The sequence below is a fragment of the Pelophylax lessonae genome (genome assembly GCF_965119305.1).
Source record: "Pelophylax lessonae genome assembly, chromosome: 5".
NCBI classification, from domain to species: domain Eukaryota; kingdom Metazoa; phylum Chordata; class Amphibia; order Anura; family Ranidae; genus Pelophylax; species Pelophylax lessonae.
The window spans coordinates 446,637,902-446,782,080 of NC_138772.1; positions in this window are offsets into that span (position 1 = coordinate 446,637,902).

The following is a 144,179-nucleotide window of genomic DNA, read 5'->3' on the forward strand; positions in this document are numbered from 1 at the left end:
CTTCTGAAGGTTTGAGGGTGCTGCCTGTTCCATACTCCCCCTACTCCTAGCCTTTTAGGGGTACAAACAATAGTAATTGGGGCCTAGTGTGGTTGTGTACGTGTGATATACATACACTTTTTTTGGATCATATTTTCTATTCCGCTATTTAATCAAAAACCTTTGGGGATCAGTTAAATTGGGGGATAGTCTGTGTTGGTACGTGTGAGAGAGATCCACCTTTCCAAGTTGTTGGGGTTCATCTCATACTTCTGAAGGTTTGAGGGTGCTGCCTGTTCCATACCCCCCCTACTCCTCATCTAGCCTTTTAGGGGTACAAACAATAGTAATTGGGGCCTAGTGTGGTTGTGTACGTGTGATATACATACACTTTTTTTGGATCATATTTTCTATTCCGCTATTTAATCAAAAACCTTTGGGGATCAGTTAAATTGGGGGATAGTCTGTGTTGGTACGTGTGAGAGAGATCCACCTTTCCAAGTTGTTGGGGTTCATCTCATACTTCTGAAGGTTTGAGGGTGCTGCCTGTTCCATACTCCCCCTACTCCTCATCTAGCCTTTTAGGGGTACAAACAATAGTAATTGGGGCCCAGTGTGGTTGTGTACGTGTGATATACATACACTTTTTTTGGATCATATTTTCTATTCCGCTATTTAATCAAAAACCTTTGGGGATCAGTTAAATTGGGGGATAGTCTGTGTTGGTACGTGTGAGAGAGATCCACCTTTCCAAGTTGTTGGGGTTCATCTCATACTTCTGAAGGTTTGAGGGTGCTGCCTGTTCCATACTCCCCCTACTCCTAGCCTTTTAGGGGTACAAACAATAGTAATTGGGGCCTAGTGTGGTTGTGTACGTGTGATATACATACACTTTTTTTGGATCATATTTTCTATTCCGCTATTTAATCAAAAACCTTTGGGGATCAGTTAAATTGGGGGATAGTCTGTGTTGGTACGTGTGAGAGAGATCCACCTTTCCAAGTTTTTGGGGTTCATCTCATACTTCTGAAGGTTTGAGGGTGCTGCCTGTTCCATACCCCCCCTACTCCTCATCTAGCCTTTTAGGGGTACAAACAATAGTAATTGGGGCCTAGTGTGGTTGTGTACGTGTGATATACATACACTTTTTTTGGATCATATTTTCTATTCCGCTATTTAATCAAAAACCTTTGGGGATCAGTTAAATTGGGGGATAGTCTGTGTTGGTACGTTTGAGAGAGATCCACCTTTCCAAGTTGTTGGGGTTCATCTCATACTTCTGAAGGTTTGAGGGTGCTGCCTGTTCCATACCCCCCCTACTCCTCATCTAGCCTTTTAGGGGTACAAACAATAGTAATTGGGGCCTAGTGTGGTTGTGTACGTGTGATATACATACACTTTTTTTGGATCATATTTTCTATTCCGCTATTTAATCAAAAACCTTTGGGGATCAGTTAAATTGGGGGATAGTCTGTGTTGGTACGTGTGAGAGAGATCCACCTTTCCAAGTTGTTGGGGTTCATCTCATACTTCTGAAGGTTTGAGGGTGCTGCCTGTTCCATACTCCCCCTACTCCTCATCTAGCCTTTTAGGGGTACAAACAATAGTAATTGGGGCCTAGTGTGGTTGTGTACGTGTGATATACATACACTTTTTTTGGATCATATTTTCTATTCCGCTATTTAATCAAAAACCTTTGGGGATCAGTTAAATTGGGGGATAGTCTGTGTTGGTACGTGTGAGAGAGATCCACCTTTCCAAGTTGTTGGGGTTCATCTCATACTTCTGAAGGTTTGAGGGTGCTGCCTGTTCCATACTCCCCCTACTCCTAGCCTTTTAGGGGTACAAACAATAGTAATTGGGGCCTAGTGTGGTTGTGTACGTGTGATATACATACACTTTTTTTGGATCATATTTTCTATTCCGCTATTTAATCAAAAACCTTTGGGGATCAGTTAAATTGGGGGATAGTCTGTGTTGGTACGTGTGAGAGAGATCCACCTTTCCAAGTTGTTGGGGTTCATCTCATACTTCTGAAGGTTTGAGGGTGCTGCCTGTTCCATACCCCCCCTACTCCTCATCTAGCCTTTTAGGGGTACAAACAATAGTAATTGGGGCCTAGTGTGGTTGTGTACGTGTGATATACATACACTTTTTTTGGATCATATTTTCTATTCCGCTATTTAATCAAAAACCTTTGGGGATCAGTTAAATTGGGGGATAGTCTGTGTTGGTACGTGTGAGAGAGATCCACCTTTCCAAGTTGTTGGGGTTCATCTCATACTTCTGAAGGTTTGAGGGTGCTGCCTGTTCCATACCCCCCCTACTCCTCATCTAGCCTTTTAGGGGTACAAACAATAGTAATTGGGGCCTAGTGTGGTTGTGTACGTGTGATATACATACACTTTTTTTGGATCATATTTTCTATTCCGCTATTTAATCAAAAACCTTTGGGGATCAGTTAAATTGGGGGATAGTCTGTGTTGGTACGTGTGAGAGAGATCCACCTTTCCAAGTTGTTGGGGTTCATCTCATACTTCTGAAGGTTTGAGGGTGCTGCCTGTTCCATACTCCCCCTACTCCTCATCTAGCCTTTTAGGGGTACAAACAATAGTAATTGGGGCCTAGTGTGGTTGTGTACGTGTGATATACATACACTTTTTTTGGATCATATTTTCTATTCCGCTATTTAATCAAAAACCTTTGGGGATCAGTTAAATTGGGGGATAGTCTGTGTTGGTACGTGTGAGAGAGATCCACCTTTCCAAGTTGTTGGGGTTCATCTCATACTTCTGAAGGTTTGAGGGTGCTGCCTGTTCCATACTCCCCCTACTCCTAGCCTTTTAGGGGTACAAACAATAGTAATTGGGGCCTAGTGTGGTTGTGTACGTGTGATATACATACACTTTTTTTGGATCATATTTTCTATTCCGCTATTTAATCAAAAACCTTTGGGGATCAGTTAAATTGGGGGATAGTCTGTGTTGGTACGTGTGAGAGAGATCCACCTTTCCAAGTTGTTGGGGTTCATCTCATACTTCTGAAGGTTTGAGGGTGCTGCCTGTTCCATACCCCCCCTACTCCTCATCTAGCCTTTTAGGGGTACAAACAATAGTAATTGGGGCCTAGTGTGGTTGTGTACGTGTGATATACATACACTTTTTTTGGATCATATTTTCTATTCCGCTATTTAATCAAAAACCTTTGGGGATCAGTTAAATTGGGGGATAGTCTGTGTTGGTACGTGTGAGAGAGATCCACCTTTCCAAGTTGTTGGGGTTCATCTCATACTTCTGAAGGTTTGAGGGTGCTGCCTGTTCCATACTCCCCCTACTCCTCATCTAGCCTTTTAGGGGTACAAACAATAGTAATTGGGGCCTAGTGTGGTTGTGTACGTGTGATATACATACACTTTTTTTGGATCATATTTTCTATTCCGCTATTTAATCAAAAACCTTTGGGGATCAGTTAAATTGGGGGATAGTCTGTGTTGGTACGTGTGAGAGAGATCCACCTTTCCAAGTTGTTGGGGTTCATCTCATACTTCTGAAGGTTTGAGGGTGCTGCCTGTTCCATACCCCCCCTACTCCTCATCTAGCCTTTTAGGGGTACAAACAATAGTAATTGGGGCCTAGTGTGGTTGTGTACGTGTGATATACATACACTTTTTTTGGATCATATTTTCTATTCCGCTATTTAATCAAAAACCTTTGGGGATCAGTTAAATTGGGGGATAGTCTGTGTTGGTACGTGTGAGAGAGATCCACCTTTCCAAGTTGTTGGGGTTCATCTCATACTTCTGAAGGTTTGAGGGTGCTGCCTGTTCCATACCCCCCCTACTCCTCATCTAGCCTTTTAGGGGTACAAACAATAGTAATTGGGGCCTAGTGTGGTTGTGTACGTGTGATATACATACACTTTTTTTGGATCATATTTTCTATTCCGCTATTTAATCAAAAACCTTTGGGGATCAGTTAAATTGGGGGATAGTCTGTGTTGGTACGTGTGAGAGAGATCCACCTTTCCAAGTTGTTGGGGTTCATCTCATACTTCTGAAGGTTTGAGGGTGCTGCCTGTTCCATACTCCCCCTACTCCTCATCTAGCCTTTTAGGGGTACAAACAATAGTAATTGGGGCCTAGTGTGGTTGTGTACGTGTGATATACATACACTTTTTTTGGATCATATTTTCTATTCCGCTATTTAATCAAAAACCTTTGGGGATCAGTTAAATTGGGGGATAGTCTGTGTTGGTACGTGTGAGAGAGATCCACCTTTCCAAGTTGTTGGGGTTCATCTCATACTTCTGAAGGTTTGAGGGTGCTGCCTGTTCCATACTCCCCCTACTCCTCATCTAGCCTTTTAGGGGTACAAACAATAGTAATTGGGGCCCAGTGTGGTTGTGTACGTGTGATATACATACACTTTTTTTGGATCATATTTTCTATTCCGCTATTTAATCAAAAACCTTTGGGGATCAGTTAAATTGGGGGATAGTCTGTGTTGGTACGTGTGAGAGAGATCCACCTTTCCAAGTTGTTGGGGTTCATCTCATACTTCTGAAGGTTTGAGGGTGCTGCCTGTTCCATACCCCCCCTACTCCTCATCTAGCCTTTTAGGGGTACAAACAATAGTAATTGGGGCCTAGTGTGGTTGTGTACGTGTGATATACATACACTTTTTTTGGATCATATTTTCTATTCCGCTATTTAATCAAAAACCTTTGGGGATCAGTTAAATTGGGGGATAGTCTGTGTTGGTACGTGTGAGAGAGATCCACCTTTCCAAGTTGTTGGGGTTCATCTCATACTTCTGAAGGTTTGAGGGTGCTGCCTGTTCCATACCCCCCCTACTCCTCATCTAGCCTTTTAGGGGTACAAACAATAGTAGTTGGGGCCTAGTGTGGTGGTGTACGTGCGAGATACATACACTTTCTTTTTGATCATATTTTCTATTCCGCTATTCAATTAAAACCTTTGGGGATCAATTCAATTGCGAGATAGTCTGTGTCGGTACGTGTGAGATCCACCTTTCCAAGTTGTTGGGGTTCATCTCATACTTCTGAAGATTTGAGGGTGCTGCCTGTTCCATACTCCTGCTCCTACTGCTCAACCATCCTTTTAGGGGTACAAACAATAGTAATTGGGGCCTAGTGTGGTTGTGTACGTGCGAGATACATACACTTTTTTTGATCATTTTTCCTATTCCGCTATTCAATAAAAACCTTTGAGGATCAATTGAATTGCGGGATAGTCTGTGTCGGTACGTGTGAGATCCACCTTTCCAAGTTTTTGGGGTTCATCTCATACTTCTGAAGATTTGAGGGTGCTGCCTGTTCCATACTCCTCCTCCTACTCCTCATCCATCCTTTTAGGGGTACAAACAATAGTAATTGGGGCCTAGTGTGGTTGTGTACGTGCGAGATACATACACTTTTTTTGATCATATTTCCTATTCCGCTATTCAATAAAAACCTTTGAGGATCAATTGAATTGCGGGATAGTCTGTGTCGGTACGTGTGAGATCCACCTTTCCAAGTTTTTGGGGTTCATCTCATACTTCTGAAGATTTGAGGGTGCTGTCTGTTCCATACTCCTCCTACTCCTCATCCATCCTTTTAGGGGTAGAAACAATAGTAATTGGGGCCTAGTGTGGTTTTGTACGTGCGAGATACATACACTTTTTTGGATCATATTTCCTATTCCGCTATTCAATAAAAACCTTTCTAGGGCAAGATCTTAAATTACAGAAATATGAGGAGACCGTCAAATAAGGGCCGTGGCCTGGGTCGTGGTGCTGCTGGTAGAGCTCCTGTTGCAAGGAGAGGACGTGGTCGATCTGTGCCAGCTACACGCACAAGTGAAACACCTTCCTCAAGTGTGAGTAGGCGACAGAACCTGCATCAGTATTTGGTAGGGCATCAAACGCCCCTAGAAGTGATGAGGCCAGAACAAGTTGAGGCGATAGTAGATTGGTTTGCTGCTGACAGTGCCTCCAGTTCCTTCACATTGTCTCCCACCCAGTCTACTGCAGAAAGGTCAGAGTTGGCACCTGCAGCCAATGTCCAACCGTCTTTCACCTCACCCCCTTGCAAATCAGGCCAGCAGTCTGAGCCCCAAGCCATACAGCAGTCTCTTATTCTTTTTGAGGACTCTGTCAGCAGGGTTTCCCAGGGCCATCCACCTAGCCCTGCCCCAGAAGTGGAAGAGATTGAGTGCAGCGATGCCCAACCACTTATTTCTCAAGATGAGTACATGCAAGGATCATCGCAGCACGTCTCCGATGATGACGAAACGCAGGTGCCAACTGCTGCGGCGTTCAGCATTGTGGAGACCGACAAGGAGGGCAGGGGTGAAGACTGGGTGGAAGATGATGTGGAGGACGATGAGGTCCTCGACCCCACATGGAATGAACGTCATGCAGGTGACCTGAGTAGTTTGGAGGAAGAGGCGGTGGTCGCACAGAGCCACCAGCACAGCAGAAGAGGGAGCAGGGTGCAGAAGCGGAGCGGCCGTGCCCTAGACACTACGCCCGCTACTGCCCAACGCAGCAAGGGAACGAGCGCACCAAAGTCAGCTCAAAGGAGTTCTCTAGCGTGGAAGTTCTTTAGAAAATGTGCTGATGACAGGACACGAGTGGTTTGCACCCTGTGCAATCAGAGCTTGAAGCGAGGCATAAACCTTCTCAACCTGAGCACAACCTGCATGATCAGGCATCTAAGTGCAAAGCACGAGCTGCAGTGGAGTACACACCTTCAAAACCAAGAAACGTCTCTGGCTCATCCTGCTTCCTCTTCTGCTGCAGTCTCGGCCGCTCCAGCCACATCTGTAGTGATACCGGCACCTGCCACCCCGCAAACAGACGATCTGTCAGCAACACCACCACCTGGGTCACCAACAACCATCTCCACAATGTCCCGTGGAAGCGTTCAGCTTTCCATCTCCCAAACACTTGAGAGGAAGAGGAAGTACCCCCCTACCCACCCGCGATCCCTGGCCCTGAATGCCAGCATTTCAAAATTATTGGCCTTTGAAATGCTGTCATTCCGTCTGGTGGAGACGCACAGTTTTAAAAACCTTATGTCGGTGGCTGTCCCACAGTACGTCGTGCCCAGCCGCCACTACTTTTCCAGGCAAGCCATCCCTTCCCTGCACAACCAAGTGGGGGAAAATATCAGGTGTGCACTGCGCAACGCCATCTGTGCCAAGGTCCACCTAACTACGGATACGTGGACCAGTAAGCACGGTCAGGGGCGTTATATCTCCCTAACGGCACACTGGGTAAATGCAGTGGCGGATGGGCCTGAGGCGGATAGCAATTTGGCGCATGTCCTTCCACCACCGAGGATTGCAGGGCGCTTCAGTTTGCCTCCTGTTCCTAACTCCTCCTACTCCGCTTCCTCATCCTCTACCGCCTCCTCATCCGGACAGCGTAACACCTTCACCACCAACTTCAGCACGGCCAGGGGTAAACGACAGCAGGCAGTTTTACAACTTGCCTGTTTGGGGGACAAACCACACACCGCGCAGGAGTTGTGGAGGAGCATGGAACAGCAGACAAATGAGTGGTTGCTGCCAGCGAGCCTCAAGCCCGGCCTGGTGGTGTGCGATAACGGGCGAAATCTCATAGCAGCTCTGGGCCTAGCCGGTTTGACGCACATCCCTTGCCTGGCGCATGTGCTGAATTTGGTGGTGCAGAGGTTCCTTAAAAACTACCCCGATATGTCAGAGCTGCTGCAGAAAGTGCGGGCCGTTTGTGCGCACTTTCGGCGTTCTCACCCTGCTGCTGCTCGCCTGGCAGCGCTGCAGCGTAACTTCGGCCTTCCCGCTCACCGCCTCATATGTGACGTGCCCACAAGGTGGAACTCCACCTTGCACATGCTGGAAAGACTGTGCGAGCAGCAGCAGGCCATAGTGGAGTTTCAGCTGCAGCACGCACGCGTGAGTCGCTCTGCGGAACAGCACCACTTCACCACCAATAACTGGGCCTCCATGCGAGACCTGTGTGCCTTGTTGCGCTGTTTTGAGTACTCCACCAACATGGCCAGTGGCAATGACGCCGTTCTCAGCTTAACTATCCCACTTCTATGCCTCCTTGAAAAAACAATTCGGGCGATGATGGAAGAGGATGTGGCACAGGATGAGGAGGAGGAGGAGGATGAAGAGGTAACATTTCCAAGGCTTTCAGGGCAGTCATTCGCAAGGGGCTCCGAGGGTGGGTTCCTGCACACGCAAACGCCAGGGACGCAATTGTCCAGCAGGGGCACAGTTCTGGAGGATGAGGAGGATGAGGAGGAGGAGGAGCTGGAGGAGGAGATGGAACCATGTTCACAGCAGGGTGGCACCCAGGCCAGCTCATGGCCATCACTGGTGCGTGGCTGGGGGGATACAGAGGACACGGACGATACACCTCCCACAGAGGACAGCCTTTCGTTGCCTCTGGGCAGCCTGGCACACATGAGCGATTACATGCTGCAGTGTCTCCACAACGACCGCCGAGTTGCCCACATTCTAACTTGTGCTGATTACTGGGTGGCCACGCTGCTGGATCCCCGTTACAAGGACAACGTACCGTCCTTAATTCACTCACTGGAGCGCGATCGCAAGATGCGCGAGTACAAGCGCACGCTGGTAGACGCCATGCTGCTGGCATTCCCATCTGACAGCGGGGCCACAGTGGAAGCACAAGGCAGAGGAGGAGGAGGAGGAGGTCGCCAACGCAACCAGGGCACCGCCAGCACCTCAGAAGGCAGGGTTAGCATGGCCGAAATGTGGAAAAGCTTTGTCAGCACGCCACAACAAACAGCAGCACCAGCAGCTCAGATGGAACGTCTTAGCAGGAGGCAGCATTTTACCAACATGGTGGAGCAGTATGTGTGCACACGCCTACATGTAGTGAATGACGGGTCTGCCCCCTTCAACTTCTGGGTCTCCAAATTGGGCACATGGCCTGAGCTTGCCCTTTACGCCTTGGAGGTGCTGGCGTGCCCTGCAGCCAGTGTATTATCTGAACGGGTATTTAGCACGGCTGGGGGCGTTATAACAGACAAGCGCAGCCGCCTGTCCAGAGACAATGTGGACAAGCTCACGTTCATTAAAATGAACCAGGCATGGATCCCACGGGACTTTTCCGTACCTTATGCAGAATAGCAATGGATACCGACCTTACCCACCCATTGTTCCATTTTTGCTCTTTCTCACTCTTTTGGGGTGTACCCTCATTTAAAATTTTTGAAAAGAAGCAGTGTTGGCTACCTCGTCCTCCTCCTCAGGGCCAGATTAATGTAGGGGCTATTGGAGCTGCAGCTCCAGGCCCCTACCTTTTATATAGGCCCCGGGTTGGCCATATTCACTGTTACCGCTCTTCTGTCACTTGTAAACACAGAAGTCTGGCTTCTATGCTCGCTTCCCCAGGCAGCACCCTCAGAACCTCCCCACACAGCGTGAAGGCCGGACAAGGAGGGACAGTTGGCGATGCATGGATGTGTTTATGGGCTTCAGAGACAGCATCCCATGTTGAATTAGGCATGCATGGCTGCACCCTTCCTCCTCTGGGTGCATGGCAAGGCACGGCCCTTAAGGCCCTTCAAAATCCTCAGCACCAAGCCCATGATGCTGTTAATCCGGCCCTGGTCCTCCTCCACCGCCGCTTCCACCTACACCGCCCATAGGTGTGCGCAGCCTATTGCATTAAGGTGTGCACCCCAAAGTTGAAATACACATGCATGTGTTTGCCAGCAGGGAGAGTAATGTATCGGGGCCATGTACCTGTAGGCAAGGAGAAATAGAGCAGAGCAGGTCCCAGGGAGATCTTTCCCATCTCCTCACTGGCAATGCTATGTGCCCTAGGTGATTAGGGTGTGCCCAGGCACACCCAGCACACCCTGTGCGCACGCCTATGTCACCGCCACATCCACCACCACCTCAACCTCCCTCCTACTCCATATGGGCCTCGTCCTTCAGAGATGAAGAAGAACATTGTTTTATTTTTCTGTTTTTTTTTGTTGTTTTAAGTTATTTCCCTATCCACATTTGTTTGCAGAGCACTTGCCATGCTCTTAATTACGTTTTGCTGCCATTTGCAGCACTCTAGCCCTTTCCTTTGGTGTTTTAGAGCCATTTTAGTGCCTTAAAGTTCGGGTCCCCATTGACTTCAATGGGGTTCGGTGTCCGGGAAAAGTTCGGTAAAAGTCTGGGACACGGACCCGGACTTTTTTTTAAAGTTCGGCCGAACCCGTCGAACACGGACATCTAGGTGTCCGCTCAACCCTAATAGTAACTAAGTAGAACTACTTCACTACTGTACCTAAGTACCGAAAGGCGGTATCTGTACTTTCCTAGAGTCAAATTTTTTTCTCCTACTTCCACTTTTACTTCACTACATTTTTTCGATGATTTCAATACTTCTACTCCAATATTTTTTTTTTGTGCTGCATAGTTACTCGTTACTATTATAAAAATTACCACTGCCAGAACAGTAGATGGCAGGTTTCATGAAGCTCAAAACGTGTATTATCAGCGCATACGAAAATAAATGCTACTGTATGTATAAATAAAAGCTGCATTTGAAATAATAAAAACAATATGATGTTCAAACTTTTGACTTCTTTCTTTAATAACTACATAACACAGTACTTGTACTTTTACTTTCAGTACTTGAGTAGCAATTTTTTTAAAACTACTGGTACTTTTACTTTCAGTAGCACAATTTTTAAAAAAACTACTTGCAATACTTAAGTACAAAAAATGTTGAATACTTTAGTACTTCTACTCAAGTCACTTTTTGATTGAGCACTTCCACTTCTACTCAAGTCACTTTTTGATCGAGCACTTGTACTTTTACTCAAGTATGGGTTTCGAGTACTTTATACAACTCTGGCAGTGCCATTCAGCAGACTAACACACGTGCAGTAGCCTGAAACCCACTTACACTGCTGCAAAAAACAGTGTATTACACTGCACATGCCCTGACTTATGATTTGTTCATTAAAAAAAATTTGCAGGTCCGGTTCTTCACTCAGCATGCATTGGCAACATTTTTTAAAATAAATGGGCTGGCCTAAAGCAACTCACGTTAACGTGAAAAATACCACATGTTAATGTGTGTGCAGTAAGGCACCGAAAAGATAATAAAGGACCCTAAAAAGTATCTGAGAAACAATGATTGTATACACGTAGTTTAAAATATTAGTTTACAAATATATAAACCTAAAAAATAAGTTAAGAAAATCAAGTCTCAATCATTATAGTTTAGCTTTGGACGATTTTTACCTCTTTATCTTGAGCAAGACACGATAAAACGTGATTATTGTTGTGAGTTACAATATGTGAGTGTTGATTCACTCCACAGTGCCCCAAAGTGCACTAATGTGAATGTTCTGTGTTCTGATTGCCCAAAAGGAATGCAAGTCTGTTTTTTTGTATGTTAAAGTATAACTAAAGTCATTTTTCTTTTCAGTTTTTGGATAGAGTGGAGAGGAATACGACCACCTTTTTGTTTTTTTTGTTGTCTGTGCCCCCTCGTTAGGGAGATTCACCCTCCACATTTTTCTGAAGAGCAGCAGTGAAAGAAAATCCAAAAGTTTGGGTTATCACCGGAATAGGAATAGAAAGGAAAACTTCCAATGGGGAAACTAGTTCTGGTGACCCTGGTTGCAACCAGATATTCCCTCATTTTGAAGGGATGTCCACTTACTGCATTTCTTGACTATAAGACCAGAAGTGTATTCTCCCCAATGAGACACAGATAGAAAAAAGAAAAAAAAATTCACCTGCCTGTGAGTTGACATTCACAGAAAGGTGTATATAAAGCCTTAAAAACAAACTTTGCTGCAACATAGATATGTGAACAAGCTACCCAGGAAAGAATGGGATTTCTACCTGAAAAGCATTTTCATGCTCTAAAAGATTCACATGTTTAACTGCAAAAATTGCAAAAAAGTGTGAATGAACCTTAGTTGTCCCTGGGGACAGGAATTAGGCCTTATTCACATGGGCAGCGATCTGCAGAGCAAGTTGACTGGCGATTCGGAGGCAATATGCTGCCACTTTGACACCTGCTTTATTTTTTTGGGGGGGATCCTGCAGTAACTCAGCAAAACCACTTGCACCACAATTACACTGCGGTTGCACTATATCCCTATTTATTTTGAATGGGGAGTGTTTGTTAGTAGTACAGCCTGCCAAAAGTAACATGCTCTAAACACATGTGCAGCACAACGTAAATGTACAAAGTGTATCCCAGATAGCAAGCAATTGAGCTGCAAGTTTGAAAATGACTTGGTAAGCCATTTCTATACTTGTTAGGCTTCACAACTTGATTGCACAATTGAAGCAAGTTCGCATTGTATTACTCCAGATCAACTTTCTTTGCAAACATTCTGCAAGTTTGCTGTAAGTTCTGATTCAGTTATATTGTGCAATAGTCATCCCACCACAGGGGGCACTGTGACTTGCAGAGCTCTTACTGTGAACTCACCACTGCAACTTTACTCTAGCTAAAGCCTTACCACGCAAATTTGCTACAAATTGGAAACGTGTCAACGAGGACTTGTGCTTCAAGTGCTCTGCAAGTGTGCAACTTGCCAGTGAAGATGTGCAGCAAGTTAACAGACTTACAATTCAACACTGCCACAAATTTGTGGCAAGTTATCCTTGCTATCTGGGATAGGCATATACGCTGGTAATGGTACCTTGATAGTGAATGGTTGGGAAGAAGAATGAAAACAGATTATTTTGAATATTAATTTAAACATTGGGAACACGATTCAGGGCCAATTTATTTCTTTGGGGTGTGCCCTAGTTGTCCCTGAAGACAGGAATTAGGGGACTTTTTCACACGGGCAGCGATCTGCAGAGCAAATTGACAGGCAGTTTGGAGGTGATATGCTGCCAAACTTATTTTGGGGGGGGGGGGGGGATTCTGTGGTATCTCAGCAAAACCACATGCATTTGATGCATTTGTTTTGCGGTTGCATTATGGATGGCCTTATTTATTTGAATGGGGAGTGTTTAGTGGTAGTACAGCCTGCCAAAAGCTACATGCTTTATAACATTTGCAGCGCTGCGCAAGTATATAAATGTGTATAGACATGTACGCTGACAATGGTAACTTACTAATGAGTGGTTGGAAAGGAATAGGGGGGAAGGGGGGCTGGTAAAAACACAGATTGACTACCTGCTTTCCCCACCTCTCTGCCACCCATATGAAGGAGGCTTTAGGGAATTTCTTTATTTTTAATATTATTTTTAACTTTGGGAACATGATTCTGAGCCCATTTACTTTTTTGGGGTATGGTAATGTATGTGCTTTAACATGTGTTATGTATTGCATTGTTCTAAGGAAGCCAATTAAAATGAATGAGCTGCCAATGCACTTTAGAATGCTAAAAATTGTACCTGACCCTTTTCTGTAATGGCATGCACTGCATTCCCTACTGTTCATTGCTATGCACAGGTGCAGGTGCATTACTTTTCTGTTCATATTGAATGGCACCGCAATGCAGTAACACGTATTTGATGTTACAGCACGTTGCAGTAATGTGTGTGATTGGCATGTGACAATGCCAAGACATGAACCCCTTTTGTTATAAATGTTGGTTATACTATGCTATATGCCTTCAATCGTGGTACTCAACCTTCAGAGAACAAGAAAAGACATCAGCCAGCAGAGGGCAGTGTGTGCACATAGATCCATGATAGAACAAAGGCTGCATAGAAAGTAAAGCTACTGTTCAATAAAACGTTTAAAAAAAAAAAAAAGAAGAGAATAAACCTTAACTCCAAATACAAAACTGGTAAATATTACATGTTATGGATGTCAGGGAGCTTCAGGTGTTTCCTTCAAAAAACATGAAAAATTATCACTGCATGTACTACAAACAATTAAGGCAATCAAAACGATGCATTCAAATCACAGACTAAGAAAAGTGCTTAGGAACCTCTTATATATTACAATCAATTAAAAGCTAAAAAAAAAAAAAAAAAAAGAAAGTAAACCTACTCTTTGCTAAATTCACATTAAGTTTTACTGAAACCTAATAATGTTATCTTGTGAGGTGCCTACCTAAATTGGTTGTAAAGGATACATTTTTTAAATTCAAATATTAATCATCTTACACCTACCTGCTTTGTTCAGTGGCATTGCACACAGTGGCCCTGAACCTCCTCTTCTGGGGTCTCCTGAGGGCGCTCTTGGCTCCTCCTTTTCTGTGTGTGCCCCATAGAAAGCATTTGCTATGGAGGCACACTTGTAGGGTAGCTCCCCGGCCAGACTGTGTGCATCCATGACCCAACCTACTGATTCCAGACATTGCCTGACAGCAATAGGAGCCAATGGCTTCCACTGCTGCTTCTGTGTCCTGTGAGCAGAGGAACAGAAACCAGCGCTGCTACAGATGGCCACAACGCTGGATCGAGGTAGGACTCAGGTAAATATATAGGGATGTGAGGGGGCGATGCTTCTACTAGGACTTTTTTTACCTTCATTCAAGAAATGCAATAAAGAAAAAAAAGTCTTGCCTTTAGAACCCAACTATTACTGTATGTCATCTTTACATATTATCTGACAGTTTTTAGAAATCAACATTATTTAATGTACAAGTAGCACAGTGTCCTTAATGTCAGATGCTGCTCCAAGAATCACCATGCTACTATGGCTCTGAAATTTCAACAAAAAGTATCACAAGGCTGCAGTTAGGAGTGCTCTATATTTTAAGGTAAACTTGAAAAACCTGTACTTGAAAAACCTGATCTGTACATATATGACACCAGGTTGACTCTAGTCCTAGTCCAATGTGTTTTGGGTTATATGAGTCCTAATTGCATGGATCGCGATCAGTTAGTGGCTATTTTGAGATCTCTTTTTATTGCACATAAAGTCTCTCGCTGGGTTTCACCCAACCCTCCCATCCTGGGGGATTTGATTCGGAAAATGGATAAGTATATAATGTTTTAATGTTTTAAAAACATACCTATGGTCAACGTAACACTTTTTGGAAGTTTGAAAGGATTTGGAAAAGGTGGATAGATGCATCATGTTCTAATTTCAATCTAAGTTCTCGATAAATAGAAGGGACGAGTGGTGTACTCTTTTTTCCTTTTTTTTTTGGGGGGAGGTAAGACCTGAAAAAGATGTATACACTATCTGCTCTGCAGTATTTCTGCTGATTATTTCAGATTTTTGTGAATATTTCTGAACACTTTTAAATATCCTTGCAAATTTATGAACATTTTAGACTATCTATGAATAGTTTTTCGAGTAACTGTGAAAACTAGGCGTGGTTGATTAGAACAATGACTTGACCTTGATTTTTGTTGCTGGTGTTTGTTGTAAAATTTTCAAAAATAAAATCTGAGTGAAAAAAAAAAACGTATCAACGATACAAAACAACAATTGTATACACATAGTTTCAAATGTTAGTTTAAAAATGTATAAACTTTAAAAATAAGTTAAAGTGGTTGTAACCCTAAAAATAAATTAAAAATGATCCTAATCCTTTAAAGCAGGATACACAGCATAGTGCTTGTGCTGTGTCATTTGTCCCCCTCTATTTTCTAAAAAACCTGGTTGATCCTGCCTGTTCCTCTTTCACTCTTAGTGTGCTGACCACAGTAATCATGGCTGCTGATCCATGATTACCATGGTCAGGTTACGTGCCTCCATCATCCTGCTGTCTCTCCTCTCTCCCCCTCACCCCCTCTCTCCCTGCTTGTCAGCTTGGGAATCTGTGTTATCCATCTTCTCCTTGCCCCTCCGGCTGCTATTGGTGATACAACTACTACTCTTAAAGCCTGTATTCCCCTCTCTTACAGGAAGATATAATGTGCAGTGTGCGTGTTTTTTAAAAATGATTCCGCAAAATACCTTATTTACAGCGCTGTGGGGCGCTCACATGACCACCCATGACTCCCCTCCCGGTTGATGCCAGTGGGGAATTTTGGCCCCTCCTGCTGTATTTGGATTGAGGAAGGAGAATGCCGGCAGGTCATGTGAGCTCCCAGCTGTGTTGTAAAATAAGGTATTTTGCGCAATCATTTTTACAAAACACAGATACTGCACATTATATATCCCTGTAATAAATTGGATTACAGGATTTGCCATAGGTGCCTTTACAACCACTTTGACAAAATCAGCTCTCAACCATTATAGTTTTGCTTTGGATGATTTAAAACTTTCCATGCTCAGCAAGACACATTAAAATTCGATTTTATTGTGTGTTACAACAATGTGCTATACGTGAGTATCGGGGTACCATTGAATCACTTCACAGTGCACCAAAATGCGAATGTTATGTGTTCTGATTGCTTAAAAGTAATGCAAGTCAGTTTTTTTGTATGTTAAAGTATAACTAAAGGCATTTTCTTTCAGTTTTGGATAGAGTGGAGAGGGATTAGACAACCTGTTGGGTTTTTATTGCTGTCTGTGCTCCCATTAGGGAGATTCACCCTCCACATTTTTCCTGGTGATCATTATTACTGTGAGCAAAAGTTAAGGATAATACAAAATTTTGGGTTATCACAGAATTAGGAATGGATGGGAAATCTTCCAATAGGGACCTTGGTGACAACCAGAGACTGCCTCATTGTGAAGGGATTTCCACTTACTGCATTTATTGACTATGAGACAGGAAGTGAAATCTCCCTAATGAGATACAGATGGCAAAAAAAAAAAAAAAAAAGCGCATCTGCTTGTGCGTTGACATTTATAGAAAGCTTTTTTCACCCTGCCCATCCCACATGTTTTTTATTAAACCCCTACCTTCAAGGTGGTGAGATCCTCCTTTCTTCTGGCAGCACTCCCTTGCCGCCATGTTTTGCGGTGACATCATCAAGAGGCTGCCGGCTGTTCAGGGTTCAACCAACATGTCTCTCGATGATGCCCAGCTAGGCCTGCCCCCTCCTCTTTTACTGAATAAAATGCTTTGCCAACTATTGTATATGTGACGTTCATATCCCGGGAGGCAAAGAGGGACCAGTGTACATGGTTCACCTAGGCAAATGACGGGCGGGGGGGGGGATAGATTTTATTTAAAAAAAAAAAAGTGAAAAAAAATCCCTAATCGTGGACCGGAGGAGGGGTGGAGAAGAGGAATGATGACATGGAGGGTAAACCAGCTACCCAGGAAAGAATGTGATTTCTACCAGAAATGCATTTTCCTGCAGTAAGATTCATGTGCTTACCAACAAATAGTAGTTGTCCCTGAAGACAGGAATTAGGGGCCTTGTTCACACGGGCAGCGATCTGCAAAGCAAGTTGACAGGCAGTTTGGAGACGATATGCTGCCAATTGGATGCTTGTTTTTTTTTTTTTTTTTGGGTGGTGTGGGGGGGGGGGGGGGGGAGGGGGTCCTGTGGTTTCTTTAGCAAAACCCCATGCATTTGATGCAGTTGCATTGCGGTTGCATTATGGATGGCCCTTTTTATTTAAATGGGAAGTGTTTGGTGATAGTACAGCCTGCCAAAAGCAACATGCTTTATAACATTTGCAGCGCCGCGCAAATATATAAATGTGTATAGACATGTGCGCTGGCAATGGTAACTTGCTGGTGCGTGGTTGGGACGGAATGGGGGGAAGGGGGCTGGTAAAAACACAGACTACCTGCTTTCCCCACCTCTCTGCCACCCATGTGAAGGAGGCTATAGGGAATTTCTTTATTTTCATTATTATTTTGAACTTTGGGAACATAATTCAGAGCCCATTTACTTATTCTGTTTGTGGCAATGTATGTGTTATGTCTTGCATTGTGCTAAGGCAGCATATTGAAATTAATAGGCTGCCAATGCACTCTAGCGCGCTGAAAATCATACCTGGCCCTTTTTTTGTAATGCGATGCACTGCATGCCTTACTGCCCACATGGAAGAGAAATATATTTGAAATATATATGCATTGCGATGTGTTGCAGCATGCTACAATACAGGTGAAATACTTTTGTGTTCATAATGAATGGCACTGTAACACAGTAATACATGTTTAGTGTAACAGCACCTTGCTGTAATGCAAGCAATGCCAAGTCATGGACCCTCTCTGTTATAAGTTTTAGTTACACTATGCTGCTTATAAGCCTTCAATCACAGTACTCAACCTTAAGAGAACATATAAAGACATCAGCCAGCAGAGGGCAGTGTGTCCACACAGATCCTTGATGGAACAAAGGCTGCATAGAAAGAAAAGCCAGACCTTGCTGAATTCACATGGCATTTTAATGAAACCTGATAATGCTAGCTTGTGAGGAGCCTACTTAATATCTCCCAGCTATTATGTCATCTCTATATCTTATCTGACAGTTTTCAGAAATCAGCATTTTTATGTACAAGTAGCACAGTGTCTTAAAGGTCAGACGCTGCTCCAAGGATGCACCATGCTGCTATGGCTCGGACATTTCAGCCAAAAGTATCCATTAGATTGCAGTTAGGAGTGCTGTATATTTTATGATGAACTTGCAAAACCAAATGACCTTGCACCCTTCTGTGTGATTGCTTTTAAATCCTTTCGTGGCTGAACACTGAATTTAAAGTGAGCCCCTGAACCATTTTAAATATTTAAAAACAACTTCCACGTAAGAGTGAATGCCACAATAGGTATGCTTTACCATTATTTTGAATCTAGTTTCACTTTTTCACGAATGGAGTGGAAACTTTTGGTTTATGGGTAAGGCTAGGTTAAGACGTGTGGTAACATTGTTGAGCCTCTGAAAAGCTATATGTCCTCAGTTCACTTTTCAGAGGTATTTAACAGGCTGTAAAGAGGCAACTTAATGCCTACTTACTACTTGTTTTACCCTTGTAAATGCTGCACCATTGTGCAATGCACTCTGGGGCGGTTGCGGCATGTCCCCATCCATTCCTCTTCCATGCTGCACCAAACCAATGCCAAAGGTGATGATGCAACACCATTGGATGTGTCAGTGATGGCCTGGGCTCAGAGAAAGTGAACTAAATGATGTACAGTGTAATTAAAAGCCCAACTTCAGGCAAATAAAAAAAGTATCTACTGCAAGGGTTAATTAATTGTTTTTGTCTAAGGGAGAAAAAAAAAAGATTTAGGCTAGGTTCACACTATTTGGGGAGCGTCTCTCAGCAGGGGGTCCGGTGCATCCCTGTTCACCATTTCAGGGGCAAATCCGATTTCAAATTTTTGCCTGAGATGCACAGGACCCTTCTGCAGTACGCTCCATGGCCACCCCAGGGATGTGTGATGTTGAGAGCCGGTCACACTCTCCTGTAATGCGAATCGGATGCGGGGAAACCCACATTCAATTTGCATAAGTGTGAACCCGGCCCTACTTACCTGATCGTCCACTTCTCCTTGCTGCTTGACCTGTCCCTACAACGTCTGCACCTCTATGCTCCATGGGACTAGGACCCTGATGTCATCAAGACCAGAGCAGGGTCATTAGCCCTGCTCTGGATGTGAGGACACAGAGAAACAGTCCACTGCCACAATGTGGAGGAGCACTGCCTGCCCTAATCAGGTACATAAATCTGTTTCTTCCCTAGAGAAAACAAGCAGTGCAGACACATCATTTCTAATTTCCCAAGAGTTGGGCTTAACCCTAGAAGATGGCTGGAGATTTACAGGGATAGTAGTGGAGAGTAGGTGAGCATTGCAGTAAAAGCTGTACAGTCTAATCAAGGGGGACATCTGTCCCTACAGTAACTGCAGGTTATTGCTCCAGGTCTGATACATGTGGAATAGCTGCAGACAGATGTGGATGGTGTCAGCATGTCATTGATTTGTACAGACTTCCTGTTCTGAAACACCTGGCTGTACCCACCACAGAAATACACTGATCGGGGAGTGTACGGCCCTAAAGGGGGACAGGATCATAGGGTTGTGGAACAGGTCAATTCAATGTCACATTTAGAAAATCACTTTTACTTTTAAAAAGCATAATGCCTTTACTTAGTAACCAGTGGAAATTAGCATTTGATTATTCAAAAGGGAGAATTTTCCAAAATATCCACAGTTCTCATCAGCCATTATTATGAATCACACATCACTGACACTACAGAATAGTCAGAAGGGTGACATCACTAAACTATACTGCACGTTTGCAGCTTTGTTTGTCACCCAGCTTTGTATGTGGTTTGTATTTGTAAGCTGCCCAAACACCTACCCATCCACCTCCAGGGCCTTAAGATTTGTTAATTTTTCTCATCCATTTCTTCTCTTCATAGCTAAAAACATGACACCTGCCTCATGTGTACTAACATATGTTTGTACCCAACCATCAGCCCTGGTGCCTGAGATCAACTGGATTGTGTTGGATTCCTATCGAATCACCCTCATTGGTATATGAAAGGATTTGGAAAAGGTGGATAGATGCATCATGTTCTAATTTCAATCTAAGTTCTCGATAAATAGAAGGGACGAGTGGTGTACTCTTTTTTCCTTTTTTTTTTGGGGGGAGGTAAGACCTGAAAAAGATGTATACACTATCTGCTCTGCAGTATTTCTGCTGATTATTTCAGATTTTTGTGAATATTTCTGAACACTTTTAAATATCCCTGCAAATTTATGAACATTTTAGACTATCTATGAATAGTTTTTCGAGTAACTGTGAAAACTAGGCGTGGTTGATTAGAACAATGACTTGACCTTGATTTTTGTTGCTGGTGTTTGTTGTAAAATTTTCAAAAATAAAATCTGAGTGAAAAAAAAAAACGTATCAACGATACAAAACAACAATTGTATACACATAGTTTCAAATGTTAGTTTAAAAATGTATAAACTTTAAAAATAAGTTAAAGTGGTTGTAACCCTAAAAATAAATTAAAAATGATCCTAATCCTTTAAAGCAGGATACACAGCATAGTGCTTGTGCTGTGTCATTTGTCCCCCTCTATTTTCTAAAAAACCTGATTGATCCTGCCTGTTCCTCTTTCGCTCTTAGTGTGCTGACCACAGTAATCATGGCTGCTGATCCATGATTACCATGGTCAGGTTACGTGCCTCCATCATCCTGCTGTCTCTCCTCTCTCCCCCTCACCCCCTCTCTCCCTGCTTGTCAGCTTGGGAATCTGTGTTATCCATCTTCTCCTTGCCCCTCCGGCTGCTATTGGTGATACAACTACTACTCTTAAAGCCTGTATTCCCCTCTCTTACAGGAAGATATAATGTGCAGTGTGCGTGTTTTTTAAAAATGATTCCGCAAAATACCTTATTTACAGCGCTGTGGGGCGCTCACATGACCACCCATGACTCCCCTCCCGGTTGATGCCAGTGGGGAATTTTGGCCCCTCCTGCTGTATTTGGATTGAGGAAGGAGAATGCCGGCAGGTCATGTGAGCTCCCAGCTGTGTTGTAAAATAAGGTATTTTGCGCAATCATTTTTACAAAACACAGATACTGCACATTATATATCCCTGTAATAAATTGGATTACAGGATTTGCCATAGGTGCCTTTACAACCACTTTGACAAAATCAGCTCTCAACCATTATAGTTTTGCTTTGGATGATTTAAAACTTTCCATGCTCAGCAAGACACATTAAAATTCGATTTTATTGTGTGTTACAACAATGTGCTATACGTGAGTATCGGGGTACCATTGAATCACTTCACAGTGCACCAAAATGCGAATGTTATGTGTTCTGATTGCTTAAAAGTAATGCAAGTCAGTTTTTTTGTATGTTAAAGTATAACTAAAGGCATTTTCTTTCAGTTTTGGATGGAGTGGAGAGGGATTAGACAACCTGTTGGGTTTTTATTGCTGTCTGTGCTCCCATTAGGGAGATTCACCCTCCACATTTTTCCTGGTGATCATTATTACTGTGAGCAAAAGTTAAGGATAATACAAAATTTTGGGTTATCACAGAATTAGGAATGGATGAGAAATATTCCAATAGAGACCTTGGTGACAACCAGAGACTGCCTCATTGTGAAGGGATTTCCACTTACTGCATTTATTGACTATGAGACAGGAAGTGAAATCTCCCCAATGAGATACAGATGGCCAAAAAAAAAAGCGCATCTGCTTGTGCGTTGACATTTATAGAAAGCTTTTTTCACCCTGCCCATCCCACATGTTTTTTATTAAACCCCTACCTTCAAGGTGGTGAAGCAATTCTGTGTGATTGCTTTTAAATCCTTTCATGGCTGAACACTGAATTTAAAGTGAGCCCCTGAACCATTTTAAATATTTAAAAACAAGTTCCACGTAAGAGTGAATGCCACAATAGGTATGCTTTACCATTATTCTGAATCTAGTTTCACTTTTTCACGAATGGAGTGGAAACTTTTGGTTTATGGGTAAGGCTAGGTTTAGACGTGTGGTAACATTGTTGAGCCTCTGAAAAGCTATATGTCCTCAGTTCACTTTTCAGAGGTATTTAACAGGCTGTAAAGAGGCAACTTAATGCCTACTTACTACTTGTTTTACCCTTGTAAATGCTGCACCATTGTGCAATGCACTCTGGGGCGGTTGCGGCATGTCCCCATCCATTCCTCTTCCATGCTGCACCAAACCAATGCCAAAGGTGATGATGCAACACCATTGGATGTGTCAGTGATGGCCTGGGCTCAGAGAAAGTGAACTAAATGATGTACAGTGTAATTAAAAGCCCAACTTCAGGCAAATATAAAAAGTATCTACTGCAAGGGTTAATTAATTGTTTTTGTCTAAGGGAGAAAAAAAAAGATTTAGGCTAGGTTCACACTATTTGGGGAGCGTCTCTCAGCAGGGGGTCCGGTGCATCCCTGTTCACCATTTCAGGGGCAAATCCGATTTCAAATTTTTGCCTGAGATGCACAGGACCCTTCTGCAGTACGCTCCATGGCCACCCCAGGGATGTGTGATGTTGAGAGCCGGTCACACTCTCCTGTAATGCGAATCGGATGCGGGGAAACCCACATTCAATTTGCATAAGTGTGAACCCGGCCCTACTTACCTGATCGTCCACTTCTCCTTGCTGCTTGACCTGTCCCTACAACGTCTGCACCTCTATGCTCCATGGGACTAGGACCCTGATGTCATCAAGACCAGAGCAGGGTCATTAGCCCTGCTCTGGATGTGAGGACACAGAGAAACAGTCCACTGCCACAATGTGGAGGAGCACTGCCTGCCCTAATCAGGTACATAAATCTGTTTCTTCCCTAGAGAAAACAAGCAGTGCAGACACATCATTTCTAATTTCCCAAGAGTTGGGCTTAACCCTAGAAGATGGCTGGAGATTTACAGGGATAGTAGTGGAGAGTAGGTGAGCATTGCAGTAAAAGCTGTACAGTCTAATCAAGGGGGACATCTGTCCCTACAGTAACTGCAGGTTATTGCTCCAGGTCTGATACATGTGGAATAGCTGCAGACAGATGTGGATGGTGTCAGCATGTCATTGATTTGTACAGACTTCCTGTTCTGAAACACCTGGCTGTACCCACCACAGAAATACACTGATCGGGGAGTGTACGGCCCTAAAGGGGGACAGGATCATAGGGTTGTGGAACAGATCAATTCAATGTCACATTTAGAAAATCACTTTTACTTTTAAAAAGCATAATGCCTTTACTTAGTAACCAGTGGAAATTAGCATTTGATTATTCAAAAGGGAGAATTTTCCAAAATATCCACAGTTCTCATCAGCCATTATTATGAATCACACATCACTGACACTACAGAATAGTCAGAAGGGTGACATCACTAAACTATACTGCACGTTTGCAGCTTTGTTTGTCACCCAGCTTTGTATGTGGTTTGTATTTGTAAGCTGCCCAAACACCTACCCATCCACCTCCAGGGCCTTAAGATTTGTTAATTTTTCTCATCCATTTCTTCTCTTCATAGCTAAAAACATGACACCTGCCTCATGTGTACTAACATATGTTTGTACCCAACCATCAGCCCTGGTGCCTGAGATCAACTGGATTGTGTTGGATTCCTATCGAATCACCCTCATTGGTATATGCAAAGCCTTAAGCCTCGTACACACGATAAGAAATTCGGCCGGGAAATTTCGTCCGACGACTGATTTGCCGATTTTCGGCTTGTTCGTATGGTGCTTCCGATAACCGACTCCGACTTTTCGGACAAAAAAATTCTGGTGTGCAGGCTATAAAATTTTTGTCCTCCGTCAACACACATCCGATTTTCGTCTCATTAGTACAGATTTCGACAGGGAAAAATCTTATGAGCAAGACTAGGCATGCTCAGAGATGAAAGAACACAAAGAAAGCAATCCAACACATGACATCACTTCTAAAATAGAATTCTGTCATACGTGAAAATTCGTGTGCAGTCTAGAGCACATTCCAATCAACAGACACCACTCTGGACAAAAGACGGACGACCGGTCGGCTGAATTTCGACTCGTGTGTACTAGGCTTTAGTCTGTGAAGAGGATTTCTGGGAATTTCTTTTCAATGGTTTTTATTGAAAAATTTCAAAGAACAAAAATGAGGTATCAAACATATCAAACTAAGGCACATCAGTCCCAATAGTCTTTCAACATACCCTGTAAGAAGGGATAACACTAAAGGCAATCATAGTGTATCATCGTGAAAATCAAAAAGTGCTTGTGCCCCAAGGCCGCAATAAGATAGGCAGTTCCAGTACAACATACAGAAGCAAACTACAATAAGACCGATGAGCAATGTGCATAATCCAGCTAACAGGGAGAAGAGATAGGGCTGAGCAAGGCACTATTATGATAGCTTAGATAAGCTGTAAATGGCAAACTGTACAGCCTCCTGCGATAGTCCATCGACAGAGTTTGAAAAAGTTTGCGCACTGATGTGCGACCATTAGGAGTACCTTATATAGACAGTTACCAAGAGAGCAAATAAAAGAGAGAGAAGGAAAGAAAAGTAGTAGAGAAAAAAGGAATAGGAAAGGAAAAAAGGAAGTAGACCCAACCCAGCGCCCCCCCCCCCATGTCCCCAAGACCCAGGCGATCTGGATTTCTGGGAATTTATTGTAAAGAATATTTTATCTACTCAATGAACCGCTGCCTGCCCAAGTGCTCTTTTCTTGGAGACATTTGTAAAAAAAAACCACCAAAACAAAATAAATAAATAAATAATAAAAAAAAAAAATATATATATATATATATATATATATACTGTGCTTACCTTTAGCCCACCCACTGTATGACCCTACCTGTCATCACACAGCTTTTGGGCAAAATGTCTCAGCCAGACCCTCCGCCTACTATGTAGGGCAGTACTCCTCTAGATGGTTGAAGCCATTTTAAGTAAGGTCCCAGCCATAGGAAGGAATGGAGTGAGTAGTGCACATGTGCAATTGGTGCTAGACACGGCTGGGACTTTATTGCGCAGAGGCTGTGTGAGGACAGACAGAGCCCGGTGCAACAAAAATCTCTGGAGTGGGGCTGAAGGTAAGTAGATAGGTGACTGGCACACTACCTAAAGTGATGCAGCTTTGTTTTTGTTCTTCCCTATCATTCCATTTAAAGTGTAACTCCACTTTAGTTGAGAAAAAAACCATACCCTCTGGGCAATCTATGTACAGTGCCTGCATGCCTTTAGAAGTAGTTAAAAGGGAAGTACAGCCAAAGCTCATTTGGGTGTACTTCTCCTGTGGATCACAGGAGTGCAGTTTGCTTTGCACTCCTGTGACTCGTTTTCATCTGATAGCGGGCTGAAGCTGGCTGTCAGCTGACATCACAGGCCTGGGAAGGATTGCGACCATATGGTTGGGATATGCCAACATGCCTGGACCGGCACCCTGCCCAGGCTCTCAGTAAGTCCTGGCTCAGACAAGATCGCAAAAATGAAGCTGGGCTGGCCTTTTTCGCCCCTCCACAACCCAGCGCTTCAGTGAGTGTGTACGTGCGGGAGGGGGGGGGGGGTTTAGAGTTCAAGTCGACTCTCTGCTCAGGGAGCCCTGAGAACCGAGTGATTTGCAGTGTTTGATCGCTCGGTTCTCAGTCTTAGAGGCAACGGGGGGAGAGATGCAGCATCACAACGTTGCTGCATTCATCTAGGTAAGTATTATTCTGCAAAAAAAAAAAACAAGAACCATACTTCTCTCTTAAACGATACAAAAAGGTTCGCTCAGCTGTAATTATGTGAGATCAAAAAACTGCTGCAAGCAAACACTCCTTGATATATATAAGATGTGCTGTTTTACCCTAAAAGTGATTAGGTAACAGATGCAATAAACAATGCGCAGTAAGCAAAATCAAACAAAAGTGAAAGTTTAAATGCCTAAGTGTCACTAGATAAATGAAACGCTTTTTGCCTGGAACAGTGTATCAAGTGAATTACTTCAAAAATATTTTTTTTGTAAATAAGTAGCATCGATCTGTTCACAAAAAAATCTAAATTTTGCACCATTTATTATTTGTCATTTTTTGTGAACAGATACTTTTAACTCTGGGGTTTCTTACCAAAAATAAAAGCATTAAATTCCTATAACAGGGGATGTTTAAATTTTACTTGTATCTTAGGACAGTCAGCTTAGAAAATCAGTGACCAGAAATGGAAAGGTAACATTTATTAGCAATTATTGACAAAATGGCCTGTGTAGCAATTAAATTCACTGTATTAATTTTTTTTTTTTTTACAAAATTGGAATTCTTTTCTAAGGGCTAATGGGTGATTTTATTTGTATGCTACTGAGTGAATTTACTACTTGTTTGCATTCATCTCAATCCAAATCCAATGGGGCATATTTTTTTAAATGAAGCTAAATGTCATTTGGGGATTCAGTCTTATTTCTGGCATTTGCCATCAGTAATATCTGCATTAAAAACGTTTTCTATTGCTGGGTACAGAGGGAAGCATACTGAGTTAAATCTAGCCTTACATGGCTGGATTTCTGCTTTTAAGCAGATGGATTAAACAAGGAAAAACATTTTGATTCCCCCATATATGCTGAACAGCGTGGATGGAGGAAACTCTACTGATATAGTGCAGTCATTGTTCGACAGATAATTTTCCACCTGGCTTAGTTGATTTTTAAATCGACTTTTGTCGATCCGGCTGGTGCTGACATGGCCATCCATGGCTTGAATTTCTGGTGATTCAGCAGGAATTGGCAAGGATTTCAGCTGTCTATGGCCAGCAAGAATATGAAATCCAAATTTTAGTGATGGGTCGAAAAAGAGTCTGGACCTGGAGAGTTTGCTTAACAGTCAAATGGGATTAAAGGAAAGTACACAAAAAATAATTTAGAAAGGATGAAGGGAAAATATAATGTCAAGGTCACAAAACAAACAGAAAAGTTGCCCTAACACTATTATTATTAATATTATTATCATTATTATCATTTCAGCTCTCACATCTGTACATTGCTTATGGACAAGAGCAATTTTTGCATTTGTACTATGGGCCTGTTTATTCAGCAATAACTTTGTCATGATTTAAGATAACAAAGTAATACATAATTCTTTCCTTTCATTTGTCCTATTTAAAATGTCAGAAGAATTAGGATTCTGGTAGAAAGCATTGCAAAGTTATTTACAAATGAAATAACATTTTTTTTCAAATTTGAACTATTTTATTGTGACACTAAAACTATAATGAACAAAAAAAAATATATATATTTTTATATATGTAATTAATAATGGTTAAAAACATAAGAAAAAAAAATTGCAGGAAAACAATAAAGGGGAGAAGGGGAAATAAGGAGTTAATTAGATTAAAATAACAGTTAATATAGGGGTTAAATAGGAAGAAATCAATGCAAAAATGTTTTTTTTTTTTTACATGTCAGGTTGCTTTAACTGACATCCTATGCAGATAAAACCTCATCCCTTTGATCTGCAGATAAATTAAACAGAGCAGTTACAAATGTACCAAGATTACTCTGTATCTGGCATCTGAACAGTGTTTATAAACATTTTTGACAGCAGCAACTTCTACAGCTACTGTATTTACATAGTAAATTCTGGCTGTCATGCTGACAGTGTGGTATTGCCGGCAGGTGTTAAAGGGTGAGTAGAAGAGGGGCAGAGGGACATGACATGCCACAAATATCCTGTGCACTTTGATTGTTTTTTTTCTGGATGTCTTTAGTATGTGCAGTGCTCACAACTGGATATTCTGAGGAGGGAGCGACTATTGCTATACAGATCAAGGATCAACTATGTGGAAGATCAGTTAACCTGATATCAAGGGAAAACTGTTTACCACAGATTGCCTGGACTGATCTTCTCACCTACATGTCCCTTTAAACTGTATACGTTACCTTTGCTGGGGTAATATCACCCATTTTATGGTTGAACGGTGATTTTCAGTAATCTTTGGTTCATAAAGTTTTACCTAATTTAAGTCTTAAAGGATAAGTTTACCTTTTAAAAAAAATTGTTAATGCGCATTTTTTTGCAGGTAAAAAATGTGCATTTATACATTTTTGTTGCAGGAGCCTGTAAAGCAGATTGCTGATGCCATGCAGGACTCCTGCAGGACTTGTCAGTTTATCTGCTTTCTCATACCTCGTACAAGGAAGCCGATACACTCTGACAGGAAGAGTCAATGAACTACCACGGTGCTCACGGTGTTGTGGTAGTTCATTGAGATCTACAAGCCAACAGTTGCTATGGCTGTCAGGACTTGTAGTTTTCCATTCACAAAGTACCTTGAATAAGTGACTTGGCCTGGTGGGCTTTATTTTTATTTTGACAGCTAGCAGAGGGAGAAGATTCCACTCATAGCTGTCACAGCAGGGGAGCAGGGGTAGTTTTTTTCATAATAATTTACACCCTATGTAACATGTTATGAAAGGTGAACTTATCCTTAAATAGATGAGTAAATTGCGCAACCAATACAGCAGCACAGTATGGGCGCAACAGAGTTAGGAAAACATGTGCCACATCCTTACTAGTTGTGTCAAATCATAGAAAGAGATTGGGTGGACTTTAAAGGCACAGATAGGGGTATAGTTAAAAAAGATTTTTAATTGATTGACATAGAAAACAAACAAAAGAAATCCCCTAACAAAGGGGGATACTTTTAACATATACAGAATATACATGGAAAGTACCAAATAGTACTTGAACAATAAGGCTTACATATGTGTCAATGATAAGGAGAAAAAAAAATAAATAAAAAACATAACATGATACATAAGACATAGTGGTATCCCCGTACTATACATTACATCCTACAGAGCTCGAAGATGGTGCCAAAAGGTGGCACTTAGTGAATCCTCGAGTGTAGATCATACAACCCTTGGATGGGGGATGGTTCATGTAGCCAGATGCCCTACATGTTTCGCTTGAAGAATCAAGCTTCTTCTGGAGCTACTGGTGTACAGACTGTGTGACAGAATAAGCTATTATTATTCACCACTCATTTGTCAAAAAAATGGTCTACGTGGGACCAATTGAACAAAGGATATATATATATATCATGTGACATAATGAACACAAAAGGTGTGTATCAAAAAATGAAAACAAAGGACTACATAACAGTGAAAGAAAATATATAAATATATACACAAACATATAATGGTATAAAAAGCATGGTCAATCAAACTTCAGTATCATAAAGTAGGCTAAAAGGACTTATCCTTAAGACTAATGGGGACATTTATTAACCACTTCTGGACCGGAAGATTTTCCCCCCCAACGACCAGGCCATTGTTTGCTGTTCGGCACTTCTTTACTTTAACTGACAATTGTGCGGTCGTGCGACACTGTACCCAAATAAAACTGATCTCTCTTTTTTCCCCACAAATAGAGCTTTCTTTTGGTGGTATTTGATCACCTCTGCGATTTTTATTTTATTTTTTTTAATCTTTTTTTAAACAAAAAAAGAATGACAATAATGAAAAAAAAAACAAAAAACAATATTTTATGACTATCTGCTATGTAACATTCCCAATAAATAATAAAAATAAAAAAAATCAAATGTTTTCATCATTTTAGACCAATTTGTATTCTGATACATATTTTTGGTAAAAAAAAAATCCCAATAGGCGTATTTTTATTCGTTTGTGCAAGTTATTGTGTCTACAAACTAGGGGAAACATTTATATAATTTTATATTATATCATTATTATTTTTTTTTGTTACCAGTAATGGCAGCAATCAGCGATTTTTAACGGGACTGCGAGCATGCGGCGGAAAGATTGGACACCTAACTGACATTTTTTACACTTTTGGGGGGACCAGTGACATTACTGCTGTAATCAGTAAAAATATAACACTAAAAATATGCACTGCTACTGTACTAATGACACTGACAAGGAAGGGGTTAACTCAGAGGCGATCAAAGGGTTAAACGTGAGCCTAGGGGGTGTTTTCTAACTGTGGGGGGTTTGGGCTTATGGAATCAACACAGAGACCTGTGTTCCTAAATAAGAGGAACAAAGGAGCTCTGTGTTGATTGCTGAGAGAACAATGGTCTACTGTGTTTACAACAGCAGACCGCCATTCTCTCTCCACCGGGAGCGATTATGGGTGCCTGGCGGCAATCACAGCCGCCGGGCTCACAGATCAGCTTCCCCGCTGGTGAATGGGTGCACGTGCCCCCAGGATCGCTCCTGCGAACAGGTACACCGATTCGCGAGAACCTGCTGACCTGCCACTGTATATCTGCAGTGGCTGGACAGCAAGTGGTTTAAGAAGAAGTAGAGCTAAAGCTCATTTGGTTGTACATGTCCTTTTGACCACAGTTGTGCAGTTCTCTCTGTATTCTTGTGGCCCGTTTTCATCTGACAATGGGCTGAAGCCCGCTGTCAGCTGACGTCACAGGCCGGGAAGGATTACGACCATATGGTCGTGATACCCCAACATGCCTGGAACAGCACCCCGCTCAGGCTCTCAAAAAGCAGCTGAGGGCCTGAGCCGGCCATTCCAGAACCCTCCACAGCCCAGCACTCCAGGGAGTCACCAGCTCTCTACTCAGGAAGCACTGAGAACCGAGCAATTGGCACTGTTAGATCTTAGAGGTGTCAGTGGACAGATGCAGCATGCAGATCCAGTAGGAAAATCACTGTCTTTAGGCCCATTCACACTGAGTGCAGTTACTTGTGTTTTTTCCCATTACAAAATGCAGATAACTGCAATGAACTGTGTGTCGTGTTCAGACCAGGAATGCAGTGTTTCACTGCATTCCAGAGCGGTGTGATATAATACAACATGTTCGCACAATATTGCACCACTCGGTATGATCCCGCATGTCAATGCACAGCAAGTGCGCTATGCTGCTGTGCAGTGAGATAAATTAAGTGTCTGTTTGTACATTTCATATAAAGTTGACACAAAAAAAGGAGCAGGATGATAAACATGGCTCTGCAACCCAAAACGATGTGTGGGAAACAGCAGTTTGCGTGTTAAAGATAAATAGATAATTGTGGTTCTCAGTGTGGCTGAACAATCTGGGAGCAGTATGTTAAACAGCAAACATATAAAGAGAACTTATTTTATAATTTAGTTATTAATTAGTATGCTTTGTCATATGTTAACATAAATCACAAGCTGTGAACATTATAAATGACTAAAGTAGTTGGTAATGATAAATATAAATATACTGGGCTCATTTTAGTGTCTCTTAGGTGATTCCAGGCGCAGGGACTTTTACATTTTTCTTTACTTTTGAAGTTTTCAATAACTCCTGTTAAAGTGTTTCCTTGAGTATTTAGCAATTTGTAAGCTCTACTGAGTGGCAGCCTCAAGGCACAGGGGGAGCTTTTCCATTGGAGCTTGGAGCCAAAAGTAAGGTTCCTGCTGTTCATAGCAACAGTTGCCCAGTAGGGCTTACAAACAGCTAAATAGTTAGGAGGACACTTAAATATTTTATTAGAATATTTAGGAAATATGGGATATATATATCATCGAAAATATTAAAGGTAAACATAAAAAATGTGCCTGCACTTGTTCTTTAGAGCAGAGTTCCACCCAAAAGTGGAACTTCCGCTCATTTGCTTCCTCCTCCCCTCCAGTGCCACATTTGGCACCTTTCAGGGGGGAGGGGGGAACGGTACCCTCTTTTTGAGGGAGACGGTGGCGCATCACTGTCCCTCGGAAGTTTACCCCCCTGCTCCTTCCCCCGCCGCCGAGCCAATTCGAATGCGCAGCACTTTTCGCTCATTCGCAGTAGGTACCTGCCCGTGAAGCTGCAAGGCTTCCCTGCCGGGTTCCCTTACCGGCAATGGCGGCAGCAGCACCCGACAGCCGATGGAAACATTGGCTGTGGTGCCGACATTGCTGGACTCCAGGACAGGTAAGTGTCCTAATATTAAAATTCAGCAGCTACAGTATGTGTACAGTACGTGTACAGTATGTGTAGCTGCTGACTTTTAATTTTTGGAGGGGGAGGCTGGAACACCCCTTTAAGTATTTTTTTTTTTTTTAAATAGAGATACATTTTTAAAGAAGAGAATTTAAACTTGTGTACCAGCCTATAAAATACCTTCATTGCCAGAACATTTTTCTGTTTTCAGTGCTGTAATGCTTTGACAATTTATTGATCATGCAACACTGTGCCCAAATTAATTTTATATATCATTTGTTTGAGACACATAGAGCTTTATTTTAGAGGTATTTAATAACCACTGGGATTTTTATTTTTCAATAAATAAAGGCAAACAGACCAAACATTTTGAAAAATAAATAAAGAACCTTTCTGTTATAAAACATAAAACGGAATGACAGGACATTATAAAATCCTTCAATTCGACCTTTGTAAAGTAGATACTCCAAGGTGATCTTATTTTTGCCCCAATTTTTTTTGGAAATGAAGAAACATTAGCATTGAGGTGTTTGATAATTATATAATAGTGAGAACATGTGCAATCACTATTTCTTTTTTAAATTGTAGAAAGTTGCAGATGGCTCTCTAGTTCTGTGCTCCACCTTATACTATAAACACTAATATCAATGTGGTAAAAGGTACAAAAGCTGGAAGCTATTCAGTACACTGGTGTCACACACAAGCCCCAATCCACCCAACAGTCCCCAAGTCCTAGGGTGACAATGCTGCTCCTGCACAGGAACCACAGACTCTATTAGCATATCAGCATTGTCACCCTAATGACAGATAAACAGGGGACAAATGAGAAACTAAAAACCTGTAGACATTATACAACCCCCTCAATGTAGCCAATGTAAGGTAAGCTATCAGGATTTTTTTTTTGATTTACATACACTTCAAATTAATCAAATTCCAACATCCATTTTCTAAATAAAAAAAAAAATGAAAAATGAAAGAAGGAATCTGATTGCTATGGGTGGTAATGTTCTTACCAAATATCTCTTGCCCCCTTTTTCCTAATATGACAGCTGACAGAGCTACAGACAGAAAAACCAAATTATATAAGTGTCACATATATCTCAGTTTTTGAACAGGTGTGGGTGCTTTGCATACTTGATAGATGTAATTATCATAGTTCTTTAATATTTTATTACTTTTTGTTTTGGATCAGTGGCCCTTTAAAATTTCCTAAATCTAAAATAACAAAGGTTCACTTTAAGCATAAAAATATTGTATCCTATATAGTAGTGCATTTGAAATACAAATTGCTCTTTTTGTGGATTCTTTTAGATCCCTTTACTATGTATTCTTGGAATCAAATATATTAGTAATAAAGTTTTTTTAAAAATAAATCATGCAATTCAGGCAAAAAATTGAAGAAGTGATTGACATAAATAAATTACATACTTAATATCATAAACCACAACTAGACAACAAACAGAACACAAGAACAACATTTTTCTCAGATTAACTGCATCTAAAATAGCTTTGGGAATAAACTTGTTTTCCAGTCTTTCTTTCAGCCCATGTGCCGAGGTCATTTTCTCAGTCACATTTGTGTTTTATTAGGTTTTAATCACACGCATTTTCCACTGTTTAAATCAGGTTTTATGTCACAAACCTGGAAAGTACCTTCCAACTAGCTATGAATGCAACTGTATCAGTTTTAATGGCAAACTGAAATTTCCCACCCACAAAGTGATGTGTCTGAGCTTGCATGAGCTCAACATTAATGCCACTTGGAACAGGAGCAACTTTTAAAGTGGACTTGTCATAATGAATTAACATTTTCTAATGCAACATAAGAATGGGAAATCACAAGTTACTGGTTTAAGAAATGTTTGCCTTTTCCTAGCTAATTGAACATGAACTTCAAGCAAACAGCTAAATACATAGTCAAAATACACATATATGTACTTTTGTTTACCTACTAAAGGATGTGTAATTATGTACAGCCAGTCTAAATATCTAACACTGGACAGCACTGTTGGGTCTTGGACCCTGTGTGTGGTACATTGCAATTAGGCAACAAAGCCTGGTCTAAAATGTTTTTTTACGCTATGGGAGTTCTCTTAAAAAATTAACATCCACAACCAGTAACACAAAAACACTGAAAAATAATCAATGCAATTTTGGAATACTCTAGTAAACAAACCTTTATTCTATGTGTAAAAATAAATAAGTAAAAATATGTACACATACACACACATACACTTTTTGCTGCTAATACTTGGAAACACAAAGTTTAGTTGGCGGTGGACAATTTTATGTAATAAAAATAGTCTTTTTCAAAAGAGGCGATTTCTAAGTATAATTCTAAAAAAAGTGTTAGAGCTTTAAAGGCAAGATGGACTAGGATGTGTCTTGGACCCTGTGTGTGGTACATTGCAATTAGGCAAAAAAGCCTGGTCTAAAATGTTTTATGCTATGAAAGTTCTGTTAAATAATTAACATCCACAACCAGTAACACAAAAATACTGAAAAATAATTAATGTCTTTTTGAAGTACTCTAGTAAACAAACCTTTATTCTATGTGTAAAAAAAAAAAAAAAAAAAAAAAAAAATTTATATATATATATATATATATATATATATGTACACACACACACACACACACTTTATGCTGCTAATACTTGGAAGCACACAGCCTAATTGGTGATGGACAATTTTATGTAAAAAAATAGTCTCTTTTAAAAGGGTTGATTTCAAGTGTGTAATTCTAAAAAAGTGTTAGAGCTTTAAAGGCAAAATGGATTAGGATGTGTCAGAGATCAGAGGTCAAAGAATTGATTTTGCAGTCGTTAAAATTTTGCCGAAATTTAGAGGATTTCTGAAATTTCTGTGAAATTTCTCAATTTAGATGATTGAATTGCTTAGGCAAAACTTACTTTAAAAAGTTTATTTTTTTCTTTATTTAGAGAGTAAGTTTTTTTTTTTTTTTTTTTAAAGTGGATGTATTCAAGGAATTTTACAATTTACAATTACCATACAAACAAATTATTCTGCATAAACCACAACAACATAAGTATTATCAAATTTATGAGATGGGCACTGCTGCTGGGGGCCATGCCAGGGTGATCAGCTTTTGAAGCTGCCAGGCCAAGATGACCCGACTTTGCCATGTCAGGGTGACCGGAAATTTACAACTCATAATAACAGATTGACACCCACAATGTGAACAATATCAGACCACGTATTGAAAAACAATGTATTTGGAGCAGCGGATTTTATTAATAAGGAATGATGTAAAATGTCCATTTTGTACATCCTTATAGACTGGATACTTAATTCTCATGCAAGGGAAAAAAAAAATATTCAGTAATTTAGAACGTTTGAACTAGATTTTAAATAATGAAACCTACTTTAATTCCTGGTTAAGAATAAGAAAAATCTCATGTAATGTTAAAACTGAACTCCAGGGAAATGTAACATACCAAGCTTGCAGTGGGGCTTCCGTGCACTATAGGGATACATGCTGATTTTTGCCTAGGGTATCAGTAAAAAAAACAAGTTTATTTACCTTATTCCTCACTCCCACAACAGCCAACACTCTTTCCTCCGACACTTCAGGTTGTGGGTGGACCCTTGAAGTTGGACTGTTGGCCCTGCATTGCACGTGAAGACATCAGAGTTTGGCCGGCAGTTGAAGTGCCAAAAAAAGAAAGAGGCCTCGGGGGACCAGTTGCATAGAAGGAGCATAGGATTGGGTAAATAAAAGTAATACCTAGGCAAAAATGATCATTTAATCCTTGCAGTGTGGGGGTAGCTCCAGAGTAGTTTGTTAATTTAATCTTACTGGAGATCAACTTTAAAGGTTGTTTTAGGATTGCATGAAAGAAAGGTTCTGTTAACAATGCTAATGGGTTTGGTTCCCAAGACCCTGTTAGTAGGTTTTAGCCTTCATCCCTGGAAAATTGATATGGGTGGTTTTGGTACCTCAAGCCAGTGGTTTGGGACTTTATGGGCTAGTATAGAGTCAGATTTAGTCAAAAAGAGTTTTATTCAAAAAAATTAAAGAAATGAAAAGTAATAATCACATATGTACAATATCACATAAAGTGAGGGTTAAAGACCCATTAGTGATTGGTGAGAAGTAAGAAAAAGAGGGTGACATGTGTGATAGGTGACAATTGGTATTCCCCCCTATTATCTTCACGCTTGCATGGCGTGGAGTCTGTAGGGGGAGATATCCTTAGTTCCTACGCGTTTCAGCTTGCGCCTTTGTCAAGGAAATTTATCACAGTATCTTCAAGTATATGGTATATAGTTAGAATATTGTGCTGCCAATGGAGAACTTTCATTGGTAGCCAATAAAATGCAATATGTACTTTGGGGGAAAATTGCTGCCATAAAAAACTTTGTCCTTGGTCCTTGTTTTTCCACACAGAAATTGGAGATGGGCACTGGTCTCTGAAGTATAAATTATAGGTAGAATGATTGGTATGGTATATATGTGTGTGTGGATTGTAGGAAATTTCAGGTTGAGGGTACTTACAGCTGATAAAATGTACAGGCGGTGAGGTAATCTTCCATCCTGGTCCTATTATTCTATTAGGACAGAAAGGGAAATCCATTTAAGGAAGATAATTTCTCTCTTATATAATATATAGAGAACCTGGTCATAACTTACATTGTATTGAGGCAATCTGGGTGTAATGTTGCTTGCGGCCACCGGGTGGTGTTCACATGGATATCTCCTATTGAGTAATAAGGGAGGTATATGGTGCTTTTACTTTTCAATAGTGACTTAGAAGGAAACCATCAATGCATATTCAGCATTGTGGTTTACTTACAGTTTTTGTGGTAGTTCCTGTGTTCTTCAAGGGTTTGTAGTTTAGCAGTGCGGCAGCGTCCTGGCGTCCTATCGTTCCCTCGGCTGGAGGGAAGTGGCGCCCTATTGCAATTCCCGGCCTTTATATAATGCCCGCGCATGCGCAATGGAGTGCATGACGTAACCGGCTGACTTCCGGGTGTTGCGTGCGGTGCGCGCGCAGCTTGTCAGCTCAAAGGGGATTATGTAGTCAGCGGCCGCCGACACATTTTAAGAGCGGAGATCCTGCTATGGATCCTAGAGATAGATCTTTTCTACCATCTGCTCGTTTAGTCCCTGGATTTGTAAAAAGCCAGGGACCCCTGTGCCAGGTGTGGATTTTTAAAGGACCAAGGATTATGGTTTCCAGGCAGGTTTAAGAGAATTGTATATGATAATATTCAGAGTAGAAATTGTTTATAAACATAGAGTACATACATATGTATAATAAATTATAGTGTTAATTATATGTTAAACAGCAATTCCAATAAATACATACATAGAGTTTGGGATATCAATGGTGGTTTGCATGACATGGATGGGGGTTTCCCCGGGATGGGGATGGTTGGCAAATTATCCAAAAGTATAATATGAAAGATGAATCAAAGAAAAAAAAAATTGTATAGAAATTAATGATAATAATAAAATTAAAAAATATATTATAATAAAAGAAAAATATAATAAAAATAAAGAAAAAAAAATAAATTAAATTAAAAGAGATTAATTATAAATAAAAAAAAAAGAAAAAAAAAAATGAAAGATGAAAAAATGAAAAAAAATAAAATGAAAATGAAAAAATGGATAGAAGAGGGGGGGGGGGGTTGATGAATTATACTTGATCCAGCTGATTTTTGAAGAGGTTTTCTCAGTCTGTTTTGCCGGAGATGAATCCTTCTAAGAAGGGGCGATAACTCGCGTTCTCATTTAGTCCTGGTGGCTGAGTAGCATACAATTTCTTGATCCAGCGCATTTCTATCTGGAGTAACAGTTTGTTCCAGTCCCCACCACGGGGGGGGGGGGGGATATGGACTCTGTCTAATATAGAGAAGTTGACCTTGGGCATTTTGTACTTATGATTGTTGGTGACATGGCGGCCCAGTGGGAGGTGAAAGTTCCCAATGGACATGGTGTTCATATGTTGATTGACTCAAAACATATTGGACTAGGTGGGACTTTAGATGAGACCCAAGCTGGTGTTGCCCGGCGTCTCCATCCCTATAACAAAACACAAAATGAGGTTGAAGGATTGTAAGAGGTGCATGAAAGTCAGCCAGCCCCCAGTTTGATGTACTCACCTTCCAGTCTGTCACCAACCAAATAAGACCTGTCTCTTGGTACAAAGAACAGGGGTTTAGTTGACACACATTTGCAAACGCATGTGAAAGCTGCAGAGCCACGTCACGGCACCCTATTTAAATCTGCAGTCCTACACTCTTAATTTAGTGTCCTCACACTGGAGGCACATGGCCGCTAATGGGTGGATGGGGAACAGGTGAGAGGGAGACAGCCCAACCTCCCCCAACCCATCCCCATGCACGACTGGCTATTGTCTCAAAAAGTTCAAATAATTAGGTTAAAATATAACCATGGTGCAAACTGGAGAAGACCAGTTGAAAATCATTACACCTCCATCCCCTTGGTGGATGCAGTATAAGGATAGGAAGGGATTTTATATATGGGGCATGGCCTGTAAAGCACACTGCCTTTGAAATCCCTTATTTCCTTTGGGACTTTATATGAGACAAGCAGGTCATGCTATTGGTCTCCATCCCTGTATACGGAAAACACTAGGGTCAAATCAAAAACTGCATCCACCAAAAACGCACGAAAATCGCACGGTGGGACTTTAGATGAGGCACCAAGCTGTAAGCAAGGCGTCTCCATCCCTGGTTGCTTTAAACATATTGGACTAGGTGGGACTTTAGATGAGACCCAAGCTGGTGTTGCCCGGCGTCTCCATCCCTATAACAAAACACAAAATGAGGTTGAAGGATTGTAAGAGGTGCATGAAAGTCAGCCAGCCCCCAGTTTGATGTACTCACCTTCCAGTCTGTCACCAACCAAATAAGACCTGTCTCTTGGTACAAAGAACAGGGGTTTAGTTGACACACATTTGCAAACGCATGTGAAAGCTGCAGAGCCACGTCACGGCACCCTATTTAAATCTGCAGTCCTACACTCTTAATTTAGTGTCCTCACACTGGAGGCACATGGCCGCTAATGGGTGGATGGGGAACAGGTGAGAGGGAGACAGCCCAACCTCCCCCAACCCATCCCCATGCACGACTGGCTATTGTCTCAAAAAGTTCAAATAATTAGGTTAAAATATAACCATGGTGCAAACTGGAGAAGACCAGTTGAAAATCATTACACCTCCATCCCCTTGGTGGATGCAGTATAAGGATAGGAAGGGATTTTATATATGGGGCATGGCCTGTAAAGCACACTGCCTTTGAAATCCCTTATTTCCTTTGGGACTTTATATGAGACAAGCAGGTCATGCGATTGGTCTCCATCCCTGTATACGGAAAACACTAGGGTCAAATCAAAAACTGCATCCACCAAAAACGCACGAAAATCGCACGGTGGGACTTTAGATGAGGCACCAAGCTGTAAGCAAGGCGTCTCCATCCCTGGTTGCTTTAAACATATTGGACTAGGTGGGACTTTAGATGAGACCCAAGCTGGTGTTGCCCGGCGTCTCCATCCCTATAACAAAACACAAAATGAGGTTGAAGGATTGTAAGAGGTGCATGAAAGTCAGCCAGCCCCCAGTTTGATGTACTCACCTTCCAGTCTGTCACCAACCAAATAAGACCTGTCTCTTGGTACAAAGAACAGGGGTTTAGTTGACACATATTTGCAAACGCATGTGAAAGCTGCAGAGCCACGTCACGGCACCCTATTTAAATCTGCAGTCCTACACTCTTAATTTAGTGTCCTCACACTGGAGGCACATGGCCGCTAATGGGTGGATGGGGAACAGGTGAGAGGGAGAAGCCCAACCTCCCCCAACCCATCCCCATGCACGACTGGCTATTGTCTCAAAAAGTTCAAATAATTAGGTTAAAATATAACCATGGTGCAAACTGGAGAAGACCAGTTGAAAATCATTACACCTCCATCCCCTTGGTGGATGCAGTATAAGGATAGGAAGGGATTTTATATATGGGGCATGGCCTGTAAAGCACACTGCCTTTGAAATCCCTTATTTCCTTTGGGACTTTATATGAGACAAGCAGGTCATGCTATTGGTCTCCATCCCTGTATACGGAAAACACTAGGGTCAAATCAAAAACTGCATCCACCAAAAACGCACGAAAATCGCACGGTGGGACTTTAGATGAGGCACCAAGCTGTAAGCAAGGCGTCTCCATCCCTGGTTGCTTTAAACATATTGGACTAGGTGGGACTTTAGATGAGACCCAAGCTGGTGTTGCCCGGCGTCTCCATCCCTATAACAAAACACAAAATGAGGTTGAAGGATTGTAAGAGGTGCATGAAAGTCAGCCAGCCCCCAGTTTGATGTACTCACCTTCCAGTCTGTCACCAACCAAATAAGACCTGTCTCTTGGTACAAAGAACAGGGGTTTAGTTGACACACATTTGCAAACGCATGTGAAAGCTGCAGAGCCACGTCACGGCACCCTATTTAAATCTGCAGTCCTACACTCTTAATTTAGTGTCCTCACACTGGAGGCACATGGCCGCTAATGGGTGGATGGGGAACAGGTGAGAGGGAGACAGCCCAACCTCCCCCAACCCATCCCCATGCACGACTGGCTATTGTCTCAAAAAGTTCAAATAATTAGGTTAAAATATAACCATGGTGCAAACTGGAGAAGACCAGTTGAAAATCATTACACCTCCATCCCCTTGGTGGATGCAGTATAAGGATAGGAAGGGATTTTATATATGGGGCATGGCCTGTAAAGCACACTGCCTTAATGTTTTGTTATAGGGATGGAGACGCCGGGCAACACCAGCTTGGGTCTCATCTAAAGTCCCACCTAGTCCAATATGTTTAAAGCAACCAGGGATGGAGACGCCTTGCTTACAGCTTGGTGCCTCATCTAAAGTCCCACCGTGCGATTTTCGTGCGTTTTTGGTGGATGCAGTTTTTGATTTGACCCTAGTGTTTTCCGTATACAGGGATGGAGACCAATAGCATGACCTGCTTGTCTCATATAAAGTCCCAAAGGAAATAAGGGATTTCAAAGGCAGTGTGCTTTACAGGCCATGCCCCATATATAAAATCCCTTCCTATCCTTATACTGCATCCACCAAGGGGATGGAGGTGTAATGATTTTCAACTGGTCTTCTCCAGTTTGCACCATGGTTATATTTTAACCTAATTATTTGAACTTTTTGAGACAATAGCCAGTCGTGCATGGGGATGGGTTGGGGGAGGTTGGGCTGTCTCCCTCTCACCTGTTCCCCATCCACCCATTAGCGGCCATGTGCCTCCAGTGTGAGGACACTAAATTAAGAGTGTAGGACTGCAGATTTAAATAGGGTGCCGTGACGTGGCTCTGCAGCTTTCACATGCGTTTGCAAATGTGTGTCAACTAAACCCCTGTTCTTTGTACCAAGAGACAGGTCTTATTTGGTTGGTGACAGACTGGAAGGTGAGTACATCAAACTGGGGGCTGGCTGACTTTCATGCACCTCTTACAATCCTTCAACCTCATTTTGTGTTTTGTTATAGGGATGGAGACGCCGGGCAACACCAGCTTGGGTCTCATCTAAAGTCCCACCTAGTCCAATATGTTTAAAGCAACCAGGGATGGAGACGCCTTGCTTACAGCTTGGTGCCTCATCTAAAGTCCCACCGTGCGATTTTCGTGCGTTTTTGGTGGATGCAGTTTTTGATTTGACCCTAGTGTTTTCCGTATACAGGGATGGAGACCAATAGCATGACCTGCTTGTCTCATATAAAGTCCCAAAGGAAATAAGGGATTTCAAAGGCAGTGTGCTTTACAGGCCATGCCCCATATATAAAATCCCTTCCTATCCTTATACTGCATCCACCAAGGGGATGGAGGTGTAATGATTTTCAACTGGTCTTCTCCAGTTTGCACCATGGTTATATTTTAACCTAATTATTTGAACTTTTTGAGACAATAGCCAGTCGTGCATGGGGATGGGTTGGGGGAGGTTGGGCTGTCTCCCTCTCACCTGTTCCCCATCCACCCTTTAGCGGCCATGTGCCTCCAGTGTGAGGACACTAAATTAAGAGTGTAGGACTGCAGATTTAAATAGGGTGCCGTGACGTGGCTCTGCAGCTTTCACATGCGTTTGCAAATGTGTGTCAACTAAACCCCTGTTCTTTGTACCAAGAGACAGGTCTTATTTGGTTGGTGACAGACTGGAAGGTGAGTACATCAAACTGGGGGCTGGCTGACTTTCATGCACCTCTTACAATCCTTCAACCTCATTTTGTTTTTTTATGTTGATTGACTCGGAGGCCAAATTGTTGGCGGGTCTTACCAACATAGAATCCCCCACACTCACATTCCATGAGGTAGACCACACCCTTGGTCTTGCAATTTGCAAAATGCTTCGGGGTAAATAAGTCTCCATTCGGTAAGATTTTAATAGTGGATTTTTGAATGACTGCACATTGTGCGCAGGACCCACAGGGGAATGTTCCCTTGGTCCTGCATGGGTCTTTCCTAGATTTGAACTCGCTATGCACTAGCGTTTGTTGTAAGGAGGTGGTCTTCCTATATGTGATTAAAGGTTTTTCAGTGATCAAATCCTTGATGGATGGATCTTCTCTGAGGATATTCCAATTTTGTTGCAGAATGTTGCGAATTTTTTGGTGTTCGTTTGAGAATCTCATTATGATTCTTGTTGGTTGTTGATTAGTCTTTGGGTCCTGTTGATTTGTTTTTTTAAAAATAAGTTCTTGTCTGTCCTTTTTTTGGGCTTTATTAAACGCTTTCCTCAGACATGTTTTGGTGTATCCCCTTTCTCGGAGTCTATTGGTGAGAGCGTCTGCTTCTTTTTGGTATTCCTCTTGGGTAGTACAATTCCTTTTTAATCTAAGGAATTGGCTGTATGGTATAGATTGTTTTAGTGGTTCCGGGTGGAAGCTGGTGGCATGGAGTATGGTGTTGCCGGCGGTCTCCTTACGGTATAGGGTGGTCATTAGTTAGCCTTCTGGATCCTTGTAAATATAGGTGTCCAGGAATGCGACTTTTGATGTACTGTGTGTCATAGTAAAGTACATGTTATGATTGTTTTGATTTATTTTGGTTAGGCATCCTTCAATAAGATTTTCCGGTCCATCCCATATTATCAGGATGTCGTCCAGGTATCTCTGCCAAATCATTATATTTTCAGTGAATTCGGTGTTGTCTTCTGATGTCAGGAATTCTTGTTCCCATTCCCCCATATATATATTTGCATACGAAGGTGCACAACTGGTTCCCATTGCAACTCCACAGGTTTGTACATAGTATGTACCGTTAAATGAGAAGGTTTTGTGATTTAGTATAAAATCCAGCATTGTGAGAATAAAGTTATTGAATTTTTTGTCATGTTTGCTGTGTTGACTTAATGTTTTTTCTACTGCTTTGAGCCCTTTGGAGTGTGGAATGTTGTTGTAGAGGGATTCTACGTCGATGGTCATGAGAATTGCGTCTTTGGGTATGATTAGTCCTTCCAAGATCTGTAATAAATGGACTGTATCCTTCGTGTGAGAGGCCAGCTGGGTGACATGAGGTCTGAGAAAATTGTCAATGACTTGACTAATTTTTTCGGTGAGGTTGCCGTTTCCTGAGATTATAGGTCGTCCGGGGGGGTCTGTTGGGTTCTTGTGCACTTTGGGTAGTGAATAAAAAGTGGGGGTTCTGGGATGTTTAGTTTTTATAAACTCCCAGAGGTTTTGTGATATTGTTTGTTCGTGGAATGCTTGATCCACCAATTTGTAGAATTTTTGATTGTATGTTTGAATCATCAATGGGGAGATAGGTTTATAGCATTTTTTGTTTTCGAGGATTTTTTGACAGATTTGTTTGTAGTGTTCCACATCTAGGACTACCACGTTGCCCCCTTTGTCTTATGGCTTAATAACAATTGTGTCGTTCTCACTTAGTTCTTTTAGAGCTTTCTTGTGCTCTTTGCTCAGGTTCGTGGGTTGGGTTTTCTTTTTTATCGATTCAATCTCTTTTGTTATTTGTCTCACAAATAGCGCAATAGTCGGATTCGTACTAAGGGGTGGGAATTTTTGGGATTTTTTACGAAATTTTGTTGGAGTTTCCTCCATGCTGTCCTCTCCACTGTCTGTGGAGGAGTCCGATTCGTCCGTGTCAGTTAGGCCTCCTTCTTCCAAGAGTAAGTTAAGGTCCCTAATAGCGCGGTATTCTGCTGCGGTGAGTGTTTGTGGCTCAGTGGTTATTGTTTTTTTCTGGTACATCAGTTTAAGTAATAAATTTCGTGCAAATAATTTAAGGTTCTGTTAACAAACAGTGTTATCCTCCTCCAGTAGCCCGGATAGTGTGTTAGCAATTATCCCTGAGTTCAAGTAAGAGACAGATCAGCCTCTGTAGAGCCATTACAGCTCCAGAGATCCGATATTTCTACTCTGACAAGGAGAGAATACAAGTGAATAGCAGCACACACCTATCCCTGAGATGTAAACTGCACATTAGAACAACATAAGGGTCATATCCCTGTGTTCTTCCTCTCCAGCGAATGTAGATTTGCAGCATTCAAGGCCAGTGGGGAGGTATGATATAAGGAAAGTGGTTCCCTTGCTTCGGTGAGTTTGCTACTTGTGATGTTTCACTAGCAACAGAATCACTCTTATGAAGATTCAGATTTTTGGAAATGCCCTCTTCTTACTGGTTCTCACTTTCTGTAAAGTGAACGAATTGTACTGTAAAGTTTTATAGATAATATTAGCAGTTAATTGATTCTTTTTTTATGTTTTTGTAGGTTGTTTTTTGTACAGTGTTAATTTGTACTTAATGGGCAAAAAGTGTCACTGACTGCAAATACCAGTATGTATATCTATATGCACTGTTAATGAATAGACACTGAACTTAATGAGGTAGATAGCAAATGTGTTATTGGCCTTGTTGGAAAACATCAGTGTTTTTTTGGGTCAGTTCATTATAACAGAAGCCAGAGACCAGTGAAATCATACCAGAGCTACAGCTGTGTCATGCTTGCAGAGTACAACAGTATTACATCAGTGGTGTCTTAAAATGATTGTATTACTCTGTTGTACATGTGACAACCTAGATGTCAGAGGAATGGTGTACTTGCTTCAAGAGAGAAAAATATCTGTCACTCATCAATATGAGGCACATGAATTCCAAAGCTAAAAGAACAGCACATATAAAGTGAAAAACAGCAACCATAAGTCTGTTTGCAGGGGAGGACTGAATTGAAGGTAGGGGGGCATTTTCCCTCTTGGTTGGGGCTAAGCATCTCTGTTGGGCTAGTAGCCCTAGGTAGAGATTCTTCACCATTTAATTATCAATAATAGGATAACCTGCAGTCATGGTGAGCAATAAATAGCTACCTGCTCCCATAATCTGCATTCATAGTGCAGGGGAAAATCTTCCAACACTGACTTTGTGGTTTTGAGATGTCACGTGACTGAATGCCAAGAGCAGCAAAGAAGGCTGATGTTGGAATATGTGGAAGGTGTGGAAAAATGAACCATGCTCCTAGGTTTGTACTTGATTAGTGCGTACGCACATTAGCATACACAACAAAAACTGCACTTGACCCTTTGTCAGCAACACAACGCATAGCAATGCATGTGGGTTGTCTAAGTTTGTTGGAGTGCAGCGCACCAATGCATTCAAATGATAGTGTGAACTTGGTCTTTGAAAAGCCAACCTCTCCCCATGTCCACCAATTATTAGGGCATAGTACACTCTTTTAGCCTACAGAAGTCTATCTTTACCCTTGTAATTTCTCATTGACCAAATGTTCCTTGAACTACCCTATCTCTATGGCCTGGGCTCCCCACCTCTAACGCTCCTACCTAATAGTATACATTTACTAGCAATTTCTTCTAGATTGAAGTTTTCTTGAAGTATTTTTTCTATAATAGATGCTTTAAAGATAAATGGGACATTTCTGTGGTAAATCTATTACAGACACGTGTTGTTTCATTTAGCATATCATATAAATACAAGGCACTTGAGAAATAAGACTATTCATTTATCCATTTGTCTGGAATAAGACAATTCACTGTTCTGCTCCACTGTGAGCACAGTACAAGGCACTGTAGACTAGACCAATAGATTGGCAGAACACTCTGTCTACAATGGACAAGTTTTTGCACATTTGTGTTTTAATTCCCATTTGTCTTTTGAAGAAAACAAGGAAATTATCTTGAACAAAAGAGAAAATGAGGTCTTTTGTGATCAATTGGTTTCACTCTAGCAACTCAACAGATGATTCCGCAAAAGAAAAGCTTACATAAAAGAGCAGGTTTTAAATTTCTTCTAATAATAATCTTTTACAAACTCCAAATATTAAATCCAGCCAGCAAAAGCTGCATGAGAAGAAATATAATGGAGAAATGACGGGTTTATTGTCCTGCCTTCCTTTTTGAAAACCAAGAGAATTATGGGAACCAATGACAAATTTTAACATTTCTGCAATTCACCCCAAACCTAGTAAGGCATTATTTCTTCATCATAAACAAATATATACTGGCTGCTTTAAAAGTAGTATTTCCTGCATGGGCCAGTTTATGTAGGTTTCCTTTCATTTAGAGCTGTTCAACAAATAAAGACATAAAAAGTCAAAGAGATCTAGCAAGCAGGGCAGATAGCTGCATAAAGCGAATACTAAGGTGTACATTTGAGTGAAGATATGCAAAGTGTTTATTGATGTTTTGGAATGTATATTTTCAATCAGCCAAGGGATGATAAATGTAAAATTTTGGTTACTAACAAAACCTAAAAATTTGGGGAAATGGTGGCTATGTTTCAGAATGTGCTGTGATTTAAAGGTAAATCTGCCAACATTCCTATTAGATCCCCTCTGTGTGGCTCTCTGGGAGCCACAAAGCTGCTGCAGTAAGTACGGAGCATGGAGTATGTATAAGACTTACACAAAAGTTCACTCATTTTTTAATTCTGAGTTCTCTAGATCCTAGTGTAATTTACTACACTAGGATCTAGAAAACACCTCACATGGACACTGGGGATGAACTTCCTGGAACATGTTGTGTAAGTTCCTATCTCACTGCTTTCTGTATCATATTTACATTTCCAGGGCAGGTTTGAATCTGAGAGAAACATATTAGTACTAACATTTTTTTTTTTACATCTGGCTTTCTGTATGGGAAAGACAGCAATGAACCTGCAGTAAGTGTTTTGGACTATCACAAATATCTGTATCACAAACATTAGTTCTCACATCATATCACTGATAAAAGGGATTGAACTGATGTAATACAGCAGTGCCTGGAGGGAAAAAATGTCCATTATGTTCAAGCCATTCTAAAACAAATACCTCTCTAGTACCTTTGAGCTAAGCAAAACATAATCAAAGATGCAGTTTCTAATAGAGAAACTATAAGCTTGGCTTAAGAGTTTACAACTGTATTGCAGAGCTAATAGAAAAATCAAAATAAAGTTAGAGGTTTCAGTTACTAATACATCTGGAAGTCACACCTGGTATAGTGCCTCCTAGCGTGTTACACAAGCTCGCCCGAGGCATAGAATCTAAGTGGCAGTTTGTCTTCACCAGAGCCCCTGATGGTCGAGATGGGCCAGGAACCTTATTGGTTCAGATTTACTTTGCTGCAAACTGACAACAGATTAAATCCTCAGGATCTACCCGCCAAGGGGGTGGCTGGAACATAGAGGCTATGATGTGGAGACTATTCACACAGCTGCAGACAAGAGAGTAGGGAGGTCCAAGCAGAGCTTTAGGCAGGCAGCAAACACAAGTGGGCTGGCAACAAACATGCAACTGACAGGCAAGTATTATAGCTCTTCAGCACTAAGGTAGCTGTCAGTAAAACACAGCACCAGCCACTTCAAAGGATGGAGCTTAAATTACCTTCTTGTCAGAGGACACATTCAGTGTCGTTACTGGGAACTCTGAAGGTCATAGCGGCGATTCTGTGAGTATGACTGTAGGTTCTGTCACTGATTCTTCAAAGACCATTGGCAGAGATTCTAGAGTAGGTGTTCTGGAAGTTCCCCAATGTAAATAAAAAAACAATCAGCGCAGAAACATAGGTACTAATAAAATAATTAATTGCCAGCTGAACACTTAAAGGTAATCACAAAACCTCAAATTCAGTCAAAATAAAGAAGAAGTGCAGCGCAAAACTGGAAAAACTAAAATCCACAAATAAATAGAAGGTCCACACAATGTCTTAAGATGAACCATAAAGCCTAGGCAGCAGCAAGAGAGATCCAGGTGTGGGAAAAGAGGAATCCAGAAATACACGTTATGCGTGACAATCCCCCCACCACTGAGATGCTTGCTTGCCCACCTTAATCAAGGGACTCCTGAGCTACCAGGGAGTGAATAGCACGTGTCCCCTTAGGGATAAATAATAGGCGTGTGCAGCTTATTGCATTAGGGTGTGCACCGCAAAACTGGAACACACATGCATGTGTATATACACTACTCAAAAAAATTAAAGGAACACCTTGAAAACACTTTGGATCTCAATGGAGAAAAAGATCATGCTGGATATCTCGACTGGTATGGACTGGGTAATGTGTTAGAAATGAAAGGATGCCACATTGTTTGATGGAAATGAAAATTATCAACCTACAGAGGGCTGAATTCAAAGAAACCCTGAAAATCAAAGTGAAAAAATAATGCAGCAGGCTAGTCCATTTTGCTGAAATGTAATTGCAGCAACTTAAAATGGTAGTTTGTATGGCTCCCACATGCTTGTATGCATGTCTGAAAATGTCTGGGCTTGTTCCTAATGAGACAACAGATGGTGTCCTTGGGTATTTTCTCCCATATCTAGACCAGGGCATCACTGAGCTCCTGAGCAGACTGAGGTGCAACCTGGGGACGTTGGATGGACCAAAACATAATGTCCTAGAGGTGTTCTATTGGATTTAGGTCAGGCGAGCATGGGGACCACTCAATGGTATCAATTTCTTCATCCTCCAGGAACTGCATACTCTCGCTACATAAGGCCGCGCATTGTCGTGCACCAGGAGGAACCCAGAACCCACCGCACCAGTGTAGGGGTCTGACAATGGGTCCAAGGATTCATCCCGATACCTAATGACAGTCAGGGTGCCATTGTCTTGCCTGTAGAGGTCTGTGCATCCCTCCCACCACCAAGCTGGTCATGTTGAGTGATGTTACAGGCAGCATAACATTCTCCATGGTTTCTCCAGACCTTTTCATGTCTGTCACATGCTCAGGGTGAACCTGCTTTCATCTGTGAAAATCACAGGGCACCAGTGGTGGACCTTCCAATTCTGGTGTTCAGTAGCACATGACAATCAAGCTCCACGGTGCCAGGCAGTGAGCACAGGGCCCACAAGAGGATGTTGGGCCCTCAGGCCACCCTCATGAAGTCTGTTTCTGATTGTTTGGTCAGAACCATTCACATCAGTGGCCTGTTTGAGGTAATTTTTTAGGGCTCTGGCAGTGTTCATCCTGTTTCTCCTTGCACATAGGAGCAGATACCAGTCCTGCTGATGGGTTAAGGACCTTCTATGGCCCTGCCCAGCTCTCCTAGAGTAACTGCAAGTGTCCTGGAATCTCTTCCATGCTCTTGAGACTATTCTGGGAGACACAGAAAACCTTCTGACAATGGCACATATTGATGTGCCATCCTGGAGGAGTTAGACTGCCTGTGCAACCTCTATAGGGTCCAGGTAATGCCTCATGCTACCAGTAGTGACACTGACCATAGCCAAATGCAAAATTTGTGAAAAAGAGTCAGAAGAGATGAGTAGGGAAAAAAAATGTCAGTGGCCTCCACCTGTAAAACTATTCCTGTTTTGGAGGTCATCTCATTGTTGCCCACCTAGTGCACCCATTGTTAATTTCTTTTTCCATAAAGATTTTATTGATAAAAGAAGAGCAATCACAGAAACTTTAAATAGTGACATTGAACAAAATATGTGTTATTACGCATGAGAGCAATGCGATATATCAAACAAACATGAAGTATCAATTGTCAAGGGGGAGCAACAATAATATTATTGAAGCATAACAGTAATCTTATACCTGAATAAAGCTAACTGATAATAGGAATTGAGTCTGGTCCCAGAATAGTTGAGGTATCAGTGGAATAAGTTCAAATGAAAGCATAGACTGGAAGATGCGGGGGGGGGGGGGGCGGGGTCGAATAAGGAGGAGGGGGGGGATTCAAGGAGAAGTTTGTTAAAGAGTAAGGAAAGGTAGCCACAAAAGAGTGGGGTCGTTGATGCAGATTGCTGGGTTACTCCCTTAACTGCCCTTGTGTTAAGAAAGGAGAACCCTTTCTGTAAAGGGGTTGCTAGACCCCATAACTCAAGACAGAAAGGACAAGGTGAGGGGTTATTTGCAAATACCTGGCTTTTAGTCTTGGTGAAGGGGATCTGGATCTATAAGGTCAGCGTATTGTTTGGAAGATCGGAAATGTATCCAGCATGCCCATGTTTCATAAAATTTGGTTGGGGTGTCTTTGGCAGAGTGTATCAGCTCTTCCATATCTGCAATCTTATTAATTCTTTTAAACCATTCTGCCATTGACGGGGCGTTTTTGGATCTCCAATGAACAGGAATGCAGAGCTTAGCGGCGTTTATTAGGTGTATGGTAAGTGTTTTGCGGTATGACTGTAGTGGGATGTTAGAGTGATGAAGGAGCATCTGAGCCGGGGTGAAATCAATATCGTATGATGGCACTTGTTTCGTGATCTGGTGTACCCGGGTCCAGAATGGTTGGATGCGAGGGCAGTCCCACCAGATGTGGAGCATTGAGCCCCGTTCCTGAGAGCAGCGCCAACAGGTGTCTGGTATATTGGTGTTGTAGTGATGGAGAATGTTCGGGGTTCTATACCATCTGGAAATGATTTTAAAGTTATTCTCCTGTGTGGTCACATTAATGGAGCCTTTATGTGCAATGGTATGGATTTTTTCCCATTCTCTGTCTGTAAACTGCGTGTTCAAATCACGTTCCCAATCGCTGCACGCCTTTAAGGAGTTAGAGGTCTGTTTGAAGAACATGTCATGTATGGTTGAGATCACATGTCTTTGGGGAGAGGGTTGAACACACAAAGATTCCAAACTGGACAGGGGGCGAGATATTTGTTTGTTTCGGTCATTGCATCTCAACCAGTGTCTCATTTGTTGAAAGAGCCAAGAAGGGAAAGTTTTGTTTGTCATCTGACTGGCTAATTTTGGTAGATCTATTAAGGTATTGTTTTCAAGGAGATGATGTGCTTTAAATTGCAAGTGGGGCCAGTTCCGCAGAACAGGAATCATTTCTTGACCGGGCGGGAAGGCAGGGTTATTACTTATAGGAGTGAGTGGGCTTGGCTTAGATGACAATTTGAATTTAGAGGATGCGATGGTAAAGCATTTTAGGGTTGGACCTATAAGAGGGTGGACTTTTAGCGAGGTTGGGATATGTTTGGGTAGGATCCAAGGAGTGGAGCCTAAATTTAGTGGGCTGAAGGATGCTTCAAGTGCGATACAGTCTTTCGACTGTGCATGAATATTCCAGTCTACTACTCTGGCTAAGTGGCATGCCCAGTAGTATTGTTGGATGTCTGGAAGGCCGATCCCACCTTTGTGTTTGGGTTTGGTCAATTGGTCATAGCTATGGGCGCTGCTTGTAGGACATATAAAATTCAGGGGAGTATGTTCATTTTCAGAAGCGCCGCCCTCCAGAACCAAGAAAAGAAAATGCTGTTCCATCTTTTTAAATCTTCCGCTATGAATTTCAGAAAATGGGCGTGAAGTTTGCTTTAAATAAATCTGAGAGTTTTGAGGGAAGTTGAATGCCCAAATATTTTATCGCGTATGGTTCCCATTTGAATGGAAAGTTAGCTTTGCAATTTCTAATCAAGGGTCCATTTTCAACGATCTGCTGGGCAAACCACCCATTTATGTTCCTGCCTGACCCAAGTGCCTTCTCTGACATTCTTGGTCATAATAAAAAAATATATCCTTGCAGTAGGGCCCCCAATACTGCATTGGTTAAATGCTCATTTAGTCTAGGGGCAAAAGATTTAGATGTAAATACCTAAAAGATAGGTTCACCTTTTTATTAAAAAATAATAAATGCACATATTTTTGCTGGTGTATTTAGCATTTTTTAAAACTGGAGATTGCAAAGTTTTGTGCCAGCAGTCAGTAGATTGCGGTGAAATGTCCAGCTCCTGCAGACACTGCTTAGAGCTCTGTGCCCATACGTCTGTATGGCTGTCATTGCAGAGCTGTAGGCAGTGTGAATGAACTACAGGCGTGCTGATCTGTGTGCATGCAGTTCATTTAACATCTGTCTGCTGCAGTGGTGGATTGAACTTGCAGTTTGTACATTTACAAATTCCTATGAATTAATGATAAGGCTGTGTGGGGGAGGGTTCTGAGGAGGGGAGGAAGCAACTAAAACATGTTACACCCTGTATATGATTGTAACATGTTAAAAAAGTGAACTCTTCCTTTAGGCCTGGTTCACACCTATGCAGGTTGCAGTCGATGCATATTCTAGATGTATTTTGCATTTTTCAATACATGTTTTTGATCCATTGAAGTCTTTGGAACCAGAAACACAACCTGCTGGTCCCTGGCCCTTTTCATGCAATGCACAGATGTGACTCATAGGGAACCATAATAAATGGACTGTACTGTGTTTCGGCAAAACTGAAAACGCACTATAAAATAAACCAGGCCTAAAGTTGTTATATGTGCACAAGTTTTTTGTCCTGATCGCTAGCTGACAGGTTCCTGCATATACATAAGTGATGTGGATGCAGGAATCCCCCTTGCTGGGACACTGTATTCTAAAAGCGGGGACTCCTCACTGTCAGAATACACTGATATACTGATTAGTTCTGCAGCCGATTGGCTGCAAGCCACTAATTGAACAAGGTTTTCAGCAGCATGATATGCAATGATGTCAAGGCTTTGGGTGAAGGAAGACAGCTTGGAATCAGGTAAGTGAAAGAGGTTACCCACCCCCTATGTTCCCACACAGGATGGACTTCTTTATTTTCCTGGAGTTGGGCTGTATTATGCTAAGATTTTTTCATAGGTTGAGAATTACTGGGGCTTCTGAGGTGCTACACTGATGTACAGTGTTGATCGAAAGTTTGGGCACCCCAGGTAAAATTTTGTATTAATGTGCATAGCCAAGGAAAGATTAAAAAATCTCCAAAAGGCATCACATTACAGATTAGACATTCTTATATTATGTCAACAAAAGTAATGCCCCGTACACACGTGCAGATTGTCGGCCGAAAAGATTCGGCCGATTGTAGGCTTGTTAGTATGATGCTTCCGACAGCCGACAGCGCACTTTCGGCCGAACAGAATCTGTCGTGCAAGCATTAAAATTTTTGTAGGCCGACACCAGAACGGCCGATTGTTCGCCAGTCAGTACAGAATTCGGCCGACAGACAGCAGATTTGCAAGACTGGGCATGCTCAGAAAAGAAAAAAGACAAGGAAAGTTAACCATCACATGACATCACTTCTGCAGTCGGCTGTTGTTGGCCGACAAAATTCGTGTGCAGTCTTTTGCACTTTTCAACAGACACGACAGCCCTCGGACAAAAGACGGCCGATCGTTCGGCCGACGATCGGTACGTGTGTACGAGGCATTATATTTTATTTCCATCATTTACACTTTCAAAATAACAGACAACAAAAAAAATGGCGTCTGCAAAAGTTTGGGCACCCTGCAGAATTAATATCTTGTACTGCCCCCTTTGGCAAGTATCACAGCTTGTAAATGCTTTTTGTAGCCAGCCAAGAGTCTTTCAATTCTTGTTTGAGGTATCTTTGCCCATTCTTCCGTACAAAAGTCTTCCAGTTCTTTGAGATTTCTGGGCTGTCTGTCACGCACTGCTCTTTTATGGTCTATCCATAGATTTTCAATTATGTTGAGGTCAGGAGATTGTGAAGGCCATGGCAAAACCTTCAGTTTAAGCCTCTTGATGTAATCCCCCGTGGATTTCGAGGTGTGTTTAGGATCATTATCCATTTGTAGAAGCCATCCTCTCTTTGACTTCAGCTTTTTCACAGATGGCATCAAGTTACCATCCAAAATTTGCTGAAATTTTATTGAATCCATTTTTCCTTCTACTCGTGAGATGTTCCCTGTGCCACTGGCTGCAATACAACCCCAAAGCATGATTGATCCACCCCCATGCTTAACAGTTGGACAGAGGTTCTTTTCATTAAATTCTGTGCCCCTTCTTCTCCAAACGTACCTTTGCTCATTCCGGCCAAAAAGTTCAATTTTAACCTCATCGGTCCACAGAACTTGTTTCCAAAATGCATCAAGCTTGTCTATATGTTCATTTGCAAAGTTCAAACGCTGATTTTTGTGGTGAGGACGTAAAAGAGGTTTTCTTCTGATGACTCTTCCATGAAGACCATATTTGTACAAGTATCTCTTTATAGTGGAATAGTGTACCACATCTCCAGTGTCTGCCAGATATTTTTGTATGGATCGTGCAGTCAAACGTGGCTTTTGAATTGTTTTTCTCACAATCCTGCGAGCTGTTCTGTCTGATATTATTCTTGGTCTTCCAGATCTTGCTTTAACTTCCACTGTTCCTGATGACTGCCATTTCTTAATTACATTCCGAACAGAGGATATTGACATCTGAAAATGCTTTGCTATCTTCTTATAGCCTTCTCCAGCTTTGTGAGCGTCAACTATTTTCAGTTTCAGTTTTCTAGACAACTGCTTAGAAGATCCCATGGTGCTGATTGTTGGGGCAAGGTCAGATGAGTCTGGGCATTTAAAACCTTTGAAATTGACATCCCCTGGTCTTCCCAGACGATGATTGAGAACAATCCATGACACTGGCAGGTCTCAGCCTTGCAAAGGGGGCAGTACATGCTATAAATTCTGCAGGGTGCCCAAACTTTTGCAGATGCCATTTTTTTTGTTTTCTGTAATTTTGAAAGTGTCAGTGATGGAAATAAAATCTAACTTTTGTTGTTTTTCCCACAAATAGAGATTTGTTTTGGTGGTATTTGATCACCTCTGCGGTTTTTAGATTTTGCACTATAAACAAAAAAAGAGCGACAATTTTGAAAAAAAACGCCATATTTTTTACTTTCTGCTATAAAACATTCACAATAATTTTTTTTTTAAAATGTATTTTTTTTTTTATCAGTTTAGGCCAATTTGTATTCTGCTACATATTTTTGGTAAAAAAAATCCCAGAAAGCTTATTTTTATTGGCTTGCACAAAAGTTATAGCGTTTACAAACTATGGGATAGATTTTTGGACTTTTTATTTATTTTTTATTAGTAATGGCGGCGATCAGCATTTTTTAGCGGGACTGCGACATTGCTGCAGACAGATCGGACCCCTAACTGACATTTTTTACACTTTTTGGGGACCAGTGACATCAATATAGTAATCAGTGCTAAATATTATGCACCGTTACTGTATAAATGACACTGGCAGGGAAGGGGTTAATATTGGGGGTGATCAAAGGGGTTAAATATATGCCTAAAGTGCTTACTGACTGTGTGTGTGTGTATGTGCGTGTGTGTGTGGGGGGGGGGGTTCTGTGACAGGCACAGAGAGATTGCGGTTTCAGCTTAGCTGAAACCTCTGATCTCTCCCAGCCTGTCTGACAGAAGATCTGCCTGCTTTGTTTACATAAGCAGGCGGGTCTTCGGTCAGTTTCCCTGACGATCGCGGGAGGGCAGCAGCAATCACCGCCGCTCCTCCCGTGGCCTGCCTCCCGTTGTGTCTAAACGTAGTACTACGTGATTTTGCGCAGCCGTGCCGCCCTGCCACAGTAATACTACGGTGGGCGGTCGGCAAGAGGTTAATAAGATAAAATGTGTATGTGGAATACATCTATGTAGCACCTCAGAAGTCCCAGTAATTTCTAACCTGTTCAATAATGTTACTTTCTCTTTCAGTAAACCTGCCCTGCAAAGTGCAGGGCATGTTTACAGCACTGACTTGTATAGTGGAAAAGGCAGAGAAGTTCAGGGCTCGCATGTAAAAGCTACCATGTGTCCTCTGAGATCTTCAGTCTGCATCAGGGAGAGCTCCTCAAAGGGAGTGTGCTGGCCAGGAAGCAGTGATCAGGGGAGGGGCTGAACTGTGATGATCTCTTCCTGCTCCGCTTACCTGTACTGGAGCTGTGTGAGGCCGAGTTTTTCCCCAAATGCTGCCTCAGAGAGGAGTTTGGCAAGCTGTCATCTTTGGCAACATGGGGCATCGGATGGTGGGTATCTCCCGTGAGCACTGCAGCCACAGCAAGTAGTCAGGAATTATCCGAAGATGCGTCTGTAGTTCACATGATACAGCATCTCTGACAGCGGATGGCGGAGTGATATTTAGCTGTCAGGGATGCTGTAGCCGGAACTAAAGAATCAGCATCGGAAAACGCGACAGACTGCCTGCTTACTCTGCAGCCAGTGGCTGCAGTGCTCGCAGGAGTAAATTATCCAAATGACAAATAGTCCCACTTGCAGCCACCAGTGTCAATTAGCAGAGGTGCCAAAAAAGAGTTTTCACACCTTTTGACAGCAAAAAAGCCCTGGGGTGTGTTGGGTGTGCCCATGCACAGCCGGAACAACCCGCGTGCATGCCTATGGGGTAAATAACGGCCAGTAAAGTCGGCAACAATCTCCCAAAAATCCAAACAGGTACATGTAAATAAAGGAAGATCTAAGTGCTCTCTGTTTTAAAGGAATTCAGGCTTTATTAAAACACATCAATATCTAATCACAGTTCCGGAAGTTCTGGCAGGACCATAACACTCCACTATTAAAGTGTCTTTGAAACTGATATTTATATTTTTTCTGTACCAATAATTCCTCTAACCACTCATCTCTCCAAGTAAATACACCTCTTTCCTCCTACAAACCATATCACATGAGGTGACAATTAGAGAGTGATTTATTAAAGACAATTATAATCTTTGGTAGACCGCTTTACATTTTTGTAGTATCCTTGACCTTCCCAAGACACATTTTCTTGCATTTGTTTTCCCCTCAGCTGCACAATGCAGACATTTTTTGAGGGCACAAACAAACATTATGGTGGAAGCAGGTAGAGCAGTCCAACATTATCTAATTACTCATATTGGGTCTTTGTACAGCAACATAAATATGACATTATTTTTTTTTTTTTTATTGTTATGGAATAAGTGGTTACTTATTAGTGTGCGTCTATGCTGCCTCCCCATTTTTAAGGAAACCGAACACAAAGGCTAGAGAGGGATGAAAAGGGAGACTTGATTTTTTTGACAATATATTTGTTAAACCTCACCAAGACTTATTCACCAGGATTGGGAAGTCTTCTTGGGAAGTCTTCTACCCTCTTGTGGCTGTACATCATCTTTCAAAACTGCTTTCTTCCCTGTGTCTATACACAGTCTCTATTAAACTCCAATATTCCCATTGCACTTCTACCTGGGAAAAGCTTACGTTGATGGGTGCTGTAGCAGCAACCTGCTGGTCAATTGATACTTTATATTACATAGAAAGAATAGGATGCTGCCACACCATGGATTTTTATTTTTATTGGAGATCATATCAAAGTTCAAATAGAATTAAATTTAAATATTCCTGCGAGCAATCGAGGTAGACACGAAATAAATACTGCAGCGTGCACTTCACTTTCTCATAAGTGTAGGATCAAATAAATAAATAATGCCGCGCAATTAACCTTCCAAGCGGTATTCCCAAGTGTGGCTCGGGGTTAAATTTCAGTGCCAAAAGCGGTAACCCCGAGCCACACTCAGGGTACCGCTAGGAAGATCGCTGGATCCTGGTAGAGGGGTTACTTACCTTGTCACCGGGATCCAGCGATGTATCCCGGCGGTGTGTGATGGCGGATCTTCCTCCCGATCCTCTGTGAGCCCTGGCTTCCGTCTCCTGTGACGTGACGCTCACAGGGGGGTGGGACCAACGGCAAATTCAAATGTAAAACACACCAAACACACTGATACAATTCAAAATAAAATAAATTCACATTAGTTTGCCCCCCAGTGCCCTTTCCTGCAGTTTTACTGTACTTTTTATGTATATATATATGTATATATATATACATATATATATATATATATATGTATACACACATACAGTACATACTTTAACTTATTTATAGTTTTTTATTATATTAGAATTTATGATTTTGTGTTTCAAACTTTATCATACCCGAGATGTTATAAAGAAGAACGCACAGTAAAAAAAAAAATCATGTAAATAGTTGGCTTGGGCTGCTCATTCTTAAGAATTACATGCAAAATAATGGTACCGCTTTCAGCACCTAAAATCCGAAAGAATCATACCACCAGGGAGGTTAAAGGGCTATCAGTGTACATGTACATAAATAAATAAATATCAAGTGCTATCCAGGTAATATATACATAATTAAATAAATACATAAAAAAATAGCAATGTGCTAAAAAACATGCAAACTCGTGACCATAAGTATAATGTGAATCATAAATACATAAAGTGTCACAATTCATATAGGTCCATAAAAAATTTATGAAAAAGTAAACAATACACTTTGAAAAAAGTGTTCGATAGTGCTGTGAACGTCCAAACAAATCATCTGATGAACAGTCCAAAGTGACAAAATGTGTATCAAAGTAAATCCTCCGTAGTGAGCGACACCATTATTTGCCATAATATATGTTTATATTATGTATGTATGCACACAAGAATATATGTTGATAATATGTGAAGGATACATTTATTGATTGGAAATATATTCCATATGTGTTTTTTTATATGTGTATAATACTGTATATTTCTGAATTTAATAATACAGCACCCACCCAATCAGTCATGAAGAAGCAAGTAAATCCTGTGAAATGTGTTGACGTTTTAGCATGGAACAACAATGGGCCACGCCTTGGTGATCTACATTGACGCTGCATTCAGTTGGACTCTTCTGGATCCCAATATACTCTTCGATTTACAATGGCTCTCTACTTCCAAACACTAGGATTGGGTGTCTGTTGACATTTTGCAAACTGAGTGTGTACTTTTAATGGCTTTCTTTTGTCTGTTACATTTTAATATAATTCTAATAAAATGCGGTCATTTTTTAATACATGCTGCCTCACGCTGTGCGGATAAAGTCCGCTTTGTTGGAGGAGCTAGTTTAGCTTTCCTCTTTGTATGTATCGTTCAATATACTAAATGGATTGCTCATGTTTAAAGTTTGATATACTTTATATGTATACTGTATATATGTTTTCTTGAATATTTTAACTGATGGCCTAAAATAAAAGTTTAGATTTTAATATTTGATGTATCTCAATTTTTGGTAACTGAGAACCCCATTACGTGTTCATTTTTTTTTCTAGTTTTTTCTTATCATCAAGGCCCCAGTTTGCATTTTTGATATTTGAGCTTAGTTTATATACTGTACATCACATCCCAATGAGGGGGTCATACAATAGTTCCATGTACTTTAAAACATATTGGAACCAAAGACTCCCTTTCCTGCTTACTTCAATATTAAAATTACATTTTGTTATTATATTTGTTTTTGTGTGTTTTAGGCTCCATTCACATTACCGCGACTTGTCAGGCGACTTGTCAGCCTGAAAAGTCGTGGTCCATCGCGGTCCATGCAGTGCTACAGGACCCGTTCTAATAGGAGCGACACAAGTCGCTCCGACTTAGAAAGAGGGTCCTGTACTACTTCGGGGCCACCTGGAGCGACTTGCATAGACATTCATTCTATGAAGTCCGTGCAAGTCACGCCGAAGTCGCGGTGCACACGACTTCACAGGTCGCCCCCGAAGTTGTGCTGGTTCAGTGTGAATGCGGTCTTAATCAAATGGTTGCAGTGGCCACATAAAACTAATGTCAGGCAGTGTGTATTTGTTTTTAGGGAAGTTCTGGTAGAAGAAAAGGGGCCCAGTAATTGATTAATCTTTATCTAACAGCTCTCATGCTACACTAATATTACCTTTGATTTTCTGGCTACAGCTTCTTCTAGAAGTTTATAGTGTTGTCTTAAAAGTCATTATAGACACCAGTTAAGCCATTTCAATTTTTTTTTTTAACTACAGTCTATATTTATGTTACTAGTATCTAGAGTGACAGATACAGAATGTATGTATAAATGAATGACTGCCATAAAAGAGACTTTCAGTTGAAAGTCAGACCACATTTTTCTTAAAAAAATGGTAGTTCTAGAAAAAGACACTCTTGGCACATATTTTGTATTAGCAATTGTCACAGGTCATATCAATTATTGATGAATGGGATTTTTCAAAACTAAAAGAGCCTTTTAAAATGTTATGTCTGCATTATTATGAAAACCACGAAGCTCCTTTCAAGTGCCAGTCCTGCTTGTTTACTTTGGGTGTCCCTATATACATTGCCTGTTCACAGTATTAGGAATTAAATGAAAACCAGGAACACAGACACTGGATGCATCTGCTTCATTTCAAGCAAGTTAACAGGATAATAGGCGCTCAGTGGATGAGCACACAGTAGCAGAATATTAGCATGAATTGACATTTTAGCTTCATCCGGTGGTTTGTCAGAAATTGTAGCAATCATGCTTTGTTTAAATGTGGAGTTTAATAATGCTTGAGATGGACAGATCAGAACTCAGAGCTGCAGATGTGCTTGCAGCAGTTAGCTATGACAGAGATGTTGTCAATGTTGCACATGGATCAGTGGATGATTAAAATATCAGAGGCGATCAGTGCAGCTTACTGACAGATGGCTCAATTGTTTGCACCTGTTTCCCCTGCATTACAAATGTCTGGAAGGAATTATTCTGCAATGTGTTGGACACATTTCACCTTTCTACACCATGACGCACTCTTGCAACATCCTTACAGTCATGATTTCTCTTTAGAATGAGGTCAGGAAGTGAAAGTCATCTGCCATGTTCTAAGCCTATTTTTTCACTGCTGACTTTTAATTGGTAATGTTAAATGTCCCCATAGATTACTGCCATGTGCAAGTCTGGTTGTTTCATTCACACATTTATATTTACCTAAACACAGACACCAGTCGCCTCAGGTGTAGGTAAAATGCAAGGCCAATGTCTTTCTCAGGTAACTGTGGTATGGTGTATCTTCAAGTTCAAAGAATGAGAGGTCCTCCTAAATGAAAAAACCCTAGTGCTGAAATTGTAGAGATTCTCTGCAGTTACGGAAATCTGTCTCTAGACGATTTTATCAAAGAAAAAAGGTTGATAAGAAAAAGTAAGTAAAGAAGTTACAAAGTATAAGAAACCACATCTGACTGCTCTGTGGTAGAAGAACAACCGCTCCTGTGGTTCTGCAGCTATGGAGGCTCATTAGGGTGATCACACTGACCTGGTATGATAACTCCCCTTCAGCAGATTTCACAGTGGTCTGCTGCCAACTTCTGTTTCCATGTCCAGTGAGAGTTTCCTTGTTGACAATGTGTTCTGCTGCCAACTTCTATTTCCATGTCCAGTGAGAGTTTCCTTGTTGGCAATGTGCTCTGCTGCCAACTTCAATTTCCATGTCCAGTGAGAGTGTCCTTGTTGGCTGTTTAGTAACTCTGATTGGACAGGGAAATGGCAGTTGGCACCACTCAGAGCTCTGACTCAGACCCTAGTGAAAATGAAAAAAATACTTTAAGAGAAGAACGCAAAGAAGAGTGTGCATCTTGTGGTACCTGCTCTAAAACAGGGTCTAGCACTGTCCCCATAGGGTTTGCTGTATGTTGACTTCTTAGGCCTCCCTCTGATTACTTGCAGACAGTTGTTGAGGTTTTTTCCACATATCCCTCCTTACTCCCCTTTGCTTGTTACTCAATAAACAGTCCAGGATATTTAGTTTTTGTATTTATTGTGGAACTTGGATGGGAGAATAGTGGGATACTCCAACTGAACTATTCACAGTAGATAAGAACAACTCTTACTTGGTCTCACCAGAATACTTGAGGAAGCAGACACACTGCTTTTAACCATACTGCCACTTGTATGGAAGAAAAAAGGCCTCTTGCTCTCTCTAGCAGCAGACTTGATGCAACTACTTTATCTTCAGAACACTCTCTAGCATCCCCTTGACTGACACCTGTCCACTGACTATTCTACTTGAAGGGATAGCTCTCACAGGACCAGCTCCGTGACACAGATCTGTACTCACAGTAGGCAGAACCAGATCCTTCCTGGTTGCTTCAGGTGAGCCCCCAATTGTTTTGCTCGCATCTATCCAGCAAGGTTACTTTGCGGCATTATCAAGGAAGCTCAGACCTCTGCCATGTATAAATGTACTTTTACTATACAAAAACACTGTACATACAAAACTATTACAATATTAGGAATACAATACAAGACTGACAGATATAACAATGCCTAGCAAATAAACAGAAACTGTGGTCTATACACAAAGTACGCTAAAATGTTACTTAACTCTGGTTACTCATGAACCCTTATTGGCAACGGGGAACCAAAGCTTCTATAAGCAGTTGCTGGAAATCAGGTATCTTCTTCTTGGCTGGTACAGACTTTTGGTTCTTGATGTTTAAGGCATGATGGAGTCCTACCCAGCTTATGCCTAACAACCTCTAATATGTCAGGTTGTTTACCATAGTTACCAAACAACAGACATTTCCCACATGGGTGTTGTTCCTTTTGGAAAACCAAGCATAATGGGAGAAACATTTTCAAATTCTCCCTCAAGATTGCACTCTAGTTTCATACATGCCATAGGTAATATATGTCAGGTTTTCAATCTATTGTTTACGACAGTTACACAATAGACTGAACAACAGTCAAACTAAAATACAACAATGGTATCTAAGTTCCCATTGTTTGAGGACAGCCTGTGTACTTGTTACCAAGTAATTTGTTTGAGACGCATCAACTCAACAGAAACCTGATTTCTGTTTCTATGACCAACTACTAAACAGACTGTCCAATGTAATGTTATGTCTGATTAATAAAAAAAAAAATCATATTGTTTATCCAGCGCAATGCACTGGTGTCTCCCTTCTAGTCATCCATGCAGGACATCTGGGTTCAGCTTCTCTCTGACTTTCAGGCACTCAGGTCGACTACCTAAGGCCACATGGCAACTTCTACAGAGGAGGGACAGTGGCCCCTCCCTCCGGGACCACGCTCTCCAGCTGAAACCCCCGAGCCCCTGGCATTTATATAGTCACCCAGCATGCAACAAGGTACTTTTCTCTGTCAATAACCAGGGCAAATCACCAGGGTTGACAAGTGAGAGCCTGTGCTCTCACTTGTCAGGTTTCCTCCCACTGTCCAATATGTCTCCCTATTAGACCAGTGTGAAACATTCAGACAAGCTGAGCTGCACCTGAGCACCATGAGCATACCCTATCAAAAGATTCTGCTCCCTGGTAGGCAGAGAGCACTCTAAATTTACCTGGCAATCTTCCTGGTAAGCCAAAAGACCCAAAAACTATACTCTCTTCTAGCACCTACCCAGGGCTTTTACTTTCACTTTGACAGGCTCACTTTACGTTTCTCGGCAACATATTGCCCTTATGCATATATAGCAAGGTGTCAATTAACAACTCCTTGCAATCTCCTAATTTTTCCTGTATGGTCATTTCAAGCAATGACTGGACATTGCCAGAAAATCCCATACATTTATCCTAACCTGATGATGAATTACTTAAGGATTCCATCTAGTCTGATTGATCATTTGGTTGACCTTAGTGATTTTGTCTAATTTTGATGCATATAGACAGTCACAAAAATGGAAGGACGAATCTTCATAACACCACAATTCCTGCTATTCTGTTATAGCATAAAAACATGAAAGTGCTTACAGTATAAGCTGTAAGAGAATGACTTTGAAAAGTCTAGAACTTTGATTTAAAGGCTTTTTTCGATTGAATGCTTGGCCATTAGACTGTTCATAATTATTGCAGGAAGCCATATGTAACCTAAAATAGATCTAAACCCTAACTGGATGGCATTCAGTTTATTAAAGCACTCTGTAGCATAAACAATAGCTATTTCTTTTTTTAATAAAATGCTTGTTTTCACCTTTTTATATTTTGCTATATTTAAGTTTGCTATATTTAAGTTGCCTCCTGAACCCTTTTTGCAGTCATTGGGTTGTTTGGGCTGCTTTCAAGGGCCAACTACTACCAAGAAAACCTGAGAAAGGCAATCACAAGCTACACTAGATTAGGATATGAAAATTTGGAGTCACCCTGCTACCTGTTTGGCTATCCTGTAATCCTAACCCTCTCTGCCAAAGTTTACCCAGCAGAAAAAAGTCTAAAGTGACAGGAGCTCCATTTATTTACCTCCCCATAGCCATTTGGGGTTCAATCCACACCGCTAGTAAAATAGTAGTGTTACATTTGTGGTGTAACAATATGGTGCTGAGTTTTTTTGTACTGTGGTTATCCTAAGCAATCAGCTGAAAATTGTGAGATTTTATCTGTGGAACACAGGCAATGTTTTTCTACAGACTATTTTTTTGAGTAGAGCAAAGAGAACTGTTGTAGAGCTACTGTTTTATTGTGAAGTGGTGTACTTTTACAGTAGAGAAAGGTCACCAGCATTTGTCATATTGGCTGGCAATCAGAGATTTAATTTTTGCTGAAGGAGGTGCACCTTGAGACCATTGGGAACATTATGTGCCAAAACAGTTAGGGAGAAGAGCAGAGTTACTGGTTCTTCATCACACTGTTGCAATCACTTCAATATGGTGGGGCAGCCTGTGTGATGCATACTTAGAAATGGTGTATTGCTTCTTTAGCGGCTCAGTTGTGTCTGAAGGGAACACTCTGCCAAGTACCCTGGAGCCCTTAGTCAAACTGCTAAAATCTGAAGAGCCCCCTAACTGACACTGGAGTGTCGATGGAGTCCCGAGGGAACTTGGCACTGTGTAGGTATCACATATGGAAGTGGCAGGAAGCTAACTTCTGCCATCTGAACATTGAGTCACTGTGATCAGTCTGGTGATTTCTTACTGAAACATGCCTACTAAGTATCATACCTCCAAGTATCTTCTGAGCAGATTGGACAACTAGGTACACCTGTGTGGAGTCCCCTGTGAGTGTGGACCTACCGAAGAGAGATATAGGACCCAAGTAACATCTATTAGTCTACTTGGAGGGAAAGAATCTACTACCAAAAAACCTGTATTGATAGAAGTATCTGGCTACTTCGATGCCAGCAATCAAGGAACCTTGAATGAGCTCCCACAGAGACTGGGGCCTGCCAGCTCAATTGTAACAGAATCACTGCAGGATAGTTAAACCTTTGGGTTTGTTAGCAGAGGATCAGAATTAGAGGAGATAGAATCGGTACCAGAGGAGTTGGTACCATACCAGTCCTGGGGGAAGATGGTGGGAGAAGAGCTGCAGGGAACTGTTGATTTGAGTTGCAATGTGTTGCGAATATGGACTTTATGTCTAGTATACTATTTAGTTACTTCACCACTAGATGGTGACTAACAACAGGCAGTGATGGACTTCTGCAGAACAATTAGAATTGCCACTTCCTTAAAATAAATTGCAAAGTGAAATGCATTTGATGACATTCTTGCAAGAATGAGGCTTCAGGATTAAACCATTGGTTTACTGTTCATGTTCACTTGCAAGTGATACAACTGGATAAATATCTACACTTGAAGAAACACTACTTTGTTTTATTAAGGTGATATGCCTCATTGCTAATAGGTAGATATTTGTAGTATGCTACTGTTCATGCACTAAAGAGTACCCGCAGCTTGTGCGTGGTGACATGTATCCTTTGTTCTTTGCAGTATGTTACTACAATTCCACGCATTTTTGAATTTTCATATGACATTTCATATGTGGATTGTAACCGCAACTGTTTGCTTTTCCCTCATTTAATCCCTTTCAGTATCCACTTTCAAGGCAGGATAGCCAACTCTATAGGGTCTGTAGGAACAAAGCCTTCAGCTGTCTCCAGTTAACCACTTGACTTCCAGAAGGTATTACCTCTTTCATGACCAGGGCATTTATTGCCAATCAGCACTGTGCTACTTTAACTGGCAATTGCTCGGTCATGCAACACTGTATGCAAATTAAATTTATATCATTTTTTTCCCACACAAAAATAGTTTTCTTTTGGTGGTATTCAATCACCACTGGGTCATTTATTTTTTGTGCTATATAAATGAAAAAAACAACCAAAATTTTGAAAATAAATTTTTTTCTCAGTTTCTGTTATAACATTTTGCAAACAAATGATCTTTCTTCATAAATTCAGGCCAAAATGTCATCTGCTACATTTCTTTTGTAAAAATAACCCAAATCAGTCTATATCATTTTGTCTGTGTAAAGGTTTTAGAGCCTACAAACTACAGTATGGTATATACTGTATACAGTATTTGGAAATTGATCAGTCCTGTCTCATTTTTTGAAACCCTAAAATGCCAGGACAGTACAAATACCCCCAAATGATACATTTTATCATTTATCATTTTTCAATAAAGGAAATTAAATATATACTTTTAAAAATACTGTCACCAGTGCAGTAGAATGTCATCAAATGACTGGTATGGAAGTGATCATGATCATGACTGGTGTGTGTAAAAACAAAATTTCTTTTCAGTTTTTAAATTTGTTTTTCTTTTTTTAAGATTTTTTTTTTTACATACACTCATCATTGTGCCGCAGTACATTTTTCAGGGAACTGACTTTAAAGCAAACAAGGCAAGTGACCTTGTCTTTGCATGGGGTCTGCACTCCAATAGCTGAAGAGGAGTGACGTGGAGCCTGGAAGAAGTGTCAGAAAATATTGGATTACAGAGTAACAAGGGACAGCAAGACACAGCTCAGCCCCTCGTAGACCACTTCTAACAGCGGTTTGCAGCCTTGTTGTCTGCATTGACGAGTCCCTGAATAAGTTTACTGGCCGCCTTGCTATGAAAGAGTATCTACCCAGCAAGCGTGCCAGATACGAGGTCAAACTGTATAAACTGTGTGACAGGGCCACAGGCTATACAGTTAGTTTCCGGGTCTACGAGGGAAAAGATAGCTCTGTGGAGCCCCCCAACTGCCCAGACTACATAGGGAGCAGCAAGATAGTTTGGGACTTGGTGTCACCCTTATCTGGAAAGGGGTACCATTTGTACGTGGACAATTTTTACACAAGCGTGCCACTATTTAGTCACCTGCTCGAATTACAAATTGGCGCATGTGGCACCGTGCGACCTAATCGCCGGGGCTTTCCCCAATGGCTTGTAAATTCCTGTCTTAGTCGGGGGGAGAGAGCCTGCTTGAAAACTGACAAATTGCTTGCAGTGAAGTGGAGGGATACATGGAAGGTTTTCGCTCTGTCCTTCACACAGACACGACGATCCAAATTCCTACGGCAACTGGTGTTATGGAGAAACCCCTCTGTGTCCACGAATATAACCTTAATATGGGAGTGGTGGACCTTAACAACCAGCTTTTTAAAGCCAGACGCTGGTACAAAAAAGTGTCTGTTTATCTATTCCAATTGGCTATGCTGAACGCCTTTGTACTATACATGGCATCAGGACCAACCGGATCCTTCCGAGAATTCAAGGAAGAGATCATCAATGTCTACCTGTACCCAGGAGGTGTTCCTGCCCAACTTCCCCTTCCAGATGCAGTGAGCCGGCTGCATGAGAGGTATTTTTCACAAGTCCTCCCGAGTTCCCCTACCCAAAGACACCCCCAAAGAAGATGTTGTGTCTGTAGCAGGTGTGGATTTAGGCGTGACAGCCGCTATTATTGTCCCACCTGTCCTGACCAACCTGGTCTCTGCATCGGGCAATGTTTTGAGCTCTACCACACACTAGGGTACAGCACGACACAGTGTGGGGCACACTAACACACGGACTCGAAAGATGTTCGATGGCTAACATCATTTTGAGAGACCCTAAGCTGGAAAGTTGCAGTTCACAAAAAAAAGTGTAAAAAAAATACAAAAAAAAATTAAATAAAAAAAGCCAAAAACAGTTGTTGTCTCAGTTATTTTATGTTCTTCTACTCTTCCTACTGTACTTTTACTGTACTTTGTTTTTCATTCTTTTGTTAACCTGTTTCCCTTGCAGGTACTCGTCGGCTGCCACACTGATTTTATATATTCTGACACAAACAGCGTTTGCGCTCAGCATATACGGATACCTCTGATGGCAGCGCTGTGGTAGGTTGATTTCACCACTGCAGTTAAAATACCTTTAGGTATACGTGGAATATTGTCATGCATACCCGCTATTAAATTAGTGGGTTTGGATTTTTGGGCGGTTAATGGTGTGTATACTACACAATTTTCCTGTGGAGATTTCTGTTAGGTTCTCTTTTTTTCATTCAGCCCACAGGCTGCATGAAAAAAAAAAAAAAACCTACACTATATGCCAAACAAGGACCAGCAATGTACTGGTACGTTGCTGGACTTTGAGTGGCTATACCAGTATGATGCCTGCAGATTTAGGCATCATCTTGGTATCGTTTTTTATAGCCAGTGGTTGGCTTACATGTAAAAGCAATCCTAGCGGATAATTGGCAGCTAGACTGCTTTTACAATAAAGTGGGAGGGAACTCCCCTCTCCTGCCGACTTCCGCCGCCTTCCGCATTTTTTCTCGGGCTCTCCTGTCCCACCGGTTAATCCGAGAGTGCAGCCGGTAGTTCAATTATCTAACCATAGAGCTGATTGGAGACGAGAATGGCTCCAATCATCTCTATGGCCTGAGATACCAGAAGCTATGAGCATTTCATGACTTCTGTTTCGCCAGAAATAATCAGCGCCATTGGGAAATTGGGAAAGCATTTTATCACACCAATTTTTTAGGTCAGAGGAGAGACCCCAATTTTTTTAAAAAAAGAGTACCTGTCACTACAGATTGCTATCATAGGGGATATTTAAATTCACTGTGATAACAATAAAAATGATTAAAAAAAAAAAAAAATGAAAGGAAAGGTGTAAAAATAACATAAAAAATCAAGCCCCCCCCTGTTCCCCCGTGCTTGCGCGCATAGGTGCACACAAGCGTTGGTCTAGTGTCATATGTAAACCGCAATTGCAGCATGCATGTGAGGTATCGCCACAAACGCCAGGTCGAGGGCAGTAATTCTTGCAGTAGACCTCCTCTGTAAGTCTAAAGTGGTAACCTGTAAAGACTTTTAAAGGCTTTTAAAAATGTACGTAGTTTGTTGCCGCTGCACGGGCGTGCATAATTTTTAAAGCATGTCATGTTTGGTATCTATGTACTCGGCATAAGATCATCTTTTAAATTTTACCAAACAATTTGGAATTGTATAGAGTATCTGTGCATTAAATTTAAAAAAAATGTATTTTTTTTCGCAGAAATTGCTTTTGGAAAATCTGTTCGCAAATACCGTGTGACAAAAAAATTTGCAACATCCACCATTTTGTTCTGTAGGGCTTCTGTTATAATGTTTGAGGGTTCAAAGTAATTTTCTAGTTAAAAAAAAAGATTTTTTCATGTAAACAAAAAGTCACAGAAAAGGCTTGGTTTTCAAGTGGTTAAAAGAGTGGGTGATGTGTGGCTAAGATTGAGCATAAAATGCCAGGACAATTCAAACACCCCCCAAATGACCCCTTTTTGAAAATTAGACACCCAAAGCTATTTTCTGAGAGGCATATTGAGTCCATGGAGTATTTTATATTTTGCCCTATGTTTTGGGAAGGTAACAATTTGTTTTTTTTTTGTTTTTTTCACAAAGTTGTCACTAAATGATATATTGCTCACGCATGCCATGGGTATATGTGAAATGACACCAGAAAATACATTCTGCTGCTTCTCCTGAGTACAGGGATACCACATGTGTGAGACTTTTTGGGAGCCTAGCTGTGTATGGGACCCCGAAAACCAATCCCCACCTTCAGGCTTTCTAAGGGCATAAATTGTTCATTTCACTCCTTACTACCTATCACAGTTTTGAAGGCCATAAAATGCCTCCGAAACTGTGATAGGTAGTCATGAGTGAAATCAACAATTTACGCCCTAGGAAAGCCTGAAAGTGGTGATTGGTTTTCGGGGTCCTGTACTCGGCTAGACTGCAAAAAAGTCTCACACATGTGGTATCCCTCTACTCAGGAGAAGCAGCAGAATGTATTTTGGGGTGTCATTTTACATATACCCATGGCATGTGTAAGCAATATATCATTTAGTGACAACTTTGTGTAAAAAAACAAAAAAAAATAATTTTCCCGAACTTGTGGCAAAATATAAAATATTCCATGGACTTACCATGCCTCTCAGAAAATAGCTTGGAGTGTCTACTTTGAAAAATGGGGTCATTTGGGGGGGGGGTTATGCTATCTTGAAATTTTAGGGGCTCCGAAACTGTGACAGGTAGTGCGGAGGTGAAATGCACAATTTACGCCATTAGAAAACCTGAAAGTGGTGCTTGGTTTTCGGTGTCCCGTACACAGCTAGGCTCCCCAAAAGTCTCACACATATGGTATCCCTGTACTCAGGAGAAGCAGCATAATGTATTTTGGGGTGTCATTCCACATATACCCATGGCATGTGTGAGCAATTTATCTTTTAGTGACAACTTTGTGTTAAAAAAAAATAATAATTTTCCTGAAACTTGTGGCAACACATAAAATGTTCCATGGAGTCACCGTGCCTCTCAGAAAACAGCTTGGGCTGTCTTCTTTCCAAAATGGGGTAATTTGGGGGGGTTTTGTGGTATCTTGACATTTCAGGGCCTCCTAAACCGTGATAGGTAGTGAGAAAATGCAATGAAAAATGTACGCCCTTTGAAATTCTGAAGGTGGTGATTGGTTTTCGGGGTCCCGTACACAGCTAGGCTCCCAAAATGTCTCACATATGGGGTATCCCTGTACTCAGGAGAAGCAGCAGAAGATATTTTGGGGGTGTAATATATTATATATACCCATGGCATGCGTGAGCAATATATCATTTCAATGACAACTTTGTGTAAAAAAAAAAAAAAATATTTTTTTTAGTCATTTTTCAAACACCTGTGACAAAAAAATTAAATATTCAGTGAGCTCAACATGCCTCTCAGGACATTCCTTAGGATGTCTACTTTCCAAAAAGTGGTAATTTGGGGGGGGGGGGGGATTTGTACTGCCCTGCCATTTTAGCACTTCATGAAATGAGATAAGCAGTCAGAAAGTAAATGCTGCATAAATTTCAGTATTTACACCATAGTTTGTAGACGTTATAACTTTTTCGCAAACCAATAAAAATAGGCTCATTGAGATTTTTTTTGTCAAAGACATGTAGCTAAATACAGTTTGGCCAAAATATATGACATAAATTGAGTATATTGGATATCTTTTAAAAGACAAAGTTGAAAATGTCATTTTTTCTCAAAATTTTCGCTCTTTTTTTATTAATGTCACAAAAAATAAAAAGCGCAGAGGTTATTAAATACCACCAAAAGAAAGCTCTATTTGTGGGAATAAAAGGACGTAAATTTTGTTTGGGTACAGCATTGCATGACCGCGCAATTGTCAGTTAAAGTCACGCAGTGCCAAGTTGAAAAAAGGGGCCTGGTCTTTGAGCAGCCAAATCCTCCGGGGCTTAAGTGGTTAAGAGCATTATAGGCAATGCAGTACACTGGGGCCCTGCTTTCACAATCACCCACGAGAATAAAAATGCAAATTATCGATGAGGCGATATTTATTGGTACAGCAGTGCCAGGCTAATGACAGCTTCCAAGTTCGGCGGCCGGGTGCGGTGAACACACACACACCGGCGGGAGTCTGACTGGACAGTCCTGTGTGTGCCTGTTCCCGTGGAGGCAGACAGGCATTTCTGCAGTTGTGGGCTCCCCCTCCATGATCCAAGTGACCCAAAAACAGCGCAGGGCCGACAGACGCTTGCCACCAAAGTACGGTGGCGGGATGCACACAGGATTTGGGACTAATGCTTGGCTGGGGCTGGGTCGCTGGGCAGGTGGGGCCCCCCGGGCAACTGCACAGCATGCCTATTCGGTAAGATGGCCCTGGGCTGGGAGGCAAGGTCAGAGCATTGTCACTCAATAAAAAGAAGTGACAGAACAGGGACCTTTATGGCAACATTGCCAAGTATTATTTTATTGAAGGCTGTAAATTTAAAATGATTAAAAACCACCTTTTAAATTGCATTAATATTTAAATCCTAATGAGATTTTAGCATTTGGGCTTTTATATACCTTAATTATGATGTCAGTTAGTTTCTGTGCTTTACCTGCAGAATGATTGTGTCTATAAGAATGTTCATGTCAGGCTTACAGTCAGACATTCTGTATCTAGGGACTATCCAGTGCTTCAAAATGCAATAATTGAAAACAGGGAATCCAACATAATATTAAGTCCAGTATGAATTACAAATCATATTAGTCATCGCATGATGTTTCTTACACTCCCGAGACTCCTCAAAAATGTTGGATAGGAGGGATCTGTGTCTTTATTGCTTCAATAACTGCATTATAATGTGCTGATGTGTTGTGGCTATTATATATGAAAGCAGGCTGATCTTCAAACTAGACTGAGGAATGAAACTTGGAAACATAGGCCATGGTACTTTACTCTTTGGCTGATTAAGTCTACTACATGGCAGGAAGTCTTTTTCTAGTTAGGTACATATCCATGTATGAATTATGGTCATTTGTAGACTGGATTTAATTATCCCTCTTTTCTTCAGTTTAGGTCTCTTTCACACAGGCAAATAAATGCCTTTTCATATTTTACATGCTTGTTTTTCTATATATTTATGAATGTTTTTCACATACATATTTGTTGAGTCTTTTTCTTGGGCCTTTTTATATACACTATATGACCAAAAGTATTGGGACACCTGCCTTTACACACACACATGAACTTTAATGGCATCCCAGTCTTAGTTTGTAGGGTTCAATATTGAGTTGGCCCACCCTTTGCAACTATAACAGCTTCAAATTTTCTGGAAAGGCTGTCCACAAGGTTTAGGAGGTTGTCTATGGGAATGTTTTACCATTCTTCCATAAGCGCATTTGTGAGGTCAGGCACTGATGTTGGACAAGAAGGCCTGGCTCGCAGTCAATTCATCCCAAAAGTGTTCTATCGGGTTGGGGTCAGGACTCTGTTCAGACAAATCAAGTTCCTCCACCCCAAACTTGCTCATCCATGTCTTTATGGACCTTGCTTTTTTCTATGTGAAGTTAAAAAGTAAAGAAAGAAACGACAACAAAAAGCAACAAAACAAAATCAAAAATGGGGCAAACTTGACCTACCATTACTCTTCGTTTCTAAACAGTATTACCATGTGTTTTAGTGGTAGCACTTCTATTTAAACCAGGATTGTAATGTACACTTTTTTATTACTACTGAAATGAAATAAAGACTGTCGTTTACAGAGTTCGTAGCTCAAACTCAAATTTAGAGTAAAGGTGGTAATTTAGCCCTGCCTGCTTCCCCCTTCTTGCTTTCAAAGTTTTTATGGGGCCCTATGAAGATTCAAATAGAGAAAGCCAGTCTGAAAGTAAACCGTTCTGCTGTACTGCACCTTCTACTAAAGGTTTTTAGCAACATAAAGATTTTATATATTCAATTATATAAAATTAGTTTAAAAGTTAAAATAACTTCAAATAATTGTGGTTTATTTTCCATACAATAGCATAGCATTTGCTGCTGGACTGCTACAATATTATAGCTAAGTCATAGCTGTCAAAACCTTAAAACTGAAACAACTTAATGAGCTTTCATACTGAACGAGTATAATACCCGAATCTGTCATGATATCAGCCTCTACACAGAAGTAATCCCCTACACAGAAGGACATAGAATGGCAGTGGAAGCAGTGTAATGAATTGCTCTGCAACTTTTGCAAGGCATGGTTAGAGAAGGAATGAGTGCAAGGATGAGCTTCCATAAGGACATGGTTTGATGTGTTTGATGTGGAGAAACTTGAATGGCTTCCACAGGGCCCTGACCTCACCCTTACTGAACACCTTTTGGGATGAATTGGAATGACAATTGTGAGCCAGGTCCTATTGTCTGACTCAGTGCCTGACCTCACAAACGCTCTTTTGGCTGAAATTTCCACAGACACACCAATATATTATGGAAATCTTTCTCAGTACGAAAGAGACCATTACAGCCATCCAAGAGGGGCCAAATCCATACTAAAACCTATAGTTTTGGAATGAAATGTGCACTAAGCTCTTATGGGTATGAAGATCAGGTGTCCACTAATCTCTGCAGCTCCTCCAGAGTTTCCATGAGCCTCTTGGATGCTTCTCTGGATAATTCTCCCCCTGCCTAGCCTGTCAGTTTTGGTGGACAGCAATGTCCTGGTAGGTTTGCAGCTGTACCATTCTCTTTCTGTCTTTGGATGATTGATTGATTGAGCTCTGTGAGAAGTTCAAAGCTTGGGATGTTTTTTTTTACAACCTAACCCTGCTTTAATTTTCTCTACAACTTTATCCCTGACCTGCCTGGTGTGTTCCTTGGCCTTCATGAAGCTGTTTGTTCACTAAGGTTCTCTAACAAACCTCTGAGGGCTTCACAAAACATCTGTATTTATACTGAGATTAAATTACACACAGGTTGACTCTATTTACTAATCAGGTTACTTCTGAAGGCAATTCGTTCCACTAGATTCTAGTTAGGGGTATTAGAGTAAAGGGGGTAGAATACAAATGCATGCCACACTTTTCAGATATTTATCTGAAAAAAAATTGGAAAACCATTTATTATTTTCCTTTTACTTCACAATTATGTGCTACTTTGTGTTGGTCTATTACATAAAATCCCAATAAAATACATTTACGTTTTTGGTTGTAACATGACAAAATGTGGAATATTTTAAGGGGTATGAATATTTTTTCAAGATGCTGTATGCAATTAGTCACTTGGCATATGCTAATTGGTAGAGCCTGTAATAAAAATTATTTTAGAGAGAGATCTGTGATTACTGGGAAGGTAAAGGGTGGGGGTTACAGGGATGGCTAATGGGATGTTTGGGTTATATGGATGGTTAGTGTGACAGCTAGGAATACAAGGAGGTTTAAGCAATGTCAAATTAGGGCTAGCGTTAAGGTTACAGGGATGGTTGGTGTGATGGTTGGGGTTATGGGGCGGGTTGATGTGAGGGTCTTGGTTACAGGGAGAGTTAATGTGAGGGCTGTGACTACTAGAAGGGTTAGCGTGATGGTTGGGGTTAGTGGAAGGGTTATTGTGAGGCCTGTGATTACAGGAAGAGTTGATGTAAAGGTTGGGGGGGGGGAGTTGGTGGGTGATGGGGTCGGTGTCCGAAAGATGGGATTCCCCTTGAAATGCGTCAGATTTTTGGATGTTCATCCTACATTTGGGACTTGTGTAGCAGACTAGGCTGTTTGGAGCACCTCTTGGACTTTGTTATGCTTGATTTATGTCATTGTTTGTGAGTATATACCTCGATAATTTTAAATAATAAAATGTTGCAAAAGTAATGCGCTAGGCTGGTGTGCCCTCTGTTCCTTATCTTTCAGTGGGGGTAAGTCTGGAGGATTTGGAATACAGTGAGTGTTATGGGGGTTGAGGTTACAGGAAAAGTTAGAGTGAAGGTAGGAGCAAAAAGGAGGGTTGGTGTTAAGGCAGCAGGAAAGGCTAGCGTGATGGTCAAGGTTACAGGTAATTGTGGGTCAGTGCTGGGATCAAAATGTATTGTTAAAAAAAAAAAAATTCCCTTCTGTGTACAGACAAAAATATGGTAAAACTTGAATTTTGCAATTGTAAAATAATTGTTGGAGAAACATACTTTAGCCACTTGCCGACCGCCGCAAGTACATATACTGCGGCGGTCAGCCCCTCACAGGCAAAGTAAAAAATAAAAAAATGTGAAAAATATTGTTATTTTTGCAAAATTTACACTCTTTTTTTGTTTATAGCGCATGATCAAAAAATCGCACAGGTGATCAAATACCACCAAAAGAAAGCTCTGTTTGTGGGAAAAAAAGGACCTCAAATTCGTTTAGGTACAGCGTCCCACGACCGCGCAATTGTCTGTTAAAATCACGCAGTGCCGAATCGCAAAATACCCCCTGGTCAGGAAGGGGGTAAAATCTTCCGGGGCTTAAAGCGGAGTTCCACCCTGGAATTTTTTTTTTTTTTAAAAATACCCCCGGGACAGTCAGGGCTAGTGCATTCCACAATGGCTAGCCTCTGATCTGTCCCGGGTTGCACTTACCTGCTAGGACAAATACTTACCTTGAAAACGTCTTGTCCAGCGCTGCCATCTCAGATGTGGGCAGCTTGAAGCCAGCGAGATCCTCTTCGGCGTCCTCTTCCGCCTTCTTCGGTCCCACGATGCCCTGCGCCGGCCCCGACGTCACTTCCGGGTCGCGCACGTCATCCCTCCACAGCTTCTGGGCATGCCCAGAAGCTGTTTAGAAGGGGATGACGCGCGCGCCCCGGAACTGACGTCGGGGCCGGTGCAGGCACAATGATTCCTGGGAGCGATGACGTTCAGCTCCCAGGAATCATTGCAGAGCCAGGAAGTGACGACGGGCCGCGGCCGAGGAAGGAGGAAGAAGGAAGTAAGGTAAGTATTTTTTCTTCGCTACGAGGTAAGTAAAAAAAAAAGAAAAATGCGATTATCCATTTCTTTTTTTCTTTTTCAGGTGACCCGGAGCGAGAAGATGGAGGTAAGTATAAAATTAGGGTGGAACTCCACTTTAAGTGGTTAGAGTAAAATAACTGCACAGAATATACACCTTCTATATAGTTATCATCAATAGTATTATCGAATATATTAGTTTTTAACAATCCACCGTTCATGGACAGGTCTCCTAAGGTCTTTGATAAGAATTTGCAAGTTGTCCTAGTAAAATAAATAGCCAAAAAATAGATGGGAACTTTTCTTGCTGTAGTGTGCAGTTTAAGTCATTTTGCATATGTTATGTGGTATAGTCTGCATTGTAGTAATGTTCTGCTCTTTACTGAAGATAAATATTCAGGCCTGGGCTGTGGGCTGCCCTTGTTTGCTTTGTGGTTTGCACGTTGGTACATCAGTTGACCTAGCAAAATCAGTTTCAAGAACATGAATAATCTATTTGTCTAATACATACTAAAGAAGAAGTGTTAGTTAATATCTGTTTATTACTATGTCCTTATGGGGTATTAGAGAAAAAAATAAAACAAGAACATCCAAATGTATGAGATATAGCACATGGGTATTTTATTGTGTCTCATTTTATGCCAACCATTTATTTTTAGTATTCAAAATTATGGCTGGAAAATACTAACACTCCTGCATTATCCTGGGTACTGGAGGGAGTTTCCTGACTTTTTAAGGACAAATGCTTTCTTTTAGCCATATTGGAAAAAAAAAAACACAAAGTTTAAGTGCTCTTGCAGACTGCTTTATGAACTTGTAGTCAGGAGGGTTTCTTGTTGTGCTTGGTATTGCTTGCTATGAATAATAAATCCTGTTTTCAAAAGAGAGTGTACATAGTGTGCCAGGTTACTCATAGCCAATCAGCAATCTAGCAGAGTTTAGAAACTTAGCTTTCAGGTTTCCAGCTTTATGATCTGATATTCAGAAAGTAATTTTTGAAAATATAACGCTAACCATGTAGGAGCCGTTGTAAGTTAATTGGTTCTTCCCCAGAATCAGTGCAGAGACAGCCAGGCACACAGCCATAGTCTATCAATCCTGGCTCAATAATCAGTCCAGAGAGTGTCTTTTTTGGGTTTTTATTCTTGAACAACATGTGGTGTAGGGTAATATGGGATACTCCAGATTAGCTAATAAATGAAAATAGTGCAGCTCAAGAAAACTTAATATATTAAAAAACATATAAATCTTATAAAATATATAAGAGAAAATCCAAATAAATTTCCATAAAAAGTTAATAAAAAAGATCCCGGATGTTGCAAAGTGGTGTCCCTAGACTGAACATGCAGGTGTCATATAATGACAGCACCTCCACCATACACACAGATGGTCGCTAACCTAAGGACCATGACCCCCCTGAGCAAACAAGCATCCCCATGAAAGGATCTATTAGTCTCCCAATGGTCTGAGTGGATCCAAGACAACCAATTCCACCGTAGGATCATGGATATCAATATAAAAGCAAATAGAAAGAATCTAGTGCTCTCTATTATATAATAATTTATTCAGTAAATGTAAAACAAACAATTCTGGCACTTGTCACAAGTGCACAAACGAGCGCTTTGTGTATACACATATAATCCAGTAAAATGGCCACGGGATCTTTTTAAATTTCTTTTTATGGAAATTTATTTGGACTTTCTCCTATATATTTTATAAGATTTATATGTTTTTAATATATGAATGATTTTTTTTTTCTATTTTCAATTATTAGCTCATTTGAAGATGTTGCGTAATTCACCTTGAGTGTTCAGCGGCAATCATTAATATTTACTTAGGATTATTTGCGCTGATTATTTTTAGTTAATAGATACTCCAGATTTACTGAATATTCACAGGAGGACACACTTTTTTGAATCTCCCTGAACAGTCTCTATGCAGAAAACAAGTACAGTGGGCAAAACTGAGTCCCTTTTTAGAAGCTGTCCCAGTCAGGAAATACTACTGGCTTCTCCACCCAAGAGATTCAGCACACATTCACAAGAACACTGAGACCAGGTCAGTACTGAAATGCCTCGGGATCATGGGATGCCTCCTACCAGTATCAACTGGACACTCTTCAGTGAGGGAGAGGTTAATGCCACAGGACAGCCAGACTCTTACTAACCTCAACTGGGAAATCTTCAGTGAGCTCTCCAGACCACGTGACTGTTTATTGCTGTTGCCATTTTTTGTTGTTGCTGCCTCATTGGATGTATAGCCCGAATAAATCTACCTTCTTCAGCCTTGGTGGGAGGGTGCAGAATTTGCCAGAAGGGTCGTTGCCATCCGGAATCAGGAGACCTATACATCAGCGGCTTCTTCAGGGGTAATAAGCACCACACTGGACTGCGCTTTTTAGCCCTTTTTCTACTCTACCCAGAATGAAAAAAAAAAAATCGGGCTGGACTTACACTTTAACCACTTGCCGACCGTATAACTTACATATATGGTGGCAATGCGGCTCTGCTGTGCAGGATCACATACCTAGTACATGATCCTGCACTTTTGGGTCTGGGGCATGCTTCGGTACATGAAAACAAGGCAGATCACTGTTCTGTCTGTACAGAAGGCACAGATCCTGTGTCTCTGCTAAGCAGGGGCACCAATCTATGCCTTCTCCTAGTACAAGCACCTCCCCCACAGTAGTAAAACACCAGCTTGGCACACAGTTAACCCGCTGATCTCTTCTGATGCTAACTCCTTCCCCGCCAATGTCATTAGTACAGTGACAGTACATATTGTTTTAGCATCGGTCACTGTATTAGTGTCACTGGTCCCCAAAAAGTGTCAAAAGTGTCAGGTAGTGTCCGATTTGTTCGGGGCAATATCGCAGTCCCGCTATAAGTCACCAATTGCTGCCATTACTAAAATGAATAAATAAAAATATCCCATAGTTTGTAGACTCTATAACTTTTGCACAAACAAATCAATATACGCTTATTGGGACATAAATAATATTTGGATATAAGAAAATGTGTTTGGGTACAGCATTGCACAACAGAGCAATTGTCAGTTAAAGCAATGCAGTGCCATATGTAAAAAAAAATGCCTGGTCATGAAGGGGGTGAATCTTCCAGAGGTCAAGTGGTTAAGCACGCCGCCTGATAATGTTCACTTGCAACCCTTGCAATACAATCACACGTTCTAATGCCAGCAATGGATACACACCATTTATGAGTGTTTTGTCCAATCCATTTGCATCGGAATAACAGATTGGGAAGGGCAGCAGTTTTAAGCACCAGGTGTTCTTTTCCCAAAATGTCCACTGTGTTGCACAATAATGGCATCCAGTGAGTAAGGGACATCTCACCCAGCCAATGTATCCTTTTATTCTTTCTAATAACCCTTGCCATAAACCAAGCAAATCACCTCTAAAGGTAATATGAAAAAATATACCACACACTGTCCCACAGACAGAGAAGAAACTGCAGGTAGAAAAACCTTTTCCTCATATTCATTGAAAATCTAATGAAAGTGTGATGGAAAGGTAAACAGATCCTAAAGATTTGTCTTTTTCCAGAACAAAGATGCCCAGTATGGTCAGAGTGGAAACAATCTGTCTAAAATTCAGGAATCCTAATAGCTAAAATGTGGATTAAATAAAAAGGTGGCTCTAAATTTCTTGAAATTTTGTTATGGAAAACGGCAGTAGAAGTGGAAAATAAGACTACTGTCTGCTTTTATTTTATTATATGTAATGCTGAGCTTATACCCAGTAACCTGAAGGTCTACAGGATGTGCGCATATATTAACCACTTCAATCCCCTTAGAACTTACCCGTGCATCCTTGGGTTGAAGTGGCTGTACTGGGACAATGGCCGCAGCTGCCTTCAATTTTCAGCCAGTGACAGACTTTTCTGTAGAAGTGATCTGAGTGGATGCCTCCACTGCTTGTGATTGGCTGTCCATAGTGACAGCTTCCTGGGAGGATAGCACAGGTGGGTTCAGACTCGTGCTCAAACATGTCAGAGCTCATCCCTGATCCCTTCCAGCTGTTTCACATCTGCCCATCAACTGTCTTTGGATTGGTACCCATAATTAGTCAATAGTATATGGCATCTTAATGCATTCTCTTTCAGTTTCGACTGTTTGGGCTGCCCACAAGCACCTACTGTTGTGAAGTTCAGCTGAGCAAACCGAAGTAGAAGATCTTCTGTTGCCATCTGTGAGACTCCCTTAGCTGTTCATCTTTTGTCGTCAGCTTTTTAAGGCAGTATTATGTTCCAGCATAAAGCTATATGAATAAATGTATCATTTTAATTTGTATGGTTATGGATTTATTGGCCTGAACTGTCTGTCTAAATAAAGTTAATTTCATGTTGGATAAATGTATTTGGGTCACCTTTTTTTAACAATACATTTTTATTGAGTTTCAAAAGGATAATCATATACAAACAGTACATAAGAGAAGACAATGAGTTACTCTTATGAAAAAATAGATAATAAACTATAAGGATAATAAAGGCACAATTGGCTTCAGCAGGTCGTGAGCATCAGATTATACTATACATATAACAAAGGTAATGAAAAGAATACCAAGGAGGTTTATACCATATTGCCGGGTTGTGTAAGCAGAGCTTGGTAACATAATTGGGCCCTTTAAATAATGCATGGTAGCATTTTCAGCTATGTTTAAAATATTGTAATGCATGCATGGTTTATTTAATATTAGTTTTATATTTATTTTTATACCTGGCATCCCATGATCTGATGATTTGATAGATCCTAATATCATACTTTTATGGCTAACATGGCAAGGATCACATCTGTTATTAGATTCACTCCCAACAATCTTCCTATGACATATATCTGCTTCCTTATTACTCCCTTTTCTTTTATCATATTTATCTCCTTTTAAAATGTTCTTTCCTCCCGTCTATGAGAGCTTGCAAGTCTCTTTCTGAGGGGCTATTGTTCTGAATTTAGAAATGGTAGAATAGCCTCATGAAAGATTAATGACTTCCTGTGGGCCTCTTGTACCTGTAATTACCCAAATATGCATTAGGAAAGGAGGAAGGATGTCAGGGATTCTAGGCCAGGTATTTGCTGGCAGAGAGCAAACCAAAAAGTCCCAATTCAGCTTTGAAAGCCAGCAGTACATCTGTAGTGAGCTAATATATCACACTTTATATTTCATCAGATTTAATGCTATCACCACTATGCTTTATTGTGTATGTACTTCTTTCCTTTAAACATTACAGCAATGACTCACCTTGAACATGTGGCATAATGATGACATACTGATGACCAGGACACCCAGATTCCCACTGCAGTGCCTGACATTTAACTCCTTTTGATATCCATGCAGAATACCCTTTTTATTGTTGTTTCTGATTGATTTGGTACAGTTTGCCCTGCAGTCAACTGCAAAGGGAACCAAGGACTCTGTTGGAAACCTTAGATGATGTGTGTGCTCAGAACGCCCCATCCATCATTTAGTATGGGTAGCTTGTAATGATTTTGAGGGAAGAGATGGAGCGATATCCATTATCTCTTAAAATGATCTAGCCTTCACAGTCATTTTTGAGATAAAGCAGAAGCACACCATAGGCTAATATGAAGGCATCAAACAAGTGTTTCATGATTTTCTGCTCCTAGGCAAAACTGTTGCTAATATGCATTGAAATTGCCTCAGATGGGTAGTTTCAATTGTCTGCTGCCTTAACCTTCTGGAGAACACATTATAGCAAAGTAGCAAATAAAACTGGATGTATTCCTGTGGAATGCTTTGTTTTAATTAGCATGAAAGGTCAGTAAAGAAGCAATGTTATCCCCTTACACCATTACCTAGCTACTGTATATCATTGTGGGGCACTTGTCTACTCTTTGAAGACACTAGTGGATAATTCAATTTAACTGCTATGAAACACCAAAAATCCAAACTCATGTTTCATTGTTATATTTTAGCGTTGCTGCTGGAAAACCCAGACTAGTGTGAAGCAAATTGGGACTGCGCTGGAACATGCAGTGCACCTAAAAGTGGTCTAGGTATGTTAGTGTTATAAACTAAACTAAATGAACCTAAAAATTTGTCGATGTACACATATTTCGGGAAATATACATCCGGGTATAAATTGCAAGGATATTGGCATTCGCGGCAAAGTTAAAGTGGTAGTAAAGCCCGCTTTGTGGTTTTTGGTTACAGGTAAGCCTATAATAAGGCTTACCTGTAGGTAAAATGAATATCTCTTAAACATGCACCATTTAGGAGATATTCGCCCTGGATGCAGCCGGTAACATCACTGGCACATGCGCTCTGAAGGTCTGGCATACCTTGCCGAAACTTCAGAGCTTCGTGCTGGAACCAAGGGCTCACGCGCACATGTGTGGCAGTGATGTAATCGCGCCTCCGGCCAGTCACACAGAAGAAAGCCTGGGGAAGGAGTCAGCCCTCTCAGCAGTGACAGCAAACCACGGGAGGGATTCATTCTAAGGTAAGTATTTCACATTATACCATTGTCTTTCAGGTGTTTGATTTTTTTTTTTTTTTTACCACCTGCAGTTTACAACTGCTTTAAGTGTTCATATCGGTGGAGTCCAATGATCACATAATAGGCTGCAAAATGGGTTTATTTAAAAAGAATCATCTATCCCTCTCCACAATGTATCCCAATCCCCACCCAGAATCATCTATCCCTTTCCACAATGTATCCCCATCCCCACCCAGAATCATCTATCCCTCTCCACAATGTATCCCCATCCCCGCCCAGAATCATCCATCCCTCTCCACAATGTATCCCCATCCCCGCCCAGAATCATCCATCCCTCTCCACAATGTATCCCCATCCCCGCCCAGAATCATCCATCCCTCTCCACAATGTATCCCCATCCCTGCCCAGAATCATCCATCTCTTTCCACAATGTATCCCCATCCCCACCCAGAATCATCTATCCCTCTCCACAATGTATCCCCATCCCCGCCCAGAATCATCCATCCCTTTCCACAATGTATCCTCATCCCCACCCAGAATCATCTATCCCTCTCCACAATGTATCCCCATCCCCGCCCAGAATCATCCATCCCTCTCCACAATGTATCCCCATCCCCGCCCAGAATCATCCATCCCTCTCCACAATGTATCCTCATCCCTGCCCAGAATCATCCATCCCTTTCCACAATGTATCCCCATCCCCACCCAGAATCATCTATCCCTCTCCACAATGTATCCCCATCCCCGCCCAGAATCATCCATCCCTTTCCACAATGCATCCTCATCCCCACCCAGAATCATCTATCCCTTTCCACAATGTATCCCCATCCCCACCCAGAATCATCCATCCCTTTCCACAATGTATCTCCATTCCCACCCAGAATCATCTATCCCTCTCAACAATGTATTCCCGCCCAGAATTATCCAACCCTTTCCACAATGTATCCCTATCCCCGCCCAGAATTATCGGAACGGACGGGGAGGAGGAATCAGCGGCTTCGGCAGAAGCTTGTGTGTGATTCTCTATTGTGGTGGCCACATGGGCCAGCGGCTGGCTGTAGTGCCAAGTGGCAAGTGCTGTTAACATTAACAGTTTAATTTCATGTGCTGCTGTAGGGGGTGCGGGCCGGCCCTGAGTCAGCCGGGCCCCTTGGGACGCTCAGGCCCCTTACAAGTGTGCTGCCTGTACCCCCCTTCCCACACATAAAATATACTCACAATAGGGATCGTTAATGAGCAGAAAAAGTCAGGCAGGTCAAGGTGATGATCACTGATATAGATAATGTACTTATCTGAGTAATAAAAGTTCATTTTTGTAATATTTTTTTATTAGAAAAGTAAAAGAGGGCAACATAAAACTAGTGCAATATTTGACACTGTTTTTGCCCTGCTGCCGAAAAATGATGACATGAACAAGACGTGATTGCAAAGAGTGGGATATTTTTCTTTGGGAAGAGAAAACTTAACAAAGTCCAGTAAATAGATACTGTCAAATTTTTCTTCGGCCACATGTGTTTGCTAAGTGTTAACATATTTTTACAAAAAATTCGCCCCAAAAATCAATATTTTTATAGAAGGTTTGTGTTGGTGCATTCATAGCCATCTTGAGCTGCATGTGGCCCATGGGCCACAGGTTGGACACCCCTGCTTTAGTCCATTAACCACTTCTGGACTGGAAGGATTTGCCACCTTAATTTTTTTTGAGATTCGGCACTGCGTTAATTTAAGAAACAATTGCGCAGAGGTGTGACACTGTACCTAAATAAAATTGATGTCCTTTTTTCCCCACAAATAGAGCTTTCTTTTGGTAGTATTTGATCACCTCTGCGATTTTTATTTTTTGCGCTATAAACAAAAAAAGGGCGACAATTCTGAAAAAAAAAAACACAATATTTTTCACATTCTGCTATATGACATTCCCCCAAAAAAAATGTAAATATCAAAATGTTTTAACATTTTAGGCCAATTCGTCTTCTGCTACATATTTTTGGTAAAAAAAATCGCCGTTTGTCCGACAGAAGCCAGCCTGCATGCTGGAAAACCAACTAACTTCAAATCAGCGCTCTTAGTCAATGGCAGAGAGCACTGATCGGAGTGTTCTGGTGTGGGGGCCATCCCCCCTGTCAGAAAACAACAGCTCAGCAGGGGAAAAGTTGCTGAACTAACCCCGCAGGGTTGCACGAAAAAAAAAATAATAGTGTGTACCAGGCTTTAGGCTCTGTTCACACTGGCATTAAAAGCAGGAGTTTTAGGTGCGTTTTTAATGCTCCCTAAATGCCTAGTATAGCAGTCTGCAATTGATAATATGGACAGTGTGAAGAGCTGTTCACATTATCAAAATATGAAGTATTTGTGTTGCTTTAAAAATGCGTTGCTTCGTGCACACTGGACATTTTCGATGCTGGTCTTAGGGGCGTCTGATGTTTTTTTTTCTGCCTCCAAACGCCCCTGTATGTTAAGCCTAGTACACACGCAAAGAATTTCCGCCGACCGGTCGTCCATCTTTTGTCCAGAGTGGTGTTTTGTTGGTTGGAATGTGCTCTAGACTGCACACGAATTTTCCTGCATGACAGAATTCTACTTCAGAAGTGATGTCATGTGTTGGTTTGCTTTCTTTGTGTTCTTTCTTCTCTGAGCATGCCCAGTCTTGCTCATAGGATTTTTCCCTGTCGAAATCTGTACTGACTGCACGAAAATCGGACTTGTTTTGACGGAGGACAAAAATTTTATAGCCTGCACACCAGGATTTTTTCAGCCGAAAAGTCGGAGTCGGTTGTCGGAAGCATCATACTAACAAGCCGAAAATCGGCAGATCGGTTGTTGGATGAAAATTCCCGGCCGAATTTCGACTCGTGTGTACGGGGCTTTAGTCTTTGGGTCCATGCACACATAGGCATTTAGAGGAGTTTAGAGGCAGAAAAAGAAACATTCTCTCAGTGCTCCCAGGAGCAGTGGTGTTTTGGCAGAAAAATGCTTGTAGTGTGTTAACACATCTAAACGCTTGTTAACCACTTTAACCACTTAAGCCCCGGAGGATTTGGCTGCCCAAAGACCAGGCCCTATTTTGCGATTCGGCACTGCGTGACTTTAACGGACAATTGCGTGGTCCTGCAAGCTTTCTTTTGGTGGTATTTGATCACCTGTGCGATTTTTACTTTTTACATATATAAACAAAAAAAGAGCGACAATTTTGAAAAAATAACAATATTTTTCACATTTTTTTATATGAAATTCCCCCCCCAAAAAAATTCAAAAATCAAAATTTTTGAACATTTTAGGCCAATTTGTTTTCTGCTACATATGTTTGGTAAAAAAAATCGCAATAAGCGTATTTTGATTGGTTTGCGCAAAAGTTATTGCGTCTATTAAGGGAAAGATTTTTGTCATTTTTATTATTTTTTTTTTTAACGAGTAATGGCGGCGATCTGCGATATTTTTTTGCGGGACTGCGACATTGCGGCGGACAGATCGGACCCTTGACTGACATTTTTGACACTTTTGGGGGTACCAGTGAAATTACTATAGTAATCAGTGCTATACATATGCACTGTTACTGTAAAAATGACACTGGCAGGGAAGGGGTTAACTTTATTAGAGAGCAAGGGGTTAAGTGTGTCCCTAGGGGCGTGCTTCTAACTGTAAAGGGGCGTGGCTTTTGATGTAACCACAGAGACATACAATCCTACATAGCAGGATCGTATGATCTCTGCTGTTACATCAGGAGAATGACAGGAGGATTTGTTTACATCAGCCGCCTGCCTTTCTCCCTCTCCAGCGGGAGATCGCGAGTGACCGGCGAATATCGGCGCGTGCTTGCCCCTTATTGGCTCGCAGGCGAGTGACGTACCGGTACGTCACTTTGCCTGCACAGGGCTGACCACCGCAGTATATGTACTTGCGGCGGTCGGCAAGTGGTTAAGGCTGGGCCTATTGGACCGGGACACGGCAGGGGGGAGCGCCTCTTTCGCTGCACCGTAAGGGTGATCCTGTGGCAAATCAGCCGCTGGGACCACCCTTATCTGAAAGAGGACCACCCGCCATTTAAAAAAATACTGGGGTTATGGCAGCCATCTGCTGCCAAAACCCCGGTATTTATTGTCAAAGTACTGACGTAAATGGACGGTGGGAGGTCGGTAAGTGGTTAATGCTAGGCACGTTTCGTGCTTGAGGGTTATATTATTTCAATATTAAAAAAGAATAGCGCGCAAATGTAAAAGAAATAACTACCAAATCTGAAGACAATCCATAAATAAAAATGGGGGTTTGGTCCCACCATATGGCCATATCGTGCTCAAGCCCACTACTGCGTCAAAGTACCCCATTATCAGTGGGTCCTACACTATCCATGAAAAAGAAATGAATCCAGCCTTTCTAACCCTTGGAGATAATACTCCTTGCTGGGAAGGATGTGCAAATGCACTACAGGGGACTCCTCCTATATCCACTTGATGGTGGACACTGATTGAGTACAGGTGTGTGTGGGGGGTGGGGAGGGTTGCTCAACCTCGATAGTCTGGTCAGATACATACATAATAAACAGGCAAAAAATTTGGGGGAGCATACCCATGTATTTCTAAAGCTGCTGCAGCTATGAACCAAGAGACATGTATATTAAAAAAGAATAGCGCGCAAATGCAAAAGAAATAACTACCAAATCTGAAGACAATCCATAAATAAAAATGGGGGTTTGGTCCCACCATATGGCCATATCGTGCTCAAGCCCACTACTGCGTCAAAGTACCCCATTATCAGTGGGTCCTACACTTTTTTAATATACATGTCTCTTGGTTCATAGCTGCAGCAGCTTTAGAAATACATGGGTATGCTCCCCCAAATTTTTTGCCTATATTATTTCAATGCCCAGAATAAATAATTATTATGGCCAATTAAATGAATTAACACCCAAGCACTTGACACCCCTAAAAACACCTAAATGCACCTAAATGCATTGCACTTGTTTACAAACGTCAAGCATTTTTTGTGCCAAAACACTGCTGCCAGGAGGAAAGGTGTCGAGGATAGAGAGCAAAATTGTCCAGTGTGCATAAGGCCTCAGGCCCCTTTCACACATGTGGACTGTTCAGATCCACCTGTCGGTTTTCTAGGCGGATCTGAATGGATGCCCCATGCATCTCTATGGGGCATCGGATGTCAGCGGAGACATGACCGCTGACATCCAATCCAATCCGGTCCGTCAAATCTGGACGGTTGGAAACACTATTTTCCATCAGTCCAGCGGATCGGATCGGATGAGAACGGAGCGGTTATCTGTTCTCATCCGATTCCCCCATAGAGAGCAGCGGGGACCTGACAGCTTTGTCTCTGCACACAGCGCGGAGACAAAGCTGCCATCCGCTGAGACTCCAAGTGTGAAAGGGGCCTTAGGCTCCTTTCACACAGGCTGTCCAATCAGGTCCACCTGTTAGTTTTTCAGGCATATCTGATCGGACTCTGCATTGTCCTCTATGGAACAATGGATGTCCGTGGTCCTATTTTCCATCCATCGGGTAAATCAGATCAGATGTAAACAGATAGGCTTCCCGTTTCCATTGGATTTTCCCATAGAGGAGAGTGGGACTGTGTCCGTGTCCGCTCTGCATAGTGGAGTGGACACGGACCTGTATTCAGCCTACTCAGTGGAGATATGCAGAGAGATCCCCTGCTGAGCAGGCGGATTCTGTTTAGAGGAGGCACCCGTGTGAAAGGGGCCAAATTGTTGAATTTGGAAGGAGATGAAGCACCAGCATGCATTTGTAGTGCATTTGGGGTGCGTTTGCAATGCGTTTGCAGCTCCTTCGATCCTGTTCACCACCACAAAAACAAATAATGATAATATTTTAATACTAAACGCACCAAACATCGGGCATTACCGTTATAAGCATGTTTGTTCAGTGTCAGTATATTGAGCAAGTGTGAACAAGGCCTTTATAATTTTTCCTATCTGAACAATTATGTAGGATTTTTTGCCTCTGGTTGAATTGTTCTTGAATTAACTGTTTTATTCTCCTTTATCATTACTGATACACACTACCTCAAGATTTAAGAAAAAAAAAGTCAGACAGTTTAAAAAGGAAAATAAAATAGACAAAAATGAGAAAAAGTTTATTTTTTATTAAAATTTGCTGATGGGCACCAGTAATTGTTCAGTTAGTAAAGGTTCTTTTTTCTTTGAAAGCCTAACCATAAACAATCTGCATGACATCAAGACCGCTTTTATTTATCTATTTTTAAAGTTCCTATGTTGCTTATTTTTTTGTCCTCTCTTGTGTATTGAGAAAGGTGTTGGACATGACCCTCCGAGTCTATCTTTCTGAGTGTATGGTTACATTGTTTTTCCCAAAATGAATGTTTTTTCTGGCTGCTCTCCCATAGAGCGGAGTTCACAGTACACAGCTGGGTGATTTAGAATCTTTCAGAGCTTTGTCTTTCAGAGCAGACAGGTGGCATTTCAGTTTGGTCTTATCATTGCTGGAAGGGGAGGTCACTGGAGGTCGCATAAACTAATTACAAAAAGTCTCTTTACCCACAGGTGTCACTGCTAGATCCTTGGAGAGATCTTAAGGTTCCTACAGTAGGGAGTTTTGGCTAAATATGTTTATATTAGACACATCAATAGACATAATCCATCTTCAATTAAGGTAATATTGAAGAATTAATGAGAACATTAATGCATTAATAATATAAAATATAATCTAGATTTCCATTTTAGTGGACCCTTCTATGTAATCCACCAAAGTAGGTAGAAAACATTACTAATGATAACATGAAGATAGCGACATACAAATACCTGACTCTAGCATAGGGAAAAAAAACTTTTTAGTGGGAGGGAGTTTAAAAAAAAAAACGCAGCCATTCATTGAAACTGGAGAGAAGCGCTTTAAAGTGTAAATCCACTTTCGTGGGGAAAAAAAATCATCAAATAAAGAAAAAACAATATAGCGTATACAAGTGCGACACAAAGCATATTGTAATTGAACATTATTAAAACTGTCCTTTCCTTTTCAATCTGCAGCTGTTGTAATGTTCCGAAAATGCAATTCAATATGTCTACCTGGAGCTGTTCTGTACACAGAATGTGTACTGACCACACCCCAGAAACAAAAAAGGGTCAGGGACTTATTTTTCTGCATCTTTGCTTATAAGGCAGCCCACTGAAATAAATGGGCCGCCTATGCGCGTTACGCAATAATGTGAACCTAGCCTCAGATCCATCACATCACAATCCTTTTTATTACATCAGTGAACTCAGTCCCCTTGCACATCATCCCCACTTTACATTTTTGTCTGCGGCCCCCCTTTATACCAACTCCTACTTCAAATTGTGTTTCCAGCCCCCTTCATATCACCCCCACCGTCACATTTCTGTCCTTGCCCCTTTATAATACCCCTTCTTCACATTGCAGTCCCCGGTTCCCCTTCACATTCCTGTCCTCACCCCCTTTATAAACACCCCCATCACATTTCTGTCCTCCTCCCCTTTATAGCACCCCCTTTACATTCCTGTCCTCATCCCCTTTATAGCACCCCCTTCACATTCCTGTCCCCATCCCCTTTATAGCACCCCCTTCACATTACTGTGCTCATCTACTTTATAGCAACCCCACCTTCACATAACTGTCCTTACCCATTTTATAGCACCCCCCTTCACGTTCCTGTCCTCATCCCCTTTATAGCACCCCCTTCACATTACTGTTCTCATCCACTTTATAGCACCCCCCCTTCACATAACTGTCCTCAACCATTTTATAGCACCCCCCTTCACATAACTGTCTCCACCCATTTTATAGCACCCCTTCACATAACTGTCCTCACCCCCTTTATAGCACCCCACTTCACATAACTGTATCCCCTCTTTATAGCATCCCCTTCACACTGTAGTCCACAGCCCCCCTTTACAGTCCTGTCCTCACTCCCTTTATAGCACCCCCCCTTCACATAACTGTCCCTACCCATTTTATAGCACCCCCTTCACATAACTGTCCTGCCCCTTTATAGCACCCCAATTCACATAACTGTACCCTCTCTTTATAGCACCCCCTTCACACTGCAGTCCACAGCCCCCCCTTTACAGTCCTGTCCTCCCTCCCTCCCTTTATAGCACCCCTCTGACATTCCATGGTCACCTTCTCCTTTAAAGCCCCCCCCCCCCTTCACACTGCAGTCCCCAGCCTCCCTTCACATTCCTTCGCTGCCTCTTTTATGTCACCCTCCTTCTTCATATTACAGTTTCTGATCCTTTACCCATTTACATCAGCTTCCTCCATCCTTCATACCAATAATAGTGCCCTTTTCCCTGTCCTACCTTCCACAGGGCACAGCACAGTAGGCGGCACAGTAGCTGACATTGGAAGTGCAGCAAAGAGATGGATGGAGGGCGGGACCTGCCCCAGTTAATTGATTGGATGCTAGAATGCAGGGCGGTTCTAGCAACCAATCAGTTAGCTGGGCCAGCCCCCGCCCTCCGTGCATCGCTGTGCTGCTCTTCCCATGTCAGCTGTATAAAGACAACAGAGTTAGCGGACAGCTGATGGAAAAAAAGCAGATCCTAAATGACGCGGCGGCGAGGCCAGATGGAAAATTGACTTGGTTCGCACTTGGCCCATTGTCCATCATTTAGTGATGCCTGACGTAGAGGGTTCAGAGCCATGAGGATGTGGAACTTCCTTCCACAAGCAGTGGTATCAGCAGGGAGTGTTGATAGTTTCAAAAAACATTTAGATAACGATCACAACATACAGGGATATGGGATTTAATACTGACATAAACTTACACACACACCCACACAGGTTGAACTGGATGGACTACTGTCTTTTTTCAACCTTACCAACTATGTAATTATGTAACCTTCGGAACGTAGTCACTGAACTCTTAAGAAGGGTTTTCTCAATCACTTTAATAGCCGACACTTTTATCCCTTGCCTGCCCAGGCCAATGTTCAGCTTTCAGTGCTGTCACATTTTGAATGACAATTGCGCGGTCAAGCAACACTGTACCCAAACTAAATATTTATCATTTTGTTTACACAAATAGAGCTTTCTTTGGTGGTATTTATTCACCACTGGGTCTTTTATTTTTTAGCATTGCATACTAGCTCATTATGAAGTACTTACCTAAAAACGAAGCCCCCTCAGTGCCGACAGGACGGCCGACATGTCTGGCCGTCCTGCTACCTGGATCTCGTCCTCTGGCCATATGATAGGCCGGGGGCGCGATTACATCACTCCCGTGCATGCGCGCGGGAGCCGCCGTTCACGGCACTGGTATCTGAAGGAACGGCACGGGTGGCCGTTCCTTCAGAGCGCATGCGTCTATGACGTCATCGGCTGCATGCACTGTAAATATCTCCTAAATGGTGCAAGTTTAGGAGATATTTATAGCACCTATAGGTAGGCCTTGATGTAGGCTTACCTATAGGTAAATGTAAACAAAAGGTCTTTACAACCTCTTTAAGGTACCAATCCGTATAACAGAATGGGCATATGATATCCCACAGCTCCGTTTGCGTGAACGTGAGCTCCAAATATTTTTCACTTGTCAAAAAAGGGTGGGGTGGAACGAAAGTTCAGTACAACGGTGACCAGTCTCTGGACGTTTAAGAGTGATAGCAGTGCTCGTTTCACAGCCGCAAGACAGACGGGAACGGGGGGGGGGGGGGGGGGTGGGGATAAAATATATGAGTCTTTTTATTTAAAATATGTAAGAAGTACCTTTGATAAGTTAGATATCTGACGCTTGGCCTGCCCCTGGGAAGCTATCACCGATGACAAAACGCATCAGGATTGGCTGTTACTGAAGACATCACGCTTGCTTAGCCGCTACTCACTGTGTTTCTTTCTCATGAGCTGACAGTCTGCTGGTTTTTGACTCGTTTGTGCCTGTTTACAACTTATCGAAGGTACTTCTTACAAATTTTAAATAAAAGGACTTAAATGTTAGCAGGCTTCACTATGCTTTTTCATTTTTTTTTAATTCCTGATCCATTGGGAGCTGCTGCTGAGCAGCCACCGCCTATCTCAGGTGCTGGGTTATTTTGTGCTTTTATGACCATTATAATTTATGTTCCACGCTATCTGATAAGAAGCACATGCTAAGTGTTGGTGCTTGGTGGTGGATTTTATCAATCAACGCTACTTATGCACTTCATGGACACTCTCGTTTATTATTGAAAATTACTTTTTAATTGAAAGGACTTTTTTTATGTTCACCGAACAATGGATTTTGCACCTATTTCATAATATCACTTTTATATGATTGATTTTTTCAACATATTTTTTTAATGTCATATTTTGCTCATATTTTATTCACTGCATGTTTAGTCGTTTTATTAAAAGTCACACTTAACACTTTAGGGGGCAGCACTATCAAATAATATATTTCTAAGTAAAACATTGCTGATGTCTTTTCATGAACAAAAACAAAATGCTGCTCTTAGGCTTATTGTGTCACTTACAGCCTAGACAAAAATGGCTGCCAGCATGGCAGTTGATAAGGCAGTGCCCAGGTCCCATCAGTTTAAAAGGGGGGCCAGGGCACCTGTCGAACAGGAGGGCCCGCTGTAGTTCTTTATTGCTAACATTGATCGTGACATTGATCCTCTCCTGCCTCCCCCTGCAGCGCTGCTGACTTCTACTCCTCTTTCTCCATCTGGTGCGCTGCAGGAGGATCGGTTCTAGTATCTGTGCGCCTCCACTCCCCTGCTATTTGGGACCCCTATGTGCTCCTTTCCATCACAGCACTGCTGAATTCCTCCCTCCCCTGCAGGGAACTGCTGAGGGCACACAGGGGGGTCATTTCAGGATGAAGAGCGGGTAAGGGGCCAGTAAATATGTAATTTTTACTGGGCTCTTCCTTTCCTGAATGAACACAGTGAGCGATTGGTACCAATTGCTCTTGTATCCTTTTATCACTAAAGCATAGTAAGCTGTGTATTTTTAAGACAAGCGATTCATATTAATTTATCTGTGCAGCTGAGGCTGTAGAGAAAGGGACTGATGAGTCTAGGTCCTCAGTCCCTTTCTCAGTCTCAAATGTGAGACAACCCCCGAACAAAGACAGTGTGCATTCAGGGCCACTCACCCACATCTGGCAAATTAGGACCTGTGGTTGTGTGACTTAGAGTAACAAGTGGCTCTAGCCGTATGAACAAGTCATTCATACACACGGCCAGAGTACCTGTGTGACTTAGGCTACGTTCACATGTTAGCGTAGCGGATCGCGGGCAGAACACTGCGATTCTGCCCGCGCTCCGTAAATCATTGCAAATCGCTGGACGCCTGTGCGTTTCCGTTGATTTGCAATGGCACCCCAAACGCTGTGCGACGTTGCCGCGATTTCCGCCTGCCGAATCGCGGTAACATCGCGCAAACAAAATCGCGGGTCGCATGACGCACAAAAAAGGTACAAGAGCTTCTTTGGGGCATCATGCGACCCGCGATTTTGTTTGCGCGATGTTACCGCTATTCGGCAGGCGGAAATCGCGGCAACATCGCACAGCGTTTGGGGTGCCATTGCAAATCAACGGCAACGCACAGGCGTCCCGGGATTTGCAATGATTTCTGGATCGCGGGCAGAATCGCGGTGATTCTGCCCGTGGTCCGCTACGCTAACATGTGAACGTAGCCTTAGGGTTCATTCACACGTGAGGTTGGGGAGCGGTAAGCGATGATGATGAAACTGACTCTACTCCCTTTAAGCACCGATTATGACACTTGCTCAGTGATACTTGCAGGTGGCAATGTCCTTCTTTTATCAAAGTGTAATGTGGATTTGGCTAGCAGCCTCTCACCAAATTGAAACATCAGGATTTTGTCTTGATCACAATTTGATATTTGAAGCCAGAAAAACCTCATTCACTAATCTAAGTGAATTTTATCTTAGCTTAGTGAATGGCATAAAGTTGCGCCCAAAAATATCCAATAATTTTTTTTTTTCCTTATGATTGGGTATGTTTGTAAGTTTACTTTGTTTCACCTCATTCACTTTGAAAGTGAATGTGCTCAACTCCTTTAGTAAATCAGCGTCAAAGCGTGGGCCATTTTAAGCAAACCATTCAAGTTGTATCCAGTCAGATAAGTCTTTTCACTGTATAATTAATAAATCTAAAATGGAATGTACAGTCTGATAGTGACATGTGTGGTCAATGTTATATTGCAATGATTCATATTATAAAACAAACATAAGAATTACGGTAGATACAAAATTTTTACTGTACTATGCCATAACCATCAAAGTTTCCCTGTCTCCAACTCAATGTTGCATTAGTTTCACAAGTTTGATGATATAAGGAAAGAGTTTGTAGAACTAAATGAAACTATTATTTGATATTAGGGCAGGTTTATCTGGTGCCTGATTATTATTCGGTGTCTAAAATACAATATTCAGATTTCAGATATTTGATAATAAGGTATTATAATTTTGGTGTGTTCCCACACAGCCAGAAGGAATGAACTCACTAGTGAAGAGCGCCGGAACTGTGCATCAGGGTTCATGAAGGTTCTCCTGGCCATTATAAAAGCTGTAATTGGCAAAACACATTTGATACAAATAAATAGAATGTTTCTGCTATATTAACATGGTATGGAAAAATCAAAGAAAAGGAAATTGTGTAATGTTACTGTAATGTTATTTTGATGATTTTTAATCTGCTTGGTGATTTTGGTGATTAATTGTTACACTTTAAAACAGAGGCTGTTATTCACATTTAGTTTAGCAGTTACCCAATGCTTGATAAAAGACCTATTGTGATCTAGCCAATGATTGCCTTTTCCTGGTTTGTTTTATTATGTTTGAATGTAGCATTCTACATCATTGCTGATGTGCTGGAAATTTGCAATTTGCCTGCACTGTGTCACCCCATTTTTTGCCCTAAAAGTAATGTCTTCCTGACATCTCTCCTAAACTTTTCATAGCTATTGATGCTTTAATTACTAACTATACTTTTGTATGGTTATCCTTTAAGTTACCCCTATCCTTTAGGCAACCTCTCAGAGTTTTATAAAATTCTACTGGCTGGTTCATTAATCCATCTGCAGTGGGAAAGGGAAAACTCCTATTCAAGGAAAGCATGTCTTTCACTGGGAACAATAAAATTTTGTATTCACTGAAAAACAATGAAATACTGATATTTTAATTGGAACTAGAATAAGGAACTAAGTGGTTCCCCTCCACCCCTCCCCTCCTACTACTATTCCACTGTGGCTGTAAAAAGAAATCACTAATCACAAATCTTGGAATCTCCTCTGTTACAGGAAGATATACTGTGCAGTGTACACTATGTGTTTTCTTTTTTTCTTTTTTAATTATTCAGTGAAATACCTTATTTCAGAGTGCTGCTGTGCGATCACGTGACCGCCAAGCACTCTCCTTCCCTGATCAGAGGACTACAGTGGGAGGGGCTGAGATTCCCCTCTGACGTCAGCCGGGAGGAGAGGAGGAGAGCGCTCTGAAAAGGTATTTCGCTGAATAATTTTTAAAAAGCACATACACTGCACAGTATATCTTCCTGTAACAGAGGGGATTCCAGGATTTGTGATTATAGACTTTACAAACACTTTATGTTCCTGTCACTGTGGTAGCCACAGTGCCAGCAGACTTATGAGTACTGTCGTTGCTGTGGGGTGACATTGCCTTCAACCACCTGAACCTTCAAAGACTACTCCAGTCCTTGTGGAGCCTGGCTGAGATTCTCTATGGCCAGCTACATAAACTATCAGCCAATGCCAGCCTCCTAGTGAGAGAGGTGTTACACTCCCTGCTCTGGAAATTACAAGTAACTGCATTTTCTCTTGACTGTTCTGCACTGTATATTTTGCAAGTGAACTTCCCTTATTCCCTGCTTTTTAGGAATCTGGTATATAGCATTTAATAAATATATAAATGAACCGTGCTAATGCTAACCAAATAATGTAAATTAAGTAAGCGGCAACTTCAAGTGTGACAACACCCCAAAACAATAAATATAAGAAAAAGTTGCGCTAAGTGATAAAGATAAATAGTCTTAAATAAGAAAGTCCAAGTGAACATATAACAATGAAAAAAGTTTGTGCAGTCCGATAGTGAAAGTTAAACAGGCTAAGCGAGAAAATCCACAACCGATTACTATTCCGCTTACCAGAAATAGATGAATATTGAGCAAAATAGCTGATCACACTCCGCCAGGTATAATAAGGACAATGGATAATCCCAATAGCAAGGAATTAATTTTGTGTGAACCGTTGGATGTGGTGTGTTGATGGCATCAAAATAAATCAAATGCAGGTGAAATTATCGTGGACGGTAATTAACATGGAATGACAAAAATAAATGCCATAGCATAAAACCCCAAAAAGAATGTTGAATAATAAAAAGAGAGAAATATTTCACTCACAAAGAAAAATGGATTGTAGCACCAAGGAAGAAACAACCACCACTGTGCTTAATCACAACATGTATATATACTTCTTACCAGAAGAAAGATAATGTGCATTTTAACTATCCAGCATGGAGGAGAAAGACGTGCAGCAAAGAATCATACATTTTCCACCCTGTGAGGGATACACAGAAGGGGACTCACCCCAAAAATGAGCCACCACGACCAGTATCAATGCTCCTTAACAGATGTAAGTAAGGAAGAAGTCCGTAATTCCAAGAAGGCAATCTGATAATTGTAGAGTCCAGGGGAAGTCTAGCAACCTCACGATATCCCACAGCAGATGCCAAATGTAGATCAATGGAACAGCAATCATAAAATAAAAGATAGAAGCGCCATAGCATAAAACCAGACAACTATTTATTAAAAAAAAGGAAAAAGCACTCACATGGAAGAACAAAGAATCGCGCCTTGAATGTACAAAGAGCTGCAGCCGCCGGCCGATCGGCTTGCCGCCCGCACTTCCTCGATAATTTCACCTGCATTTGAGTCATTTTGATGCCATCAACACACCACATCCAACAGTTCACACAGAATTAATTCCTTGCTATTGGGATTATCCATTGTCCTTATTATACCTGGCGGAGTGTGATCAGCTATTTTGCACAATATTCATCTATTTCTGGTAAGCGGAATAGTAATCGGTTGTGGATTTTCTCGCTTAGCCTGTTTACCTTTCACTATCGGACTGCACAAACTTTTGTAACAAAGTTCTTCAGTGTTGTCACATAAAAAGATATAATAAAATATTTAAAAAAATGTGAGGGGTGTATTCACTTTTGTGAGATACTATATATAAAATATGCAAAACAGTTTCTAAACAGTATCTAAACCAGCAATGTAACATACATTTATAAACATAGTCATATATAATTGCCAAATAAGGAGAATACAAGAGTAGACAACATAAGAACAAATTAAGTGAGAAGCTTTCTATAAAAAAATAGTCTGTGCTGATTGTTTCTCTACGCGTTTCAGGAGATCAAAGCTCGCTTCCTCAGGAGAAGCAAAAGCAAATATTAAAAATACTTGCGAAACTCTTCACCATTACATAGTAGACTATGGAAAATCACATGAATTGAAAGTATCTTCTCAAAATTACTTAGTATAAATCATGCTGGACAGAGCCAACCAGAGGTCAATCCATCCCCCCCCCCGAGTTGTGGAGGGGGGGGGAGAGATAATCAGTTGATGAACTCCCTGCCTCATAGACCCCAGTTTGAACCAATGGAAGGTCTATTGGAGTCCTGGTGTGCTCCTAGATAGAGAACGTCGCGATCCTAACCTGTAGATACATCCATCAGAATGATGGTTATTATTTGCTTCCATTAAGTCTATATTTGACAATAGGGCCAGAGTAGGTGGAAAAAGATAAGCTAGGGGCCCCTTGACACTTAGGGCCTATTAAGTTATAAGATGGTTTATATCTCACTAACCAAATTAGTGTCAGATAGGTACAATGGCTTATGAACAGATTAATGAGTTTACCAGTAAGTTTCTGGGAGACTGATCAGTGGCTGGTTAGAACCTCTTCTCAGGCAAATCAGCCTCCCATACAATCTTTCTATTATAAGTATGGGCTTCTGCCATGGGGTGTTCATTTTAAATTTCGACTGTCGTGTACTTTCATCAAAGTATGTTCATGACTTTCACATTAAATAAGTATGAATAGAGAAATTATTTAGAAACATACAACCATTGACCTCACACAAAGCTTGAAGCTGCTTGTTGTATTATTCAGTAATACACAGAAAGGTTACACTGTGCGTAAACATTGGTGTTATTGGTGTTTTTCAAGAAAAGTGGCCTTTTAATAGAACAGATTATTTATTTTGCTCAGCAAAGTACAAATGATGACTATTCAGGAAATTAGATATTTATAGGTGAACCTGTGTACTTTCTATCATAAAAGTTTGAAGTGAACTTGCGGCAGTGTCAACAAGACTTTATTTTACATTTTGATTTCAATGCTTCTGGTCTATGCCGTGACATTGCCAAGATATAGGCACATTTTTAACCAGTTCTGGAACGGAAGGATTTGCCCCCTTAATGACCAGGCCATTTTTTGCAATTCGGCACTGCGTTACTTTAATGGAAATTTGCGCGGTCGTGCGACACTGTACCGAAATAAAATTGATGTCTTTTTTTTCCCCACAAATAGAGCTTTTTTTTGTGATATTTGATCACCTCTGCGATTTTTATTTTTTGCGCTATAAACAGAAAAAGCTAAAATTCTGACAGGGCCAGACGTTTGGTACCTGAAGTGGAGGAAATGCACATGGAGACCAATGAATGCAGTAAAGTGTACTAACATGAACGTTCCAACAATGTAGTAAGGCTAAGTTCACACTGGCATTAAAAGCAGGCATTTGAGAGGCCTTCACACTATCAAAACATGAAGCATTAGCATTGTGTCGCTTCCAAATTGAAGCCTCATGTTGAGTTAGGAGGTATTTGAATTCTTTCAACGCCTCCCATTCAAGTCTATGGCAACGCTTCACAAATGCTATGGCAGGCAGTTGCGGTACAGTTGCGGGGCATTAAGATAGGTTGGTTTACTGTAATGGAATAGGCATTTGTGGAGCTGTTTTAACATGCCTTATCACTCATCAAACACTTTTAAAACTGCCCATAGGGCATTTGGAGAGCATTTCTAACTCTTGTAAAATGCTTGTAAAACACCAGTTTAACTCCCATACTAAAGCTCAATAACACAAGTCTAACGCTCATACTAATGCTATAGGAGAGTTAAGCATTAGAAATTTAGTCAAGTGTGAAAAAGCCCTAACAGGATCTGTGTAACACGGCTGAGCCTGGCACAGCAGTACTTTACAGAAGGTCTTGTAAACGCAGTCTCAGTATTAAAGAAGACACCAACTGGCTTACGATGCCCGGCAGCATCTGCTGAATGAGGTGGCTGAAACCTTGTCTGGCAACAAGGCACCCAAGGATGAGGAAAGTTGCTGCTGGAGACATGCAGTCCCTACTCTGTCCCTCCTCCACTGGAACATTTCCCCTGTGCTAACTACGCTGTCCCTAACCAGCAGCATCCTGTCCCTGACTTAGCCACTTAAAAAATGCCTGCCAACTGCAGTGGAACAGTGCTATTTATTAGCACTGTCCACATTAAAGATGGTCACCAAGATTATCCAGGGCAAAAGCATCCAATCAGGCAGCTGATCTCTTGATGACACCTACGGAAGCCACAGAGGAATAAGAGCTCGCTGCCCTCTCTGCATGACGGCAGTGGTGTACTTCACCTGTGTACACACTCACTTTACAAACTGTATGTAGCCTGAGCTACATACAGTATACAGCACTGTGTTCCAGCTGTTGGACTTGAACATCTGGTTCCACACCCAGAAAAAAATTGAGTCGGACTGAGCGGGGGTCAACCATTCATAGGCAGCTTTGTATTCTCTAAATGAATGCAAAGATTTCTCTGATTGGCTGAGGCAGGGATTGACATTATATGCCTGCCTCTTCGCCTCAGCCAATTAGAGGAAGCTTTGTAGTCATTCAGAGAATACAAAGCTGCCAATGAATAGCTGAGCACGGCTGGGCCTGACTTAATTTTGTTTCGGGTGTGGAATAGGATGTTCCTGTCCCACAGCCAGAACACAAGGCTGTATACTACATGTTGCAGAGACTACATACAGCTTATAAAGGGTGCCCAGTGGGCGGTTACACCTGTTAGTATAGGAAATAGTTTGTTTGGCCAGCTGGGCCTAAACATATTAAAAAAATGTGACAGTAAAGCTGGAAATCAGCTTTATTTCAAAGGAGGAGCTTTTGAAGTTAATAATTATAAACAAGTAAACCTAACTTTAGAAAAAGCTTTTGTTATTTTGGCAATGCATGTTAAAATTCAGTTGAAAAAATCTCTTTTATATTAACAAAGACAGCAGAAAGCCCAGAAAGGACCAACGGCGGGAAATTTGAAAATCCTCCCTATGCAGTGCGGGCGCTGCTCGTTATTCTAAGGTAGAGTAAAAGCTTTTATACCTTGATCCTCCACTTCCCTGGCTGACAGAGTTCCCTCTGTCGGTGTATTGGCTTTGAGCATCATCCTGTCCTTGCAGAACTTTGGACCCTGCATTGGTCTTAATGATGCCAGAGCCTTAGACCAATGGAACATTGGGGAGAAGAGGCTGCAGCCTGCAGGGTCTGGTCTAGCAGCTCAAAAGAGCAGAGGATTAGGCAAGTAAATCTTTTTTATCCACCTCATACCTAGGAGTAGTTAACCCTTGCAGTGAGGTTTCACTTGCATTTCAAGGGTTAAAGTGGTTGTAAAGGCAGAATTTTTTTTATCTTAATGCATTCTATGCATTAAGATAAAAAGTATTCTGTGTGCAGCAGCCCCCCTCAGCCTCCCTAATGCTTACCTGAGACCCATCTCTATACAGCGGTGTCCACATGTGCCTAAGCCTCTCTTGATTGGTTGACACACAGCAGCAGCACCATTGGCACCCACTGTTGTCAATCAAACTCAGTTAGCCAGTCAGGAGAGAGAGAGAGAGAGGGAAGGGGGTGGGTAGAGGAATGGCAGCTCTGTGTCTGAAAGGAAAGCTGCTTGCTGTGGGGCACTCAACAGGAGGGAGGGGCAAGAAGCTCCAGCCAGGGACCCCATAAGAGGAGAATCGGGGCTGCTCTGTGCAAAACCATCGCACAGAAGAGGTAAGCATAAAAGGTTTGCTATTATAATACAAAAAAAATAAGACCTTACAATCACATTAAAGCGGAGTTCCACTGGTTTTTGTGTTTATTAAAAGTCGGCAGCTGCAAAAAGTGTAGCTACTGACTTTTAATAAACACACACTCGCCTGTCCCACAGTGATGTGGCCGGCCGGAGCCTCGGTTCCCTCCCCACTAGGATTACTACGGTGGGCACCCGGCTGTGACAGCTTGCAGCTTCACAGCCAGGTGGGCACTGCGCATGCGCGAGTCACGCTGCGTGTCCTGAGTGGACGGGCAATCTTTTGGGACCTGTGACATGTCCCAGAAGATTCCAGGGAGGAACGGGGAGTTGAAAAAAGTTCTGAAAAAGTTCTGGATGGTCGCACTCCAATGCAAACACCTTTATTGACGTGGTAAATCCATACAGCATAAAAGCATAGGAGTCACTGTTACAGTAAACAGCTAACGCATTTTACACCTTTCACTGGTGCTTAATCATAGCTGACATGAACCACAAATGAATGGGCAAATAAATATGCATCAAAAAGACTGCAAAACAATGAGCTTATTAGCTAAATCCACTACCAAATCTCCGCCCATAATCATGTTTAGTTAATGAACTCAGATGAATGATGTATTGGCTAAAGGAAGACCAGAACAAAACACCCATACTGGGTCATGATCCTATCTCATCACCAAAAATACCAGTCGTATAAGTATAAAAATACAGTAGAATTCATGAATGAACAAATAAACAAATAAATGCTGTAGGATCCAATCAATACATAATAATGAAAACTAACTGATTCCTCATCATAAACATGATTACTAAAAGTTAAATGAAAATTGCTATCATCATATTTCATTTTCCAAACAGCAACAATTACATAAAAAGGTCATGATACACACTATTCAAACATACCTCCAATCAATACTCAATGTGTGACACCATTAAAGAATAATAGGAAATGTATATATACCACATATATGATCAATTATTGATTACTATAATACACATAATGCATCCACTATATAAACCCATACATTACCCATCTCTTAAAAGGTGAACACTAACCAAATAAACCATGATAGAAACCCTTTTAACCTAACAAGTGAATCCCTCCATGAACGGAAAATGTCCTTAAATGGTTACGGCGCATGGAACCATGGAACCATATGCCATTACTCATAAAAATGAGAGACATCCCATTCAAAATTAAATCCCACTGGCTTACTGGTATTAAGGCTAAAATTCCAAAATAAAAAATGGGGGTATTGCTGCGCTAAAACATGACATTAAAAAAGTATTAAATAGTAAATATACACTTCACAATAGATAAAAGCTCAAAAATTCTGAGTAAAGCTGCCAACACCTGATCATGAATTAGAAAAAACAGATCATGGAAAAAATGTAGAGGTGAATGGTGTAGCGCTTATATATATATAAAATGAACTCCACAGTCCATATACAAATATATTAAATCCTTGGATGGAAAACGAGTCTTTGGGACCTGGTTTCCAACCAAGAAAATGGCCGCCGCGTCCCCTCGTGTATCCCGCAGGCACTGGCGAAACGCGTAGGAGGAGCCTGCGGCACGCCACGGTGGGATACATGAGGGGACGCGGCGGCCATTTTCTTGGTTGGAAACCAGGTCCCAAAGGCGATATCAGAGAGAGACATGCTGTTTGATCTGCTACGAAATGTGAGTTGCCAATTTTTATATTAGTGCATCAATAAACACATTCGCTACTGTACTTCACTATGGGAGTTGTCCCTCTTTTTTCACACATGCACCCATACCTGTGCCTTTATTGAGTGGAGCTGATGTGGATATCGCTATGAGCCGGGTACTGTTTGCAAGGGTCTTACTGATGTGTGAAATGAGCTGGATCTGATCATTGTAGTGGGGATCCATACATTGCGGTAAGGGGCCATCTTTTCTCTTGGTGGTGGTCTCTTTGCACAGATCTGTCGGAGTGTGAAGTAATTGGCTACACTTTTGGGAGCACGTCTTTCTGAACAGACTCGTTTTCCATCCATAAAATTCCAAAATGCCTCTCTTTTGCACAATATCCTGAACTTGTCACCTCCTCTGGTAGGTGACACAACAACCTTTTCCAATCCTTGGATTACAAGACTAGAGACATCTCCAAAATGACATCCATTCCAATGTTTAGCTAAATTTGTGGCATGATGTTTCCCTATATCGTATAGATCAGGGATCCTTGAACTACGGCCCTCTAGCTGTTGCGGAACTACACATGCCATGAGGCATTGTAAAATGCTGACATTCGCAGACATGACTAGACATGATGGGAATTGTAGTTCCTGAACAACTGGAGGGCCATAGTTTGAAGACCCCTGGTATAGATGATCAATCTGCGAGTAGTCTGTACCACATATTGAATTTGGCACTGGGTACATGTGATAACATAAACTAAATACCCAGTATTACAATTTATAAATTATGTAATTTGAAATATTCTATTAGTAGACGTTAAATGTATTGTATCCCCTCTTTTAATGTGTGAACAGTAAACACATCCTCTCAAACCACATTTAAAAGTGCCTTTGAAATGTAACCAATTTGTACTTTGTTTGGTGTTGGTATACAAACTGGGGGACAGAGCCTGGCCTAAAGTTGACGCTCTGCAAGAGACCGTTCTAATACCCTTAGACACAATCTGGGCATAGATGGGATCTCTATGGTTGACACGACCCTTTACCTAAATTATACCTCTGTTTATGATTACCATAAATCCTATTGATGTTTCTACTTTTATCTAAAAATATGCTGGCTCGTGGAGTTTCTTCCACTATCTTCATAGCCCTATTGATGATATTGTCAGGATAACCTCTCTCTTTGAATCTCTGTGCCATATCTATGGCCTCCACCTTAAAATCCATGTCCCTACTGCAGATACGGCTGAACCTGAGAAATTGCCCTACAGGTATACCTTTTATAGTATGCTTAGGGTGACCAGAGTCTGCAATTAAAAGAGTATTGCATAAACACTTCACATAGCCCAGTACAATTTCACATAAATATGTTAAATAAATGATAGCAGGGTGCAAAAACAGTGTGGACAGTCTCTCTTATCTTGATAAGAAACCCAATTGCTGGTAGTAGTAGCATGCAAATCAATTCCAAGTGCTCATCTCCCACCACCATAGCTCTCTCTGACTCTCACCTCCGAAAAGAGACCCCACAGGGTCACCCAGCATGTATATAGACACCAGCTCTAGAGCCTCTTCCTCTCTCAGAGCACGAACTTCCTCCACAATAAAATACAGGGAAGGGCAAGATCTCCAAGCAAAACCCCAGCATGTATATAGACACTAGTACTGGATCTTCCTTCTTTCTCAAAGCGTTCCACCTGAACTTCCTCCTCAGTATTATACATAAAAAGGAAGGACAGGATCTAAGTGCTCTCTGTTAAACTGGGCATTTATTTGAATAAAAAGTATTGCACTTACATATTATGAGGTAAAAATAACAGCATAGCGGTACAAGTTGGAAACGTGGTAACAACAGATGAGGAAGAGGAAGGGAAAGAGGAAGGGGTAGAGGTAACTCCCACTGGCCTCCCAACAATGGCCCTTATAATCAATGGCCATCACATAGAGAGTCTGGAACCTGGCAGGTGGTCAGAGAGAATTACAGAGGAGGACCTCCAAATAGGAGCTCTGTCCAATATAATGGAAATTCAGAGGTGTTTACTTACAATAGATTTACCCCATTACAGGATGATGGCAATAACTATCCCGGTAATCAACAACATTTTTTAGAGGAGGGGAGGTCCCCCTGGAGGGGACCATACCCTCACTCCTTCCCACCGAGGACCCGATTTAGGATTACACCTGGAGAGAGAATTACCCCCAGTTAGACAATGTCAACAGCAGCAAGAGAAAAAGAAAAAAACAAAGAGGATGCAGAGGAGGGCGAGGGTCAAAAAAGACAAAGACCCCGTTAGGCACTGGGATTTATAATCTTAGTGGTGTCCCCCTTACTGATGATGAAATGAGGGTCTTGGATAAGGGTCTAAAATTTTAACCGATTCAAAACCTTAATAAATTTCAGACATATGTCAATATTCAGAAATTTACGAGACAACTAAGTATTAAGAAATATTTTCTTTCCAATACAATTACCAAGAACTCGGCTCCCTCCACTAATAATTATTCTCTTGCGAAATAAATCCACGTTTAATCCACCAGGCCTTGACACTAACCACCTTGAGGTACTCAAAACTATGGTCTGTAACGACTTAGACAAATTGAATATTAAAAAAGCCTATGATCCACAATACATCAAGAGAGACATTTTATCATTGGAGAAACGAAGTGATGTTGTTATTCATCCAGCGGACAAGGGGGGGGGGGCCTTGTGATTTTGAGTGGAGTGTATTACAGGGAAGAGATGTCTAGATTACTTAGTGATCAAAGTACTTACCAGATCCTCCCAAGAGATCCAATGTTGGCCTTGTGATTTTGAGTGGAGTGTATTACAGGGAAGAGATGTCTAGATTACTTAGTGATCAAAGTACTTACCAGATCCTCCCAAGAGATCCAATGTTGGAGTTTAAAGAGGAGTTACATACCCTGATAGTCAGGAGGCACTTTACCTTGACCCTTTGTTCTGCAGAACGCCCATAATATACTGCCTGCCTAAAGTGCATAAAAATTTAGAGAATCCCCCTGGCTGTCCAATTGTGAATGGGATCGATTCTGTTTCAGAATTAGGCCAATATATAGACCATTTTCTCCAGCCTGTAGTCCAGAAAACAAGATCGGTTCACACTTCCGCGTTTGCGGAGATCGCATGTAATTCCGAGCGCACTGCTCCTAATTACATGCGATCTGATGTGCGGATGCGAGTTCAGCCATACACTTTGTATGGCTGAATTCGCACTGTATTCGCACCAAACACGCACATGAGGCTTATTTTGAGCCGCAGTAGAATCGGATTGCTTAGTGGTTCACACTTGTGCGATCGGATTCTGTGCGTACTTGCAGATCGCACTGCGATCTGCGATCGCGACTGGGGGTGTCGTTAACTTTTAATTGACACCCCCTGCGTATTGCATATGGCAGTGTGAACTGCCAGAGGTGCGGATGCGATGCGGGAACACGCTGCATTATGTAAGCATTCCCACATCACAGAAGTGTGAACCGGCACTTAAAGATACAAAACATATTATACAGATCCTTAACACTCTGTCGAGTACTTCAGCTAGTATCATGGTCACGGCTGATGTCGGATCATTGTATACGATCATTGGTCATACTGATGCACTGGAGGCTGTAAAATGGTATTTGGCTGATTCAGATTTATCTAGAAGACACAAGAGGTTCCTGTATAAGAGTTTAAAATTCTGTCTTTGTAAAAACTATTTTTGGTACAGTCATCGATATTATCTGCAGACGAGGGGAGTTGCTATGGGGGCCAGGTTTTCTCCCAGTGTGGCCGATTTATTTATGGCCCACTGGGAGGAGGATAGGGTCTTCAGCAATCCACCATCCCCTCAGCTTGCTTGCTACAGGCGATATATCGATGACCTGTTTCTAATCTGGGAGGGAGACATGGATAGTCTCCATACATTTATGAATAAAATGAATAACAACAATAAAAATATCGTCCTTACCTGGAATGTAGAGACAGAAAAAATAGTTTTCCTTGATCTAGAAATTTACAAGGAAGGGGGTCGGTTTAAAACGCGTAACTACTTTAAACCAAATGACCGTAATGCCTACATTCCATTAGATAGCTGCCACCACAAGCTATGGCTATGTAATATCCCCTGTGGGCAGTTTCATGCGCCTGCGACGCAACTGCACCTCGGATGAGGATTTTACATTGCAATCAGGGATTTTGGCAGAACGCTTTCTATAAAAAGGTTATCAGCAGGAAGACATCCGTGAGGAAGTAAACAAGGTTGGGGATACTAATAGAGAATCTCTGTTAAATAATGGTAAAGTAGAAAAAGAGAATACTGATTTCCGCATAGTGTTGGATTTCAATATTCAACACAAGAAAGGGAAGCGCATCATAAAGAAACATTGGGATATTCTGAAGCATGATTACGTTTTGGGCCCAGCTTTATCAGAATATCCCAAGTTTGTATATAGGAAGGCACCTTCCTTAAGAGATAGGATCGCACCAGGGGTGGTGGACCCTCCTGTAACTAGAGAGGACTGTCTCTTCTCATTCTTATCCGGCTTCTATGCATGTGGCAAGTGTGCCACATGTAGGAATTGCAGGAAGAATGTCAAGACAAAAAAGGACTTTATAGCTGCAGTCACAAAAAAAACATACAAGATTAAAAATCTCATTACATGTAAAACTCAAGGAGTTGTATACAGTACCTCAGGAAACCATTGGGGGAGGAAAGAACCCCTTCTATCACAGATGCATCCCCCAAAACCTTTGAAAGGGTACCTGCACTGCTTTGATGCAACTTTGATCCAGAGAGTGTAAAGTTGGATCAAAGTCGCATCAAAGTTGCACTCTAAACCGCAATAGTGGAAACATAGACTAAAGCTCAGTTTTTACTGGTGTGACTTGTCATGCGACTTTGGACACTCAAAGTCGCTTGAAAAGTCACAGCCCATTGATTTCAATGGCATCCGTTCCCATCTATGCGACTTAGAAAATCAGCAACCATGAAAAGGTACCTGCGCTACTCTGATGCAATTTTTAATGCAACTTTGATCTAGAGAGTGTAAAGTTGGATCAAAGTTGCACTCCAAAGTCACACTCTAGCCTAGTGACTATGTTTCCACTTGTGCGACTCTTAAGTTGTCTGATTTAAAGTGCGACTTTGAGTGCAGTTTTGATCCAACTTTACACTCTCTGGATCAAAGTCACATCAAGGTAGTGCAGGCACATTTTTGAAGTTGCTGATTTTCAGGTGGCATAGATGGGAACGGGTGCCATTGAAATCAATGGGATGTGACTTGTCATGCGACTTAATGTGTCCAAAGTTGCATGACAAGTGGCACTAGTGGAAATGGAGCCTAAAACTCATTACTCACATGTATAGAAACAGATCTGTATCCTTCTAAACTTTCAAAAATGTTCCTTTGTACCATATTTCTTTCCTTTATTGTGCCGGTCACGTGATGACCCCCCTCGCTCTCTCTGTCTCTTTCTGGAGAAGCTGTTAGTCTAAACAAGGCAATTAAGACAGGAGGTTATGGTGAAGGATAGGAGGGATGGGGGTGGGGCTGGGCAGGTCTAGGCATGCCTGTCTAAGAAAGCTTGACAGCCTTTTCAGGAAGTGAAATACAGCTTAGCAAAGATAACAGGAAATAGAGTTGACAGTGAAGAACAGGAAGAAGCTGTTTGTCCAGCTTAGATAAGACTTTCTAAGCTACACAAGCAGCTAACCAGAAAATGAATAATATCAAAGATAAAGATATTTAACATACTATTGTAGCAGGTTTTCCAGGCATTGAGCCTGATGTGGGTCTGCCATCGTTACCGGTTACCTCTCCAGCCCATGTGAGCTGCGGCCCTGGGTGTGAGAACTGAGACATTGACAACTCCGGCATCTTTGTTTTGTTGTTTTATTGTATTTAAGGGGATGGGAGAAGGGAATGAGTGGGATACTCCTTTAGGCTTAACTAAGTACAACTTGGGACTTAATCCAGAAAAATGTCTGTCAACACTGCCTGGACGCCAGCCGATGCTAGCCAACGCTCACTGACGCTTAGAACACACTGTAACTTGAAAGAAGTGCTGAATCCTCGACTTTATGTCCAGAAGACTCAGGACTGTGGAGTATGGAACTACTGACACTGCTGCACTGCAAAGTCACTGACTACTCCCTCCAGCCTTGCATTGGCTCGAGGTAGCTTGTTGTGAATTCCTGTATGGCTGCAACTCTCAACTGGTACTCTGTACAATTCAGGGCCCAAACTGCAGGCGCCCCCTTTACACTTTTAGCTCTTCAGGGTCCACTGACTATGTACCCCCTCTGTCGCTTCAAGGTCCTCAACCTGGGTACCCTCTTTACAGTTAGCTGACACTGGATCCCAGAACCCCTTCCGGAGTGGTCTCCTCTAACACTTTAGGCAGACCCCCCAGGGGCAATCCTCAGTACTTATGAGCTGTGTAGGCTTTCCTGGGACTGGACCCCTCTCGCTCTCCGCTGGTTCTCGGCACACCGGATCCCCTGAGCTCAACTCAGCACTCTCTGGATTCTCAGGCGACACCCCAAGATATCCGCTTCCTCAGACAGGTGGAGAGACAGCCGTTCTCTCCCTCCTGCCAAAGACACCCAGTCACGCACTTCCAACAAACTTATACCACTCCCAGAATCCCTTGCGGCATAATCTGCCTTCTGGGGTAGTTACAAGCCCGAATGTGTCCCCTGATTGGGTTTCCTCCACCGCCCTATGAGAAGCCTCTCACAGGGACCAGTGGGGAGACTCCCCTCTCAGCAGGCACACCTGGAAGCCATGACACCCTAGCAAAAAGAAATTATGGCCCTGCTGTTAGGCAGATAAGGCCCACTATACATTTGCCTAGCACCTACCTGTAGGGTGCTACATCATTATTAGGAAAATTTTAATTTGTGACTGGAGTTTTTCTTTAAAGTAAGACAAAAAACAGCATCATATGGCACCTCTAATCAAAATTGGCCCCAATATGTCAGATTAAACTAGAAAAAGGTACCGTAATTGAATCCACACATCCTGCAACCCCAAATCAATCATCCCTGCCAACAGCTCAGTCTAAAATTACCGGGGCTATTTTTTGCCAGACTCCAGGCCTGTATACAGGGCTGGTATAATGCATTTTACTGGGATAAGGGCAGTGGCGTCGGGAGGGGGGTTGACCATTGCTATAGCCCCCAAAAAGCCCCGGGTCTCATATTGCTTTTTTAAAATTATTAGCCCCGAGGTCCCAAGGCCTGGGGTTGGCCGGAAACTTGGGGCTAAATACCTCAGCAGTGTAACATCCATCCAGCATCCAGTGATTGGTGGGCAAGCTGGGGGCGACCGCAAAGAGAGTGAGTGGAACTGTCAAAATGAAGCACTGATGTTGGGGTGTGAGGGGCCAATATGTGGGACTTCGCCCCTTTGTCCCTTTTGCTTTATAGACAAACAGCCGCTGGCCGGGGAGGAAGGTGGCAGGGGGTGGGACCAATTGTAATTACTGTATGTGCATCCACAGCGGTGTATAATAAACCTGGATTATACACGGCGGTGGATGCACATACAGTAGTAAAAGTAGTTACAATTGGTCCCGCCCCCTGCAACCTTCCTCCCCGGCCAGCAATGTATACACGCAGCCGATGCCTGCTGGAAAAAAGGGGCGGAACCCCTGTATATCGCCCTGCCCATCCCCGACATTACTGCTTCAATTTGACAGCTCCAATCACACTCATTGCGGCCGCCCCTGACTTGCCCACCAGTCCCTGGCTGTCTTGGATAGATGTTACATGGCTGCATGTCCTGCTCGGCTGCACTCATTTATGTTCCACCTGGTGCCGTTATTCTTCTCTTGGCTCCTGTATGCTGCTAATCAAGATTTTAAGATAAGTGTGCTGTGTTTATTTGGTGTCTTTGCAGTTTAACTAATTCCTGAACCTTGCACCCTGTACAACGCATTCCTGAACCTTGAACACTATGCAACGCACTCCTGAACCTTGCACCCCATACAATGCACTCCTGAACCATGCACCATGTACAATGCACTCCTGAACCTTGCACCCCGTACAATGCACTCCTGAACCTTGCACCCCATACAACGCACTCCTGAATCTTGCACTCCGTACAAGGCACTCCTAAACCTTGCACCCCGTAAAACACATTGCTGAACCTTGCACTCCGTACAAGGCACTCCTAAACCTTGCACCCCGTAAAACACATTGCTGAACCTTGCACTCCGTACAAGGCACTCCTGAACCATGCACCCTGTACAACGCACTCCTGAACCTTTCAACCTGTACAATGCACTCCTGAACCTTGCACCCTGTACAACGCACACCTAAACCTTGCAACTTGTACAACGCACTCTTGAACCTTGCACTCTGTACAACAAACTCCTGAACCTTGCGCCCCATACAACCCACTCCTGAACCTTGCACCCCGTAAAACGCATTCCTGAACCTTGCACCCTGTACAACGCATTCCTGAACCTTGATCCCCGTGCAATGCACTCCTGAACCTTGCACGCCGTACAACGCACTCCTGAGCCTTGCACCACGTACAACGCACTCCTGAGCCTTGCAACCTGTACAAGGCACTCCTGAACCTTGCACCCCCATACAAGGCACTCCTGAACCCTGCACTCTGTACGTAATGGGTTCCTGAACCTTGCACTCTGCATGTAACGTGTTCCTGAATCTTGCACTCTGTACGTAATGCATTCTTGAACCTTGCACTCTGTACGTAACACATTCCTGAACTTTGCACTCTGTACAACTCTGGGGGGGATGTGTAATGCAAAAGGGGTCCAGAGGTGTGGGGGGGGGGTGGCTGTGTAATGTAAAGGGGTCCGGAGGTGTTTGTGGGGGGCTGTCTAGCGCAAAAAGGGTCCAGAGGTGTGTGGGGGGGCTGTGTAATGTAAAAGGGGTCCAGAGATGTCGCCCCCATCAAAATGCTCTAATTGGTGTTACATTCACCTTTAATCCAGCGCCGGGCAAAGCTCCCTGGCGCTGATCTTCACACCCCCACGTCGTGGGATCAAATTTACCTTCGGGCTCAAGCTCCTGGTCTTTTTCCTACCTAGCAACACCCCTGGATAAGGGACTGGTATAATACTATTCAAGGGGACACGGGGTTGGTATAATACATTTTACTGGGATAAGGCACTGGCATAGTACATTTTACGGGGATGTGGGGTTGGTATAGAATATTTAACTGGGATAAGGCACTGGCATAATACATTTTACGGTGATGCAGGGTTGGTATAATATATTAAACTGGGATAAGGCACTGGCATAATAAATTTTACGGGGATGTGGGGTTGGTATAATATATTTAACTGGGATAAGGCACTGGCATAATACATTTTACAGTGATGTGGGGTTGGTATAATATGTTTAACTGGGATAAGGGGCTGGCATAATATAATTTACGGCAATGCAGGGTTGGTATAATACATTTTACTGGGAAAAGGGGCTGGCATTATACATTTATGGGGATGCAGGGTTGGTAAAATACATTTTACTGAGATAAGCGGCTGGTATAATTCATTTTACGGGGATGCTGGGCTTGTATATTACATTTTACTGGGATAACGGGCTGGCATAATACACTTTACGGTGATAAGGGACTGGCACAATACAAGTTACTGGGATAAGGGGCTGGCATAATACATTTTACTGGGATAAGGGGCTTTCACAATACATTTTACTGGGAAAAGGGCAGGCACAATACATTTTACTGGGATAAGGGGCTGGCACAATAGATTTCAAAGTGTTAGTAACGTCTCATTTTATTTCCTATAAAAATAATAAACGTGTTATACTTACCTGCTTTGTTGCAGTGGATTTGCACAGAGCAGCCTGGATCCTCCTCTTCTTGGATCCCTCTTCTGTTCTCCTGGCCCCTCCTTCCTGTTCCGTACCTAACAGCAAGCAGCTTGCTATAGGGGCACCTGAGCTGAGTCACACCTCCCTGTGTCCATTCAGAAACAGAGCCCCCACCTGACCCCGTCCCCTTTCTCTCCTGATTTGCTAGCTGACTTTGATTGACAGCAGTGGGAGCCATTGGTGTCACTGCTGTGCCTCAGCCAATCAGGAAGGAGAATCTCGGTTAGGTGAGACACCTGTGGACATTGCTGGACAGAGAGGGACCTCAGGTAAGTGTTAGGGGTGCTGAGGGGGGCTGCTGCTCACAGAAGGCATCTTATCCTAATGCATAGAATGCATTAAGATAAAAAAACCTTCTGCCTTTACAATTCCTTTAAGGGAATGTGGGGTTGGTATAATACATTTTATTGGGATAAGGGGCTTGCATAATACATTTTACATGGATGCAGGTTGGTTTAATACACTTTACTGGGAAAAGGGACAGGCGCAATATATTTGTAGCACCCTCCTAGTCAGGTGCTAGATAGCAGATATCATTTTTGGCTTTCTCTGCTTAACAGGAAAGCAGGAGGTAAAGCATTTGAGCTCTCTGCTTATCAGGAAGCCTGAATCTACTAGTTAGGCCTGCTCCATGTGTTCCATGTGTGATCTATATGGGCTGAGGAAGTGTCCCCACTGTATTCAATGGAGAGGTACATTGGACAGTGGAGGAAACCCAGCCAATGACACACAGGCTTTGATACCGTACCATGGGTTTGGCACAAAGAGTGGTGCATCATGGGATGGGGTATAAAAGCCAGGAGCACATGAGGCAGGGGGTCTTTGGGTGGGAAGTCAGGTGCCAGAAGGAGGGTGACGGCTGTCTCTCCTTCTGTAGCTGTGGATGGTGGTTACAGGCAGTCGGCCTGGTGAACCAGAGTGTGAGGCTGAATCCAGAGGTCCAGGAAAGCTGACTGGTGGAGTTGAAGACAATAGTGGCCCTGGAAAAACAGTGTCCGTGAGTACAGAGGAACTTGCCCGGGGGGGGGGGGGGGGTGCCCAGGAAGGGGACCCTGAAGAGAATTGCAAGCAGGAACACTTAAAATATCTTCACTTCAGTGAAGTGACAGAGTGAAGCAGCGGCCTTGCTGCATCCTAAAGTCAGTTGTCCTCAATACTGTGAATAGTTATTAGTTGGAGTGTCCCACTCATCCTTTCTCCTATCCAAATTCTAAATAAAACTACAAAACAGCATCCCCTGGACTGATTATTGACTGAGCCAAGCACTTAAAGTGATAGGTTTCTGCAACCAGTTGCTATAGGTAACCCAGGGGAATACAGAAAGTGTTATATCCAGCAATCCTCAATGGGGCAGTGCTACACATTTTTTCTAGGATGTGGGGTTGGTTTAATACATTTTACTGGAATAAGGGGCTGGCATATTACATTTTACTGGGTTAAGGGACTGGCATAATACATTTTATGGGGATAATGGACTGGCATAATGCATTTTACAGGGATTAGGGGCTGCCATATTACATTTTACTGGGTTAAGGGGTAGGCATAATACATTTTACTGTGATGAGGATAGCAGAAATATAGCTTGAAATAAAGAGCACCAGAAATGGAAAAAATGTGTTTTGTTTTTGGTTCTTATTTGGCACATGTTGTTCCTTATTGCTAATATTTGAGGGGTCTTGGGTTAGAAAAGATTGTAACCAGTAATGTTGATCCTCTGCTACTTATTTATTTACATCATTGATGTTTTGATGGTAAAACTGGTCACACGTGGCAGGAAATATAAACATCACTATAGCCTTAAGACATAAACCTGCTTCCAACATTATGCTCCAACTCATTTTAATTAGGTGGCTTCTTCAGTTTACCATCCTCATGATATCCATTAACTGCTCAGGTGATTCCTTTGTATCTCTGCTCTGTTTTATTACATTGACGTCTTTCAGCGGAAGACTTAACATCATGACCTTAACATTTAATGTATTAATCCTAATTTTATCCTTCTGCCTTGACTCTCAGCTGTATTAAATCAGCGCAGGTTAAGTCTAACTTGCATATTTCCCCACCCGGTATGAATAGGTGCACTGTGTTATTCCCCCCCTGCGCTGACCACCCAGTTTTATGAGAATCTGCAGTGAAGTAGAAGATCTGTCATTGTGGAGGGATGCTGGGCAACGCGGATACAGCATGGCATTGATCACAAACAATGCACCTTCTTTGTCTACTATCTCCTGAGCTAACCTAACATAACTTTAACTTGTGGTCAATGCTATCTTTATTCCCTTCAGGAGGAATGCTATTTGGCCAGCATTATTAAGAAATTTTCTGCACAATGTTTAGTGACTGAGCAATAAGCTACGATTCTATTAAAAAGCCATCTGTGTAATTAATAGCACATTTGTTCTCAGCCGCAGCTCAATTTGTCCATTAGTGGTGGAGAAGTTCAGGACAAAGGCTAACGCGGTTCACTTCCATTTTACAAGAATTTTCCAGGAAGTTAAAAACACATGATAATTTATCAAAATGAAGACTTTTATTGAAAGAGCAGAAAAGACACTGCCTCTTTTCTGCTCCATTGTTCCAGGAGAGGTTTTTCAATACTCCTGCATCTAGATGGTCTCCACCTTTTATTGTTGGGCACATAATAAAGGCAGAATGTGTAAATGTCTTGTAAAAGCCCAATATAATGATAGATCGCTTTCTAAAGCCCCACATCAAAACGTTTGTGAATGGCTTATTTTTGGAGCTGACATTTCAAGTATGGTTTGGTGTTTCTGCCTCAATGCAGCCACTTAAAAGTATTCTTATAGCCTGGGGCTGAACAAGTTTTACATGGGACCTTTTTCCATATAAAAGATGCTGAAAAAAAAGTGTTTGAATGTAAGGTGTGTGGTTAAAAAAAAATGAAAGGCTAGGGTTTTATTTATGGTTTTATTACACCAGTGGGGAAAGGCTTAAAAGGAAAATAGTCATTAAAGAGTAATAATCAGTTTTTAGCTTTTATACACGGAAAAAGAAGCGAGACTACCAGTGGGATCCTGCCATGTAAGTCACCGTTATGGGTAATAAACTGTTCTCCATGTGTGCTTAGGTTGGGATGAAAGAATGTAGATTACTTTTACCAATAAGTGGAAATCCTGTGTTTTGATTTACAGGAAAAGTCGCAATTTAAGGCAGTCGTTTAGTACTCGCACTAGTGGGCACTCTATTTAAATAGTTCAAGTATGGTTCATTTATATGAATAGAGCCCATAATCATGAGACTCATTTCATTTGTGTAGTGACTGCATGTTTGGATACCTGGGCATTTTTATGCCTATGACTGAGGAAGGGGGTGTAGAACAGGTATCTCTAGAGCGGGCTTAACACAGGGAAAAAAACAACAGCAAATGGCTGAGAAAATACAACCTAGACTCGCCTACCCCTTGAATCATACCCTGGGAAGGATAAGCAAGAAGATGTCTTTGAGTTAGGGGAGAGCATAGAGATGTACAAAGGTTGTCCAATCTGACTATAAGGGTCCAGATTTGGAGAAGAACATTTTACATTTGTAGGCACTTTAAAGGTTTGTACACACGATAAGAAAATTGGAAGTAAAATTTCATATGACAAACGACTTGCCAATTTTCTGATCGTTAGTATAATATATAGTATAGTATAGTATAGTGCTTTCGACAGCCGATTCCGACTTTTCAGAACGCCAAAAGCTGAAGGTGCAGGCTAAAAAATGTTCATTGTATATGAACATACCGTCCCATTTTTGATTAATTAGTACAGTTTTCGTCCAAAAAAAATTGTAAGAGCAAGACTATCCATGCTCGAAAACGAAGGATAACATACAAAACTATTTAACACATGACATCACTCCTGAAGTTGTATTCTGTTGTACAAAAATTTTCGTATGTTGAGTAACCTCGTCACTTTCGATATGAGACTAGCATGCAGCAAAAATCGGATGAATATTCGTCTGACAATCTGATCATGTGTACGAAGCTTTAGACTTAAGAAACAGAAACAAAAAAATGATAATTAAAGCTGAACTCCAGGAAAACAGGTAAAAACACAGACGAATGGTAGTTCATTATACTAGCCCAAATAATTGTATTTATGTCTTTCCATTTCTGAGACACAGCCCTGCCACAAAGCATAGTCAGAGTGACACCACTTTTTCAGTTACAGATGTAGACTGTACAGTAAAGAGCATCAACAGATTGCTAAGCTCCTCGCTCGATTCACTCTTTTCTCTCCTTCTATCATCAAATAGTTAAATACAGTGCATTGCGAAAGTATTCAGCCCCCTTGAACTTTGCAACCTTTTGCCACATTTCAGGCTTCAAACATAAAGATATAAAACTGTAATTTTTTGTGAAGAATCAACAACAAGAGGGACACAATCATGAAGTGGAACGAAATTTATTGGATATTTCAAACTTTGTTAACAAATGAAAAACTGAAAAATTGGGTGTGCAAAATTATTCAGCCCCTTTACTTTCAGTGCAGCAAACTCTCTCCAGAAGTTCAGTGAGGATCTCTGAATGATCCAATGTTGACCTAAATGAATAATGATGATAAATAGAATCCACCTGTGTGTAATCAAGTCTCCGTATAAATGCACCTGCACTGTGATAGTCTCAGAGGTCAGTTTAAAGCGCAGAGAGCATCATGAAGAACAAGGAACACACCAGGCAGGTCCGAGATATTGTTGTGGAGAAGTTTAAAGCCAGATTTGGATACAAAAAGATTTCCCAAGCTTTAAACATCCCAAGGAGCACTGTGCAAGCAATAATATTGAAATGGAAGGAGTATCGGACCACTGCAAATCTACGAAGACCTGGCCGTCCCTCTAAACTTTCAGCTCATACAAGGAGAAGACTGATCAGAGATGCAGCCAAGAGGCCCATGATCACTCTGGATGAACTGCAGAGATCTACAGCTGAGGTGGGAGACTCTGTCCATAGGACAACAATCAGTCGTATACTGCAAAAATCTGGCCTTTATGGAAGAGTGGCAAGAAGAAAGCCATTAAAGATATCCATAAAAAGTGTAGTTTAAAGTTTGCCACAACACAGCTCATCACCCTGAACACACCATCCCCACTATCAAACATGTAAGGAGAGAGCTGCGCTAAACTGATATACCTGATGAGTAATCAGGATAAACAAAAACCATAAACTAGAGTAAACCAGTGTATACAAAATCAATCAAATATCGATGGTAATCATAAGATTAGGCTTAATACAATATGAATAAGCACAAAAGTCCATCAATAATTAAAAGTCCAAATAAAGAGGAGTGGATAAGCAAAGAAGGTGTCCAGTGTGGAAAAGGAGATCCTTCACCGCTATTATGTGCAAATATCCACAATCCGTGCCGCATGCATAGGTCTCACACCAGGCTTACCAGAGCTCAATAGGTAATGAGCATGTCATACACTCCGTCCGTTATGCAAACTGGCCGGCAACAAAGGGACCTAATTAGCGTAGCAGGGAAGCCTCACAGTACTGCTGTCTCTAAATCCACGATACAAAGCACTCCAAGTAGATGCAATCACCTCACAGCGATCCACGAACCCAGTGAAGGAAAGGGGAGCACAATAGCGTAGTACGTATAGGCAGTTTATTAAGGTAACGGTTAAAAACACTTACATGAATGCAGGAATACAAGCGCTTGTAACAAATAACCCGCTGCCGCCCGACTTCCGGGTTGCGTCGTGGTGACGTCAGCACGCCTTCCCTACGCGTTTCGTGATACCTCACGTCTTCCACTCCTCTTTATTTGGACTTTTAATTATTGATGGACTTTTGTGCTTATTCAAATTGTATTAAGCCTAATCTTATGATTACCATCGATATTTGATTGATTTTGTATACACTGGTTTACTCTAGTTTATGGTTTTTGTTTATCCTGATTACTCATCAGGTATATCAGTTTAGCGCAGCTCTCTCCTTACATATTTGATTTTAGTGATTCCCACTACAGCTGCTGCTTGTGTTCTTAGGCTTAGCACAGTTACTATTTTTACATATCCACTATCAAACATGGTGGTGGCAGCATCATGGTTTGGGCCTGCTTTTCTTCAGCAGGGACAGGGAAGATGGTTAAAATTGATGGGAAGATGGATGGAGCCAAATACAGGACCATTCTGGAAGGAAACCTGATGGAGTCTGCAAAAGACCTGAGACTGGGACGGATATTTGTCTTCCAACAAGACAATGATCCAAAACATAAAGCAAAATCTACAATGGAATGGTTCACAAATAAACATACCCAGTTGTTAGAATGGCCAAGTCAAAGTCCAGACCTGAATCCAATTGAGAATCTGTGGAAAGAACTGAAAACTGCTGTTCACAAACGCTCTCCATCCAACCTCACTGAGCTCGAGCTGTTTTGCAAGGAGGAATGGGCAAAAATTTCAGTCTCTCGATGTGCAAAACTGATAGCGACATACCCCAAGCGACTTACAGCTGTAATCGCAGCAAAAGGTGGCGCTACAAAGTATTAACTTAAGGGGGCTGAATAATTTTGCACGCCCAATTTTTCAGTTTTTTATTTGTTAAAAAAGTTTGAAATATTCAATAAATTTCGTTCCACTTCATGATTGTGTCCCACTTCTTGTTGATTCTTCAAAAAAAATACAGTTTTATATCTTTATGTTTGAAGCCTGAAAAGTTCAAGGGGGCTGAATACTTTCACAAGGCACTGTAGATGGTAAGGTTGAATAAAGACACTATCCAGTTCAACCTGAGTGTGTGCATGTGCGTGTGAGTGTGTGTGTGTAAGACTACTGTTTTCCATATCCCTGTTTGCTAAGAAACACATCTAAAAGTTATTTGAATGCATCCACACTCTCCACTGACACCACCAGCTGTGGAAGGGAGTTACACATCCTTAGCACTCTAAGGTCCTTTTCACACATGCAGACCGTTCTTTTCATCATTTCAGTTACGTTTTTTTTCAATGAAAAAAATGGATGAAGATTACATCAGTTTACATTCGTTTTCCATCAGTTGTTCATCAGCTTCTTATCAGTTGCTCATTAGCTGCTCATCAATTTCTCATCAGTTTTTACATCAGTTTTTTTTACATCCACTATCAATACAAAAAACGTTTTTCGTCTGTTCCGTTTTTGTTAATGGAACAAAAATAGGGCTTTGATCCGTTTCAAAAAACAGATGTTGACGGATGCAGATCAGTTTACATCTGTTTTTCCATAGAGATGCATTGATGTCTGTTTTTCATTAGTCAACGGATGGATGAAAAATAGACAAACGGTCCGCATGTGTGAAAGGGGCCTAACAGTAAAGAACCCCTTATGCAGTTTAACCACTTTCCACCCAGACAATGTAGATAAATGACCGGGTGGATGCTCACTAGTTCTGGGAGGATGCACCCATATATAGAACACAGCGGATTACCAATCATGATACCAGGCCGTTGTGATTGGCCCTGGTACCATGTGATCACAGTTATAGTAGTAAGCAAGGCTGTCATTCATGACACCTTGCTTACTACTGTTTGATCTCTGTGATTGGTCACAGAGACCATATGATACCAGGGCCAATCACAGCGGCCCTCTACCCTGTGATAGGTGTGACCAATCACATTATTACATTGAAACCTTTGAACAGTGCTGCTGATTGCGTATTACAATGATCATTACTGTAATAAGAAATCACTGTGGTAACATTGCACTGCTCTGGTGCCAATATATTAAAATGTATGTAAAAATGTAAATAAAATAGTTACATTTTATTTTATTTTTTTATACATACTGTCATCAGATCAAGTGCAGCGTCACTATGGTGACATTGTACCACTGTGGCGGTGATCATGTACAATAGCTGACTGTTCTGATATCACTGAATGCCAGTGTTGCCAGCCATTATCTCTGATCAGCAACACAGCAGTACAATGTCACCAGACCAGTGCTCTTAGTCAGTATCCATAATCACCGCCACACATTCACAGTGTAGCTAAACACCACCACCCACTCACAGTGGCCCACTCCAAATGCACACCAGTTACTGTGTCTCAGATTACCACCACACCCGTGGTATTGTTCCTATTTGCTGCCACACCAGTCCTAGTGTCCATGATCATCACCAAACCAGTCATAATGTCCCCAATCACTGCCACACTAGTCCTAGCGTCCATGATCATCGCCACATCAGTCATATTGTCCCTAATCACTGCCACATCAGTCCTAGTGTCTATGATCATCGCGACACCAGTCACGTAGTTACATGGTTAATCAGGTTGAAAAAAAGACACAAGTTCATCTGGCTCAACCAATAAAAAACAAGAAAGAAAACACAACCAAACAATCCCATATACACGATCCTATACCCACAGTTGATCCAAAAGAAGGTAAACACCCCTAGCAAAGCATGATCCAATTTGCTAAAGCAGGGGAAGAAATTCCTTCCTGATCCCCCCCCGAGAGGCAATCGGATATTCCCTGGATCAACTTTACCTATAAATATTGGTACCCAATTTGTTACATAGTTACATAGTTAGTGAGGTTGAAAGAAGACACGTGTCCATCCAGCTCAACCAATGAAAAACAAAAACAGTAGAGAAAACGACCATACAATCCTATACCCGCAGTTTATCCAGAGAAAGGCGAAAAACTTCAGCAAAGCATGATCCAGTTTGCTACATCAGGGGAAAAAAATTCCTTCCTGATCCCCCGAGAGGCAATCAGATATTCCCTGGAACAACTTTACCTATAAATATTAGTAACCATTTATATTATGTACACCCAGGAAAGAATCCAGGCCTTTTTTCAATAAATCTACTGAGCTGGCCAGAACCACCTCTGGAGGAAGTTTTGTGGAAAACATTTTCCACATTTCTTACGGTAAAAAACATTTTCCGTATTTGGAGACAAAAATCTCTTTTCCCCTAGAGGTAAAGAGTTCCCCCCTGTCCTCTGTGATGACCTTAAAGTGAATAACTCAACACCAAGTTCACTATATGGACCCCTTATGTATTTATACATGTTGATCATATCCCCCCTTATTCTCCTCTTCTCAAGAGAGAATAAATGTAGTTCCTCTAATCTTTCCTCATAGCTGAGCTTCTCCTTGCCTCTTATCAGTTTGGTTGCTCTTCTCTGCACTTTCTCCAGTTCCCCGATATCCTTTTTGAGAACTGGTGCCCAAAACTGATCTGCATATTCCAGATGAGGTCTTACTAATGATTTGTACAGGGGCAACATGATATCTCTCTCTCTCTGGTGTGGCGTGGCAGCTCTCCTAACCCTCCATTGGGATATGGGGAAAATAAACTATACATAGCTCCCTCAAGGTGGAAGGATTACTCCGGATGTCACAGGTTAAGAGGCTGCTAGCAAGTGCAGGACGAGCGGCTGGCTGGCAGGACCTAGAGGAGAGTTTCTGCCCATGGAATATCAGGGATTCCATTGCTCTGCATGATCTTTTAAAACGCTTGTGAGTAACATTTTACGGCTTTGTCTATCTTCAATAAAACGGTGTTATGTTAGGGCGGTTGTGCGCTCTGTCCTTTAGTTTTTTACAGATGCTATTATTAAGCTTATGATCTACCAGAACACCCAGATCTTTCTCCACTTTTGATTCCCGCAGTTGTACTCCCCTTGGTATGGATGATGCATGCATATTCTTAGCCCCCAAGTGCATAACTTTACATTTATCAACATTAAACCTCATTTGCAACATAGTTGCCCAATGAAACAGTGCATTAAGGTCGGCTTGTAAGCTGGAGACATCCTGTAAGGAGGTTATTTCACTTCATAGCTTGGTGTCATTTGCAAAGGCTGAAATAGTACTTTTAATCCCAGACCCTATATTATTTATAAAGATATTAAAAAGTAAGGGTCCCAAAACTGAACCTTGGGGTACACCACTGATAACCTTAGACCATTCAGAGTGAGAATCATTAACCACTACTCTCCGAATAGTCTTTTAGCCAGTTTTATATCCATTTACACACTAAACTTTCCAAGCCTGTAGACTTTACCTTACACATTAGCTGTGTGTGGGGAACTGTGCCAAACGTTTTTGCAAAATCCAAGTATACTATGTCCACAGCCACTCCTCTGTCCAAGGTTTTACTTACCTCCTCATAAAAATAAATCAGGTTTGTTTGACAGCTTCTCTTTCATGAATCCATGCTGTCTGTTGCTTAACCACTTAAGCCCCGGAGGATTTGGCTGCTCAAAGACCAGGCCCTATTTTGCGATTCGGCACTGCGTGAATTTAACGGACAATTGCGCGGTCGTGCAATGCTGTACCCAAATTAAATTCATGTCCTTTTTTCCCCACACACAGAGCTTTCTTTTGGTGGTATTTGATCACCTGAGCGATTTTTATTTTTTGCGTTATAAACAAAAAAAGAGCGACAATTTTGAAAAAATAACAATATTTTTCAAATTTTTTATATAAAATTCTCAAAAGAAAAATTTCAAAATCTACATTTTTTAACATTTTAGGCCAAATTGTTTTCTGCTACATATTTGTGGTAAAAAAAATCTCAATAAACGTATTTTGATTGGTTTGTGCAAAAGTTATTGCGTTTACTAACTACGGGATTAGTAGTTAGTATTTATGTCATTGTTATTGTTTTTTTTTTAACTAGTAATGGCGGCAATCTGCAATTTTGTTTGCGGGACTGCGACATTGCAGTGGACAGATTGGACCCCTGACTGACACTTTTGACACTTTTGGGGGTACCAGTGCCATTTCTACTGTAATCAGTGCAATAAAAATGCACTGTTACTGTAAAAATGACACTGGCAGGGAAGGGGTTAACTTTATTGGTGATCAAGGGGTTAAGTGTGTCCCTAGGGGCATGAGTCTAACTGTTAGGGGGCGTGACTAGTGAAGTAATCACAGAGACATACGATCCTACATAGCAGGATCGCATAACCTCTGTCATTACTTCAGGGAGAACGACAGACGGCTGTGTTTACATCAGCCGTCTGTCTTTCTCCCTCTCCTGTGGGAGATTGGGAGTGGCTGGCGGACATCGGAGCCACCGGTCACACACACTGGCTAGGCAAGGAATGAGTGGGCTCGCCCCCTACAGGCTCTTTGGCAAGCGACGTATGTCTACGCCGTTTTGGCTGTAAGCGTCTGACTGCGGCAGTAAATAGTCGTGAGGTGGTCGGCAAGTGGTTAAAATATTTTTTCCAGCAAGAACTCATGTATGTGGTCTTTTTATTAAATTCTCCAGTATCTTCCAGACTATAGAAGTTAAACTAACAGGTCTATAGTTACTTGGCAATGACTTTGATCCCTTTTAAAATATAGGCACCCCATTGGCCCTACACCAATCAAGCAGTACTATTCCAGTCCTTAATGAGTCCCTAAAAATTAGAAACAAAGGCTTTGAAATAACAGAGCTCCATTCTTTTAGGATGCGTGGGTGAATGCAATCTGGTCAAGGCACTTTATCCACCTTTATTCTGTCTAAATATTTCTGGACCATATCACATTTGAGCCAGTGTGGATCATTTGGGACTGTGTCAATACCATCCCCAGTATGTTCATGAGCTCCCCCATGCTCCTTTGTATACACAGAGCTGAAGAAAGTATTTAACAAATTTGCCTTCTCTTTTTTGCCAGTCACTCACTTCAGATTATTTTGTAAAGGGCTTACATGCTTAGACCTGACCTTTTTACTAATAATATATTTGAAGAATTTTTTGGGGTTTGTCCTACTATATTTTGCAATCTGTCTTTCATTTTGAATTTTTGCGTCCTTGATTTCCTTTTTACAGATTCTGCTATTTTCTTTGTAATAATTAAACAATGATAGTGTTCCTTTATTTTTACATTTTTTTAAATTACTTTTCTTATTTTTTTATAGCTTTTTTAACTTTGGCCATGAGCCAAATAGGTTTTATTTTTAGCCTTTTAAACTTATTGCCCATGGGAATATACTATGCAATGAGTTCACATACAGTTTTTTTTAAGAATTCCCATTTCTGTTCTTTGTTCATCGATGCCAATATTTGAGCAGCCCTCATCCTTGGAAAATCTGCTCCCTTAAAGTTAAGTGTTTTTATATTTACTGTATGTGTTTGTTGCTAACAGCTAACATTAAATGAAATCATAATATAATCTCTGCTACCCAGATGTTCTACCCAGATGTTCTTGAATATTGGTAACAGACTCTGCATGGTTTGAGATTACCAGGTCCAGCAGAGCATCATTTCTAGTCAGAGCCTCAATAAACTGCACCATAAAATTGTCTTGTAATAGTTTTATACATTTTTGCCCTTTAACTATTCCAGCAGTGCCATTACTCGAGTCAATGTCTGGGTAGTTAAAATCCCCCATTATTATCATCACTGTCCCAGTCCTTGCAGCCCTTTCTATCTGTGCAAAGAGCTGAGTCTCCACCTCCTCATTAATACTGGGAGGTCTATAACAAACTCCAATGATAATCTTTGTATTACGCACATCCATGTACATTTCACCCCATACTGCTTCAGAGTCATCACACTCTCCATCAACTAGGTCATCTTTCACACTCACTTTGAGATCACTTCTCACATAGAGACAAACACCACCACCCCTCCGTTTTACCCTGTCTTTCTGAAAGAGAGCATGGCCAGGAATATTAATAGCCCAGTCATGTGAAGAATGAAGCCAAGATTCAGCAATACCAATTAACTCATTATTCTACTCGTGCACCAGAGCTTTCAGACTTCTTGGCAGACTTCTGGCATTGGTGAACAAACACTTTAATTCATTGTTACATTTTGCACACTTATTTTGCATATTTTTTATTTGAGTACAAATAGTGCCATTTCCAATGGTGGTTTGTAACCTGGGAACCTGCTTATCCTCTGCCAAAACTCTCCCCCCATCTTTCCCAATTCCACCCACCAATAGAGGCTGACCCCTGTCTGACTTGTCTGCCCTATTATAATATAATTCACCCTCCCCCTTCAATCCTGGTTTAAATTCGCCTCCAGCCTTCCCATAAACCTCTCCCCCAGCACAGCAGACCTACTTCCATTTAGGTGCAAACCATCTTTACTCCCCAGAGAAGTACAGGGTCACTATGGTAACATTGCACTGCTCTGGTGACAATATGTTAAAAAATATGAAACATTTGTAAAAAAAAAAAAAAAAATTGTTGAAACAATTAATATATATATATTTTTTATACATACTCTCACCAGAACAAGTGCAGTGTCACTGTGGGGACATTGTACCTATGTGGCAGTGATCATGTACAATGGCTGTCTGCTCTGATATCACTGAATGTCAGTGCTGCCAGCCATTACCTCTGATCAGCACCACAGTGGTACAATATCACCAGACCAGTGCTGTCAGTCAGTATCCCTAATCACCATCACTCATTCACAGTTTCCCTAACCATCGCTGCACCAGTCAGTGGCCATAACCACTGTAGTCCACTTACAGTGTCCATAATCACACCGCCACTCACTTGCAGTGTTTCTAATCACTGCCACACTAGTTCCACTGTCCATGATCATCGCCACACCAGTCATATTGTCTCTAATCACTTTCACACCAGTCATATTGTCTCTAATCACTTTCACACCAGTCATATTGTCTCTGATCACCACCACACCAGTTACAGTGTGCTTTGAATGCCACCACACCAGTTATAGTGTGACTGATCACCGCCACACCAGTCATATTGTGTCTGGTCACAGCCACACCAGTCATATGCATTATCATCAATGGACATTGTATTTGCTATTGTGCATTAATAAAGGCTCTTTTAAGAAGAAGCACCAAGTTTCTGGCTTTTTGTTGGATTTATCTACAGTGGACTGGTTGGCCTGAGCACTGGTACTCTGTCTTAACATCATTCATATGGCAGTAGAGCTTGGGTGAGTTTTGTATACACCAGTCATATTGTCCCTAATCACCGTCACACCAGGTGCAGTGTCCATGATCACCTCCACCCCATTTAATGTGTTCCTAAACACCAACACAGCAGTCATATTGTCCCTGATCACCTCCACACAAGTCATATTGTCCCTAATCACTGCCAGACTAGTTATAGTGTCCCTGCTCACCTCCACACTAGTTAGTGTCCCTTATCACCTCCACACCAATTACTGTGCCCCTGATCACCCCCACACCAGTCATACAGTCAGTAATGTCCCTAATATCCTTTCAAAAAGTCATATTGTCCCTAATCACTGCCAAACAAGTTACAGTTTCCCTGATCACTGCCCCACCAGTTATAGTGTCCCTGATCACCGCCATGTCAGTCCCAGTATCCATTAACATCACTACACCAGTCATATTGTTCCTAATAACTGCTGCACCAGTCAAATTGTCCCTGATCCCCACCACACCAGTTACAGTGTCCCTGATCACTGCCAGAACAGTTGCAGTGTCCCTGATCACCGCTACACTGCCATGGTCTGTTTATTGACCACATTTCTGCCTGTTGCCTGGACCAATCCTTTGCTTGTTTGCTGACCCTGTCTCTGCCTGGGGCCTGAACTTATCCATCTGCACAACCCCTGACTACATTCCTGTGAGACACCAGGCCAGTGAGCATGGCATTCCTGGGGACAGTCATTAACCAGTAGGCTAGACTTGCTTGGATTATAGGAACTGAGACTGCTAGACTGCTATAGGTGATGCTATACTAAGATATATTGCTTGATCACTTGTATAGAGGTGACCATTACAAGTACATTGGTTTTGACAGAATTGGTTGATTTGTGTGATACACAAGATACATTTTCCGGTACATAATCAAACCAGTCTAACACATGTGGTATCGCTATACTCGGGAGGAGTGGTAAAATGTGTTTTGGGTTGTAATTAAATTTGCCCATTTTGTGTGTGAAAAATATCTTAAATTGATAACTTTGTATAAAAAAATGTTTTTTAATTTTGTTTCCGCATTTTCCAAAAACTTGTGACAGTAAAATGAAGTCCTCAAAAGACTCACAATGCCTCTTAAAACATACCTTGGGTTGTTTACACTCCAAAATGTGGTAATTTTGTGGGTGTTTCTACTGTTCTCGTGTTCCAGGGCCTCCATAAATGTAATAGGTAGTCAGGAAATTAGATACGTAATTTATGTCCCTAGAACACCTGGCGATGCTTCCTTGGATTTCCTAGGATGTGAAAATGTCTCACACATGATATCACCATACTCGGAGAAGTGGAAGAATGTGTATTAGGGTGTAATAAAGTAGGCCCCTGATGTGTGTTAGAAAAATCTTATTATTGACAAGTTTGTTTAAAAAAAAAAGTTTTCATTTTCTTTCCTGCATTTTCCAAAAACTTGTGGCAAAAACTTAAGCTTATTGAAAGCCCAATGATGCTCCCTGAATTGTGGGCCCAACTACTATGCATCTAGGTCTTGAAAAAGTCTAACACATGTGGTATTCCCCCACATAGCACAATGTATTTCAGGGTGTGATTCTAAGTATGCCTATGCTGTGTGAAAACTAGTTAAAATTACATCTTTGTGGAAAAAAAAACACATTTAATTTAATTTTCTTCATTTTCCAAATAATTGTGACAAAAATAACTAAAAACCTTGGAATATCTACTTTCCATTTGGGGGATATTTGTACTGTCTTCGCATTTTAGGGCCTCAAGAAATGAGACAGGCAGTCAGTACATCAGGAGTCCTAATCAATCTTCAAATATACTGTAAACACCATAGTTTGTAGACATTTTGGCCTGAATTAATGAAGAAAGGTTATTTATTTGCAAAATTGTATAACAGAAATTGAATAACAAAAACCAAAAACAAAACAAAAAAAGAAAGCTTTACCAAAAGAAAGTTCTATCTGTCTATCTGTGTAAAAAAAAAAAAAAATATATAAATTTTATTTGGATACAGTGTTGCATGCTTGAGTAATTGTAATTCAAACTCTGACAGCTCTGAAATCTGAATATTTGTCTGGGCAGGAAGGGGGTGAAAATGTCCGGTATTGAGGTGGTTAATATTAAACCGTTTCTTGTCCAACTTCATTGTGTGTCCGTGTGTCTTTTTTACAAACCTAAGATTAAAAAGGTTCCTCGCAACGCTAGAGTCACCATTGGAAGATTTGTATATTGCTGTTATATTCCCTCCTAAGACCTTTTCTTCATGAGTGTAATGTTTGAAGTTGTTCCTTATAAGTTTTAGTTGTTCCCACCTATAAGCTTTGTTGCTCTTCTCTGGATTCTCTCTAGTTCATTCACAGTCTTCTTAAAGGACGTGTGACCAGAACTGGACAGCATAATAAGATGTGGCCTAACCAGAGTTTTGTAAAGTGAAAGAATTATAGTTTAATCTCCTAAATAATTAAAATCCCCTTTTTAATTCATGCTAATAGTCTGCTGACCGCACTTGCAGCAGTTTGGCTTTGCTTGCTATCGCTGATTCTGTCATCTACTAGGACCCCCATATCATTCCCCATCCCCAATTTCCCCAAAGGTTCTCGCCCTAGCATGTAACTTGCTTGCAAATTTTTAGCTCCCAAGTGCATCACTTTCCATTTTCCTACACTGAACTGCATCTGCCATATAGCTGAAACCCCTCATTTTTAACTAGGTATTCTTGTAAAGCTGCTAGATTTATTGCTCTGCTTAGATTTGTATTATCAATTAACACTGAGATTGAACTACTTATTTCAACCTCTATATCGTTTAAGAACAAGTTAAACAGCATTGGTCCAATGACAGAGCCTTGGGCACACTTCTCACAATTCCAGACCACTCAGAAAATATGCTATAGATCACCACTCTTTATACAAACTCCTGCAATCAGTTTCCTATTCAGGTACATACCATGTCATCAATGCCAAAAGACTCTAATCTGTAGGTTAATTCTTTTTGGGGTACTATATCAAATGCCTTAGTGAAATCTGGATACACTAAATGCACAGGCCTTACTCTATTCAAATAATATCTTACCTTCTCATAGAATGTTAAAAAGTTGGTCTGGTAGGATTAGTTTTTCATATATTGGTTACTATTAACAATACAAATTTCGTCAGCAAATTCTTAAATATGGTCCCTTATCATTCCTTCCAATAGTTTACATACTATTGATGTTAGGCTGACTGTAGTATTTAGGTATATGCCTCGGCCCTTTTTAAAATATTGTTACCATGTTGGCTTTTTGCCAGTCAGCTAGTGCCATTCCAATCAGTAAGCTATTTTTAAAAATGAGGAATAACGGTCTGGCTATTACATGGCTACATTTTTTGAGGACTCATTGGTGTACGCAATCTGGTCCTGGTGATTTGTTAAATTAGGTTTTTCTCGTCATTTTTTTAACACTGGTCTCTGTCAGCCACAAGGGTATATTCAATATAATGACTAGTTTGTTATACCCCTCATTTTCATTTGTTTAAACTGAGGAGAAGAATGTATTTAACACAGTTGTTTTCTTCCTGTCAATTGATCATAATTCATAGCACCAACATGTTCTCGTCTCACTTTTTTTACTAATAATATATTTAAAAAAATGTGGGGGATTTTTTTACTCTCCTCAGCATCGTGCCTTTCGTAATCTATTTTATCTGCCCTTATCACGTTTCTTGTTGTACTCCTTATAGTTTTGTAATGCCGATAGTGACCCTTTGACCTTATACTTATTAAAGGACTGTTTTCCTTGCAAATATGCCTGTATACATTAGTGTTTTGCCACCCAGGTTTAACTTCTGTTCTTTTATATTTGTTCCTCAGTGGAATACACCAACAAATGCTGTTATTTGATATGCCCTTAAAGCTCTCCTACTTCTCTTCAGTGTTCCTTGTTGCAAACATGTGATCCCATTTAGTGCCATGTAGTATGGATCACAGCTTATTAAAGTTGTCTCTTTTAAAATGTTGTATTCTTGTCCTGTCCTCATGTATGCTTTTTCTATAATTTATTGCAACTCTAGTTACTCTATAATCACCGTTACCTAAATTATCCCTTACTTCCACATTGTAATCAGCTCTGTATTATTTGTAATTAGTAGGTGCAGCAGAGCAATATCTCTAGTTGGGTTTTCCACAAATTTCCACCATCATGCTTCTCATCAGCACTAATGTATGCAGCATACCTGATTGGCGCATTGCTGTTGTCCCTCCATTTCCCAGTTTGAGGGCTACTGTATAGGGCAGGGGTCTCCAGACTTTCTAAACAAAGGTTTACTATCCTTAAGACTTTAGGACAGCCGGAGTTGCCAGTGCAAGTAGAAAATGCCCCAGCTTCAGTGGGAGCAAAAAAAAAAATTATATAGTGCCTCTAGTCAGTTGAAGAAGGAATAGTGTACCATCATTGGTATTAGTAAGAGAAATTGTGCCCAATTGTTTATATCAATGCAAGGAATTGTGCCCCATTGCTGGTGTCAGTGGGAGGAATAATACCTCATCAATGGTGTCAGTGAAAGGAATGGTTCCCCACTGTTGGTGTCAGTGGGAGAAATAGTGCCCTGAGGGCTGGATAAAGGCAAGCAGAGGACCGCCCTGCCTCCTCCCCCTCACTCTATTACAAATAGATTTTTTTTCTTTTTTTAGGTGATTTATTTGTGCTGCAAATCACAAAAGCCTTGCCTAGGTGATAATTTCTCACTGCCTCCTGTGCATGCGCAGATGTGTTACAGGTCCTGAGAGAGCCCTGCAGCACATTTGCGCATGTGCCAGTTTTCACGGCTATCTGTACACACGCAAAGACTGCTACAAGGGAAGTCTGAAACCTTGTATAACAATAAAACCTCGCGCTTGTGGTAACTAAATGAATATATAGGTGAATAAAGTGCTAAGATTCGTGCTAGACCAGATATGGGGAATATATAATAAATAATAGTGCTTGTGCATATAAAAGCTGCTTGCTGCAAGAAAAAGTGCTAGTGCTCTTTTAAGATGTGTAGGTCAGTGATTGCAGCGCTGCTTAAATAGAAATAAAATATATATACTGTGCAAATTCCCCTATAAATAAATAAATATTGAGCAGTGATGCATTCAAAATTCATATAAATTCATAAAATTGGAATAAATGAAAAATAGAAAAATATTGAAAAATATTAAAAATATTATTTAAATAGCGTCCATATTCGAGTCCATCAAAGAATTGCAGATAAAGTGCTTCAGTGCTTAATCCGTGCTTGAAGAGGGGTTTCCCCCATGTGGTCTTACCACCAGTGCTGTATCCTGGCCTAGGCCAACAAGGCCCAGGCCTAGGGCGGCACTTTGCAGGGGGGAGGGGGCAGCAAAAAAAAAAAAAAAAAAAGGTGCTCCCCACATGAAAAAAAAACCAGCCTCCTCCTGGCTCATGCATGAAAAGGGTCCCCGCTGGCTAGCGCTGCACTTTTATTATAGTGACAGGTTTATGGGGCGAATTGGGCCAGAGGCCAGGGTCCAGGAGGCAAATCAGTCTGGCACCTCCATAAAGCGGTCACACTGCTACCTGCAGGTATGAAAATACCGGCGGGTGTGGACATGTGGACAGACCGCAGGCCACCGACCACACTTAATACAACTGGCCCAACGTCCGCCAATGCTAATAAGTGTGGCACTGCAGCTTAATGCTCGGCCTATCCTCCTCAGCCCCCAGATTTGGCAGGCATCATGTCAGCTGCCACTGATTATTTCACTTATTTGCATAATGACTCTGGACTTCCTATTTATTATACAAATAAGTGAAATAATCCTACAATTACAATCAATGCAGCAAACACAAGTCCAAATATCTTAAAAGAAAGGAGTAATCCTACAAATCCCGTGACATAAGGCTGTACTAATGGGCACTGATAAGGCTGCACTGATGGCCACTGATGAGGCCACACTGATCTGCTGCACTAAAGGGCAGTAATGAGACGGCACTGATAAGGCTGCACTGATGAGGCTGAACTTATGGGAACTGATAAAGCTACACTGATGGGCACTGATAGACTGTGGTTATGGTCTGTGGTTTACAGATGACAGGGTGGGTCATAAACAGGAAGGGGTGTGGCCTTTACAGGAAGGGGTAGGTCATATTTAAATTAGGGGGTGCACAAGTTTAGTCAGGCCTAGGGCAGCACAAAACCTAAATACACCACTGCTTACCACAATGTGGTTTTAAACAGGCATGTATTGCTGATCACACTCTGTGCATAAAACTCTCTGATGCTGCTGGTTAGATCCTTGATGGTGCTTGTTACTCCCGAGTTTCCTCATGAAAGAAAGAACTATCCATAGTGAGGATCGTTTGAACAAGTTTTAATCAAATAAACAAGAATGTACGCACAAACATAATGAAAAAAACACGCATGTAGGGCACGGCACGGTGGTTCGCTGCTCCCACAGCGTGCGCTCCACCGGCCGGATGTGACGTGGCAGTCCGCTCGGCCAATCACTGACCTACACAAGTCTGAAACCTTACCTGTCTTTATACGTGGCTGGAATTCACCTGCACGTGCACAGATATGCCAACCTGCTAGGCAGATTTGCCAGAAACTCAAGGCTTGGCAGAATCTGTGGACACATCTGCACATGCGCATAATGGTGGTATCCGGGGGGGGGGGCAGGGGGACTACCTGGTAGGTGAACTGAAGTTCCACTTTAAGTTAAATTCATGTGCTAAGTGCATTTAAAATAATACATTCATTGAATGATTTAATAGAGCTAGAGCCTAGAGCTCACACACAAAAGTGGAGTGACTAATGTAACTGGCATACTGTAGTAGTACAGGAACATACACACACATTCACCTACCATTATGCTTTTTTTTTTAAAACATTTTTTTAAAGGAAACCCATGCAAACATACCGTACAAATATCATGCAAACAATGGGATAGAATATATTGTCCCAGTGGGCCACAGAACTAAACACATAGAAGTAGCATGATATTGATATGTCTATTAATATCAAGCCGTAATATGTTTAATTGTCCGTCCCAGTCCTGGGCTATGGTTTATTGACCAAACTGGCACGAAACGAATAAGGGCACAGGGACATCTGAAGGGTTGTCACTCATACTGGCTCATTGAATAAAATAGGAAACAGATGTTGTGATTGTCATTTATTTCTAATAAGGTCATATGAAATCATGCAAACATGAAATAATGATGTGTCTGGAAGTCTTACATTGCAATTAATCTCGCTTTCTAGTTCCATGCCAGTATTTCTCCAGAAAGAACAGCTTTGTGTTTCTCAAAACATAACAACCAAGGGATCTGCATTCATTTATTACAAGTGCTGCCATTTATTACAAGCACTGGGGATGATGGGTGTTTTCAACATTGAAACCACTAGAGATCTTTCAAATGAATCCTATGAATAGAGATAAGAACACACTATTCAGCAAGATATCAATTTTATGGATTATAAAGGCAAATAGTAAATTAATGATGCTTCTCAATGATTTTATAGATCGATCTCAATATGCGATTTTCATTTAAGATATCCAAATTAATAAGGAGCTGCAGGCAAAACACCATTTAAAACATTTCAACCACTAATATAAACATTTAAATATCATGCAACGCATTTTTCATACAGTTGTTTTTTTCTTTAAAAAATATTTCACATAGATTTTTCAGTTTTACTAGCATGCCTTGATTTGCCTAGGTAAAAGCCTCTCTCATCCCCTGTAAAGCAGCACTTAGGCTGGTATAGGGAGAGACAGCACCAGAAGCCAATCAGCTGCTCTGCATGCACATGTTCTGACAGGGAATAAGCTAACCTAATGAGAGAACAGGTGTACAAAGTCTTACAGTTGGTTTTCTGTGGGGCCAGTGTCGGTTTGCTTTTGTTTGCTTTAGAACTGATTTTCTCCTTGTACCAGTGAGAGAGAATTCAGGTAATATAAGAGCGCAGAATCAGCTGAAGCAAGTCTAATGCAGGCCAACTATGCCTGCAATAAATTCTGAATGATGTCAGAAGCATCATAAACTGATGTCAAATACATTCTGCATGTGGCTATGAATGCTAAAGCAGCCACAGCCTAATAGAAAAGCCTCTCCTATCAGCATGCTGCAGGCAAGGGCTGTTAGGTCATTGTGTCATTGTGTTGAACCTCTACCGATACAGTGCATCTTGAAAGTATTCACAGCACTTCACTTTTTCCACATTTTGTTATGTTACAACCTTATTCCAAAATGGATTAAATTCATTATTTTCTTCAACATTAGTATAAGCAATACCCCATAAAGAAGTTTTTTTGAAATATTTGCAAATTTATTAAACATAAAGAATAAAAAAAATCACATGCACATAAGTATTCACAGCCTTTGCTTAAAACTTTGTTGAAGCACCTTTGGCACCAATTATAGCCTCAAATCTTTTTGAGTATGATGCTACAAGCTTGGCACACCTATTTTTGGGAAGTTTCTCCCATTCTTTTTTGCAGGACCTCTCAAGCACCATCAGGTTCGATGGGTAACGTCAGTTCACAGCCATTTTCAGATCTATCCAGAAAGCTTCAATCGGGTTCAAGTCTGGGCTCTGGCTGGGCCACTCAAGGATATTAACAGAGTAGTCCCATAGCCACTCAGAGTCCTTTGTTATCTTGGCTGTGTGCTTAGGGTCATTGTCCTGTTGGAAGATAAACCTTCACCTAGTCTGAAGAGGTCTAGAGGTCAAGAGCACTCTGGAGCAGGTTTTCATGAAGGATGTCTGTGTACATTGCTGCATTCATCTTTCCCTCGATCCTGACTAGTCTCCCAGTTCCTGCCACTGGAAAAACATCCACACAGCATGATGCTTCCACCACCGTGCTTCACTGTAGGGATGCTATTTTCCCTTTTCTGCTCCAAAAACCTCAGCTTAGTGCATTTCAATGCAGCTACAATGGCTATTATTAGTAATGGTACTTTCTTATATTATACCATAGGTGCAAATTGTTATGTTCAGGGACCTGGAGAGATGCTCCATATACAGGGCCTATCAGTGGGTACTTACAGCAGTATAATGAATTATTTTTAATGCTTTCTCTGAGTTTTCTGTTCTTTATGTCAATCAAGCATATCTCTAGACTATTTCTGTATGTGGGGAGATTTCTCATATCTCTCACACACCTATCGGATATCATCAGGGGCCTCTTGCCTCACAGACATAATTAAGCAATGTCCCTGGAATCTTCATTGCAGAGAAAGTAAGTAAACCTTTTTTTCTATGCTGGTAAACTCTAAAATATCTATTTAGAATTACAGAAAAAAATGTGCTCAGTGAATAAACGTTTGCTTATACAGTAATACCTTGGATTGCGAGCATAATTCGTTCCAGCAGCATGCTTATAATCAAAAGCACTCGTATATCAAAGCAAATTTTCCCATAAGAAATAATGGAAACTCAGATGATTCGCTCCACAATCATTTATTGGTATAAATAAACATTATGTGTCCCTGTGTCTGTACTGTATATAAAAGATGCTGATTTCTACTGTTTTGGATCGTCTCCCCACACTCACTGGACTCCTCGTCTTTCTGCTTCTCTCTTCCCCTCCTCTCCGGATGACATCAGGGGGAGTGCTCAGCCCCACCCGTCGGGGAGAGCAGAGAGACGAGGAGTCACAGGAGCACTGGGAGACACTCTTAGGCTACATTCACACCTGAGCGTAGCGTTTTCGCGCGTTTTTACCGCGATTTTACAGCGATTTTTACCGCGATTTACAGGCGTTTTTTGATTGAATAGATACCAATGGAAAACGCCTGTAATCTGCCCAAAAAGAAGCTCATGTACTTTTTTGAGCGTTGGGCGTTTTGCTTACAGCGTCAAAACGCTCGGATGTGAACAGGGACCATTGAAATGAATAGGATTTGTCTTGTTGGGCATTTTGAGAGCTGATCCTAGAGCAGAAAAACTCCCCAAAAACGCCCCAAAACGCCTAGATGTGAACGGAGCCTAAAACAGTAGAAATCAGCATCTTTTATATACGGTACAGGGACACAATGTTATGTAACAAAGGGGATGGCGTGCTTATACTGTACTAAACCACTTTAACATTGTGAGTCTACTACTACTCATATATCAAGACAGTGCTCGCATATCAAGGCAACATTTTAAAAAAAATGTTGCTCGTCTTTCAAAACGCTCGTAAACCTGGTTACTCGCAAACCAAGATATTACTGTATTTGAAAGCCATCAGGAAACTTCCAGTTTTTTTGGCTTTTAAAGGTGACATGTTTTTAAAATGACAAATTGCTTTTGTTTCTAAAGCTGTTTAGCCAAAAAAAAAAAAAAAAAAACTCCCTATAGCCCTACAGACTTTATGACTTGCACGTCTTTTACAGCTGTGCTGCAGTGCAATGAGCATTCTGATAGGGGGAAAGAGCAGAGTGACAGAGTGATCAGATCATCAATCTGCTGTGCTTCCTTTTGCTGTCCAATAACAGGGCGGGGCTGAGGAGAAGGGTTTTAAGTGTTACTGAACTGCATAGTTGAAAAATCAGGTCTTCTCCTCTGTTAGACAAAACTGTGGCATGTGACAGAGCTGTGTAAATCTCAGAACAGATAGACAGACATGCAAATCCGTTGGTAGGAGAAACAACTCCCTTATATGTATTCTATCTGTGTATTTAGCTGTTGTCCTGAAGTTCTGCTTTAAAAATAAAAACATACAAACAAGTGAGACAAATATACAGTGAAAGTATAAGACCTCGTACACATTGAATGCGGCTTTGAAACTCGTGCAATTTCAAAGCCGCATTTCAGTGCGACTTTGGGTGCGACTTTGAAGACTTGTGTGCAGCTTCATGCACAGATGTCTATTCAAGTTCCACCGAAATCACCAAATGTAGTGTAGGAACTACTTTTTTAAATCGATGCGGCACCACAAAGTCAGTTTTTGCATTGATTTGAACATGGCGGTTTCCGACAATAGGGTGCGACTTGCCATGTGATTTGACATGTCAAATTGCAATGCAAGTCACTCAAATGTGAACAGGGGCTAATTAGCAGCTGCATTATGGGTAAAGATGTTGCACTGATTTAAAATGGCTGTAAACCCTTACATATACCCAGTGAAGTGACTAGTCTCAGGTGATACACAAAGACGAAACAAACCCTCCTACATGCTGCAAGTTGTATCTGTCTATCTGCAGTCTTTTATTCTCTACATCTGTTCAAAGTTCTGAAACATTAAGCTTGTTTGAGCTGTTAGAAAACAGGAGGTGGAGAGCTAAAGTTAGACTCTGCAGAGCTCAGTGAGGAGAGCTCTAAGAGTTGATTGGAGGGAGGAGACCCACCCCCATTCACAGACCCACCCCCATTCACAGACCCCTCCCCATTCACAGACCCACCCCCATTCACAAACCCACCCCCATTCACAAAACTCACAGGAACAGAGTTGAGGCTCTCAATCTGTTGGAGATCCCTCCCATGTCACCTTTTTTCTCTTGGTGTCAGGAAAACTTGTCAAAAGTAATAAATACTGATAGCGTAGGAATAAAGCAGCAGACAGAAATTACACTTTGTGCTTTTAATTGAGACAAGTATACTCTATAGAGGGATATGCTTTGTTTTTTTTATGAGGTTTACAACCACTTTAAATATCCAACTAGATTTTGTAAAGTGCAGCTTACTGCTTTCTAATACAACTGTACTGACATTTGTAAAATCAGTTTCTCTTTGTGGGGCCTGATGCAATTTTATACTCAGTGGAAGATAGGAGCTGTGCTAGAGCGGGCCTCATGAAAAAGCTTTGCAGCACAGTGTACAGTGGGGGCCATTAGGCTGAACTATCATATATGGAAACGTTATCCAAGAACTTTGTGAGTGACAATATATATTTCAAAAGTTTGTATTCCGAGTAAACTGGGTTACATGATTTATTGCCCAAAAGTAAACTGTTTAAGCTTTGCCTTTAGTGTGCCAAAATTCCATCCATTATTCTGTTTTTGCAATATATCCTACCTATTTTCCTGGTCCTCCTTTATAAGTCCTCCTCCTCACTAAAACGTAATCAGCAGATACAGACAACTGGCCTACAGACTGAAGTACAATATACTCATTGGGGTTGATTTACTAAAAGCAGCACACTTTGGAAGGGAAGTTGTGCTTTGGAATTTTCCCAGGAGTTTAGTGAATGTCGAGAAATTTCACTTTGTAAAGAATACCAAATCATGTGCAAGTAAAAAAAAAATATAATTTTAGCTTGCACATGATTGGGTGATGGAAATCAGCAGAGCTTCCCCACATTCACTAAGCCAGCCTTTTTTTAACCAGTGTGCCTAGGCATTCTGGGGTGCCTTCTGAATTCTTCAGGGGTGCCTTGGCAAAATCCCTAGAAATTTCCCCAAATTGCCCAAAAAATTGTGTGCAAACCAGCGGGTGGATCAAACACGCTTCTTTGTTACACAAAGCCACAGGTTTTCATTGTGCAACATTACAACCTTGGGCACTGTGCAGGCCAGCTGCCAGCATCCCAACAACCGCTGATGTCATTGGTTGATAAGAAGGACATTGGGCACCTGCACAGCATCCATGTTTGATCTCCCTGTCCCTCTCTGTTAGTAATGAGGTCACGTCAGCTGCAAGAGGGAGAGAAATTGAGGAAGAAAAAATGTTGGAATACTAGTTATTAGCAGTGTTCAAAAGTGTATTTGCTTTGAAAGAATATATCACCTCTAATGGTGAGTGTCTTACATTTGTGAATGCTGCTGCAATGTAAAACTAGATTTCAGAATTTTAAAGGGTGCCTTGACTGAAAAATGTTGAGAGACACTGCACTAAGCTCTGGGGAAAATTCCCGTGCAAAGTGCAATTTCCCTTGCAAAGCTAATAGATAATTTGCCTTTAGTAAAGTAACCCCATTGGGTTTAACATAATAAAATCACCTCTTCCCATGCTTGCCTCCAGGATTTCTCCAGAGCTTCTCCCATTCTTTGGAACTCTCTACCCCAATCTGTCCGACTGTCCCCTAATCTATCCATCTTTAGACGATCCCTGAAAACTCTTCTCTTTAAAGAAGCCTACCCGGCTACTAACTAATAACACTGTTTCAATTGCTCCATCAGCTCATCCCCCAAAGCTATTGCCTTTTGTATCAATTGACCCTCCCTTTTAGATTGTAAGCTCTAACGAGCAGGGCCCTCTGATTCCTTTTGTTCCAAATTGTATTGTAACTGTAATGTCTGCCTTCATTTTGTTAAGCGCTGTGCAAACTGTTGGCGCTATATAAATCCTGTATAATAATAATAATAATAATAATAATAAAGTTCAGCTAAAGATAATTTTCTTTTGGTTATGTCTGCTTTAGATTTGGATGGAGGTCTTCTTTAACTAGCAAGCATAGCCATGCAGAATTTTACTGTTAAAAAAGAAATGGTTTGGTAATCTCCAATAGTTAACAGTGGTAGGAGGATTATTTTATACAAGGCTGTTATTGTCATCTGAAAAGTGAATGATACCTGTATATCCAATAATTTGTGGAGCTGTCAAGGCAAATCAAAACAGCTGTACTTAGAAATGTCAGGATATTTGATGCACTTTAAAATCTAAGTAGACAACGGTGACAGCTAAAGATAGATGGTTATGAAATAATAAGAACAGAAGCTTATATTCAGTGTGACTGATGACATCATCACTTAGATAATCAGGGTTATCTCATGCTTGGCAGCTACTCAGGCTGGGGGATTAACCTTGAAGTGTGAGGAAACACTTCATGATAGCTTCATACCTGTATTTAGAAAATAGAGTTACGTTGGCAATCGGGGTGCAAAAATCACCGCAGGAGAGAATAACACCATCAAGATAAACATCAATCAAAATAGGCCATACGTGGTAAAGAAATAATGATCAGTCATTGACATTCACCCCAACAGTGAGGAGATACAGCTTTTATTAGATCTTACTGTAACTATGTATAGCCATGTATAGTGGATGCAAGCATTTACAGATCACCCACAGAAACTTATTTTTTCTTTTGCAAATTCTATTTATTGAGTATTTAGATGTGTATATTACAAAACAAAGCCTATTGGGCATACTCAGGCTTAGGTAACAACAAAGAAAAACATAAAAGTCATAAAAACAAAAGCAACCAATTATGTGGCAACCAATGCCCTCCAGCACTCAATGCACCATTCACAGTAGATTTGTGGAATGACAAAAAAACTTCTGACAGAAGATCTATTGCCCCCTACCACAGGAGGGAAAAGTGTAGCACCATAAAATCTAATGGGACACTTCAGTGGAAGCAAAAGTATCAGCTGAATCTATCCAAGGATCCCAAACCTTAGAAAATGTTTTAGAGCATTCTCTAGATTCATAGGTATCTGCATTAACTAGTAGAGTTGAGCGGACACCTGGATGTCCGTGTTCGGCGGGTCCGGCTGAACTTTAAAAAAAAGTCCGGGTCCGTGTCCCGGACTTTTGCCGAACTTTTCCCGGACACCGAACCCCATTGAAGTCAATGGGGACCCGAACTTTCAGGCACTAAAATGGCTCTAAAACACCAATGGAAAGGGCTAGAGTGCTGCAAATGGCAGCAAAACGTTGTTAAGAGCATGGCAAGTGCAAACAAATGTGGATAGGGAAATAACTTAAAACAACAAAAAAAAAAACAGAAAAATAAAACAATGTTCTTCATCTCTGAAGGACGAGGCCCATATGGAGTAGGAGGGAGGTTGAGGTGGTGGTGGATGTGGCGGTCTCATAGGCGTGCGCACAGGGTGTGCCGGATGTGCCTGGGCCCACCCTAATCACCTAGGGCACATAGCATTATCGCTCTGTTTGCCAGTGAGGAGATGGGAAAGATCTCCCTCGGACCTGCTCTGCTCTATTTCTCTTTGCCAGCAGGGAGAGTAATGTATCGGGGCCATGTACATGTAGGCAAACACATGCATGTGTATTTCAACTTTGGGGTGCACACCCTAATGCAATAGGCTGCGCACACCCATGGGTGTAGGTGGAAGCGGCGGTGGAGGAGGACCAGGGCTGGATTAAGAGCATCATGGGCTTGGTGCTGAGGATTTTGAAGGGCCTTAAGGGCCGTGCCTTGGCATGCACCCAGAGGAGGAAGGGTGCAGCCATGCATGCCTAATTCAACATGGGATGCTCTCTCTGAAGCCCATAAACACATCCATGCATCGGCAACTGTCCCTCCTTGTCCGGCCTTCGTGCTGTGTGGGGAGGTTCTGAGGGAGCTGCCTGGGGAAGCGAGCATAGAAGCCAGACTTCTGTGTTTACAAGTGACAGAAGAGCGGTAACAGTGAATATGGCCAACCCGGGGCCTATATAAAGGTAGGGGCCTGGAGCTGCGGCTCCAATAGCCCCTACGTTAATCTGGCCCTGAGGAGGACGAGGTAGCCAACACTGCTTCTTTTCACAAATTTTAAATGAGGGTACACCCCAAAAGAGTGAGAAAGAGCAAAAATAGAACAATGGCTGGGTAAGGTCGGTATCCATCGCTATTCTGCACAAGGTACGGAAAAGTCCCGTGGGATCCATGCCTGGTTCATTTTAATGAACATGAGCTTGTCCACATTGTCTATGGGAGCTGCGCTTGTCTGTGATAACGTCCCCAGCCATGCTAAATACCCGTTCAGATAATACACTGGCTGCAGGGCACGCCAGCACCTCCAAGGCGTAAAGGGCAAGCTCAGGCCATGTGCCCAACTTGGAGACCCAGAAGTTGAAGGGGGCAGACCCCTCATTCAGTACGTCTAGGCGTGTGCACACATACTGCTCCACCATGTTGGTGAAATTCTGCCTCCTGCTAAGACGTTCCATATGAGCTGCTGGTGCTGCTGTTTGTTGTGGCGTGCTGACAAAGCTTTTCCACATTTCGGCCATGCTAACCCTGCCTTCTGAGGTGCTGGCGGTGCCCGGGTTGCGTTGGCGACCTCTTCCTCCTCCTCCTCCTCCTCCTCCTCTGCCTTGTGCTTCCACTTTGGCCCCGCTGTCAGGTGGGAATGCCAGCAGCATCGCGTCTACCAGCGTGCGCTTGTACTCGCGCATCTTGCGATCGCGCTCCAGTGAGTGAATTAAGGACGGTACATTGTCCTTGTAATGGGGATCCAGCAGCGTGGCCACCCAGTAATCAGCACAAGTTAGAATGTGGGCAACTCGGCGGTCGTTGTGGAGACACTGCAGCATGTAATCGCTCATGTGTGCCAGGCTGCCCAGAGGCAACGAAAGGCTGTCCTCTGTGGGAGGTGTATCGTCCGTGTCCTCTGTATCCCCCCAGCCACACACCAGTGATGGCCATGAGCTGGCCTGGGTGCCACCCTGCTGTGAACATGGTTCCATCTCCTCCTCCGTCTCCTCCTCCTCATCCTCCTCAACCTCCAGTACTGTGCCCCTGCTGGACAATTGTGTCCCTGGCGTTTGTGTGTGCAGGAACCCACCCTTGGAGCCCCTTGTGAATGACTGCCCTGAAAGCCTTGGAAATGTTACCTCTTCATCCTCCTCCTCCTCCTCCTCCTCATCCTGTGCCACATCCTCTTCCATCATCGCCCGAATTGTTTTTTCAAGGAGGCATAGAAGTGGGATAGTTAAGCTGACAACGGCGTCATCGGCACTGGCCATGTTGGTGGAGTACTCAAAACAGCGCAACAAGGCACACAGGTCTCACATGGAGGCCCAGTTATTGGTGGTGAAGTGGTGCTGTTCCGCAGAGC